This window comes from Loxodonta africana, chromosome 13 (genome assembly GCF_030014295.1).
Source record: "Loxodonta africana isolate mLoxAfr1 chromosome 13, mLoxAfr1.hap2, whole genome shotgun sequence".
NCBI classification, from domain to species: domain Eukaryota; kingdom Metazoa; phylum Chordata; class Mammalia; order Proboscidea; family Elephantidae; genus Loxodonta; species Loxodonta africana.
In genome coordinates this window covers 36013991-36135886 of record NC_087354.1, presented here as the reverse complement: position 1 = coordinate 36135886, position 121896 = coordinate 36013991, and the positions used below count along the sequence as shown (strand labels likewise).

General features: G+C 45.6%; 2 protein-coding genes across 2 annotated transcripts; one reads left to right on the top strand and one right to left on the bottom strand.

Annotated features, from left to right (window-relative positions):
- Positions 1–8942: 8942 nt before the first annotated feature.
- FAH (fumarylacetoacetate hydrolase) lies at positions 8943–57736 on the top strand. The gene is made up of 14 exons (XM_064267203.1): positions 8943–9154; positions 15852–15962; positions 19550–19671; positions 20169–20218; positions 28055–28145; positions 33937–34034; positions 34145–34197; positions 36042–36141; positions 37131–37261; positions 39042–39117; positions 41308–41354; positions 44745–44846; positions 45561–45678; positions 57498–57736. The coding sequence occupies exons 1-14, from the start codon at positions 9074–9076 to the stop codon at positions 57575–57577; spliced, it is 1260 nt and encodes a 419-aa protein (XP_064123273.1). The 5' UTR covers positions 8943–9073; the 3' UTR covers positions 57578–57736.
- Positions 57737–71620: 13884 nt separating this feature from the next.
- CTXND1 (cortexin domain containing 1) lies at positions 71621–72782 on the bottom strand. The gene has a single exon (XM_023552851.2). It carries the CDS (start codon positions 72762–72764, stop codon positions 72507–72509), a length of 258 nt encoding a protein of 85 aa, XP_023408619.2. The 5' UTR covers positions 72765–72782; the 3' UTR covers positions 71621–72506.
- Positions 72783–121896: the final 49114 nt, after the last annotated feature.

The window sequence follows — 121896 nt, the reverse complement described above, 5'->3', positions numbered from 1 at the left end:
GTTCATTCTCCTTTGCTCCAGGTGGGTTGAGACAAATTGATGCATCTTAGGTGGCCGCTTGCTAGTGTTTTAAGACCCTAGATGCCACTCACCAAAGTGGGATGCAGAATGTTTTCTTAATATCTTTTGTTATGCCAGTTGACCTAGATGTCCCCTGAAACCATGGTCCCTGGACCCCCATCCCTGCTGCTTTGGACTCTGAAGCATTTGGTTGTATATGGGAAACTGCTTTTGGTTTAGTCCAGTTGTGCTTACCTCTCCTGTATTGTGTGTTGTCTAGCCCTTCACCCAAAATAGTTCTTGTCTAATATTTTTTTTTATTTTATCTAATTAGTAAACGCTCCTCTCCCTCCCTCCCCACCCTCGCAACCATCAAAGAATATTTTCTTCTGCATTTAGACTTCTTTGAGTTCTTGTAATAGTGGTCTCATACAATATTTTTTCTTTTGCACCTAATTTCACTCAGCATAATGCCTTCCAGATTCCTCCATGTTATATATATATATATATATATATATATATATATAATGTTTCATGGATTCATCATTGTTCTTAATCATTGTGTAGCATCCCGTTATGTGAACGTACCATAATTTATTTATCCATTCATCTGTTGGTGGGCACCTTAGTTGCTTCCACCTTTTTGCTATTGTAAACAGTGCTGCAGTGAACATGGGTGCGCATATATCTGTTCATGTAAAGGCTCTTATTTCTCTAGGATATATTTCAAGAAGTGGGATTGCTGGATCGTATTTCTAGCTTTTTAAGGAAGCGCCAAATCGATTTCCAAAGTGGTTGTACAATTTTACATTCCCACCAGCACTGTATAAGTGTTCCAGTCTCAAGGTGGAGCAATTTTTATCTGTATGGGAAAAGGTGAAAGTTGATCCCTGTGTCATCCCGTTAAAAAAAAATTAGGACTTAAATGTAAAACACAAAAATTTAAGACTCTAAGAAAAAAAAAAAAACTGTAAAGGTTATTACTTAGACCCTGGCATAGAAAAGGACTTCTTAAAAAATAAAACATTAATTTAGGACAAAAAAAAAAGTATAGATAAATTTGTCTATTAAAACTGGGAATATTTATTCACCAAAAGACATTTAAGGTATCAAAAGAAAGTGAAAAGTGACAAACTGGGTGAAGTAACAATGTGAATCAAGACTACATTGAGAATATTTTATACCACTCAACTGGCCAAAAATTTTACAAGTCTTGCAATATCTAATGTTGAAGGGGTTCTACATGATCTTTTATGGATTGCTGGTGTTAACATAACGTGATTGAATCCAACCAAAAGTTTGGTACTGCCTTTTAATGTTGAATTTTTATACATCCTGTGGTCCAAAAATTTCATTCCTAAGTGTATACCCCAGAAAAAACTGCACATGGACAACAGGGGACAGGTGTAAGAATTTCATAGTATGTTCACAAAAGCAAAAACTCAGCAACTCAAGTTGACACACAAGATGAGTAAAATGGTATATTCTTACAATGTTAAATGGCAATCAAAACTAATGAACTGTAGTGACACAACAAGATAGATGAAACTTCTTGTTAAGTGCTATGTAGTCGGTCCTGACTCATAGTGACCCCATGTACAACAGAAGGAAACACTGCCAGGTCCTGCACCATCCTCACAATCTTTATGCATAAGCCCATTGTTGCAGTTACTGTGTCAATCCATCTCATTGAGAGTCATCCTCTTTTCTGCTCACCCTGTACTTTACCAAGCATGATGTCCTTTTCCAGGGACTGATTCCTCCTGACAAGTCCAAAGTATGTGGGACAAAGTCTCGCCATCCTTGCTTCTAAGGAGCATTCTCATTGCACTTCTTCCAAGACAGATTTGTTCATTCTTTTGGCAGTCCGTGGTACATTTAATATTCTCCAACACCAAAATTCAAAGGCATCAGTTCTTCGGTCTTCCTTATTCATTGTCCAGCTTTCACATGCATAGGAAGTGATTGAAAACAACATGTCTTGGGTCAGGCCCACCTTAGTCTTCACGGTGACATCTTCGGTTTTCAACACTTTAAAGAGGTCCTTTGCAGCAGATTTGCCCAGTGCAACATGTCTTTTGATTTCTTGACTGCTGCTTCCATGGGTGTTGATTGTGGATCCAAGTAAAATGAAATCCTTGACAACTTCAGTCTTTTCCCTGTTTATCATGATGTCGCTTATTGGTCCAGTTGTGAGGATTTTGGTTTTCTTTATGTTGAGGTGTAATCCGTACCGAAGGCAAGATCTTTGATCTTTATCAGTGAGTGCTTCAAGTCCTCTTCACTTTCAGCAAGCAAGGTTGTGTCATCTGCATATTGCAGGTTGTTAACAGGTTTTCCTCCAGTCCTGATGCCCTGTTCTTCATACAGCCCAGCTACTCAGATTATTTGCTCAGTATACAGATTGAATAGGTATGGCAAAAGGATACAACCCTGACACACACCTTTCCTGACTTTAAACCACACAGTATCCCCTTGTTCTGTTCCAACAGCTTCCTCTTGATCTATGTACAGGCTCCTCATGAATACAATTAAGGGTTCTGGAATTCCCATTCTTTGAAATGTTATCCATAATTTGTTATGATCCACACAAATACCTTTGCATAGTCAATAAAACACAGATGAATATCTTTCCTGTATTCTCTGCTTTCACCTAGGATCCATCTGACGTCAGCAGTGATATCCCTGGTCCCACGTTCTCACCTGAATCTGGCCCAAATTTCTGGCAGCTCCCTGACAATATACTGCTTCAGCTGCTTTTGAATGATCTTCAGCAAAATTTTACTTGCATGTGATTTTAATGATACTGTTCGATAATTTCTGCATTTGATGGGATTACCTTTCTTGGGAATAGGCATAAATATAGATCTCTACCAGTCGGTTGCCCAGGTAGCTGTCTTCCAAATTTCTTGGCATAGATGAATAAGTACTTCCAGTGCGGCATCCGTTTGTTGAAACATCTCAATTGGTATTCCTCAGTTCCTGGAGCCTTGATTTTCGCCAGTGCCTTCAGAGCGGCTTGGACTTCTTCTCTCAGTACCACTGGTTCCTACTCACATGGCACCTCCTGAAATGGCTGAACGTCGGCCAATTCTTTTTAGTATAGTGACTCTGTGTATTCTTTCCATCTTCTTTAGATGCTTCTGGAGTTGTTTAATATTTTCCCGTAGAATCCTTCAATACTGCAACTCGAGGCTTGAATTTTTTCTTCAGTTCTTCCAGCTTGAGAAATGCAGAGCGTGTTCTTTCCTTTTGGTTTTCCATCTCCAGCTCTTTGCACATGTCGTTATAATACTTTACTTTGTCTTCTCAAGCTACCCTTTGAAATCTTCTGTTCAGCTCTTTTATTTCATCATTTCTTCCTTTCGCTTTAGCAACTCGACGTTCAAGGGCAAGTTTCAGAGTCTCCTTCTGACATTTTGGTCTTTTCTTTCTTTCCTGTCTTTTTAATGACCTCTTGCTTTCTTCAAGTATGATGTCCTTGATGTCATTGCAGCTCATCTGGTCTTCCGTCATCAGTTCAATGTGTCAAATGTGTCTTCCGAAACACCTCTGGGTAGATCTGAACCACCAACCTTTCGATTAGTAGTCAAGAGCTTAACTATTTGTGCCACCCAGTGACAAATACGGTGCTCTCATTGTTGGGTGCTGTTGAGTCGATTCTGACTCAGAGTGACCCCATGTGACAAAATAGAAGTGCCCCATAGGGTTTTCTAGGCTGTATACAGGAGCAGATCACCAGGTCTTTCTTCTGCAGGGCTGTTGGTTGGATTTGAACCACCAACTCGGTTAGCAGCCCAGCGTTTACCCACTGCAACTCCAAGGGTCCTTGAGTATGGTGCTCTTGAGGCTCAAACTAGCCCTCAGTGGTGGAGGTGCTGAAGCTCACCTCCAGTCCTGAAAGCATTCGCACCCTTTGACCCAAGAATTTACCCTTAGACAATAATCCAGGGAAAGGAAAATGTTCTGTCCATGAAGGTCTTCACTACATCATCATGCTTACAATCTAAAACACTGCAACTGCTTCAGCCAATGAAAATGGTAACAATGAAGATTGTTTGGCCACAAGGGAAATGTTCAGGAGAATAATGTAGGGAAGGACTGAAAAAGTGCATGTATGTGAAGTTTACAAAGATGGGAAAATGCGTGCATACAAAGAGAATGAAAGAATAACATGAAAATGTGAAGACTATAGGTTAGTGGGATCATGGGCAACATTTTCCCCTTAAAAGTCGTTCTTCTTATTGTTGTCTTTATGTCCATGCCCCGCCCCCCCCCCAAAAAATGGGAGGAGAAAAAATATAATGTGCTTGCAAGAGACTTCAAATGTTGTTTTCCAAATAGAGAACAGCTTTGAGTTTTCAGACACTATATATAATTAGTGGGTTGGCTAGTCTATTTTAAAACTACAGAATCTTACTCCCCCTTCAACCGTCTCATTCCCACACCCCTTCCCACACGCCCATCTGCCCCACCCCTTTTCCCCAAGAAGGGTTGTCGGTTTTCTCTTTATATGGCTTTCATCTTCTGGGCTTTCCTTTTAACTTGCGTGTATTCAGTGGACGCTCCGAGCCCATCATAGGCTCGATAAGAAAGGCATTGAAGATGCTGTGTTGCTGGCAGAGAGTAGGAGCTTGTTGGTGATTGATTCATTTCCTTTTAGTCTAAGGTTTTATATTTATTACTTACTTAAATATTTATGGCACACCTATTCTGTGTCAGGCGTTTTGCTGGGTGTTGCCAAAGCTGCACACAGAATAAGAAAGACAGTACCTGCCTTTCAGGGAGGGGAGGCTGGGCCGGTACAGACCATATGCATAATTCATTGTCTTGCAGTTGAAGAGGAGCTAGAATTAAAAAAAAACAGTTGCCTTCAAGCGGATTCCTACTCTTGGTGACGCAATGTGTGTCGGAGTAGAACCGTGCTGCATACGATTTTCAATGGCTGATTTTTCGCAAGTATATTGCCAGGCCTTTCTTCTGAGGTGCCTCTGGTTAGCAGCCCAGTGTGTTAGGTACTAAGTGCTCCCTGAAATGCCTCTTTATAATGCCACAGGAGGGAGTTGGGACATTCCCCTCTTCCTTTCCCCTTTTCTGGAAACTACCAGAACAAGTCAGACTACCTACCACTGCCAGGGACTGCGCTTTATCCTTCCTAGGGAAGATTTACCAAAGCTGAGGTCAGAGCTTGGCAGAGAGATGAGGGCTAAAAGGCTATGCCCAGATCAAGCCCCTAGTGACCACTGGTCAGGCTTTGGTGGATGATGCCAGAGTCTCCTCAAGACCTAGGAAAGGGTGTTCAGCTGCCAGCCCTACTACTTGCAACAGTCCTTCCTCTCAGGCCTTCTGGTTTTAGGCCCTGTCGTCTCACGTTATCTCACCAGCTTCTAGCCTCTGCTCTTTCAATGCCAAACTCCAGGCATTCACTGTGTCATTCTTCAAGGACCTCAGGGAACCCTTGCCCAGACTACCATCTCACCTTCCACCTTTGCTAGGATCTGACAGCATCCTGGCTCCTGAAAGTGTGCCTGAAGCGTTCACGAAAACACACCGCCAGGTGTGTCCCCGGCGTTCTGGCTGTGACATCAGCTCAAAAACTTCTAGCTGACTGCTCACAAGTCATTACAGATAGCACCTTGAATCTGCCCGAACTTCTTTCTTTTTTAAACATAAATCATTCACAATATTAACACTTTATTACTAATTACAAGTTATTTGATATACACATTACCATTGATCTTGGTGAAAAAGCAGATTTGTTTGAGAGGCGATAAGGAAAAAGAGAGGAAGAAAGAGAGGGAGAAACTGCCTGGGAACTTGGGTCTGGATGTTGACAAAATATCTCCTGTGAAGAATGGGGATAATTTAACTGATTCAGAGAGAAAGATAGTGAATGAGAGGAGAGGAAAAAAACCTGTTGCCGCCAAGTCGATTCCAACTCATAGCCATCCTATAGGACAGAGTAGAACTGCTCCATAAGGTTTCCAAGGAGGGACTGGTGGATTTGAACTGCCAACCTTTTGGTTAGCAGCTGTATCACTTAACCACTGTGCCACCAGGGCTCTGAGAAGAGAGAAGGGACAGGATATTCCAGGCAAAGGAGTTGCAACTTCTTGTTTACTTTTAAGTTTTTTTTGCCTGTTTATCATTATTCATTTTTAAAATGTTTTTGAAGGGGAGGGTTAGTTTTACAAATCTTTAAAATAATTTCTGGGACTTTGACTTAAATTTCTTTTAATATTTCATTTAAGTCAGCTTTCCTTGCGTGTCCACTAACTCGTTAACCTTTGACTCTAACGTCGTGAAAAATGTCCAAAGCAAATTAATTGAAAATAAGTGTTTCAAATACTGGCTCTTTTATTTATAACTAGTGTGTACCTTATACCTTTTATAATTTTAAACTCTTTTTTAAAGAATACTTTTGTTAATGTACTAAAAAAATGTTCAGCATCCCGCTTTGATGAGTGGTGTCTGGGGTCTTAAAAGCTACCAAGTGGCCATCTAAGATGTATCAATTGGTCTCAACCCACCTGGAGCAAAGGAGAATGAAGAAGACCAAATACACAAGGAAACTATGAGCCCAGGAGACAGAAAGGACCACATAAACCATCAGCCTGAGACGGGGAGAACTAGATGGTGCCCGGCTACCACTAATAACTTCCCTGAGGGGGAACACGACAGAGAATCCCTGGTGGAGCAGGAGAAAAGTGGGGTGCAGATCTCAAATTCTAGTAAAAAGGCCAGACTTAATGGCCTGATTGAGACTGGAGGGACCCCAGAGGACATGGCCCCAGGACTCTCTGTTAGCCCAAAACTAGAACCATTCCTGAAGCCAACTTGTCAGACAAAGATTAGAGTGGACTATCAGACATAAAATGATACTGATAAGGAGTATGCTTCTTAGCTCAAGTAGACACGTGAGACTATGTGGGCAGCTCCTGTCTGGAGGAGAGAAGAGAAGGCAGAGGGGGCAGGAGCTATCCAAATGGACATAGGAAATACAGGGTGGAGATGAGTGTGCTGTCACATTGAATGGAGAGCAGCTAGGGTCACATAACAATGTGTGTATAAGTTTTTGTATGAGAAACTCACTTGAATTATAAACCTTCACTTAAGGCATAATAAAAAAAGAAAAAGAATACTTTTGTTAGATTTCTAAAAAGTTTGTGTTTAAATTTTAAATGTACTTTCAGTCAGTGATGACCACTTAACCTTTATAGTGTGTCCTTTATTTTTTATTATATCTTCTTCATAAAGAAAAGCAAGGCCCAGAACCAAAGGAATGGCTGGCCTTTTGGTTGGATGTTACTGGGTAGGGGGAGAATTAATCATTAATTCTGTATTAGGCATTATTTGACCACCAAAGAAATTCTAGTGAGTAGGTATTATTATTGATTATTATTACTATTGATGCCTTGAATTATGTTGTTGGTGAAGAATATTGAATATAACATGGACTGCCAGAAGAACGAACAAATTTGTTTTGGAAGAAGTACAGCCAGAATGCTCCTTAGAAGCAAAGATGACAAGACTATGTCTCTCATGCTTTGGACGTGTTATCAGGAGGGATCAGTCCCTAGGGAAGGACATCATGTTTGGTAGAGGGTCAGTGAAAAAGAGCAAGACCCTCAACGAGATGGATTGACACAGGGGCCTGAACAATGGGTTCAAGCATAACGATTGCAAGGATGGCACAGGACTGGGCACTGTTTCCTTCTGTTGTATATGGGGTCACTATGAGTCGAAGATGACTAGAGGGCACCTAACAACAACAGGTATTATTATTACTCCCATTTTACAGACTTGCCAAAACTGATGTTTGGAGACTTGACTTGCCCAAAGTTAAACAGCTAAAATGTCAGAGAATCTGACAAATTCAGACAATCTGAGTCCATTCAGCTACAACACCCCCAAGGGAAAAAGTTAAAATATAAATTTCCTTTCTTCTCCCCTTCCTCTTTTTTATTTTTACCTGTACGTATAGTTTCCATGCGCCAGCACTATTCTAAGCCCTTTACAAACATTAATTCATTGAATTTTCATATCAACTCTGTGAAGTAGGAACTATTATTATCAGCTCTATACAGAAAAGTAAGCTGAGGCACAGCGAGGTTAAGTACTTTGTCCAAGGTCCAACAGCTGTCGACGTCATTTTAACACTGGAATATGTAAAATAAGCATATGAATTAGGATTTTTAGAATATTGTTTCCCTTAGTTTAAGCCTCCCAAACCGGCATTACTGTCCCCTTCACCAATACAGAAGTGGACGTGTCATAGCTGGACGGATTAGCACGTTTTATAAAGGCATAGAGGTCGCTAGTCGAGGTATCCTTCCAAATCCCAGAGGCAGCGTCTGGGGATAAAATGTATGCTATACTCATGTAAGGATGGCGCAGGACCGGGCAGTGTTTCATTCTGTTGTGCTTAGGGTCGCTATGAGTCGGAACCGACTCGACAGCACCTAACAACAACAACGTGTTCAGGAAACGGAGAAGCGTTCTATTGAGCGAGGCGTGCAGCCGGGGAAATAAGCCTGACGAAAAAAAACGGGCAGTCTTAAATGCGAAGATGGGGTCGGCTCTAGGTAGGACCAAAGGCTCTGTGCCCACCGCTAGACCGAAGGCTCTTGCGAGGGAGAAGACGGGCTCGCCAAGGGGATGGGCTTGCTCGGGGCGGGGCCCTCGGAGGGGCGGGCCGCCTGGGGCGGGGCTTGTCCGGGGGCGGGGCCCTCGGAGGGGGGTCGCCTGGGGCGGGGCTTGTCCGGGGCGGGGCCCCGGAGGGGCGGGGCTTGTCCGGGGCGGGGCCATCGGAGGGGCGGACCGCCTGGGGCGGGGCTTGTCCGGGGCGGGGCTCCCGGAGGGGCGGTGCTGGCTGAGGGGGCGGGGAGCTGTCAGTGGAGCCAATAGGCGAGCGGGAGCCGGGTCTCTCCTAGGTCACGGGCAGCCCTGTGGGGCGGGCCTGGGGGCGGAGGGACGGCCGGGTCCCGCAGGGGCCGCGGTTCAGCCTGACCGCCCCGGCAGATCCCAGTCCTGTTCACCGTCCACCCCCGGCGCCCTGCTACTGCTCGCCATCATGTCCTTCATCCCGGTGGCCGAGGAGTCTGACTTCCCCATCCACAACCTGCCTTACGGCGTCTTCTCCACCGAAAGCAACGTGAGCTGCTGCGCTTCGGCTGCCCGGCCCGCGAAGGGAGGGCGCCCCCTCAGGCTGGGACCCCCGCCCCACCTTGCCCTCTCCGCCTCGGGCCTTCGCCCATCCCTTTTTACCCCTTGCCAGCGTCCAACCCAGGCCCTCCGGCTCCTAGGAGGACGTGGGGCCCATCCTTCCCCTTGCTAGAACCCCTGAAGACCCTTGGTGTCATTGAGGAGCTGTTCAGCCCTCATTCCCGTTCCTGCCTTTGGGAGTGGGAGAGGGTGGGTGCGTGGAGGCATGGGGACGTGTCTCTCTAGTGCGCGTGAGTTCGAATACTGCCAGGTAACTTTCTAGCTGTGCAAGTTATTAAACTGCTCAGCCTCAGCTTCTGCAGGGCTGTGTGAGAATTAAATGCAAAATGAAATGAAACACGTAAACCTCTCTCCCTCTTAAGCAGAGCAAGTAGGGTTCTTGTTACCGAGAAGTTGCGTGCAATCATGCTGCCATCTCCAAAGTTGTGGGAGTGTGTTTCTTTTCCCCAGAGACTCCAGGTTATGGCTGATTCTTCATCTGGAAGGTTAGCCCCTCACCCTGGAACCGCGGGGACATTAATTAACCCCGGTATTTTAGCCGCTTAAAGGGACACACGCATTTCCTGACGCAGGAGCTGCGGAATCTAAGATGTCAAGTTTCTTTGCCTCCGGCTGGAATTTCTTCATCTGGGTGGTGTGGGCTCACCGTCATCTTCTGCTGCTCAGATGCCCTTTTGGGCAGGGAAACGAATTGTCACTTAGTAAGTGCAGTCTGTAGATACAATGAAATCTTAGAAAACTGAGGTTTTACTAGGAAATATATAATACGCAGGTTTCTGGGTGGGGAAAGAGGATCCCCTTGGAATCATTTATGGTATTTTTTCCTTGGATTTCCTTGGATTTCTGCTGCTGACTTTAAAGGCAAGCTCCTGAATCAGCTCTGTAATGAAACAGTTGCCGTCTAGTGGGCTCTCACTCACAGCGACCCCATGTGTCTCAGAGTAGAACTGTGCTCCACAGGGTTTTCAGTGGCTGATTGTTTGGAAGTCGGTCACGAGGGCTTTCTTCCGGGGTGCATCTGGGTGGACTCAACTTCCACCCTTTCAGTTAGCAGCTGAGCATGTTAACTGCACCACCCAGGAACTCCTCTGTAAACTGTAGAACTGCAGAATCTGCTCGGACTCAACAGTGTTCAGGAAATATTTGTGAAATGGAGCTTCTGGAAGCCAGCCCCTTCCTAGAAGGTGAGGTCCCTTCCCCCACGGCTGGTGGTTTGTCCGAAGTGGTTGGCTTTTTGTGGTTTTGCCTGTGGCCAGTGAGTCAAGTTGTGGTTTCACAATTGCCAGACCTGGCCAGATGTTGCAAGGACACAAGAATTTGACACTCCGCCTCCCCACCCCCCACTGAGGGACAAAATACAAAATATGTTAAACCTTAACCCGAGTTGGGCAACCAGCCTCTAACACTTTGCCCTCAGCAGTGTGCCCTTACCTTTCCTGGGAGCACGAATTAATTAGAAGGAAATATTGACGAGAGGCAAGCACACCCCAGTAGAGTGCTTTGGCTTGTTTTCCCAGAAGAACCTGGAATTAACCCTCCTTAGAGTACGGAAGCCCTGGTGGCACAGTAGTTAAGTACTCGACTGCTAACCAAAAGGTTGGCAGCTCGAATCCACCAACTGCTACTTGGAAACTCTATGGGGCAGTTCTTCCCTGTCCTATAGGGTTGCTATGAGTCGGAATTGACTCAGTGGCAACAGGTTTGGTTTGGTTTTGGTTAGAGTGCAACTGAGTCCTTCAGACACCATGTCCAGCTGTTTCCACATTAGAATGTGCATTAGACAGCAAATAGGGCGGCCTGGGAGAGAGAGCCCCTTCTCACTGCCCTCTGATAAGAGTGTTGAGGTTGGGGAGGCAGCCCCTTGGCATTCCAGAAGGCTTAGGGCCTTCAAGCTAACAGACCTTGTCTAAAGCTCCCACTGTGGAACTCCAATATTCCAATAGCTATGGCTGCCTCTTTAGGCTGGTCTAGTTGCCATGTCAAGGCCTCCCCTTCCTCCATGCCAGCGCCAAAACCAAAAAACCAAACCCATTGCCTTTGAGTTGATTCTGACTCATAGCAGTCTTTCATAATTTGGGTGGAACAAGAGTGAATTAATCAGCCATCATTTCATTCATCCTTTATTCAGCAAATCTTTTCAAACCCCAACTTTGGGCTAGACCCAGTCTAGTCATCTTAGATCCTGATTAGCATAAAAACATCTTAGAAAGCTGGGGGTTATCAGCAAAGAAATAATAAACAGGTTCCTCGGTGGGGAAAGTGGAGTCCCTTGGAATTGTTTATGGAATTTTTTGTTTGGATTTCTGCTCTCAGCTTTAAAGGTAAACTCCCAATTCAGCTCTAAACTATAGAATCCCAGATAGATGTTGGGGATCAAAGACACATGAGATCCCCTCCCTAGTTGCGCATTGCTCATGGACTGTTGTTGTGTGCCATCGAGTAGATTGATTCATAGTGACCCTCTATGACAAAGTTCAACTGTCCTATAGGGTTCCTAGGCTGTAATCTTTTATGGGAGCAGGTTGCCAGGTCTTTTCTGCAGTGGAGCTGCTGCTGGGTTCAAACTGCCAACCTTCAATAGCTGAGCACTTAACCATTGTGCCTTCAGGGCTCCTTGCTCATGGACCAACAGAACGTATACTAAAAAAAAACCCGAAACCCTTGCTGTTGAGTTAATTCCAACTCATAGCGACCATACAGGACAAGGTAGAACTGCCCCATCAGGCTTCCAAGGAGTACCTGGTGGATTTGACTGCCAACCTTTTGGTTAGCTGCTGTAGCCCTTAACCACTATGCTACCAGCGTTTCCAGAATATATATGTATGTAATATATATGTACATACTGTATGTATGTATATGCATAGATATATACATAGATAGAGATATGTATATACATCCAAAACCAAAAACCAAACCCATTGCTGTCAGGTCAATTTGGATTCATATCCACCCTGTAGGACAGAGTAGAAGTGCCCCATAGGGTTTCTAAGCAGCGGCTGGTAGATTCGAACTGCCTACCTTTTGGTCAGCACTCGAGCTCTTAACTACTGTGCCACCAGGGCTCCATGTATATGTACATACATACTCTGTGTCATACATACATACTGTATGTAAAGGTAGGCACAGTGACTGCTGAGAAACGGGGGATGGCAGTCATCTGGAGATGCTTTGTTAAAGCCCCTGTGGTCCGGCCCTGCCTCTGCCTACCGGTCTTCTGCTTCTCTCCAGCCACACTGGCTGCCGTTGATTTTCTGAAACACACCAAGAGCAGTTTCCTGCCTTAGGGCCTTAGCACGTGTTGTTCCTTGTGTCTGGAATGCTCTTCCTTCTACTCTGTACATGCCTGGTTCCTTCTCACTCTTCAGGACTCAGCTTAAATGTCACCTCTTCAGAGGCCTCCCCTAAACACCCTCTCTGAATGAGTTCCCACTGCACCCCACCACGGTTCTTGCCTATCCCTACATCTTGTTTCATTTTGCTTCTTGAGGGCGGGAACCAAGTCACTCCTCTCTATTGCCAGGGCCTTAGCCGCTTTAGTGTACTGCTGGCACGTAGTAGATGCTCAATAAATGTATGTTGTATGAATGAATATCTACCCTGTGTCTCCTCTCACAATGAGAGATTTACAGATATTAGTTAATTGAATTCTCACAACAAACCTGCCATTGTTTTGTTGTGCCCATTTTACAGATGAGGAATCAGAGAGGCTAAGAATCATGCTCCAGGTTTCACAGCCAGTAAGAGGCAGATTTGGGGTTAGAATCCGTATCTGTCAGCCTCCAAACCCTGTACTTTACCCTCTTCTACATCAAGCTGGGAGTTGGGTAAAACTTTATAAAACAGAGACAATGCACATGAATTCCCTTAGATTTAGACAAATGGAATATCTCTCCCTAGGCTACCTCCCTCAAGATAGAGATGGAAACCTGAGTCCCAGAGAGGATCAGGGATTTGTCCAAGGTGACAGAATGGTGAATGGCTGTGCAGGCTGGGAGCACAGGGGTGCTGGATCCCAGTTGTGAGTTCCTTCTAGAATGGCACTGAAGAAACTAACCCTAAGGTCTAAAGTATGGGGACTCCCTCTCTCAGGCTGTGTTTCTGGCTCCTCAGGTCTCAGTTTGGAGCTGGAGGGCAGTGACTTCCCCCTGGTGCTTCCTGGCTTTGTTGAAGCCGAGAATCTGTCAACCACAGCTTCTGACTAGATTTTGGAGTTTTCTCAGGGTTAGTGGCTCCATTTTGCTTTCAGCTGGATGTGGGGCAAGGGTCAGAGAAATAGCCCAAGGGTCTACCCTGTGCATCCCCTGATTGGATGGCACTCAGATCCAGGTGGCCCAGCTCTTTGGGGATCACAGAAGGTGCCATTTTCCTGAGGAGAGGTGGAGGCCCAAGGGGTTGGCAGTGGAGCTGGGAATGACAGCCAGGCTCTCAAGCAGCCTATTCAGGGCTGCTGGGTGAGGGCACTTCCTGTCCACCCCTGGTCCCAGGGGCTGACCTGCATGGAGAGATCACTAACCTATCTTCTCTGAGCCTGCCAGAATGAGCAGCCAATGGAGATAAAGCCAGCTAGTAGGCCTGCCTATAAGGAGCCCTGGTGGTACAAGTGGCTAAGTGCTCAGCTGCCAACCAAAAGGTTGGCCACTCGAACTCACCTAGTGCAGAGAAAGACCTGGTGATCTGCTTCTGTAAAGATTATAGCCAAGAAAACTCTATGGGGCAGTTCTGTTCTATCAAATGGGGTCACTATGAGTAAAAATCAACCTGACAGCACTTAACACTAACAACAGGTCTACCTATATGCTCCCTGGAGTTGAAATGGCAGAGAAACAAGACAGTGGGTCAGGAGAGCTGGAAGTTGGGCTCAGGAGAGAACCCCAGGAGACCGATTCCACAAATGTGCTCTTGGGTTCCTGACTTTGACAAGCAAAGCTCAGGGCTGTGGGGACAAAGACCAATCTTTCCCACATATTTGAGACATAATAGCTTTGATGGTGGGATTTTATGGTGCAGAAAGGAACTTGCCCTGCACATTCTGAGCAGTTGGGCATTGTGCTCCCTCATGACCTGAGCTCTGCTCCGTTTTAGCACAGCAGAGCTCATTCACCCAAGCCAGCAGGCCCTCGCCATGGTGTGTGCCGCACTCACTGCTCTGCTGTGTAGAGCATCCCCTTAAGCCTAGATTAAATCTGAAACATATACCAACTGCCTGGTAATGGGGCCAGCTCCTCACCCAACATGTGGGAAACCATAAGCAGCTCCCCACCCCCCCCCCCCCGCTTTTTTTTAAGTTGTACTTTAGATGGAGGTTTACAGAACAAACTAGCTTCTCATTAAATAGCACCACATATTGTTTTATGACACTGGTTAACAACCCTACGACATGTCAACACTCTCCCTTCTTGACCTTGGATTCCCTATTACCAGCTTTCCTGCTCTCTCCTGCCTTCTAGTCCTTGCCCCTGGGCTGGTGTGCCCCCTTAGTCTCGTTTTGTTTCATGGGCTTGTCTAATCTTTGGCTGATGGGTGAACTTTAAGAATAACTTAATCACTGAGCTAAAAGGGTGTCTGGGGGCCATACTCTTGGGGTTTCTCCAGTCCCTGTCAGGCCAGTAAGTCTGGTCTTTTTTTGTAAGTAAGTTAGAATTTTGTTCTACATTTTTCTCCAGCTCTGTCTGGGACCCTCTATTGTGATCCCTGTCAGAGCAGTTAGTGGTGGTAGCTAGGTACCATCTAGTTTGTACTGGACTCAGTCTGGTGGTGGCCATGGTAGTTGTGGTCTGTTAGTCCTTTGGACTAATCTTTCCCTTGTGTCTTTAGTTTTCTTCATTCTCCCTTATTCCTGAATGGGTGAGACCAGTGGAGTGTCTTAGATGGCTGCTCAGACCCCAGATGCAACTCACAAAAGTAGAATGTAGAACATTTTCTTTATGAACTATGTTATGCCAGTTGAGCTAGATGTTCCCTGAGACCATGGTCCCCACAGCCCCCAGCCTAGGATTTCGGTCCCTCAGGGAGTTTGGATGTGTATATGCAGCTTCCATGACCTTTCGGCAGGCCCCTTTAAGCTGGGAATTGTCCCTGGATAGGAAGTCCTTGGGGGTGCAAACACTTAATATTCTCAACTGCTAACCAAAGTGTTGGAGGTTCAACCCCACCCAGGGGCTCCTCAGAAGAAAAGTCTGGCAATCTACTTCTGAAAAATTAGCCATCCGAAACCCTATAGGGCACAGTTCTATTCTGACACACATGACGTCGTCATGAGTTAGAACTGACTCACTGACAACTGGTATTACTGGTCCTTGGATATGAGGCTTGGACTAGGCTTCTGCTCCTTCCCTGCTCCAAAGGGTTGTGCTTTAGGTATTTGACTTCTCATTCAGCAGATGAAGATTCTTTGTCCTGGAAGCAGAGATGGCACCAGGTTTCGTCTGGGCAGAGAACATGGGCAATTTCTGCCCAGTTGAGGCCCAGGGAGCTGGGATAGGATGCCAAGGACTGAATTCTTCAGTTTGTTCTTCGAAGAGGGTATCGGGGGGCCAGGGCTTTTCACATAGACAGGCTCTCTGTGCACATGAGCCCAGCCCTCCCCAAGGCTTTTCCTGGTGCTGACCATGCCATCTGTCTCCCAGCCAAGACCGAGGATCGGTGTGGCGATTGGCGACCAGATACTGGACCTCAGCGTCATCAAGCACCTCTTCACCGGGCCTGTCCTCTCCAAACACCAGGATGTCTTTGATGAGGTAGGACACTGTCACATGGCTGGTCACTGATTTCAATGACACTTGTTGCAAATGCCTTGCAGACAATGCTCTTTGAAATGGAGGGCATTTCTGATAGAGATAGTGCATTCGGCTTCAGCAGTTTAGGTGAATAAGGCTGGGGTTGTTCTGGGAGAGACAGACTGGCAGGGGTGGCCTTGGGACACTTTGAAGTAGGTTTCTAGATGCCTTGAGACCAAATGGAATGTCCTGGAGTTGATGTCTATTTTGCAGAGCTGAGCATTCCCAGTTGCAGGGGCGAGGCTCTTCAACAAACCTGGTTGACGTCCTCATTAAGCTGTTTGAGCATCTGCCTGCCCAAGGCCTGGGCAGGACCCTCTTAGGGAGGGAGCCATGAGCCCTGCCCCCCAGGTCCACAGGGATAGGCTGGGAGGAGTGGACACCTGGCCTCCAGGGCCCTCTGTGCTGCCACCATTAGGAGTGAGCCCGAAGTGCACGCACATGTGAAATGGACATGAATCTACTTCCCTGCAAAGGGTCATTTTTTTTTTTTTTAACTTTTATTGAGCTTCAGGTGAACATTTACAAATCAAGTCAGACTGTCACATGTAAGTTTCTATACTCCTTACTCCGTACTCCCACTTGCTGTCCCCCTAATGAGTCAGCCCTTCCAGTCTCTCCTTTCTTGACAATTATGCCAGCTTCCAACTCTCTCTATCCTCCCATCCCTCCTCCAGACAGGAGATGCCAACACAGTCTCAGTTGTCCACCTGATATAATTAGCTCACTCTTCATCAGCATCTCTCTCCTACCCACTGTCCAGTCCCTTTCATGTCTGATGAGTTGTCTTCGGGGACGGTTCCTGTCCTGTGCCAACAGAAGGTTTGGGGACCATGACCGCCGGGATTCCTCTAGTCTCAGTCAGACCATTAAGTATGGTCTTTTTATGAGAATTTGGGGTCTGCATCCCACTGATCTCCTGCTCCCTCGGGGGTCCTCTGCTGTGCTCCCTGTCAGGGCAGTCATCGATTGTGTCCAGGCACCAACTAGTTCTTCTGGTCTCAGGATGATGTAGGTCTCTGGTTCATGTGGCCCTTTCTGTCTCTTGGGCTCTTAGTTATCGTGTGTCCTTGGTGTTCTTCATTCTCCTTTGCTCGAGGTGGGTTGAGACAAATTGATGCATCTTAGATGGCCGCTTGTTAGCATTTAAGACCCCAGACGCCACATTTCAAAGTGGGATGCAGAATGTTTTCATAATAGAATTATTTTGCCAATTGACTTAGAAGTCCCCTTAAACCATAGTCCCCAAACCCCCGCCCTTGCTCCGCTGACCTTTGAAGCATTCAGTTTATCCCGGAAACTTTTTTGCTTTTGGTCCAGTCCAGTTGAGCTGACCTTCCATGTATTGAGTATTGTCCTTCCCTTCACCTAAAGCAGTTCTTATCTACTAATTAATCAGTAAAAAGACCCTCTCCCACCCTCCCTCCCTCCCCCCTCGTAACCACAAAAGTATGTGTTCTTCTCAGTTTATACTACTTCTCAAGATCTTATAATAGTGGTCTTATATAATATTTGTCCTTTTGCCTCTGACTAATTTCGCTCAGCATAATGCCTTCCAGGTTCCTCCATGTTATGAAATGTTTCACAGATTAATCACTGTTCTTTATCGATGCGTAGTATTCCATTGTGTGAATATACCACAATTTATTTAACCATTCGTCCGTTGATGGACACCTTGGTTGCTTCCAGCTTTTTGCTATTGTAAACAGAGCTGCAATAAACATGGGTGTGCATATATCTGTTTGTGTGAAGGCTCTTATTTCTCTAGGGTATATTCCGAGGAGTGGGATTTCTGGATTGTATGGTAGTTCTAACTGTTTAAGATAACGCCAGATAGATTTCCAAAGTGGTTGTACCACTTTACATTCCCACCAGCAGTGTATAAGAGTTCCAATCTCTCCGCAGCCTCTCCAACATTTATTATTTTGTGTTTTTTGGATTAATGCCAGCCTTGTTGGAGTAAGATGGAATCTCATCGTAGTTTTAATTTGCATTTCTCTAATGGCTGATGATCGAGAGCATTTTCTCATGTATCTGTTAGCTACCTGAATATCTTCTTTAGTGAAGTGTGTGTTCATATCCTTTGCCCACTTCTTCATTGGGTTGTTTGTCTTTTTGTAGTTGAGTTTTGACAGAATCATATAGATTTTAGAGATCAGGCGCTGGTCGGAGATGTCATAGCTGAAAATTCTTTCCCAATCTGTAGGTGGTCTTTTTACTATTTTGGTGAAGTCTTTAGATGAGCATAGGTGTTTGATTTTTAGGAGCTCCCAGTTATCTGGTTTCTCTTCATCATTTTTGGTAATATTTTGTATTCTGGTTATGCCTTGTATTAGGGCTCCTAAGGTTGTCCCTATTTTTTCTTCCATGATCTTTATTGTTTTAGTCTTTATGTTTAGGTCTTTGATCCACTTGGAGTTAGTTTTTGTGCATGGTGTGAGGTATGGGTCCTGTTTCATTTTTTTGCAAATGGATATCCAGTTATGCCAGCACCATTTGTTAAAAAGACTATCTTTTCCCCAATTAACTGACACTGGGCCTTTGTCAAATATCAGCTGCTCATATGTGGATGGATTTATATCTGGGTTCTCAATTCTGTTCTACTGGTCTATGTGTCTGTTGTTGTACCAGTACAAAGGGTCATTTTTAAGAGTACATTTCAGTGACATTACTTACATTTGCCATGTTGTGTAACCATACCCACTATTTCTAAAACTTTTTCATCTCCCCAAGAGAAACTCAGTACCCTTTAAGTAATAATTCCTCATTTTCCCCAAGAAACCCCTTTGTAACTCAAGTGAAGGGGATCAGTTTAGGCTGGGAACCCCCATGCAGACTGGAGTGTCTACCTCCTTCAACTTCAGTTCAGGCCAAGGTTAACAGATGTCATGGATTGCATTGTGCCCCACAAAAATATGTATTGGAAAGAAAAATACGTGTTGAAATCCTGGTCATTAGTACCTGTGGATGTGACCGTATTTGGAAATAGGGTTTTCTTTTGTTATGTTAATGAGGCCATACCAGTGTAGCCTGAGTCCTAAACCTAGTCACTTCTGCGTGATGAAAGGAACAGGTTAGACACAGACACACACAGAAGGAAGACAGATGCCTGAGAATGCCAAGGAGTGCCAGCAGCCACCAGAAAGGAGAGAGGCCCACAGAAAGAATCAACGTGGCCGAGACCCTGATTTGGACATTTAGCCTCTAGAACTGTGAGAAAATAAATTCCTGTTCTTTAAAGTCACCCACTTGTGGTATTTTTTGTTATGGCAGCACAAGGTAACTAAAATAACAGGTTTAGCTATTAAAGGTGGCAGGTCCTGGGCTTTGATAACTGTCTGCAAGGCCAAGGGGTTGAAGCCCATTACAGAAAGGCAATACCTTTCTTCTGCTTGATGAACAGATGACAAAACTAAGAACTAAGGTCTCGAGAGGTGGAGTGACCTGGAGATAGGTGGTAGGGGCCTTGACACGCTGGGCTCCCATTGGCTGGTGGGGTATCCCCCAGGGCTTTCCTGTGCCTGATCTTTCTCCCTGTTTTGGTCTAGCCAACCCTCAACAGCTTCATGGGCCTGGGGCAGGCTGCCTGGAAGGAGGCGAGAGCATCGTTACAGAGCTTGCTGTCTGCCAGCCAAGCCAGGCTCAGGGATGACATGGAGCTTCGGAAGCGGTGAGGGGCAGGTGGACACTGGTGGGGAGAGGGGACGTGGCAGGGTTGATGGGAACTGTATGGTAGTCTGTGCTGTTCGGAGTCACAGCTTGGCTGCCTCCGCCTTACTGAGTCAGATTCACCTGCATCCAGCCCCTGCCTGGGCTGCAGGTTGGCGGAGTGCTGTGGGCAGCCTGGGCTTGCCTTTGCGCCTCATAGGCTAGGTTAGGCCTGCCGCCCCCCCCCCCATTCGCTCCACTTTTCCTTATCAGCATCGTCTGTGCCCTTGACTGGTTTCCCAAGTAGGAGTGAGTTTAGCCCGTTTCCTAGACTGGAACATAGAACCAGTCGGCTTTAGCGCGTGGACAAAGCTCTGGCCCCAGTCCAGCCTGAAACTGCCTGTTGGAGGATTTGTAGCAAGATTTGGGGGTGGTGTGGGCTGAGCCTATGGGTGGGCAATCAGAGCAGGGACCCCAATTCACCACGTGCTTGGCCTGAAACCCCTGGTTCTATTTCAGTGCATTCGCCTCCCAGGCTTCTGCCGCGATGCACCTTCCAGCCACCGTAGGTGAGTACGGCCTCCACACTGAGACATATGGGCGAGGCAGCTTACTGGGCCAAGAGCCAATGCCTTGGTCCCTGCTTTCTGGTGGTGGGAGGACACGGAGGAAGGGCTCTGGGGCTGTTACTCTTCTGCCATTAACTCAGGCTGTGTCTGAAGACCAGAACTCTCTCCCAGGGAGCTTGCAGACTGCCCCAAGTTGTGGCTGGCTGCACGGCTCCTTGCACATCATATCTCCTTCTTTTCCCAAGAGGCAGGGGTGGTTTACCCAGTAAGCAAGGTAAGCACATGCTTAGGAGATCAACAAAGCAGAGATAACAGTTGTGCAAAGCAAAGATCCATACATGCCAAGTAGACAGGACACAAGGAAAAGCAAGCGTCGCAGTGGAAGGGAACTGCAGTTGCTAAATGAAATTGATACCAGGTCTAGTTCATAAGAATGTGCCGGCTGGAAATAAAGTTCACCAAGTGTCATGAGGATACCACAAGGTTATTTAAGCTATGAGGCTCCTACCACTTCAACACCTTCATTGACATATGTCTCCTGTGGTCCCCTCTCGTGTAATTGAAACTCCTTATTTCAACCTCTTCGGAGTATACTATTTCTCTCTAATAAACAAGAGGTGGGGGTGGGCTGTCACGTCTAACTCTTGCTACATTCACCCAATATGCAGCTGGATCCAACATGAGTGATTACTGGGCAAGGACAAATTATGTTAATAGTTAAACAGGTCTCTGATCCATTTTGAGAGAACAGCCTTGTACATCCATATCTGCTGATCCAGCAACTTCAGCCAGGAGGGCCAGCAATGCTCTTTGCCATGTTACAAACACAAGGGGATGCTCTTGTGCACGTCTGGGTAGACAACCAATGGGAACTCCAGTCCCCTTGTGACCCTAAGTATGTGCTTACCTTATTGGGTAACCTGTCCCTACACCTTGAATTGTGCAGTCAGATTCTAGATGCCTTAGAAAATATTACTGAAGACCACACACAAAAAGAAGATACCAAAAGAGAAGCTGAAAACATTGCCAACAAAATGCAAACACTAGAGTATGTATTTATGTTGGTTACGTGGAATAATACATTGCAGCATTGTCGGTGGACAAGTCAAGCTCTCCAAGAGTCAGAAGTAATTTAAAGACACGCACAGATCTCTACCAGTCGCTAACAGGGTATTCACATAGTGTAAGAGAAGATTTTGAAAACACAACAAAATGAATACTGCCAAATACTGATTATCAAGCAGTTCACTGCCGTGGAAGTACTGGAAAGAAACAAGTAAATGACGGAAGTGCTCCAGAAGTATTGAGGGCCAGAGATCAGTTTTGTGTAACCACATACTACACCATCATTGACACACTTGAATTTTGTATGAAAAGAAGGGTGAAAGTGTATGAAATTCTTTCAAATAGCTTTTCCTCCTCACACAATGTGGACATCCCTGATGTGTGAAGGCACCCGAGAAGTTAGTGCAGGCTCATCCGGATGACTTAAAAGCCTTTACGGAGAAGAGCGACAATTTCATTCTTACATGAGGACTAAGTTTATAGATTCAGGAAAGACAGATTTTACTCGTGTAGGCATGTATGACTCTGTAACGCACATTTCCCAATGTTGAAATCGCTTTACGCATATTCCTAACTTTAATGATCACGGACTGTGTAACAGAAAGCCCATTTTTGTCCCTAAAAAGACTCGATAATCCTAGCCTTCAACAATGCTTTGAGAAAGACTCGATTCATTATTCTTACTATATATGGAAGTTGGTACTGTTTGGCAGCTCAATTGTGATGAAATCATTGAAGAGTTTGTTACAGCAAAGAATGAAATGAAGTGTTTTTAATTATAACATGTTAGAGATGAAAAATCTAAAAATAAAATATAGAAGTTTGTTGTAATATTTGTTTTGTGACCATTAAATTTTCTCTTATGACATCTTTTCATTTATAATTACAGCATTCATTATGAAACAAGTATCAAATCTGAAGTATGAGCCGTTTAAAGCAAAATTGGTAGAAGTCAATTTTTCATTGTGGAAGATGAACAGAATTTTACATTGATTGTTACAACAACTAAGTTCACCGACTGATTTTCTTTGTTGTAGAATATGTGGAATACTCCTTTTGTAGAAAATGTGGTATATAGTAAAAATCTTAGTACCTGGTATCCACTAAAATTTTATATTTCAGTTCATCTCATTCTGCTAAAATGGCATATGCCAGTTTTTTGTTCAATTGCGAATATTATAGTCGCATTTAAAAAGAAGTTACATCATGTATAGCTATGTGTGTATATATATGTATTTTGTATACACGCATGTATATATATATATAACTCACATGTACTGTTCGAATGCCTAAGTAAACAGGAGGGGGTACCACAGATTATCAGTGTTTAGGGCCCCCACGTGCCTTAATCTGGCCCTGCCAAGAGGCTATGGGGCAAGTGCTCTGGGCTCAACCCATGAGTCAGCAGTTTTGAGGAAAGAGGCCAGAGAGCAGTGAAGGGCCCCAACTTAAGCACTTGGCAGACTGTCCAAATAGAGTTTCATTCAGGAAGTTGGAGTTGTTGAGGTTGCCTTAGCCTGAAGCAAAGAGAGAAACTGGATCTGTCTGAGGCAGAAATTGCAGCCCTTCATCGTGGTCCACCAGCCTGGTGAGGAGACCTCGCCTGTTGGGTTTGTGTCCAGGCGTGTTAGAGACTGGTGGACCCTGCCAGTCCCTTTAGGACCACAGACTCTGGCTAAGATGAGCATCCCAACAGCCTGGGCCCTGGCAGCCCTTCTGGCTGTCGCTGCCCCGCTTCTGTGGTTAAGTTCCTAGATCAGCCCAAGGAAGCCTTACATACAGATAGTCCACTTCCAAAAGAGAGGCAGATATATATTCAGTATTTGCTGACCCTCCCTAAGGGTTTAAAGATTATAAATAGTTGAAATACTGTGCTGAGAAGCACATAACCAAAACCAAACCTGCTGCCATCAAATGCATTCTGACTCACGGCAACTTCATGTGTTACAGAGTAGAACTGAGCTCCGTAGTGTTTTCTTGGCTGTGATCTTACAGTAGATCACCAGGCCTTTCTTCCATGGCACCTCTGGGTGGGTTCAAACTGCCAACCTTTAGGCTAGCAGCCGAGCATGAACTGTGCCGCCCAGGGACCTCAAGTCAAAACCCGAGTTTGATAAGAATTGTTTACCTTCTACTGCTAACCATCCGCTGGTTCCCTGATGAAGAAGTTTTCCCTGTATTTCCTTTCTCTCAATTCTTCCTTTTCTCTACTGTTTTCCAACCCCTTTTAAGTGAGAATAATGTAGACCGTACATATATATTGGAAAACAAACAAACAAGGAGGCAGACACTATTACATTTTTTAATTTGGCAGGCGTGCTCTGAAATGCCTTATTGGCTCTGCCCTGGGCTCCTACCAGGGTAGCTGATATTGTTGCAGAATGTAAATGTAGTGCTGTGTTATTCTAAAGCAAGTGCTGGAGTGATATGTGTTTGTACCGCACTTTACAGTCTGTAAGACACACGCTCTTATATGTTTTCTTATTTGAAAAAGATTCAACCTTTAGCTCTGCTTTGAGCCTCTCTAATGCGAAATTGAATTGAAATAGCCATGCCAGGACAACAGTGATGCTCAATAGGGGTAAGGAAAGGCCTACGATATGCCAGGCACTATGATACATACTTTAGGTATATTATTTCCTTTACTCTCCCAACATCCCTATGATTGGCACTGTTATTCCCATTTTACAGATGGAGCAACTGAGACCCAGAGAAGTAAAGGGGTTGTCCAAGATCATACACAGCCAGGAAATGGCAGAGTCAGAATTCAAATACAGATTTGGGCAAGTTGTTTAATGTCTGCAGACCTTACTTGTACCTCTATTAAGTGGGAATAATATATTATCTACCCAAAGACGTAGTTTTAAACCAGGTCTTTTCTGCCCCTCAGACCCATGATTTTTCCTTTCTTTTTTTTATTATACTTTAGAGGATAGGCTTACAGAACAAACTAGTTTCTCATTAAACAGTTAGTACACATATTGTTTTATGACATTGATTAACAACCCCACGATACGTCAACACTCTCCCTTCTCTACCTTGGGTTCCCTATTTCCAACTTTCCTGTCCCCTCCTGCCTTCTAGACTTGCCCCAGGGCTGGTATGCCCCTTTAGTCTCATTTCGTTCTATGGGCCTGTCTAATCTATGGCTGAAGGGTGAACCTCAGGAGTGACTTCATTACTGAGCTGAAAGGGTGTCCAGGGGCCATACTCTCAGGGTTTTTCCAGTCTCTGTCAGGCCAGCAAATCTGGTCTTTCTTTTTGAGTTAGAATTTTGTTCTGCATTTTTCTCCAGCTCTGTCTGGGACCCTCTACTGTGATCTCTATCAGAGCAGTCAGTGGTGGTAGCCGGGCACCATCTAGTTGTACTGGACTCAGTCTGGTGGAGGCCATGGTAGATGTGGTCCATTTGTCCTTTGGACTAATCTTTCCCTTGTATCTTTAGTTTTCTTCATTCTTCCTTGCTCCTGAAGGGGTGAGACCAGTGAGTATCCTAGATGGCTGCTCACAGGCTTTGAAGACCCCAGATGCTACTCACCAAAGTAGAGTGTAGAATATTTTTTTTATAAACTAGGTTATGCCATTTGAGCTAGGTGTTCCCCAAGTCCATGGCTCCCACAGCCCTTAGCCCAGCAGTTTGGTCCCTCAGGGAGTTTGGATGCGTCAGACCCGTGATTTTATGAAACAAGACTTACTCACTTCCATGTTTCTGTTTTTAAGAGAAGAGCTGGAGCATCAGATTTATTTTCCTTTTCTGTAACCTGCCCCCCCCCACCAAAAAAAACCAAACCCAGTGCCGTGCAGTCAATTCTGACTCAGCGACCCTATAGGACAGAGTAGAACTGCCCCATAGGGTTTCCAAGGAGCGCCTGGTGGATTCGAACTGCCAACCTTTTGGTTCGCAGCCATAGCACTTAACCACTATGCCACCAGGGCTTTTCTGTAGGTACCTGCAAATGGTTTTCTGTGTCTTACATGCTTTCCGTCCTAAGATGGGGCTGAGGGGACCGTATATCCAGCGTCCAAAGGCAGGAACAAAGGAGGTCTTGTCCAGGTAGGGGAGGAGGGCAGACAAGAGCCCAGGATGACCTTCTCTGAGTCAGAGAGAGGCAAATTCTAATCATTTTCCATTCCAGATCTGGAGTTATTTTTTCACAAAACAATCTGTTCTTGATTTATGTGTGCAATGTCCTTTCTTACTGATCTCTTACTAAAAGCTATGAAAGTATGCTTCTTTTAAGTCTCCTTCTGGCATCTCTATTAATTTTGTTTCCTTGAATGTCATTTCTTTCATGGGTTGAATTGGCACCTCTTTCATGGTGAGGGTTTTCCTGGATGCTTGGTCGACTCTGGCTCATGTGCTCATCTTTGTTTATGTACCAAATACCCTGTTATCTGTCTGTGGATGCAGCTTTTCCTGTAGCCAGCCCCCAGCGAGAGGGGCAGGACTTGCTTCCAGGTGCAGAGTTCTAGTATTTTGCTTTCCACCAGTGGGCTTGCTCCCTATTTCTCCTGAGGACTGCCAACCTCTGGAGACATTTTGCTGCCTCTCTGGCCCAGCTCTTCAGCCTAGGTAAAGGCCTCTGCTGCCTGGTGTTTGGAAAAAGCTGGGTAAAGAGTGGGGGGTGCAGGGGTTGACTCACTTGTACCCACTCAGCCACCCTCTTCTCCCAGCACTCCTCTCTCGCACTTGTTTGGGGCTACAGCATTTTTTTGGCGAACTAGTTCTTGGCGAACTAATCATCTCTCAGGGATTCCTCATTATTTCTGATTGGTTGATGGTACCTGTCTTTGTTTCCTTGTTATGCATTTATTCTTTTGAAAAACATCTCAGCTGTTATTTCTATGCTTTGGGACTGAAGTCGAGAAGCAGAAACTAGGGCTCAGTCTACCCCTCTTCCCCAGTTGGCTCCATAGACTTTCCTTTCTCTCTTTATACTTCCTCATGTTCATTTCCAGTCTAGGCTGTTGGTATTGGCCTAACTAGCTTTTCTTTTTTTTTGATGGGAGATTTAGGAAGGATAATAGGCAAACTGTCCCAACTGGTTTTTCCTGTGTATTCTAGTAATAAGTTGGCAGCAACTGAAAGGATAGGCCAAGAGAAGTTGTTTGTAAACTCTAAAGAGAGCTCTTCCAGCAGATGAAGGATTTACTCCTGCATGGAAGACAGGTAAGAGACCCTGGGTGATGAAAACAGTGCAGTTGGCTGCTAACTGCAAGGTTGGAGGTTTGAGTCTACCCACAGATATCTTGGAAGAAAGGCCTAGAGATCTACTTCCAAAAACTCAGCCTTTGAAAACCGTATGGAACACAGTTCTACTCTGACACAAATGGAGTTGTCATGAGTTAGAGTCAACTCCATGGCAGCTTGTTTGGTTTTTTTTTTGGTTTGGGAGCCAGGTGCCCACAACTCGCAAACCACCCACATGTGTTGTAATCAACAGGCACTTATTGGGCACCGGCGAAGTGTAAGACCTTGTTCTTGGCATTAAGGGAGAATCAAACAGAATGAGGTCCAGACTAGGCCACAGAATAGCGAAGAAGTAAGTTATGCACACACATACCTTCACCACCTGTGAGCAGTGAGGCATTCCCCAAAAACGGTGTTGTCTTAGTTTCCAGGTGGGTGACTTTAAAGAACAGAAATTTATTGTCTCACAGCTCAGGAGACTAGAACTGTGAATTTAGGGCACTGGCTGTAGGGGAAGGGGCTGTCTGTCGGCTCTGGGGAAAGACCCTTGTCTCCCAGCATTCCTCCTTGGAGACCTTCATGTGGCATCTGTCTTTCACCCATTTGTGCTTGCTTGTCTCTGTACTGCTCCTTATAACTCAGAAGTGATTAGGTTCAGGACACACCCTACACTGATATGACCTCATTAACATATCAAAGAAAGCCCTGTTTCCAAAGATATACAAACCAATTGCCTTCTAGTAGATTCCTAGCAACCCTACAGGACAGAGTAGAACTGCCCCATAGGGTTTCCAAGGAGTGGCTGGTGGATTTGAACTGCTGGCCTTTTGGTTGGCAGCCGAGCTCTTAACCACTGCACCATGAGGGCTCCTCCAAAGGTATAGGGGTTAGGATATCACCACATATTTTGGGGGGGACGTAGTTCAACCCATAATAGGTTCAGCTGAAGGGTTCATAGGAGGGAGATCCAGTGAGTGAGCATGGGGATGGCTTTAAAGAACAGAAATTTATTGTCTCACAGTTCAGGAGGCTAGAAGTCCGAATCCAGGGCACTGGCCGTAGGGGAAGGGCCCTCAAAGAAGTGAAAGGCTGTGGACACACAGAGACAAGGTGGCTGGCATAGCTTAGGCAAAGGCCTGGTGAGGAAGGCCCATGGGACCTGAGGAATGAGAAGCAGGCAGGTGTGGAGAAACTGGAAGCTCATGCTGGGAGCAGGGTCCGCCGGGTCGTGTTCAGACTCCAGTGCGTGTTTCAGAAATTGCTGGCTCCTTGTTTCTCCTTGGTTTCTCACTCGGGGCTTTGGAAATGAATCTTCAGTGAAGCTATTTTGTGTTGCATATGGCTGTCACTGCAGGAAGAATTGAGGCAGGGCAGCTTAGAAAGGTGCAAGTGCAGTCGTGAGCACGCCCCCGGCTCTGCCCGCAGCACCCCGAAGCGCTTGGCGCCCTGAGCATGGGCCCCTGGGAGCTTGTGTTCCTGCTTCGGCCTCCTCACATCTCCCGCCCTGGTCCTTGGACTGTTCCACGATCCTTCCTGAGGGTCTGGGTCACTGCTGGGCTCTCTCATGCCTCTCTTTGCAGGAGACTACACGGACTTCTACTCCTCTCGGCAGCATGCTACAAATGTTGGCATCATGTTCAGGGACAAGGACAATGCCTTGATGCCAAACTGGTTTGTATCTATATGTTCAAAGTCTGTCTTTCCTTTTCCAGCAACATGTTTGTCCCCAGGGACTGTTAAGGTCCTCTTGGGCTAAAACAAACTGGGGAGGAAAAGCAGTAAGGCAGTCCCCGGGTTACGAACGAGATCTGTTCCTAAGCCTGACTTGAAGTCGATTGGTAGGTAAGTTGGGACAGGGACATATGGTTCTTATTTAGCGTCAGTTAGTCAAATGTTTGTCTTAGTATATAGTACATATATTACCTTTCTACGTATGGAAGCACTTAAGAAACACTTCCAATATTTTCATGAGCATCACGAAGTAGTATGTGTATTCATTATTATGAACCATTGTATTTAACTCAAAATTTTAATACAGTAGGCTTTATGGCATTCCGTTCTTAAGTAGGAGTTGTCTGTAAGTCAGACATTCTTCACCCAGGGACTTACTGTAATGGTCATACTGTTGGAACCTCTGGAAGTGAAGTGGGAGCCAGCCTCAGCTTCTGATCTCCGCTCAGTCCTGGGCCTGCTGTTCCTTAACCTCTCTAAACTGCAGTTACTTCATCTAGAACACAGGGGTTGGAAATAAATCCCTCTGAGTCACTAAGATCCTTCCTGGATTCTTCCATTTGTAAGCTGCATATTATTGTTTTATTGGTGAGTTTTACATTTCAGCATTCTCTGAGCTTAGAAATTGCTGGTGAATGAGAATCCTCGCATGAGTCTGGTGGTGTGTATTTCTCAAAATGTGGTTGCTACATTCTTGGATTAATTCTCATTAGTTCTGGGAGGTCCAAGGCCATGATTGTTAGCCCATTTTACAGGCGAGAAAACAGGCTCAGAGAAGGAATTGACTTGCCTGAGGACAAACGTGGCCAGAGACCGGCTCCTAACTCCCAGCTCAGGACCATTGCCTGAGCCAGGTCCCAGAGCTGTGACCTTTCTCCTTTGTTCTGTGCTGCCTTCTGGATGGGGCAGTTGCTTGGAACTGTGGAGGTCCTACCCAGTAGTGAGTACGCCCCCAGGACTGGGTGCTGCCAACCACACACAAGATGCTGGGGGGGAAGAAGTCTTTTCTAAGAGCAGTTTCAGTTGGGCTGGGCTGCAGGGTGGGTATCTGTTGGAATAAACATGAAGAAGGAAAAGGGGGGAGAAAGAGACAGAGCAGGTTACCACCCAGGGAAGTTAAGCAACAGGCCAAGGCTGCAGAACCAGACCAGGGTAGAGCCCGGCCGACAGGCTTCTGTGCAGGCTCCAGGCTGAGTTCACTTGCAGTCAGCCTGTCTGTCTGGTGGCCCTGGTGGTGTTGACTTGATGGGACTGCCTAGCCCTTTGGGACTCTGGTCCTTGGGCATCAGTATCAGGTGGCCAGCAGGAAGTGAGGAGAGAGACCAGGAAATGGGTTAATCATGTCTGAAACCAGGTGTGAGAGCCTCAGCCATCCCCACCCCGTTTTCTTCAGCAGAATGAGCACAAACAGACCCTCTCTAGAGATGTTTAACACAAGGTAGCCATGCTGTGCCTTTTTGCTTTATGGATGTATCTTGTGTAATAAAGATAATATGTACTTTTTGTAATTAATCCACACAGTACAGAAAGTACAGAAAATAGAGCATTTAAAATGTACAATGAACATACCCTTTGACCCTCAGTCTCACTTGTGTGTGTCTGTCCTACAGAAATGAAAGCACAGCGTGTCAGTGTTCAAGGGTGAGGATGGTCATTTGACAGTATTTCTAGTTGTCCAAAGCTGGAAGCTGTTTGAAGACTCATTGGTAGAGGAATAGCTGAATAAATTGTGATCTATTCACAGTAGTCAATGCTTTGTAGCTATTGAAAGAATAAGTTAGATCAAGAGGGATATGCATGATATATTGTTAAGTGAGATAAGCAAGCTGGAGGGTATGTATTATGTAAACTGTGCTCTCATTTGTATTAAAAAAACAAAAAAATTAAAATATATATATACACATACATACATGTATGTGTATATCTATATATGTATCTGTGTCTGGCAGCTGCTATTGAGTCAATCTTTGATATCTCTCCTTTTAAGTAAACTTAAATCTACCTCAGTCTTTTGCAAAATAATTTTTGTGAATCAGTAACGCAAGAAAAGGGAGCCCTGGTGGCACAAAGGTTAAGCACTCAACTGCTAATGGAAAGGTCAGTGGCTCAAACCCACCAGTGGCTCTTCAGGAGAAAAGACCTGGCGATCTGCGCCCGTAAAGATTACAGCCTTGGAAAACCTATGGGGCAGTTCTACTCTGTCCTATAGGATCACTATGAGTCAGAATCAACTTGACGGCACACAACAGCAACAACAACAGTGCAAGAAACATATGCAATAAAATACCATTTGTATAACAAGATGCAAAAAAATACTACACAATAGTGAAAGTGTATAGAAATAAGGGGAATGAAGGACACCAAATTTCAGCGGTGGTCCCCTCTTCAGGGAGAGGGCAGAAAGGGAGGGAAGGAGAGGGAACGATCAAGGAGGAATACAAAAAGGGCATTTAACTGAATTGCAACATTTTATTCCTTAGCTTCATTGGCAGTATATAATTATTTGTTATGATATCTTTTTGTATATCAAATATTTAAGAAATTAAAAGCAAAAAAAAAAAAGTTCAAACATTTAAGAAATTAAAAGCAACAAGAAAGAGTCAATACATGTACATGGTTCAAAATCCAAAAGGTTCTTAAGGGCAAACAGTGGAAAAAAGACTTTCCCACTCCTGTCTCCCACCATCCAGTTCCCTTCTCCAGAGGCAATAGTGCTATCCGTTCTTACATATTCTTTCAGAGATATTCTTGCATGCCTTCAGCCAGTTTTTCTATTCAGTTGTTCATCTCTTATTAATTTGAAGGAGTGTTTAATTTGTTTATTTATACTGTGCCTTAGGTGAAAGTTTACAGCTCATCTTAGTTATCTAGTACTGCTATAACAGAAATACCACAAGTGGATGGCTCAAAAACAGAAGTTTATTTTCTCACAGTCTAGCAGGCTAGAAGTCCAAATGCAGGGTGTCAGCTCCAAGGGAAGGCTTTCTCTTTCAGCTCTGGAGGAAGGTCCTCGTCATCAATCTTCCTCTGGTCAAGGAGCTCCTCAGTGCAGGATCCGCAGGTTCAAAGGACGCGCTCTTCTCCTGGTGCTACTCTCTTGATGGTATGAGGTTCCCCTGTCTCTCTGCTTGCTTCTATCTTTTGCATCTCAGAAGACATTGGCTTAAACTGTAGATTAACCTTGTAGATTGAGTTTATATAACTGCTGCTAATCCTATCTCATTAACATCATAAAAAAAAAAAAAAAATAGGATTTACAACACATAGGAAAATCACAGCAGATGACAAAATGGTGGACAGTCACTCAATACTGGGAATCACGGCCTAGCCAAGTTGACAGATATTTTGGGGCGGGGGGGGGACACACAATTCAGTCCATGACACAGCTCAAATTAATTTCTCATACAAAAATTTACACCTTTATTGTTTTGTCACGTTAGTTGCAATCCCCACAATGTGACAGCACACGCCACTTTCCACCCCGGGTTCCCTGTGACCATTCAACCTGTTCCTGTCCCTTCCTGCCTTCTCATTCTGCCTCTGGACAGGAGCTGCCCAGTTGGTCTTGTATATTTGATTGAACTAGGAAGCACATTCCTCACATGGGTTATTGTTTGTATTATAGTCCTGTCTAATCTTTGGCTGAAAAGTAGGCTTCAGGAATGGCTTCAGTTCTGAGTTAGCAGGGTGCCCAGGGGCCATAGTCTTAGGGATTCCTCTGGTCTCCATCCAACCAGTAAGTCTGGTCTTTTTTAAATTATTATTGTGATTTAGGTGAAAGTTTACAGAGCAAATTATTTCCTCATTAAACAGTTAATACACAGATTGTTTTTGTCACATTGGTTGCCAGCCCCACGGTGTGTCAACACCCTTCCCTTCTCCACACTGGGTTCCCTGTTCCCAGTCATCCTGCTTTCCTGTCCCTTCCTGCCTTCTCGCCTTTGTTTTTGGGCTGGTGTGCTCATTAGTCTCATATACATGATTGAACTATGAAGCACGTCCCTCAGGTATGTTATTTTTGGCCCTATAGACCTGTCTAATCTTTGGCTGGAGGGTGAGCCTCAGCAGTGACTCCAGTACTGAGTTCAAAGGGTGTCCGGGGGCTCAGTCATTTTCTTTGTGGCATTTACTTTTGTGTCATGTTTAGAAAGGCTTTCTCCACCCTAAGAATTTGAAAATAGAGTCTGTATTTTTTCATAGTACTTGTTATAGCCTTGCTTTGTACATTTAGATCTTTAATCCATCGGGAATTTTCTTTTATGTCTCATGTGAGGTATGAATCTGTATTAGTTTCCTGGGCCTTCTGTAACAAATTACCACAGATTTACGACAGTGAAAATTTATTCTATCACAGTTCTAGAGGCCACGAGTTTGAAATCAAGGTGTTGGCAAGGCCACACTCCCTCTGAAGGCTCTAGGGGACAGTTTGTTCCTTGCTTCTTCCAGCTACTGATGGCTGCAGACATTCCTTGGCTTATGGCCACATAACTTCCATCTCTGCCTCTGTCCTCACATGGCCTTCCCTTCTCTATGTCTTTTCATCTTCTGTCTCTTGTAAGGACACTTGTCATTGGATTTTGGACCCACCTGGATAACTCAGGATGCCCTGATCTCGAGATCCTTAACTTGCTTACGTCTACAAAGACACTTTTCTCAAATAAAGTCATGTTTACATTTTCCGGGGGTTAGAATGTAGACATGTCTTTTTTGGGGTCACTATAGAACCCACTCCTGGGTGGTGCAAGTGGTTGATGCACTCAGCTGCTAACTGAAAGGTTGGAAGTTTGAGTCCACCCAGATGCCACTTGGAAGAAAGACCTGGCAATTTATTTCTAAAAAATCAGCCATTGAAAATATTATGGAGCACAGTTCTATTCTGACACACGTGGGGTCACCATGAGTCCAAATCAACTCAACAGAAGCTGGTTTTTACTGAATGCACTACAGGGTCTCATTGTCTAAACAACATTCACTACTTTTTATTTATTGTGTGCTAAGTGTTCTCATGTGGCTTCCCAGCCAGCCTTCTGGATATGTCAGATTGTTCAGGGGATCTCTTTTGTCAGCACCACGCTATTTTAAATACCTTTATAATGAGTTTTGACATTTGAAAGTGCGAACTGTATTGGCTTTCATCTTTCATTTCCTCTCCCACATTTCTGTCTAATAAACAGAGCTCTTGACAGTGTTCGCATTGCCTTGGATGACTCTTCTGCTTTGAGCTTTACCATCTGTTTGCAGGGTCTCATTGTATTAGGTAGGGAGCAGGCTACAGTGGAAGCTGCAGAACTTTGTGGTCAGACCACCTGGATTTCAATCCCAACTCCACCACTTCACAGCTATGTGACCCAGTCAAGCCACTTAAGTTCTCAGAGCCGGGTCTGTTTAATGATGGCTAATGACACGTGCAGGGCAGGGCTTTTGTAAAGGTGACATTAAAAGAGAAACAATATGAAAAGCACTTCGCGTGATGCCCGGCACATACTAAGTGCCGAGCAGATGGTAACCATGATCATTACCAGCTCTTCCTGGGTCTGCGTCAGCACCATACTGGTGCTAGAGACGAGGGTGGGAGAAAGTCGTAATTTTATTCCCACCGTTTACCCTTACGTACCTTTTGATTTTTGAACCATGTCTATGGGTTGACTCTTCTTGTTTGTAGTTTTTTAAAATTTACTTTGCAGCCCATGACGGAGTTGACACCCTGCCCTCTTTCGTCTTCCTTTATCAGGTTGCACTTACCGGTAGGCTACCATGGGCGCGCCTCCTCCGTTGTGGTGTCCGGCACCCCGATCCGAAGGCCCATGGGACAGATGAGCCCCGATGACTGTGAGTGCCCCCAAGACCTAGGCACTGCCGGGTGCCCAGGTGTCTGGGTCCATGCAGTGAGCTCCCTGGCCTGGCACTCCTAACAGCCTCTTTTTCTGGTGTTATTACAGCTAAGCCTCCCATCTACGGTGCCTGCAAGCTCCTGGACTTTGAGTTGGAAATGGTAAGCTGTGCTTCGGTGTTTTATTGACATGTACTTGCTATAAAAGTGATGGCAATACAGCTCTCTGGCATGGCCGCCCTGAGCAACGAGCCGTTCCCCCATCCTCAGCAAATTAATAGCGGCTCTGGGTATCCCCACCTGGCCGTACGGAGTATCAGGCCCTACTGCACTTCTGTCTGGGCGCACAGCCTCAACACTGCTGTCATTCCAGCGCTGCACTTTTTAAAATTTTGAGATAATTGTAGACTCACATGCAGTCGTAAGAAATAATACAGAAAGATCCCAAATGCCCTTCATACAGCCTCCCCCAGTGGTAACATCCTGCATAACCATAGTTTAGTATCACCACCAGGATATCAGCATGGATCCGGTCAGCTCATCAGAATAGTTCCATGACCCCAAGGACCCCCATGCTGCAGGGCTGCACATTTTTAAGAAGGGCACTGAAATTCAGGCAGTCCCCAAGGTGAGAGGACCAGGAGGGTGATGGGAAGGAGGAGCTGGAGGAGAGAGGACTCGGGGAACAAGGGCAGTATCTCAGGGTGCTGCCAGGCTGTCAGATGACTGATGGAGACCCAGGCCCCGGGGGAAGTGCAGATGGGGGTGGGGTGGGGGGGGGCTTTCCCATCCCATAGTCAACACCCATAGTTTCAGGCTCTCCCTCGGGAAGCTGTGAGTGTCTCCTCACTGCAGGTGTAGGAAAGTGGCTGTGGGGCCACCCAGTAAGTAGGACTGTGGCAGTGGGAACCCAGGGTTAGGTGGGAGAATGGCCGGAGACCCGGACTGCTTTGCTGGAGTTCCGTTTCTCTAGACCTGCCCTGGGTATCTTTGGGTTCTTTCCAGAGTTGAGAGAGGAGAGAAGTGGGTGGACACTGCCAGGTAGGCCCCAGTAGGGTAGCAGGGCCTTCCCAGCCAGCCCTCTGGCCCCTACCACCTTAGCATGGGTACCACGTGAGAACCGGAGAGAAGTCTCAGGTGGAAGTGCCCAGAGCGGGGCCTGGGAGAAAGCAAGGACTCTGCAGGCAGATACTTCTCCTGTGTTGGTCCCTATTGGGGTCTAGGGGTGGGAGGGGGTGTGGATGGAGAAAAGGCAGGAAGTCAGAGTGTGAACAGTTGGGGGCAGGGAGCACAGAGTATCTGGACTTGATGGGGTAGGATTTGTCCTATGATGGTGCCCTTGGGTATTTTTATCTTGATGAAAAATGTGCAGTGTTTAAACACTGTCACAGAGCAAATAAAACTGACTTGGGTTTTGCAAATATTATCGCTGGGTGTGTGTGCTCTTGACAGCTATGTCCTTTCCCCAGTTTCCGCCCCCATTGATGGCTGTGATTCACGGGCATTGTGCTGACCTGATGCTGCTTTTCTTTCGAGGAGTTGGGGCAAAGTGCTGAGGTGTGGGGTCGGAGGTCAGGAGGTGCAGGGTGTGCCCCTGGCAGGCTGTCTGCTGCATTCAGGAGGCTGCCTTTGATGGTCCATGACATGAAGACAAACTCTGGCGTTTTTATGTTTCAGAGCCTCATGCAGCTGTCAAATCTTAAAATGCAAAGTGCATATGGGGTGAAGGGGGAAAGAACAGAACGATCAGGGAAGCTGCCTGTGGAATCAGAGGTGTGGGTGGAGGGGTCTTGGGGGGCACTGCAGACCGTTTCCCAGGGTGGCCCTGTGACCGCTGTTGTGCAGGTCATGACTTAGGAATGCAGTGGGTTCATAGTCTTGCCTGGCCCTGTGTGGCAGGCCTGGCCCCTGGCTGTGGTTTGTAAGTGCCAGCCTTTTGCCCTCCAGGTGATGAGTGGCCTGGGGTGGCAGGCCAGCCAGATTCTAACCAATTTCCCTCGTGGCAGGCTTTCTTTGTAGGTCCTGGGAACAAATTCGGAGAGCCAATCCCCATTTCCAAGGCCCACGAGCACATATTTGGAATGGTCCTCATGAACGACTGGAGTGGTAATGACAAGGGCTGGGCTACCTGCGGTCGAGTTTCCTGTGCGCGTTCTGCTCTCTGACTGGGACCAGGTCGATGCTGGGTATTTGGGCCACTACTTCCCAGAAGCCGTGAATGGTTTCCTGTGTCTGGTGCTGGTCAAAGGTGGCAGGCAGTACAGTGGCTGACAGTGTGGTTTTGGATATGGAACAGAAATCCCGGCTCTGATATTGTAGGCCAGTTACTTCACCTCTCTGAGCTCCAGTTTTCTCATAAGTACAATAGGGATACAGCTTGACACCACAGCTAATATTATTGAGCATTTATGATATACCAAGGAGCTCTGGTGGTGCAGTGATTAAGCATTTGGCTGCTAACTGAAAAGTCAGCCGTTTGAGCTCACATCCACACCGTGGGAGAAGGGTGTGGCATTCTGCTTCTTACGGCCTTGGAAATCCTATGGAGGAGTTCTGCTCTGTGCTGTAGGGTGACTATGAGTTGGAATTGACTAGACAGCAATGGTGTTTTGGGGCTATTATATACCAGGCCCTGTGCTGAGCACCTCATGTGGACTATCCCTATGGGATATTGGTAATATTTTTATTCCCATTTTACAGATGGGGAACTGAGGCACAGAAAGATTTTAGTTGCTGAGCTAAGATTTGAAGTGAAGCAGCCCAGCTTCTGAGCCTGTGCTCTCAGCCGCTATGCGGTACCATAGCAGGAGATGGCTCTGAGAGTCCCAGGAAGTGTCTGTCTCCTGGTTTCAGGATGAGGTACCAGCCCTTTCGTGGGGGATATCCTGACAGCCCTGGGTCATCCTTGTCTTTGCTGTGACCTGGCACAGTGACCTCAATCAAAGACTGCGGTCCTTGGCATTAATGTTGCATGTAGTTTAGGGGCAATCTCTGTATAGAGGACGCTGCTGGGTCTGATCCTGGGTTGAGGGGAAGAGAGAACCATGGGGCAAGGCCCGTCAGCCTTTGTGAGCCTTGAATCTGCCCTTCTGCAGCTCGAGACATTCAGAAGTGGGAGTACGTCCCTCTTGGGCCATTCCTTGGGAAGAGTTTTGGAACTACCATCTCTCCGTGGGTGGTGCCCATGGACGCTCTTATGCCCTTTGCCGTGCCCAACCCAGTGCAGGTAAGCACGCCTTCTGCAGGACACCCCCAAACCCAGGCCTCACCACCCTGGGGCTGTTTGCCTGCTGCACAGACAGATCAGGAACACAGATCTTATGGAGGGTAGCTCTGTGTCCATGACCTGGCCATGGTTGCTGTGTGCCCTGGGAGCCTGGTTGCTGTGACTTCCAGGTACCCATGTGCTCTCCTTGCCCCCTGCACAGTCATCAGAGAAAGCACAGAATTTTGTAACCTTTGGAGTCCTCCCAGGCCTGGGAAATCTGGTGAGTTGGCAGGAGAAGGCCTCCCTGCTGGTACCACCACACTGCAAGACTTCCTGGTCACCGTCGAATTGTGTTCTGTGTGAATGGCGCCCTCCGGAGCCCAACTCATAGAATGCAGTTTGGAACCCAGCAACAAGGGGAGGGGTCCAGGTCCCTGCAGCCTCCTGTTCCCAGCCTCACTGTCCAAGCCATGTCTCACCGTCTTACTCTTCACTCCCAGCCCGTTACCATCTGGCTGCAGCCCCCACCCCCTCACTAGCAGTCACAGTCACCTGGGATCTCCTTATTGCCAATGCTATGGCCTGTATCACTCTTTAGCGCTGACTTCTTGCAGCTCCTCTCCCTCTAGGCACTCTCGCTCCTTGGCCTCTGGTGCGACTTGTTCCGGTTCTCCCATGTCTCCCAGAGCCCTTGGAAGCCCCCCTCCAACTCCATCTCTAAGTTGGAGGCCTCCCAGGCTGTGCTCTCAGCGTCTGCCCTGCTCCCTCCATAGCCCCCACTGACTATCACCACCAACTCACCCTGTGCCAGCCTGCCTGCCTGCGCACCTCTGCATCTCTGGGCCTGGGGGCTCTCATGTTTGCTGTGCTGAAAACAAGCCAGCTCCTCATGAGGTTCCTGTGGGGCTGCCCTTCTGGTCCCCTTGGTCCCTCCTTGATGGCTCCTCCAAGACTTTCTTTTTCTCCCTCTTGGTAAGTCCTATGCTCACTGTTACTACATGGCCCTCACCATGTATCCCCTGGGCCCTGCAGCCGCCTTCTGCCTGCCTCGGCCCCTCCCATCCTCACCCCTTCCTTCAGGTCTGTCTTCATAGGGCATCACGTTACTTTTGCCAGAGATTTCAAGGCCCATCTGCCTTTACACCAGCCCTTCCAAATGCCGGTCACTGTATCCCACCTTCACCATTCTTGCCATTTCTGAACTATTATTTAATATTTCTTTTTATGAAAAGCTCTCATTATAAAACTTATTTATTTTATTTTAAAAAGGAACTTTATATCCCTCTGGGCGTCATTAGCCATAATGTTAAAGTGATAATAAAAAGAAATATAAAAGTATTAAAATACGGTCACCAGGAGTGATCCCATGTACCGCTGGTGGTTCGTGGGCCACACCGTGGGAAAACAGTGGTTTTGGCAGAAGTGTGGCCTTTCCAGCCCAGCTTGGCTCCAGCGCCAGAGGTGGGTCTGCCTGTGCCTAGCCCCCTGCCCTCTGCCTTCCAGGAGGCCCTGCCCCCACAGGCCTTGCCTCATTTCCCTACCACCACTCACCTCCCCTGGCTCTCCCATTCCCTGGCTTTCTGGGGCATCTCTGTTTGGTCCCTGTGATCTTTGACCTGCTGATGCCCCTCCCTCAGCTTCTTTTCTGGGAGTCTGACACATACACTACCCCCTGCACCCCACCATTCAAGGACACAGTGCTGGTACACAGGGTCCATGTGCCTGGCAAGCCCCACTGCTGAAGGTGCCACTGGCCCTGCCCACCCACGACCCTCTGTACTGTGCTCTGCCCTTCCAGGACCCCAGGCCTCTGCCGTATCTCTGCCATGACCAGCCCTACACCTTCAACATCAACCTCTCTGTCACCCTGAAAGGTACTATTGTGGGGCTGGAGGGTGTGCGCCAGGGGCTCAGGGGATGTGCGTGCCAAGAGCCATCAACCAGACATTCCTTGAGCTCCTGCAAAGGGGGGATATGCCTGCTGCACCCTGGAGATATGTGTGGCTCCTGTAAAGGAAAGTGAGGGGAAGAAACACCCTTGTGTTCCAGGGGAGCCACACTGGGGCCATAGGTCACTTACCCCATATCACTGAGCTCTCAAATCTCTGGGCCAGGCAATGTCGAGTCCAGCCCAGGTCCTCAGCTTGCATCTGCTCTCCAGTATCTCTTACCCGGGCTCTGCTCACAGTGACCCCTCACTCCCAGGGGGAACATTGTATCAAGTGCCTATTTGGAAGCCTGTCCTTGAGGCCTGGCTCTGCCCTCTGGGGCCGCATGGAGCCGGCAACCTGGCCCCTTGCAGATGGGACTTCGTCCCCTGAGCCGCTCAGCCCCCTCCATGAACAGACCAGTGGAACATTAGTAATAAAGGCCCTGACTTCACAGTCCAGGTTTGAATCCCACCTCTGCCCCTTCCTTCTTGGATGTGGTACTTTGGGCAGGTTACCAAACCTGCCTGTGCCCCACTGGTCAGCTGTTAAAAATGAGATAATAATGACATTGGCCTCATGCATTAGTTGTGAGGGCTGAGCAAGTTCATTCATGTAATGGCCTGACAGTGCCTGCACCTAGAAGAAGCTAGGCATAACTTCCCAGTCTCAGAGACCCGTGGAGAGGGGCCTGAGGGTGGGTTTGCCTGGCAGCGACACATAGGGCCCCTGGACTGCACTCTGGCCAAGTCCGTCTTCTTTCTCCTCCACCAGGCTCGCCCCCACATGCCCCCCGCCTGTGCCCACTTTTTCCAAGTAAACACCTAGACCTCTGTCCTCATCTTGTCCTGTCTGCACACACCAGGCTCTGCTGTGTCTTTTCTCACTTCCTGTTTCAGAGGCGTGGTCCTTCACAGCCACAAGCCATCTCCCGTGCAGCAGATGGTCCTGGGAGAAAAGAAAGGACTGTTAGACAGCAGCCTCTTAGCTGCCACAGTGCCCTCTGGGAAATGATGCTGGTCCCACTCTTTCACGTTACAGATTGGGAAACTGAGGCCCAGAGAGGGAAAGGGGTTCATTCAGAGTCACTTAGCTGGCTATTGGCCAGGCTGGGACTAAAACCAAGCGTAATTTGTTCTAGGCTTGACTCCCTTTCCCTCCGCTTGTCTCCTTGGAATCCACTCCTGTCTTGTTTTCATGCTGGGTATTTCTTTCTGTCTGCTGGAAACCAACTCATCCAGGGCGTACACACTGGGAAGGACAAGGTTATTAGGAGGTGCAATGTTCAGAGGTGCAGGAGAAAGACCTGGAAGAAAGAGGACTGAGTACAGGGTTTCCAAGACCCTCTCCTCGCTCCAGTCCCGAGTCTGCAGTTCTGACGCTCTGAGTTGGGGTCTGGGTGAAGGAGTCTGGAGAAGAGCAGGCCCGGGTTACCCTGACCATACATGGGGCCCAGGGAGCACACCCCAGGACCAGTCCTGGGTGGCGTGGTGAAGCCAGGGCCAGGGAGGAAGGCAGATTCTGGCAGTGGAAGACCTTTCTAACTATTATACTATTCAGGAATGGTGCCTGCTACAGCCCTGACAGCTGGCATGAGGTGTTTAATTAATATCGTTAACTACATTATGAAATAGCACACTGCCCACCATTGAAGGGAGGAGTTTGGCAGGTGACAGATGGCCCAAGCTGTCTAAAGAGCTCCTGTGGGGATGGCAGATTATCCTCCATCAAAGATTACAAATAGGTTTCAATTTGCACACCACCTCAGCTGATGAGTGGCAGCCAGGAGCATTGTGTTAAGAAGGGTTCTGAGGTTCCATCTGGATGGAACACGTGCCCTTATCAGTTAACGTTGTCTTCTATGAGTGTGGGAGGGAGACATGGTAGCTTGTGTGTAAGCCATCCCTGGACTAGATCATCTCTGTGGAAGCCTTTCTGTTCTCCTCTGTTATGAGCTTAGTTGAAGTAGCCAACTTTCCCCCATACTGTGTTTCCTGGACTCTAAGGGGAGTTACGTTGGACAACAGGAAGCTCAGGCCACAGAGCAATTCACATTACAAGGCTTTTTTTTTTTTTTTTTTTGGCCTCCTTGGTTGTTGGAATTAAGGCTCTTCATCAGTGTTCTTTTTTCAATAGGAGAAGGAATGAGTCGGGCAGTTACCATATGCAGGTCCAATTTTAAGGTAAGCCTTGAAGCTGGAAACAGCTGGAAAGTGCTGGAAAGAGGAGGAGCTTTCTTCCTGGCAGGAGCAGGAGAATGGTGCCCATTTGAGGATATAGTACCCGGTCAGTGCATGGGCCTGGAGCTACCGCGTCCCTGTTCCTTTATAGAAGTGTCCATGAATCACAGAAGGAGGCTGCATAGACGTGGCCAGTGATTTTCTTGGGGGACAATAGATGTTTCTGTAGGCTGGATAGTTTGCACCTTTTGGTTAGCAGCTGCAGCACTTAACCATGATGCCACCAGAGTTTTCTCAGATGTTACTGGTCATTTGAATATCCCCTGAATCAATGCATTTTTATTTTCTTTAGTCTTCCTTCTAATTTAGCATTATTCAGAGGCTGGATTGATTGGAGTAACTTATTATTTTTTTTAAATAAATTTATTTCTTTATTGTGGTAAAATATATTTAGCAAAAAAAAAAGTCATTTTAACCATTTTTTAAGTGTATGATTCAGTGGCATTAATTGCATTTGCCACTTTGTTCTACCATCACCACTATCCGTTTCTAAATGTTTTCATCTCCCCAAACAGAAACACCATGCCTCTTAGGCACCGATTCCCCATTTCGCCCTCCCTCCAGCCCCTGGTACCAAAAAAATACAAACCTGTTGCCATCGAGTCAATTCCAACTCATAGTGACCCTATAGGACAGAGTAGAACTGTCCCACGGTAGGTTCGAACCGACAACCTTTCAGTTGACAGCTGAGTGCTTTAACCACTGTACCACCAGGCCTTCTCCTCCAGCCGCTGGTAACCATTAATAAACTTTTGTCTCTATGCATTTGCCTAAAAAAAAAACCTTACTCTGGGTATTTCATGTAAATGGGGTCATATAATATTTGTCCTTTTGAGTCTGACTTATCTCACTTGGAAACCCTGGTGGCGTAGTGGTTAAGTGCTACAACTGCTAACCAAAGGGTTGGCAGTTCGAATCCGCCAGGCGCTCCTTGGAAGCTCTGTGGGGCAGTTCTACTCTGTCCTACAGGGTCGCTATGAGTCGGAATCGACTCGATGGCACTGGGCTTTTATCTCACTTAGCAAAATGTTTTCAAGGCTCATCCATGAGGTAGCATGGATCAGGATTTTATTTCTCTTTGTGGCTGAATAACATTCCATTGTCTGGATAGACTACATTTTGTTTATCCATCCATCTGTTCAAGGATACTCGGTTGTTGCTACCTTTTGACTTTTGTGAGTAGGGCTGCAATGAACACTGGTGTATTAAGTGAACTTTTAAGTGAAGTGTAACACACATAGATGAAAATGCACAAATTATAAGTGAACAGTAACTGAAAGGTCAACAGTTCAAACCCACCAGTGGCTTACTGGGGGAAAGATGTGGCAGTCTGCCCCTGTAAAGATTACAGCCTTGGAAACCCTATGAGCAGTTTTGTTGTGTCCTATAGGGTCGCTATGAGTCGGAATCCACTTGACGACAACAGGTTTGGTTTTTTTATAGTATGTGCATGTTCAGCTTAGGAGTACTCCAAAGTGGTCTTTGGGATTTATACTCCCGCTATCTGTGTATAAGTGGTCTTTGGGATTTATACTCCCACTATCTGTGTATAAGCAGCTCAGCAGCTTCACATCTTCACCAACAAGTGGTGGTGGTTGCCTTTTTCATTTTAACCTTTCTTGGGGATTGTGATTTTAGTTTGCATTTCCCTGATGTCTTTTGCAGCTGAGCACCTTTTCATGTGCTTATTGGCCATTTGAATATCCCCTACAGTGATGCATTTTTATTTTCTTTAGTTTCTCTTCTAATTTAGCATTATTCTGGGTGCCTTAGGCCAACAGGAGGAAATAAGGGGACCTCCATGAAAGTGCTCCTGGGCAAGGATCCATTTCCAAGATTTCCTTTACCTGGATGTGTAGCTTTCAGAATGGCAGTTCTGAGAAGCTGTGGATCTGAGAATCTCCACGGGCAAATGGCGCTTCGGCCTCCTTTCCCCACTGCCTAACCTCCCTTAGTGCTCCTTGTTCCTGGGCTTCATTGCCCAATGTGTGTTCCAAAGTGGGACAATGTAAGTGTGGCCTTTGCTCACGAGAAACCTCTATTGAGATGAAGACATAGACCATGTCAACTTAGGACTCAAGGGTAGTCACAAGGCCTTGTGTAATGACGTACGAATGAACATGTTGCAGACTGAGGGATTGAGCAGGGATATTGGCTATCAGGGAAGGCTTCTTTGAGGAGGTGGGTTAGGGCAGGGCTTTGAAGGAACAGAGGAGATGGGGCTGGCTGGTGAAGGAGGTTGGAAAAAGGGAGGAGGAAGTCCCTGGGTAGCTCTACGGGAGGACAGTTTATCAGTGGCGTCACTAGGGGTTGTCACCTAGTGCGGTAACTTGTGTTATCACCCCCCTCACAGACCTTCTCCCATACCAGACCATACAGAAACCTTAGTAATGTTTATTATCAGTTTTAATCATAGAATGGAAACCCTGGTGGCATAGTGGTTAAGTGCTACGGCTGTTAACCAAGAGGTTGGCAGTTTGAATCCTCCAGGTGCTCCTTGGAAACTCTACGGGGCAGTTCTACTGTGTCCTATAGGGTCGCTATGAGTCAGAATCGACTCGACAGCAGTGGGTTTTTAATCATAGAATGGTATATGATATAGTTGTAAAATGCTTACATGCAATATTTCTTAGGCTATATGAACACTAACAGTAACACTGTGTTGTAAAATCTTCCTGCATTGAATTACAGCATTATTAGTTACCGAGCAGAAGCAGTTTTTGATTTTTCTCCTTTTTCCTTTAATTACCACTTCATTCAGAGAAAAGTTGTTGATCTAGGCTCACAAATACTAATCACCACAATATTGTAGCTAAAACGCCAGGATATTTGACAAAATCAGTGACTACGAAGTCAGGGCAGCAGCGAAACCAAGGGTGCGTGCAGAGGAAGCCACGTGATTCTAGGCGCCATTGTCCCCGCCTGGTGATGACAGCTCTGACGGAGCGCTGTAGAAGGTTCAAAAGGAAATTGGCCAAGAGTTTGAGCCTCGTGGACATACTGATACCTGTAAGCTGGGCTTACCAAAAATGTTTCTGTTGTTATAACTAGCTACAGGGATATTTTTATTAAAAAAAAAATTTCTGCTGGAACACTGCTCAAGAATTTTATAGTTATTTTGGTGTCAGCCCCTCTAACAGTGTCACCTGATGTGGCCTGTAGCCCTGCACTCCCCTGGTGACGCTACTGCTCTCATTGCTGTAGGGAACCTGAGACAGCTGTCTGGGGGGCAGCCAGGGTGTCGTGAGTGGGCAGCTCTGGGCTTGGCTGCATCAGGGTGGCCTGGGATAAGCCCTCCTGCTCGTCCCCACCCTTCGTGTCCCTCCCCCACAGCACATGTACTGGACGATGCTGCAGCAGCTCACCCACCACTCTGTCAATGGCTGCAACCTCCGGCCGGGGGACCTCCTGGCTTCTGGAACCGTCAGTGGGCCGGTGAGTACTAGGCTGCCTAGATACAGCATCCTTACTCCCACACAGAACGGATGGCCTTCAGCTCACCCTGAGGAGAAGTCCAAGCTTTGCGCTTCACAGCTCTGCCTTCCTCACTGCTTCTTCACCCATCTGTGTGTGTGGAATGGGCTGCCTTGCCAAGTTCAAACCTGCAGAGACTGGTAAACAAATGAGAGGCTTGTGTCCCTATCTAAATAGGGCAGAGATGGAACGTCACAAGGGGTAGAATCTGGAAGCCATGATTCTGTTTGTGTGCCACCTTCTCATGCTGCACCCTACCAGGACACAGTGTCCCCCTGCCCCCCACTATGGCCATTTCCCTCTTCCCTGTGCCATTGTAAGCCCATGGTGGAGTCATGGAATCTTAAGAGAGGGTGACCTTGGGTGGTGCATGTGTCAGTCACTACATGCAGGGTTCCGATGGCACCCTCTTGCTAGGTGGGACATCTCTTCCCAATTGGAGGGTGTTACACGTAGTGATCTCATGGTAAGATGCAGCCTCAGAGTGGGGAGGGGAGCTGAAGGAGCTGGCCTGCTCGTCAGGGGTTTGCTGAGTCTGGAACAAAGCCATGTCTTCGGTGGGAGGAGGCCCCCCGCCTAGGGCTCCCCAGCCTTGTTAAGCATTGTCCACCTGGAGCTGAGGTGCTCACCAAGACGTGAATCTTACTGTCCTCTCTTCCCATCCCTGTTATGAAGGAGCCAGAAAGCTTTGGCTGCATGCTGGAGCTGTCTTGGAAGGGGACGAAGGCCATCGAGCTGGGGAACGGGCAGACCAGGAAGTTTCTGCTGGATGGGGATGAAGTCGTCATCACAGGTGAGGGCCGCCAGGCCCAGCAGGTCCTCTCTCTCCTTGCTGGCGTGTGCTGGCCTAACCACGGGCAGTCCCATCTGGCCAGAAAGCGGTCTGTCCTTCTAACTCACCGTGACGCCGGGATTCCATGTTCTACGTCTGCTTGTTGTGTCCTTCCCCAGCCTGGGCTCCTGGGGACTTCACATCTGAATCTCCTGTCAAAAAACTAAAGGCTTAGAGAGACACCAAAAATGAGTGTCACAGAATGTATTTATTGTGAGTAGAGAATTGGGCAGTGTCAGCCCAAATAGATCCAAGAGGGTTACAGTGCAAGCAGGTTAGAGAGGTCACCGTCATGTTAATTTCTTAGGAGATAACATCAGAACATGTGCAGGGTTACAGGCGTTGGAGAAGCAGAGTCATTAAGGACAGGCCAGACATTTTCCATCAGATCTTGGGGTTCGGCTCCTGGAAACCACCTGCATATAGATAATTCTGAAAAAGAGCCCGATGCCTAAGGCCAGACGGTCTCCGCTGAGCTGCTTACCAGGCTATTGTTGGACTTGAAGGTAACTTTAGGAAAACAGTTCCTTAAAGGCTCAAGGTTCAAAGGGACACCAGATGGCCTGGGTGGGTCACCCCAATTCCATGAACCTAGAAACCTGGATTCCAGGAGAATGAAAACGATTGTGTCACTCCCCAGACCATAGCATCCAAAGAAGTCATGCTTTCTTTCCCTTCTCCCTGAGTGAAGCCATGAAATAATGGCAGGTTCCTTGTTGTGCCCTTTACAGTGAACTCCTTATGAGGGACCTAGTGACGTATGTCTGGGTTCAGGGGAGGTGGATGAGTTAGTGACTGGGGACTCCTGAGCAGTCCATTCCGAGGAGGCCAGGATGCTCGGTCAGATACTGGAGGTACCTGGTGCCTTAGGGACTGTTTGGTTGCAAGGAACAGAAGCCAGCTTGGTTGGTAAGCATACAGGGAACGCTTAGTGTACAGAGAACCTCCCAGGCCCACCCTGGGAAAGGCCCCTGGCCTCCCAGGGGTAAGGAGATCACCAGCTATGCTCCCTCTGTTCCTTTCTGGAGCCAGAGTCTTGTCTTTACCTCCTCGTGAGGTCCCTCCATTATCCTGCCTTCAGACCCACTTGCTGTGCAGGGCAGGCTCTCAGCCCTGCACCCCCAGCTTGCCCTAGGCTCTGGCTTGTCCTGGCTCCAAGTAAAGCCATAACTCTGTGTCCCTCCAGCGTCAGCTCCAGTACTGTCCAACTGAAGCGTCTCTGTCTCTTGGTTCCGGTTCTTAAGAAAGAGAATCTGATTGGCTCTAGTTTAGTCCTCTGTGGTCCAGTCAGCTGCTTCCAGAGGCCACGTGTCATGAACACCTCTCATGTTGTTGTTGTTGTTAGGTGCCGTCGAGTCGGTTCCGACTCATAGCAACCGTATGCACAACAGAACGAAACACTGCCCGGTCCTTCGCCATCCTCACAATCGTTATGCTTGAGCTCATTGTTGCAGCCACTGTGTCAGTCCACCTCACTGAGGGTCTTCCTCTTTTCCGCTGACCCTGTACTCTGCCAAACACGATGTCCTTCTCCAGGGACTGATCCCTCCTGACAACATGTCCAAAGTATGTAAGACACAGTCTCACCATCCTTGCCTCTCAGGAGCATTCTGGCCGTACTTCTTCCAAGACAGATTTGTTCATGTTGAAGAAGGCTTATTCTTAGAAAGAAAGTTGCAGAGCATCAGCTGAACAAGCAAGGGTGCCCTGAAGCAGCCCCACCTCCTGGCTGGGCATCAGCCTTAGAAGGCGCCACTGCTTGTCTCCCACCTCAGGACCCCGCCTGCCATCCCAGCAGAAAGCATAAGAAGAGGTAGTTGATTTTAATTTGTCCCACAAAGACTCATCTGAGGACAGTGGTGGTTTAGTGGAGTTCTCACCTTTCTTGTCAGAGACCCAGGTTTGCTTCTCGGCCAATATGCCTCATGGGCAGCCACCGCCCCTCTGTAAGTGGAGGCTTACATGTGACTGCGATGCTAAATAGGTTTCAGTGGCGCTTCCACACTAAGACGATTAGAAAGAAAGACCTGGCGATCTGCTTCCAAAAAAATCAACCGAAGAACATCCTGTGGATCACAAAAGTCCAATTCGCAACCAATCGTGGGGATGGCACAGGACACCAGTGTTTTGTTCCATTGTGTGTGGAGTTACTATAAGTCGGGTGCCAACTGGATAGCAGCTAACAATAGGTGAGGCGCAGTAGTTGAGAGCACAGGCACTGGAGTCAGCCAGCCCTGTTTTGAGTCCCAGCTCTGAGTCCCAGCTCCACATGTAGGTGTGGTGTGATTGTGTGCACGGCTTCTCTGGGCCTCAGCCTCCTCATCTAGAAAGTGGGGATAATGTGCTTCTTTTTTGAGAATGGAGTTAAAGAAATTGGCAGCTTTCCTGGCACCCCTGATTTTTCACCTCATCACTATTTAGTGGCTGAAGCCAGGATCCTAGGTGGTATCCTTGCATCTCCCCCTCTCTTTCTAGTCCATCAGTCAGTTCTGATGATTCTCCCTCACACCCGACCCAGAGTTCGCCCACTGCTCTTCCTCTCCAGTGCCCTTGCCTAGTCTTGACCACTGTGCTATCTTCCATGGTCCACTGTGGTGGCCTCTTTGGCTTGCAGTCCACTCTCCACTCAGCAGCCATTCTCACACCAGTCCAGTCACACTGCTCCCTGGGTGACCCCTCCTCATCATGCCCAAATGACCCATCCCCACCACCCCTGGGGTGACCCCTCCCCATCACAGCTGTGGTAACCTATCCCCATGGCACCTGAGGTGACCACTCCCCATCACACCTGGGATGACCCATCCCCAGGCACCTGGGGTGACCCCTCTCCATCACATCTGGGTGACCCATCCCCATGGCACTTGAGGTTACCCCCTCATCACACCTGGGGTGACACCTCACTCTGCACCGCAGCCAGCCTGCCTTGCATCATGCAGACCGTGTCCCCCTTCCACACTCTTTCTCCCCACCTGCCAACTGTGCTCCTGCCAGCCTGTCTCCTTTCAGTCCCTCCAGTGTCCCAGTGTGTCCCCTCTACTACCATGCTCTTCCCTTCACTCTCCCTCAGCTAACTTCTGCTCATCTTCCACATCTTGGTCTATTTCTAAACAAGGCTCTGTGACCTCTCCCTCACCACCCCAGGCTGTCAGGATCTGGCATCCTCTTTCCTTCTAGAACTTTTCACTGTTGGTGATTGTATGTCCCTTGTTGATTGAAAATCTGTCTCCCTGTTAGATTAAAGCTTCGTGAAGGTGGGCCTGTGATCATTTTATTTACCTTTATATCGCTAGAACAGTGGTGAACGGTACAAATGAGGCCTCTGCTCTCATGGGGCTTACATTGCAGTGTCAATAGTGCACCATTTTACAGATGAGAAAATGAAGGCATAGTGGGGTTGTACCACTCGCCCAAGACTTGCAGCCAGGAAATAATGGAACCTGGTTTCTAACTGAGGCAGCTAGTCTTCAGAACTCTGTCTTAGCCACTATACATGAGTAAGTGCATAAAGAACTGAATATTGAACATGGTACATGGTGAGCACTTTAAAATGATGACTTCATCCTTGTCTTCATCGCTGTCATCATGGTTTTTTCAAAACCTATTCATTTAGAAGGCCCGGCATCTTGGCCATTTCTTAATGGGAGTTGTCTTAGGTACCTAGTGTTGCTCTAACAAAAAACAGTGCAGGTGGGAGGCTTTAAAGAACAGAAAGTTATTTTCTCACAGTTCAGGAGTCTGAATTCAGGGTATGGCTCTAGGGGAAGGTCCTTGTCAGTAGCTCTGGGAGTTCCTTGACCTTTTTTGGTGTTTGTCTCCCCCCCACCCGCCCCCCTCCCGCTGTGTGTCTCTGTTTCTATTCTGCTCCTACAATTCAGGAAGGATTAGGTTTAGGACCTGCCTACTCTGGTAGGACCTCGTTAACCTAACAAAAGAAAAACCCTACTTCCAAACAGGACACATCCACTCTGCCCGTTTTGTCTGTCCAATCTCTCTCTGCCTCTCCCTTATAAAGACCCCTGTAATGGCATCTAGGGCCCACCCAGATAATCCAGAATCATTGCATTTATTAGCCCTGTACTGTCATCTCATCTCACGATCCTTAATGTAATTGTTGTTTGTTGTCTTGTGCCATCAAGTCAGTTCCAGAGCAGAATTATTCCATAGGGTTTTCCTGGCTGTGATCCTAACAGAAGCAGATTGCCAGGCCTTTTCTTCTGTGATACGGCTGGTGGGTTCGAACTGCCAACCTTTAGGTTAGCAGTTGAGTGCAAACCGTTTGTACCACCATCAAGTCAACTTTGACTCAAGACGACTCCATGTGTGTCAGAGCAGAACTGTGCTCCATAGGGTTTTCAATGGCCAACTTTTCACAAGTAGATCACCAGGCCTTTCTTCTGAGGTGCCTCTGGGTGGACTCAAACCTCCAACCTTTTAGTTAGCAGCTGAGCACATTAACCATTTGCACCACCAGGGACTCTAACTTTACCACATAAGGTGACATCCCAAGGCCAGCACCTGATATCTCTGGGCAGCCATTCATAGCCTATTACAGAGCTCTTGAAGGACAAGGACCAGGTCTTACTCTTCTCCGCAGTCCGACTGTGTACCAGCCACGTGGTGGGTGTTTGACATGGTTGTTGGCCGGTGGACTAAGTGAAGTGGATGTGGTAGAGAAGGTGCAGGTGGCCCTCAAGACAGCAGCAAGTGGTACTTCCCAGAATCAATCAGTAAATGCCCATTTTGCCCCTACTATTCCTATTTTTTTTTTTATTCCTATAGCTGTGGTGGCCCTGGTGGCGCAGTGGTTAAACTTTTGGCTGCTAACCAAAAGGTCAGCAATTTGCATCTACCAGGCGCTCCTTGGAAACCCTATAGGGCAGTTCTACTCTCTTCTATAGGTCGCTATGAGTTGGAATCGACTTGGTGGCAATGGTTTTTTCTTTTGGTATTCCTACAGCAGAGCCCTGGTGGCTCAGTGGTTAAGTGCTCAGCTGCTAACTGAAAGGTCAGTGATTTGAACCCACCAGGAGCTCCACAGGAGAAAGATGTGGCAGTCTGCTTCTGTAAAGATCACAGACTTGGAAACCCTAAGGGGCAGTTTTACTCTGTCCTATAGGGTCACTATGTGTCGGAATCAGTTCAAAGGCACACAACAACAACAACATTCCTATAGCCCTACCATACCCTTTCTAATTCCAGTGTAACTAGTATTTATTGAACATCTGCCAGGGGCCGACCATGTTGTAGGCATGTCCACTTCGCCATTTTGTTTCATACGCACAGCAGCCTTTGGGTTAGGTGTCATTGGCTTGATTTTACAGAGTAGAAAGCATAGGCTGAGAGGAGGTAGGTTACTTGGTGAAAATCACACAGCTAGTGAGGGCAGGATGCAGTTCAGGTTCTCTGATTCTCTTGCCAGCTTTGTTTCCCAGTTTTGTTCCTGTAGTGCTTGCTAGACCTACCCGCCGGGCCTTTGGTCATGGTTCTATGGATTGAGTGAAGGCCATCTTCTGAAGTTTTGGTTTAGGAAAAGGGAGGAGGGAGATGGGATGGGAGAGGAGAAATGAAGGCTTCTGCCCTCTGTCATCGCCATGATACAGGCCCCCTACTAAGCTGTCGTAGACCAGGCAGCTGTCCAGGGCCTAGAAGGAGGTACATAGGCAGATGGGATTCACAGGTGTTCTCCGCGCTGGAGCCAGAGAAGGTGGGAGAAAGCAGCCAAGAGGCTGCGAGAATCATTTACTTGTTTGTTGATACAGTACCTTGTTCGAGAGAGGATTTATAGAGGCCAGGCATTGATGCTCAGGGAAAGGCAATTTCTTGATCTGAAGCAGCACATGTTGGCAGCAGGGAAATGGCAACAGTTTGGTGGAATCCCCTGGAAACAAGCATGAAGAATTAGGTTTTGATGATAGGAGAGGCATAAATTACATATTAATAAAAAGAAAAAAAGAGAGAGCATTTCATACAGAAGGGAAACTCTAAGGGGCGGATGTAGCTGTGATCTAGGTGCTTGTATTTACCTGTGGAAAAGAGAGGGGTAAATGGAGAAATGAGAAGGTGACATTGGGGTGTCTGCTGATTTTTTAAGGTAACCAGAGTTGGTGGACTGCTCTGCCCCACCTTCCATGACCTCTGTGGCCACCTGGCACTCGTGAGCCACCCTCTTTTATCATTATTTTTTTTAAGTAATAATTTGTTGTGTTTTTGGTGAAGGTTTACATAGCAGTTTAGGTTCCCAATCAACAGTTTGTACACAGGCTGTTCGGTGACATTGGCTGAGTTCTTCACAATGCATGAACATCCTCATTATTTCTGTTCTGTTTGTTCCTTTTCCATTAATTTAGTTTCTCTGCCCTCGTACGTTCCCATCTTTGTTTTAAAGTAATTGTTGACTGTTTGGTCTCGTATAGGTGGTTTTTTAGAGAGCACTGTAATTATGGGTGATAGTCATTATTTTTTGAGCCAATTTGTTATTTAGACACAAGGTGACCTCCGGGGTTAGTTTTGGTGCAAGGTTTGAAGAGTAGCTCAGGGTAGTAGTCTCAGAGAGTCCTCCAGTCTCAACCGGTCGAGTAGGTCTGTTTTTTTTTTTTATTATTATTTTAGGAATTTGAGGTTCTGTTACACATTTTTCTCCCATTTTATCAAGATCCAAGGAGCTCTGGTCACGCAGAGGTTGAGTGCTTGGTTGCTAACCGAAAGGTTGGTGGTTCAAACCTACCAGCCCACTCCACAGGAGAAAGATGTGACAGTCTGCTTCCATAAATATTACAGCCTTGGAAATTCTATGGGGTAGTTCTACTCTGTCCTGTAGGGTTGCTATGAGTCAGAATTGGCTCGACAGCAATGGGTTTGGTTTATCAGGGTCTATCCATTGTGGCCCTGATTAGAACAGTAGTTACTGGTAGCCAGGCACTGTCTAGTTCTTCTGTCTCAGGGTAGAAGAGGCCATGGTTCATGTAGACAGACTATTTGTAAAGTAGACTGGTTTCTTCTTTGAGTTTTTGGTTTCCTTCTTTGTCTTTTGCTCCAGATGAGTAGAGACCAATAGTTGTGTCTCAGATGGCCGCTCACAAGATTTTAAGACCCTAGATACTACACAACAAACTAGGATGTAGCACGTGACTTTATGAACTATATTATCCCAGTTGACTGAGATGTACCACAAGACTATGGTCCTCCTAATCCTTCAAACCGAGAAATCCAGTCCTGCGAGTTGTATGAGCCACCCTCTTGCTTGAAACGCACGCTTGGTTTCTGCGGCTCTTTCCTGGCTCTCCTCCCAACTTCTCTGACTGTACCTGCTCAGATGCCTTTGCTGCCACCTTGTCATCTCTCTGTTCTCTCTTCATGGGTGACTGGTCCCTAAATCAATTTCTAACCACTGGAAATGGGATAGAACATTCAGACTACTGACATCTGTTGACACGTGTTAAATTTTATATTCCCAACAAGGTAGCTACTATTATTATCCCCATTTTTCAGATGGGGAAGCTGAGGCCAAGAAAGATTTATATTTTCCCAGGATTACATAGATGGTGAAAGGTAGAGCCAGGATTTGAATCCAGGTGATTGGGCTGCAGGGTCCATGCTCTTTAGCCATTATGGCATCTTGTCCCTCTGTATGGTGCAATGAGATTCTCATTTCTATGAGAGTATAAACACCATGGGGTGTTCAGCAAGAGTGAAGGTGAAACAAACAACCGCAGAAATCTCTGAGCGCTTTGATGTAACTCTTCTACCCCCAAATCTCACTCTCTCTCTCCACCTCGTGCTCAGCTGGTGACCTGCTGGAACACGTTTATTCTCATAGGCATTTACACTGCTCTGTACTGCTTGAGGAAACCCTGGTGGTATAGTGGTTAAGCACTACAGCTGCTAACCAAGAGGTTGGCAGTTCAAAGCCACCAGGTATGGGGCAGTTCTACTCTGTCCTATAGGGTTGCTACGAGTCGGAATTGACTCGAAGGCAATGGGTTTGGTTTTTTTGGTTTTTGTATGGCTTAAGGAAACCCAGGTGCCATAGTGGTTAAGTGCTATGGCTGCTGACCAAAAGGTTGGCAGTTGAATCCACCAGGCACTCCTTGGAAACTCTATGGGGCAGATCTACTCTGTCCTATAGGGTCACTATGAATCGGATTTGACTCAATGGCAATGAATTTGGTTTTGGTTTTTTGGTACTGCTTGAAAGGACCCCAGTGGTGCAATGGTTAAGTGCTCAGCTACTAACTGAAAGATAGGCAGTTAGAGCCCACCAGCTGCTCCATGGCAGAAAGAGTTGGCAGTCTGTTTCCATTAAAGATTAAAAAAAAAAAAAAACCCAGTGCCATCGAGTTGATTCCGACTCATAGTGACCCTATAGGACAGAGTAGAACTGCCCCATAGAGTTTCCAAGGAGTGCCTGGTGGATTTGAGCTGCCGACCCTTGGGTTAGCAGCCGTAGCTCTTAACCACTGTGCCACCATGAAAGATCACTACCTTGGCACTCTATGGGGGCAGCTCTGCTCTGTCCTACAGGGTTGCCAAGAGTTGGAGTTGACTCGATGGCAACGAGTTTGGGTTGGTTTTTACTTGATACGTACATTTCTTACTGTTCTCAGATTTTTGATGTTGATAGTTGGGGTTAGTTGTGGCTTCTTTCTTGTTCTCCAAAATTACTTGGAAACAATAGCAACATAAAAATCCCCCATTGGTTTCCCTGTAGTCACCCCATGGAGCCATCCTCACCGGGTCTGCCTGTCTGTCTACTTTTTTTTTTCTCTCCCACCATTATTGCTTCCCTTTCCTGGTTCAGAATTTCTGGGCAAGGCCGGTCAGGAGTTAAAGGAGGACAGAAGCAGCAACCCTTCTCTTCCGGGACCATGGATAGTGGCTAGGAGGCTGCAGACTTTCTTGTGTTCTTACCTCTCTGGCGCTCCATGAGTGTGCCTGTCGCCTAGCTTCTCTGCCTTGCCTCCCGTGGGCTGGAGAGTGGGTGCAGAGGAAAACCCCATTCATCCTCCAGGCCAGTAGTTCTCCACCAAGGAGCACTTTTTCCCCTCACCAGACATTTGCCAAAATCTGGAGACAGTTTTGATTGTCACAACTAGGGGGATGTTGTTGGCATCTTGTGGGTGGAGACCGGGGACACTACTGAACATCCTCCAATGCACAGGATGGTCCCACAGTAATTAAATTACCTGGCCCCAAATGTCACTAGCACTGAGGTTGAGTAACCCTGCTCCAGGCCATTTTCCATGCTAACTGTGAAATAGGGAGAACACGGCTAGCTTTGCCCACCACGCTGGCTTGTCAAGAAGTGAAATGATAGAATCGTGTGTCCATATTCTGTTCTTTGTGTGAGTGGCGGTGCTGCTGTAACTCTAGGGCAGGAAGGAGTTAATGCTGACCTTTTGGAGCCCTGGTGGCGTAGTGGTTAAGAGCCCTGCTGCTAACCCAAATTTCAGCAGTTCGAATCCACCAGCTGCTCCTTGGAAACACTATGGGGCAATTCTACTCTGTGCTATAGGGTCACTATAAGCTGGAATCGACTCGACGGCAATGGCTTTATTTTATTTTGTTTTTGGTTTATTGAGAACCTGGCAGTGGGGTGGGGAGCTGAGCGTCTCCCGAGTGTTTGCAGCGTACCAGGAAGAAGGCCCTTTAAAGATGCTGCAGTTCCAAGTTAGTCGCTTTGATAGATGATTAGTGAATTTCTGCCAGGAGTTGGTTTTACTTTAACAGATTTCTTTGTTTTAGATATTTCTGAGCATTGGGATTCCAAAGTGACTGACAGAAAAGTAATGAAACTGAGCAGTAGACTAGGCAAGGATGTTGCCCCTGACAAATGGTGTCTCTGAGTGTTGAAGGTCAGTTCATAGGCCGTAGGGATGAGCCTCAGCCAGGAAGACTGGCATGAGTGCTGATGCCAGGAGGATGGGGTGGTTCAGAACCTGATGGGCACTAGAACTGAAACCTTTGGAGATGTTACTGTGGGGTCTAAGATGTTGCCTTTCTAGAAAAGGCCAGAGGTCAGAGGAGCCCCAAGCAGGGAGGACCATTTAGGTGACTGGGATGGTGGGGGGAAGGGTGGAAAGAGCACAGACTGAGCATATTGCTGCTGGGGGTGGGTGCCAGGAGTGGCCATGAGGCCCATCCCAGTGAATTTCTCCCTTGTGCTGGCTGGGAGGTCTTGTGGAGGACGTTATTTATTGAGGATATCACTTGTTGAGGATGTTACTTGTTGAAGTTGTGGTGGACTCCATCTCAGTCTGCCTTGGGTCTCCATGTCCAGATTGCCTCAAGTCTTCTCAGCAGGGTGGTTTGATTTTTTTCTCTTGGTTGCTGGAGTCAGCATTTTCCTCTTTTCACATTGGGTAGCTGAAGGCACAGCTCTAGATTATGGCTTATCTCTAGCTGGTGAGGTGGTCTCAGTGGTGTTTCCATGTAAGTGAAGATCATGGGCTATCCAGGCAGTGGCTGTCATTTCTGTCGTGGGCCTGGTCACCACATTCTTGGCTCTGCCCTGGCCATTGCCTCATCTGGGCTCAAAAATGCGTGGGTCCCTGGAGAAGTGTTCCAACCTGAGGAGTGTGAAGGCCTCTGTGTTGACATGGCACTGATAAGACCAGTTGTTTTGATCCATCGTTTCACTGGGGCCACTAGAAGGGGATCTCTGAAACGTAGCTGTCACTGTTTTGCTGAAAACCTCTCTGTGCCATCTGATTGTTCTCAGGATGCGGCTCAAACTCCTTAACATGGTTTCACAAAGCCCTTGGTAATCTGGCTCCCAGAGCACCCTCATGACAGTCTCACTGAAGCGCTCCGTATTAAAAAATGCATCCCACACTGGGTGTCCGTGCCTTTGCACATACTGTTCCCTCTGCCTGGAATGCACTTTCCATCATGTACTTTTCTGAGAACTCCTACCCACCCATCAAGGCCCAGCTCAGATGTTTCCTCCTTTCTGCCCTCTGCTTTCCTCCACACTTCTCTCTCAGCACCTGTAGGCATTTCTGCTGTAACGCTCACCTAGACCTGCCCCTCTCACTAAACCGACCCTCCTCAAGGGCAAGGGTAGGCTTTTACTCCTCTCTGCGTTTCTATGACTTTGAGATGGACTTGAAGGAATGAAGCTAGCATTTGTTGAGCATCTACACGTGAGATATCATGCAGGGAGCTTCACCCCCTTATTTTACCTAATCCTCACAGCCCTGAGAAACAAGGATTGTTATTCCCACTTGCAGATGAGGAGGCTGAGCTCAGGGGAAGCAAGTTGCCCGCAGTTACCCAGCTCCGTAATCGACACAGTAGCTGGCATTTGTTGGGCATTTTCCGCGGGTCAGGCACTGTTCCCAGACTTTTCTGGGTATTAACTCATGTCATTCTCACAACAGTTGCTAGGTGGTAGATCCTATTATTAGATCCGTTTTACAGATGAAGAAACTGAGATCCAGAGCGGTCCAATGTTACGGAGTCAGTAGGTGGAGAAGCCAGGCTTTGAACTCAGGAAGACCCAGGATTTGAACCCAAACCCATGTGGGAGAGTTGTCCACTGTTAGGAAAGCTGTCAAGGGCATCCTGGGGTCAGAGTGGGCCCAGGAGCCCATCTTAAGTGTCGCAGCAACTCCGACCAGGTTCTGGGAGGGTTATTCTTCAGTTTAAAATGCATGTTTGTAATTTCGATGGCACCTTCCTGCCTCGGGCCCAGCTATGCACTCAGAGGCCTGCAGCTGGCTGGGCCTTGGTTCTGGTGAGCCTGGCAGCTTTGCGGCTGACCCCTCTCTCCTCTGTTCCAGGGTACTGCCAGGGGAATGGCTACCGCATTGGCTTCGGCCAGTGTGCTGGGAAAGTGCTGCCCCCCTTCATGTCGGCGTGAGTCTTTCTTGCTTGGCTGCCCTGGAAATGAAGATCCCAGCCCTCTGGTAACTGGGGCTCCCTCTGTGGCTGAAGGCCTGGTTCTTTATGCAGTAATAAACAAAGCCATTGTTCTGTGTCAGCACTCTGAGCCCTGTCCTGTTGTAAGTGCACCAGCGGCCTCTCACGTTTTTTTTTTTTTTTCACTTGTGATAAGTATATGTATAAACAAACAAAAAATCGCCATTTCCTCATTTTTTTACATGTATGATTCTGTGACATTAATTACGTTCGTCATGTTGTGCAGCCGTCACCACATTTGTTTCCAGATTTTTCCATCAGCCTTAACAAAAGCTCGGTGCCTGCCCCGAGCAGAGTCTCCCCCTTTCTCCTCCCTCCCACTCCTCTCGTGTTCTCGATTTGACCCAGTGGGCCCAGGTGTGCGCAGCTTCCTTGGCAGACACACTTTAATTTCTTTTCTCATTTTTATTAGTGAGGCTGAGGGCCTGTGTTGGGCTTTCTCATCAGATATCCAAGGCCTCTCAGTATGCCCCCTAGAGTATGGAAGAAGAATGGCACCAACACGTCACATGTTCCCTGGGGTGACTGATGGATGGGCATACCAGGGGCAGACTTGGCTGCCTGGGGTGGGCAGAGCCCCCAGAGTCAGGAGAGTGAGCTCTGCCTGTCACCTCTCCCAGCACCCACTGCAGACAGGTATCTTTGGTCCTAACCTGGTTCCTAAGTGACCACAGGGAGAGAGGGTATTCAGTGACCCTTCCTGGTCCTGATGGTCCTGGCCTGGGAGGATGACTAAGAATGCAGAGCCTGCATCAGCCCTTAGGATTCATTCATTTATTCACCAAATCTTTTTTTGAGTGCCTTCTCTGTGCCAGGCACTGTCTTAGGCACAGGAGGTGCAGCAGTGAACAGAATAACTCAAAGCCTTGCCTTCGTGAGGTTTACCTTCTAGTGGAGGGAGACAGGCAATAAACAAACAAGGAAGAGATGCTAGTATGGTGTTGTCAGTTGCTGTCAAGTCGATTCTGACTCATGGTGACCCCATGTGTGCAGAGTAGAACTGCTCCATAGGGTTTTCAAGGCTGTGACCTCTTGGAACCAGATTGCCAGGCCTGTCTTCCGAGGCGCATCTGGGTGAGTTCGAATCACCAACCTTTCAGCTGGTAGTTCAGTGCTTAAATGTTTGCACCACCCAGGGACTTCTAGTATGGTGGTGGTGGTGGTTGTAGTGTGCCGTCTAGTTGATTCTGACTTATAGCAACCCTATAAGACAGAGTAGAACTACCACATAGGGCTTCCTAGGCTGTAAATCTTTACGGAAGCTGACTGCCGTATCTTTCTCTTGTGGAGCGGATGGTGGGTTTGAACTATTGACCTTTCAGTTAGCAGCAGAGCACTTAAACACTGAGCCACCAGGGCTCCTTTCTAGTATGGTAGATGGTGATAAGTTCTGTGGAACATTGGCGGATATGAGTGTTCTTATACATAGGGTGGTCATAGAAAGCCTTTGTGCCTTAGCTTATTTGTGCTTGTCTGCAGAGAGCCGAAGGAGGTGAGAGAATGTGCCAGATGGATATCTGGGGGCAGAGGGACCAGCCAGTACAATGCTCCAAGGGCGGTACATGCTTATCCTTTATGAGGAATGTCCAGGAGGTTGGCTTTTCTCTCTCACATAAAAGCAGTCTGAGGGCTGGAAGCCGGGAGTTGGTAAGGCAACCCCACAGTGTCATCAAGGATCCTGGCTCCTTCTGCTTTGCCATCCTCAGCACATGGTGTTCATCCTCTCAGTCACCTCATGGTCCAAAATGGCTGCCAGAGCTCCAGCCAGCACATTCAAGTTACAGGCCTGAAGAAAGAGAAAACCAAGAAATGTGGATTGAGGAAATAAAAAAGCAGAAGGGGTTCTCCTTGCAGCTGAGTTAGGTCCCTTCAAGCAGCCTTCCCAGGAGTCCCATACCATGCTTCTCTTAGTTTCATTACATTTCACTGGCAAAAACAAGACCACACCTGATTGTAAGTGAGGCTGGGAATATAGTATTTTAGCTGAACACATTGCTTCTTCAGTTAAAATCAGAATTTGGTTGCTACAGAAGAAGGGGAGATGGATACTGGGGGTGAGGGGTGGGGAGGTATACAACTAGTAGTCTCTGCCACACACAAGGTAGGAAACAGCAGGCTCTGAGGCTGAACTGTGCTTTCCGGAACTGCCTATTACAGAGTTGCACCCTGGGGCCATGTTTTCTAATGCTTCGCTGATTTCATTGTTAATCTTGTGTAGCCCAGGTGTCAGCAGGGTCTCCTGAGCCCCTTGTTGTTGTTAGGTGCTGTCCCGTAGCGATCTCATGTACAACAGAACGAAACACTGCCTACTCCTGCGCCATGCTCACAGTCTTTATGCTTGAGCCCATTGTAGCAGCCACTGTGTCAGTCCAGCTCATTGAGGGTCTTCCTCTTTTTCGCTGATTCTCTACCAAGCATGATGCCCTTCTCCAGCAACTGGCCCCTCCTGATAACATGTGCAAAGTACATGAGACAAATTCTCGCTATGCTTGTTTCTCAGGAGCATTCTGGCTGTACTTCTTCCAAGACGGACTTGTTGGCTCTTCTGGCAGCCCATGGTATAGTCAGTATTCTTCACCAACACCGTAATTCAAAGATGTCAGTTCTTCTTTGGTCTTCCTTATTCATTGTCCAGCTTTCGCATGCATATGAGGCGATTGAAAATACCGTGTATTGGGTCAGGCGCACCTTAGCCCTCAAAGTGACATCTTCGCTTTTTGACACTTTAAAGAGGTCTTTTGCAGCAGAGTTGCCCAGTGTAATCCTGGACCCCTACTCTCTAGATAAGATTGATTCACTTATTCTCTGAATTTGGAAAAACAAAACCTTCACCAGGGGGCTTGTGTTACCAGGGCGACCTGTGCTCCCCTTGACTCAGCTGAAATCCTGCTTCTCCATCTTATGTTTTAAGATTGTTCCTTTATCTCTGGCCTGGCTTCAACCTACATGATCACCCCAACTTCTTTTCCCTGAAGCCCTCAAATAAATCTGGCTAAAAGGCTGCTGCGTGTTTGAAATATACTGGGCCCTCTAAAGCATGGGTCCCAGGGCAGACTGCTCCCCTTCCCTAGGCCTGAGGACATTATTGCGTTTTACCTCCATCTCCAGACCCCATACTGACCCTGGTATTTTTTGTATAAATCAAGAGACTTGCTCATTTCACACAGCTAGTGAATGGCCAAGCTGGGATTGGATTCTAGAACTTTCAACCCCTGGGAGAACATTTTTCTCGGGTTGGTAAATTATGGTGTAGTTGTTTGGCTACGGCATGTGTGTCAGTATAGAGCTGTGCTCCACAGGGTTTCCAGTGACTGCTTTTTCAGAAGTAAATTGCCAGGCCTTTCTTCTGTGGTGCCTCTGGGTAGACTGAAACCTCCAGTCTTTCAGTTAACAGCCAAGTGTGTTAACTGTTTGCACCACCCAGAGATTCTTGTCTGAGAAGTGAGCTTCTCAAGGGCAGGCCACGTCATACTCATCTGTTTGTCCAAAGCGCCTGTTACACAGTAATTGCACAATTCAATAATTCCCTGTTTTGCAGCTGTAAGCTCAACACCAAACTGTTTTTTTCAAATGGTATTACAGCTGTATTTGGTAAACTAAGAAGAAAACAGCCATGTGCATAAGGATGTTCACTGCAACACTGTTTATTTTTTTAATTGTAGTTTAGATGAAGGTTTACAGAACAAATTAGCTTCTCATTAAACAATACACATATCGTTTTGTGACATTGGTTGCCACCCCCACGACTTGTCAACACTCTCCCCTTCTCGACCTTGGGTTCCATGTTACCCTCTTTCCTGTCCCTTCCTGCCTTCTCATCCTTGCTCCTGGGCTGCTGTGCCCTTTTAGTCTCATTCTGTTTTATGGGCCTGTCTAATCTGTGGCTGACGGGGGAACCTCAGGAGCAGCACTGTTTATGTCGCCCAAGTTTCTGCCTCCTGGGTGTCACCAAGTCCTTTAGCCTTCTGGGGTTTTCTTTCCTTAATATATATTCACAGAAAGCCTTGAGCTTCTATCCTGCCTACAGAATGAGACCCAACATCTCCCCAGTTGATGGGATGACTAGTGTGAAATGGAGTCACCTTAGAAGGGACGGGGGCGAGGATATTGACTAGTTGCTCTTCTATGTACTCGACCTAAAGGACGTCTCCTCCATTCTGGGTCCCTCATAGTTATGTGTGTTAGGCAAGTAGACATTTTTTTTTTTTTTCTTGGAAAAAGGATGTCATAGAACTTAGCAAGATCACCTACCTCTCTTCTTGGTGTGAGGTAGGGAGAGAGTGAACTAAGCTGCCCAAGAAGCCCAGGAGATGTCAGGGGCTGATACTCCAGGGCCCTTTCCCAAATATTCTAAGTTAGAAAATTGGTTTTGGTTCACTATTGGGGCCACAAAAGCACTGTTGGTGCAACAATTAAGCACTCGGCTACCAACCAAAAGATTGGCAGTTTGAACCCACCTAGCAGCTCTGCAGGAGAAAGACCTGCTGATCTGCTCCTGTAAAGATTACAGCCTAGAAACCCTGTGGGGCAGTTCTACTCTGTCACATGGGGCCGCTATGAGTCAGGATTCTCCCTTTGTCCCTCCGGATGTCTTCTCCATCCCCCTCTGCCCTGCTCTGTGCCCTGGGTGGCTGACTGCTATGGACAACAGCACCTCGTTCCCTGCCCTCTGGCTTCTGGTTGGGATTGGGCAACGGAGGCATAGGCAGAGAGCTGAATGCAGAAAGGGAAAGAAGCTGGGGTATTTCTTCTCCTCCCTCCTTCCCTGCAGGCCCATGGTTTTGGCAATGGCTGTGTCCTCCTGTGTCCCTCTACCTGTGGCCCACAGCTCTTGCTGGGTCCTGGTACCACCGTTCCCTTCCTGAGCAAGGGGTGGTAATCTCATTGTTCTTACTCCTGGGTTACTCACTATTCCTTGTCTTAATCCTGCCTACAACTCTGAAAATAGACCCTAAGTTAAACCTTCCTCAATTAGTCCTTTGAGTGTGCCATCTGCTTCCTGCCTAATAAAAGGAATTGGTACCAGGAGTGGCATCAGGAAACAGATGCTGAAATAAGATTCTGGAATTGGGTTACTTGCATGTTTAATAAGCACAGTTGCAACCTCCTTTCTGGGGAAAGTGGGACACTAAAAATCTGTGGCAGCAGTAATATCACAATTACTCAATATAGCGCCAATGGTGACAAAGAATGGAGTGCAGGTTGAGAGCCATGCATTAGGAGGATAAGCGTCATTGGCATTGTTGCCTAGGGAACATTGGTGATTACAAAATTGTAGGGTTGGCTGACTGCTCATAATTGCCCTGGAGAGTTTACACAATGAGAAAGATAAACTCAAAACCTTGAATTCATAACCCAAGCCACAGGTGGAAAATCAGAAAGTACTTACACAGCACTAAAGGGATCCTTTCCTTCATTTAGCTGTAGGACACACATGGCTAAGGATCTGGCAGAAATGTCTGAAGGTAAGGGTTGCAGGGCTGCAGTGCCAGTTAAATGTGTAATCCTTCACGTCTCTCATGCCATGGTAAGGACAGTAGTTAAGAAGGACCCTGAGGATTGGGGTAGGGATATCTGGGCAGACACAGATGAAGCTGAAAACTTTGATCCCTGAACCTTCCTTGCCAGTGGAAACAGCCCCTCCATCCCTACCTGAGGGGAAACCAAAACCAAGCCAGCTGCTGTCAAGTCAGTTCCTACTTATGGTGACCCCATGAATGTCAGGATAGAACTGTGCTCCACAGAGTTTCCAATGACTGATTTTTCAGAAGTAGATTGCCAGATCTTTCTTCTGCAGTGCCTCTGGGTGGACTTGAACTTCCAGCCTTTTGGTTAATAGCTGAGTATGTTAACTGCACTACCCAGGGATTCTTGTCTGAGAGAACCAGCCTCCTTTTTCATAAAACCTTTTTTAATGACTGCACCCAGGGTGGTTGTAGGACCCACCCTCCTCACACACACCTTTATTGCCTCTAGTACCATAACTAGAGTTAGATCCCAGCACTGGTCAGAAGAAGTGCAAGGTCATCAGCATAAACATGGAGGAAGTTGAAGAATCCTGTCAATTCATATCCCTAGGATTCTGGTGAGCATGTATGGAACTCGATTCCAAGAAATTTTGACCAAGGAAGACAAAATATCTGATAGAATCAGGCTGAATTTATTGATGTGGGTATACTCACACAAGTTTCTGGATTTAATGTGTTACTTGAACACCTGGGAGTGGCATTCACAGTTTTCTAAGTTGATCGGTGTCTGAACTCAATAAGAGGGCTACAGTCAATGTGGTTGAGATGCTGGAATTTCCCTGGAACAGTGGAGAGGAAGGAGTCTGAAGGCTAAGGGAGATGGGAGTATCAGAGAGGGTCTGTTAGGTGCAACTTGATTGGGAACCTCAAACCATACATCCATGCAGGGCCCAGAGGACCACCCTCTCACCAAGATATTAAGAAATGCACTGGGGAGTCCCAGCATTCTTGAAAAACAGTCCTTTTATAGGATAGAGATAATGGTGGAGATGCTGCCATGGTATTTGTTTCCAAGTTTAGCAGCCATAGTGGAAGAGATGACAGCTGTACCTGGGCTCAGTAACATAGGCTTCCCCTCATTAAGGCTAATCTGGTTTCCATCACTTTTGGGTATGTAACCTGCCAATGGATGAGGCCAATACTAAATTCCTGATGTGCACCATTTTCCAGGAGTGGGTAGTGGGAGACAAGCTGACCACTTGGCGGCGGGTTGATTACATTGGACCCCTTCCATCATGGAGGAGGGAGGGAATAGACATTTATCCGGGTTATGGATTTGCCTTCTTTGCCTTCACCACCATTTGTGGTGCTTCATTTATCTCAGCACATATCACAAACATGACCTTCAACCATGCAGCAGTTGGTTCATGCCCATGGAATTCACTGGTTTACCACACGCCTCATAAGCCAGAAGCAGTTGGCATGGCCAAAATTTAGGCATGTAGAAGGCTCAGGTATGTATCTCAAACCAGAGGCCAGTTTATGTTGCCACGTTCCCCAGAGCCAGAAGAAACTAGTCTGGGAAACAAGGAATGGAGGTGAGAGTGATTCACTTCACTCTTACACCTAAAAACTCACTTATGGAATTTTTGTTTTCCATTCTTGTAATATTGGACTTGGTAGGTCTCTAGTGACCAAGAAGAAATGCTTCTGAAATTCTGCCAGAAATTCAAGCCAGATTCAGAAGAGGACGTAGAACCCGGGATATCACTGTCAGATGGATCCCGGCAGAAAGCAGAGAATACCAGAAAGATGTTTACCGGTGTTTTATTGACTATGCTAAAGCATTCGACTGTGTGGATCATAACAAATTATGGATAACATTCTATCGGCTCGACGGCACTGGGTATTGTGAAGAATGAGAATTTCAGAACACTTAATTGTGCTCATGAACCTGTACATAGATCAAGAGAGAATCATCCAAACAGAACAAGGGGATATTGCCTGGTTTAAAGTCAGGAAAGCTGTGTGTCAGGGTTGTATCCTTTCATTATACTTATTCAATTTGTGTGCTGAACAAATAATCTGAGAGGTTGGACTATATGAAGAAGAATGGGGCATCAGGATTGGAGGAAGACTCATTAACAACCTGCGATATGCGGATGACACAACATTGCCTGCTGAAAGTGAAGAGGACTTGAAGCACTTACTGATGAAGATCAAAGACCACAGCCTTCAATATGGATTACGCCTCAATATAAAGCAAAAATCCTCACAGCTGGAACAATAAGCAACGTCATGATTAATGGAGAAAAGACTGAATTTGTCAAGGATTTCATTTTACTTGGATTCACAATCAACACCCATGGAAGCAAGAGTCAAGAAATCAAAAGATGCAGTGCACTGGGCAAATCTGCAAAAGACCTCTTTAAAGTGTTGAAAAGCAAAGATACCACTGTGAAGACTAAGGTGCGCCTGACCCAAGCCATGGTGTTTTCAATCACTTCATATGCATGCAAAGGCTGGACAATGAATAAGAAAGACCGAAGAAGAATTGATGCCTTTGAATTGTGGTGTTGACGAAGAATATTGAATATACCACGGACTGCCAAAAGAATGAACAAATCTGTTTTGGAAGAAGTACAACCAGAATGCTCCTTAGAAGCAAGGATGGCAAGACTACGTCTCACGTACTTTGGACATGTTATCAGGAGGGATCAGTTCCTGGGGAAGGGCATCATGCTTGGTAAAGTAGAGGGCCAGGGAAAAAGAGGAAGACCCTCAAAAAGATAGACACAGTGGTGGCAACCATGGGCTCAAGCATAACAAGGATTGTGAGGATGGTGCAGGACCGGGCAGTATTTCTTTCTGTTGTACATAGGGTGGCTATGAGTCAGAACCGACTTGACAGCACCTAACAAGAACAACATCTTTGTAACCTTGGGCTTGGTGGTTCCCTAGTGACCAAGAAGAAATGCTTCCACCAGGGAACATAGTTATGGGTCTGTTAAACTGGAACCTGAGATGGTCCTTGGCCATTTCGGATTCCTCGTGTTGAACAAGTAGCTAGAGAAGGGTATTACTCTATAGTCAGGGTGATTTATCCCAATTACCAAAGGGAAATAGGTTTGCTGCTACACAATGGGTACAATAAGGACTGTCTCTGGAACCCAGAGATTTACTGGGGCACCTCTTGGCACTCTCTATATCCCACATTCTCATTATGTATGCCTGGGCGTGGGGGACATGGATTTAGATTTCTAACAATCTCCCCAGTGATGCTGATGCTGTCCATGGGACCATAGTTTGAGTAGCACTGCCCTAGGGCACCTGTTCTTCTCTTCTGAGAGTTCTAAAGTGCTTCCAGGTGAGGCCTTCAAGGTCCCTTCATGTTCTTGGGGATCTGTGGCAACTGTGGGAACCAAGAACTTGGATCTGCTGTGAATGAATATTTGGGTCATTCTACCAGATAAAATACTCAGAAAGCCGAGGGACTGCCAGAAGGTGGAGGGGATGTGGAATGGGTGATGGAAGAATGAGGCTATGGTTATCTACCTAGCCTCATGACCAGTTACAGAAGGGGGACTCTAGCAGATGTTTTTTATGTTAATTGTTTCATTTACTCACCCTTCCCTTTGCTATCATATATTCAATGCACTGGTAGAGGCTACATTACAAGTTACATTGTAGGTGGGAGTGGCACTAAATTGATATCACCCCCAGACAGTATGGTGGTTGATAGGACTTTGTGCTTTCTCTGTGTTGGAGATGTGATTTTTTCCCCCATCTAAGCAAATTCATGGATGGATGCTGAGTGGCAAAAGGGGTGTATTATGCAGGTTATTTTTCATCTGCCCTGGGTCACCCAGGTTCCCTTGTCCTTTAGCTTTTGTTGTATTTGGTCAAGGGGAGACTCAGACAGGAGACTGGAGGACAGGAAGTGAGAGGTCAAGGTATTTATTCCAACTCCTTTTCTACTGGACTGTAGTTTTGGCAGGAGTTTTGATTCTCTACCTATGGCCACAGCTCCTGTTGGGTGACTCCTCTCCCATTGTTACAGCTCTCCCTGGATTCTGATAACATACTTCTCCTCCTTGTCCCTTTAGGACTAGATGGTAGTGGCTTCACATTGTGGCTTGCCTCTGGGTGTTTTACGCTTAACCCTGCCCAACCTCTGTAAATGTCCTTTCATTAAACGTCCTTCAATTAACACTTTGGGTGAGCCATCTCTTTCCTGTTAGGACCTTGACTGACACAGGTCCTAAGAAGAAAATCTTAGAGGGAAGGGAAGTCTTAGCTGATGACCATCAAGGCCATAAAGGTTCATAGGGGCTGGTGTGACTGAGGCTGTCTGCCCCTCCAGACACAGCCAACTATCTTTGTTCTGTTTAGACAGAATGGCTAGGCCTGTAGAATGTGGACCCAGGGAGCTCTGCTTGAAGACGGCTCAGCAGACTGGGCCAGAAAGGGCATTAAGGATTGTCACCCAACATACAAGGAAGGATCAGTCTTCACCAGTGGGACCATGTGGCAGGAAATTACACGAGAGGATTAACCGGGCTTTGCAATTCTTTCCAACTGGTGTTTGGAAGCAGGACCAGCCCTCTTTGGATTGATTAAGCCTCTAGGATTCTGACACAATTTTACAGAATGGGCATGTGACCCTAATACTCCCCAGCGTGTTTTCTCCTTTTCAAAGTGGGCGACTTGGAGCTTGACATAACTAATGCCATGACGAACATGTAAGTTTTTATCATTCCTCCGCCTGCCTTCTCCTTTCTACATACCTTTGTTAATGACTTTGTTTTGATCTGATGTAAATAACTTTGCTCTTCGTTTTGATCTGATGCTAATAACTTTGTTTTGTTCTGTCTGTTCACCTGTGACTTACAACCCCCCACAGGGAAATTAGAGCCCAGATGTCTGGCTTGTATCTCTTTAGCGTGATAAAGAGTCTCTTGTCACTATCTTGTAATGAATAACCTCCGGCCATGCCACCTGCGGGCTACGAAGACACTTCTAACCTTTGTAAAATTCTGTATAAGCTCTAATATAAAATTGCTTTTGGGGACTCTATAGAGACAATCTGCATTACTGTCAGATCCCCATCACTTCCTAAGTAAACTTTCTCACTCTTTCTGACTTGGAGTACATTTCATTGGCTCGACTGCTCCAGGGCACGAACCCTAATCGGGCAGCAGGCAGATACTGGTCTTTCAGTTTAATGAGAACCTGTGGACATCTGAGCAACTAATTGGTTAAAATGAAATAGATGTGATAGGAATTGATGCTCCAGGTTAGCAAAGCTAGTCTTATCATCAGCCTTTCTGAGCATTCTTGGGGTCACATTTTTTCCCTGTCACTGTCACTTTGATTTCCTGCTTCTGCATATTTCTGCCATCTCACTTATACTGTCCCTTTCTAGATTGCATTCCCTCACACTGCCCACCACCAGATGTTTGCATTGCCCCAAGTAACAGACACAAAGTGGATTGTGTATCAGGCTTTACTGAGGGCTTGGGGTGCCATGAAGGGATTGTAGCAGAGCACATTACAGGCCATGACTTAAAAGCCGCCACCAGGCACCACTGTCTGAGGAGTTTCTCTCTGGCTGTATTTTCCTTTAAATCCTGGCCTGTGGTCAGATTCACAGGCTCTCTTTCGGAACGCTTTTTCTTTCCCTTCTGACAACTTCCAGTCCTAGAAAACTTCTGTTCACTTCTTTTGCCAGACAATTTAGCTCTCTCTCCACAACCCCAAATTTTGTCTTTGCTAGCCACAAAGGACTACCTACTCCATGCTTTAGCATTATAAAGCAAAGAGAAGCTTTGAAATTCATTTTTTTCCTTAATATCATCAAATTCTTAGTCAGGTCTCCCTCCCCGCTGTGTCTCCTGCAGGGGGCGGGTGCAGTTTAAATATTCATTCTTCCCCTGTCCTGAGCAAGCCCCCGAGATTCATCACATCTGTCTTTATCTTTCTTTTTTTCTCTTGGTACACGTTATTGTTCGGTGCCCTAGAGCTGATATCCATTTGTAGTAGCCCCATGTGACAGAGTAGAACTGCTCCATAGGGTTTCCTAGGCTGTAATCTTTACTAGAGCAGATCACCAGGTCTTTCTCCCACGGAGCTGCTGGGTGAGTTTGAGCTGCCAGCATTTCGGTTAGCAGCCAAACACTTAATCTTTGCACTGCCAGGGTCCCTTTTGGTACATGTACAATAGGGGAAAATGAAAGCAATCCAAGTATTTAACTATTAGGAGTCTGGATACCTATGTACATGTACTTTTATAGACATCAAAATGATAAGTATGAAGACAGTAGCAGCAACGTGGAAACATGCTTATGATGCAGTGTTAGAAGACAGAATATGATAGAAAATTATTTAACTGATGACATCAATAAAAAAGTATACCTTATATGTGGACAAGGATTAAACCAAAAAAAACCAAACCCATTGCCGTTGAGTTGATTCCAGCTCAGTGACCCTGTAGGACAGAGTAGAACTGCTCCGTAGGATTTCTAAGGCTGTAATCTTCACAGAAGCAGACTGCCACTTCTTTCTCCCACGGAGCAGCTGGGTGGGTTTGAACAGCTGACCTTTTGGTTAGCAGCCGAGTGTTTAACCACTGCGCCACCAGGGCTCGTGGACAAGGGTTACAGGGAACATATGTACGCACAATGAAAATCACGGTTTTGTTGGAGAATTGGGTTGAAAGTGGTTTTTTTTTTTTTAATTTTCCATCCTTCCTGAAATGTTACTACTCTTACCATCAAAAAGTCAAGAAATAGGGAAACATTAGCAAATCTAGGTGTGAAAAATAATTAATTGGAAATGAAAAAGATCTAAGAGCTAAAAAATAATAATAACTAGGCTCCCTGGGGCAGTGCTTCTCAAACTTTAATGCGCATACAAGTCACTTGGGGGTCTTGCTAATCTAGATTCCTGGGTCCAACCTCCAGAAATTCTGATTCTGTAGGTCTGCAACAGGGCCCATGATCCTGGCTTTCTGGCAAGCCCCCAGGGCTGCAGATGCTGTCCACGGTTTGAGTAGCATTGGCCTAGGACTCCTGTTCTTCTCTCCCGAGCATTCAAAGTGCTTCCCCTGAGACCTTCAAGACCTGTTCATGTCCTTGGGGGTCCGCTATGAGCTGATTGGGGGTTGGTTTGATTTACAAGCCTATGCTGATGGGCTTTTCACAGAAGTCCTTGGTATCTCTGAGGTAGGCTGCAGAGTGGAGGCTGCTGCCGGGCCTGAGGCAACACAGGTTTTTGTTCCAGATCCTTCCCTTACATGGAGGCTTGAATGTATCTTGGTCCACTGCCTCTGCCAGCTGTCCCTTTGTGCATCCTACATAGTGAGGGAACAGCTGGGTGTGTTCTGGAATGCTGCCTGAATAGCTGCGCCCTTGTCCACTTTCAGGGGTCACCTAATGGTGACAGTGCTTTGGCAACCCATTTCCCAGGTGGTGTGGTGGTGATGGGGAACCCATGGCTGGGGTGCAGGTGATGGGAAGGGAGCCCTAAACTTCTTCACAGCTGTGGGTCTCCTCTAATAAGAATGGCAGGCCACACTTTGGAGGGATGGAATAAATGCACTCAGAGAAAGAGGAGCTCAGGTGGTCTAGTTTGACTTTGGATTTTGTTTGTGGGAAATCTAATGACAATAACAACTACATAAATTAATAGACACATATTCCTTGAGGTCAGGTGCTGGGGGAGGTTGCTGTGAGTATTCTTCTGACCAGTGGTCCTGGCTGGGAGATTTAGCCTGTAGGAAGCTGCCCTGGGAATTTGAGGAGAGCCCAGGCTTTTGCGCCCTGCAGAGAAGGGGAACCCAGAACTTCTGCTCTTCCCAGCTCAGACCCCTAGCTTCTCCTGGGGTGGTGGGTGTGAGAAAGAACACTAATGTTTGCTCATGTTAACGTCTTTCATATCATCCTCACAACAACCTTGTGAGGTAGATATTCTTCCTCCCATTTTACAGATGAGGAAACTGGGGCTCAGTGAGGTGCTATGAGTTATTTGGGGTTATATAGCAAGGAAGTGGGAGTTGGAACTTGGTTGGGTTTGTGGGCTGTGGCCCAATATTCTAGCTGAGAGGCCATAGATGTAGGTGATGGGGGTAGAAGGTGGGTGGAAGGGTGGAGAGAGGAGGGAGGAGGGAGACCCTGAGAAGAGTCATCAACACTTATTCCTGGCCACCTACAGGGCATTTACTTTGAGAGCATTCTCCCCTCCTGTCCTTTGATTCACATGAGGTTTACACAAAACAAAAAGGGCAAGGCTTTTCCTCCCCATTTTACAATGAGGCACTGAGGCACCAAGAGGTGAAGTGACTTGCCCAAAATCACACAGTCTTTGAGTGGCCAGAGCAGGACTAGAACCCCTGTCTCTGTGCCCAATAGTCATCTCGTGGACTGTGCACCCTCAAAAGGTTACTGGGTGAAATAATTTTGTGTGAGGATAAGTTAGTGAAAAAAAATCCAATGTACAACCAATGGATCTACGTGATTACTAAATTCTGACCCGTCCACTGATGGAACGCTCTGCAGCCACTAAAGGCAACGGCCAGGAAGAGGGTTTGATGGAGCGGGATATAGCCGTGCTGTGATGTGAAGGGACATGACGTCATGCCTACAGTATGAACTTGACTATTTAAAAAATACATATAAAAAAGACTGGAAGAAAGTATATCAAAATGGCGGCTTTGGGGAGATGTGATTATGTGTTCCTCCCCCTTCTATTCTTCTGTATTTTCCCAAATTCCTAAAATGCATATTTCAGTGATAACAGAAAAAATACATCCCTCTGTATTTTAGTTAAAACAAAATGAAACAACAAACAAAAAACCTGCTTGGGAACAGCTCCTGTGCTTTTTGTGAATTTTCAGGTGAGGTGTCTTCCACTTCCTTTCTCCTGTCACTGCCACCTCCACTGGGAAGGGACTTAGGTTCAGGTGGGGCGTCTATGCTGGGAGCCTGAGGGCTAATGCCTGTGCTACTTCACTTAAGGGCAGAGACTCTCCAAACAAGACAGCTATTATGTGATGGTGGGTTTCTGTCCTGGTTCCAAATCCAAAAGGTGCAGGGGCACCAGGGAAGGTGACTGCCCCACAGTCACACAGCTATTCCCCCAGACTGGAGCCCGGGCCTCCTGACCCTGGTCCAGGGCTCTTATCCCCAGACTGCCCCATGGTTGCAACACCCACAGCATCGTGACCACTGCACTCTTGTGATCCTGTGCGAGCAGACAAGGCTAAGGCAGACCTCCTCCACCCCCATGTGACCAATTCCATTCCTCCCCTCTATGGGCTGGCAGGCCCGTGGCCAGGGGCATATCCTGGGAACCCTTGTCCAGAGAAAGCCAAGAGTCTCGGTCCCCACCCGTTGCCCCCTCGCCTCAGTCGTCCAGGTGCTGCTCCTCCCAGGTGGAGGTGGGGATGGCGCTGTAAGGGTCCATGATGACCTTGGCACAGCGAATGATCATCACAATGAGGAAGAGGCAGAGGAAGACGAAGCAGGCCAGGGCCAGTCCTTTGTCCACATCGACGGAGACAGGCTCGGGGGCGGGCTGCTCCATCTCGCGGCAGCAACTGCAAGCTCCTCCTCTGGTGTGGGGTTGGCCGGAACCATTTTCCGCCCCTGCAGAAAGAGCCATCGTAGTGGGGACAGGAGGGTCGTGCCCACTTGCCTGTGTCCTTTAACCCTGCCCAACCTCTGTAAATATCCTTTCATTAAACTCCCTTCAATTAACCCTTTGGGTGTGCCATCTCTTTCATGCCGGGAACTTGCTGATACAGGTCCCAAGGAGAAACACCGTGGGATGGAGGGAGAGTCTTAGCTGATGACCATCAAGGCCATAAAGGTTCATAGGGGCTGGTGTGACTGAGGCTGTCTGCCCCTCTCGACGCAGCCAACTATCTTTGTGCTGTGTTTGGACACAGTGGCTAGGGCCTGTAGAATGTGGACCCAGAGAGCTTGGAGGCCGCTCAGCAGACTGGGAACATTGGTCAGAGAAAGCCCTATTATTTGTACCCCCTCCCCTATTCCTCCCAGGGAGAGCTTGCTGTTCTGGTCACCCCCCATGAGGGTAAAGAGGGGACAGGAAGACGTGTATCCCTTTCAGAGCCCCAGTTGGTCACAGCCCTAAGCCAGTGCCTCCCTAGGTATGGCAAGGAAGGTGACAGATGAGCTGTGTGGGCCGGGGGGAGGGGGCCTGGGTGGGGCTGAGGGCTTAGGGATAGAGGCCCTGCAGTTACCTCCACTCCCTGCAACGCTTTAGGAAGAAAGTTGTGATGATGCTTTTCAGCCAAGCCATTAACTCAAGGTGATAGGAAAACATTAGAAATATATTAGTTCATTAGTACATATTTTTAAAGTAGTGAGACCTGGATTTCAACGAAACCAAATGTTGAATACCAATCTGTCAGTGGATTAAAGAGGGGCTGCTCTCATGGAAGGGGTGGGAGACAGGAGGGGTCTACCAGCCTCGTGGGGACTTCTGAGGGACTTCTGTTGTGCCCCAGTGACATGCTTTGAAAGCTGCAGGTGTTGTGGCAGCCAGACAGACCTCCTGAATCCCAGCTCTGCCACCACCAGGCAGTGGCAAAAACACTCCAAAACCAAACCCACTGCCACAGAGTAGATTCTGACTCATGGTGACCTTGTATGTTATAGAGTAGAACTGCTCCATAGGGTTTTCTTGGCTGTAATCTTTACAGAAGCAGATTGCCAGGCCTTTCTTCCTCATTCCTGTTAGTTGAGAAGCACAAAGCTTCAGCCACCCAGATACCTTGTCTGGCGTTGCAGCCCTGGGAAACTCATGATTATTGTTATGACTCCATCAGTCATATGTGTGCCAACATACCACTCACTCATCTTGGGGTGATTTACTGAATTCTCTGAGTCCTGAGTTCCTCACCTGCTGAGGGCGGTAACAATATCCGCTTACAGGATGGGGGGATTCAGTGTGCATGCGAATTCTACCACAGTCCCGATACCAGTGGGTGGTTGGTGAATACTCAGATGAAGCAGGGGCTCCCTGGGAGCAAGTCCAGTGCCAGGGAAAGCCTCAGGACAAGACGGTGCCTGCGGCTCTCTCTCCCTGTACCGAACAATGATAATCATCGCCAGGCCCCGGTGCTACACGAAGTGCTTTCACATCTAGTTTGTTATTTGATCCTTACAATAGCCCTGGAAGCAAGCTAGCCAGGTATCACTATGCCCATTTTATAAATTTAGAAACTGAGGCATGGAGAGGGGAAAGGACTTAGCCAAGGTCCCACACCCTACACCCTCTGCATGCCTCTGCCTTCTCTGATGCAAGGGCAAGGTGGGGATCCATCCCCCACCCACTCTGGGGCTTCAGGAAGATGCCTGCTCAAGCTGTGGGCCGGCTGGCCATGCCGTATCTCTAACCACAGCAACCGTGCTTTCCCCCCACTCGGACCCTCTGACTTCTCTTTTCCTTACCCCTCCCAGTGGACACTGACCTGCTGGTCGGAGTGGTCACCACTTCATAAGAGCCACTGGGTGGGCTCACAGCCAGGGTCGGGCTGCTCCAGGAGGCAGAGGACGGCCAGGCATCACAGCTGGGAAGCCAGCAGGAACAGCGCCTTTTTGCTCAGAGAGCAGGCACCTGCACTGGTGGTGGTGGAGGCTGAAAGAGAACAGCAGAGAAGAGGGCTTACTTTCCAAGGACATGGTCTGTGCTGGCAGAAAGACCTGGCCCGGGCAGCTCTCCCTGGGTGGGGGGCTGGGAGCCGCCCCATTCGCTTTCCTTGTCTTTCCTTTTTTTCTTTTCAGTTTAACGTTTTGCATAAATGATTTAGCTAGGTGCCATCGAGTCAATTCTGACTCATAGCAACCCTAAATGACAGAGTAGAGCTGTAATCCCAAAGCGTTTCCTAGGCTGTAATCTTTATCGGCAGGAACCCCAGTGGCTCAGTGGTTAAGTGCTTGGCTGCTAACTGCAAGGTTGGTGGTTCAAACCCACCAGCTGCTCCTCAGGAGAAAGATGTGGCAGTCTGCTTTTATAAAGATTTACAGCCTTGGAAACCTTATGGGGCAGTTCTACTCTGTCCTATAGGGTCACTGTGAGTTGGAATCAACTCAGTGGCAACGGGCTTGGAGCAGATTGCCAGGTCTTTTCTTTGCGTAAATAATACATGTACACATTTCAAAATGTAAAAGAGACAAGAAGATATACAGTGAGAAGCTGTCCCCTAACCACCCCTGTCCACAGAGAACCAGTTCCTTCCCGAGAGGTCCCATCCACCCTCCTAGTCTAGAGGTGTTCCATGCATATAGAAGGACAGATGGGTGGTTATGTATTTTTTTTGTTTATTTCGCAAATTACATAAACTGTCCACACCCTAATTTTTCACTTAATAGGTCTTGGGGATTATTGTGTATCAATAATAGAAAGCTGTCTCTTTTTAATAGAGGTAAAGTGTCAAGGGAGTTTTTCATCATTTTATGTAGGCTGTTTGAATTGCTTATAAGCAGAATATAATTACGTACTACTTCTATATTTGATAATAAATTAAAATGAAAAAGGATGATTACAAATGATTAAACAAGGTGATATATGTAAGTGCTCAGCACAGGGCGTGGCACGTGGCAAGTGCTCAGTAGATAAACAAACGAACAAACAAAACAGTCTCGTGACTGGATCTTTTGAGATACTATTCACTGATTTGATTTGACCATGGCTTTTGATATGGTTCCCATCGATGTCTGATTTCTGTCAAGATCGAACATAAATACCAAGTTTGAAGATGTTACAGCTCTATGTAAACCAATAAAAACCAGAGGCAAAAAATGACCACCACACACGAGATGGTGGTACTGCTTGGTAGGAAACGGCTCTCAATAGGAAAGGGTAGTAGTTACAAATACAAGAATTTATTTCCTAACAAAGCAAAGATGGAGCAAATACGATTTGATAAATGTTGCCAATTCAGCATGATGGAAATGTAGGTGCTTGCTATATTATTGTTTGTACTTTTCTAGATCTTAAATTTCTCAAACAAGTAAAGCAGGAGCCTAGCAGTACACGGCACACTGATCTTCAACCCCTGACACACACCCACCCCTCCACCTCCCTGGCCTCAGCTGGGGTGGCCCTAGGCATCCATGGGAACCTCTAGGGTTCCTTGGACCACACTTGCAAAACACCGATCCAGGCCCTCTTCCTTTATCTCATAGATGAAGAGGCTGGAGTGTAGGGAAAAGGAAGGGTTTGCTCAGGGTCTCAGAGCAGTGAAATTGGAACAAACCCAGGTTTCTGACCTCAGGCCTGTGCCTTGTGTTCCGTGCCTTCTGTTCCACACGGTCATTCGTGGCTCTCACAGAAGGAGGGGCGTGCTGGAGTTTCACAATTCTGCATCCCAGTCTAGCCTCTCCAAACAGTGGACACCCCCACAGACTGCAGGTGGTCAGATTGCCTGGCGACCCTCCCCTGTCTGGTCTGGGGCCAGGATCAGGCCCTGTAATCTAGCAACATTGTCAGTGTCTCCTAGATCCTTCTGGCTGGGGTGAATGCCAAGAATGTGGACTCAAAGAACAGGCCTGCCTCTCCCCGCCAGATGGAGTGTGCTTATTAACCTTAATTACCAGCGGGCACACGCCTCCGTCCAGCTCTGTTCCAAAGTGAGGACACAACACCCAGGAGGGAACTTAACACTGAACTCGGCTGCTGTTCCCAGCGGCCAGCTCTGTGGTCCCCAGCATAACTGCATTGTCCTTCAGCACCAAGCCTGCACTAGCCAAATGCTCCATCTGCCAGCTCTTTGGGGTGGCTGCAAGTGAATTGCTTCACTGTTCAGAACTGAGATCTGGGTGGATGAGGGACCCTCAAGGAACCTGGCACCTGGGCTGACCCCACATACTTGTCCAAGTGAGCAATTTTAGGGCTGGGTGCAGCAGATCCAAATGGGGACGAGTCCTGCTAGAGTCAGCAGGGAAGGCAGAGCACAAAAAGAATAATCTGAACGCAGAATCCTGAAACAAGGATCTAAGTGAGGGTTTTAGGAGACAACTAACAACAAGTCACAATTCAAAGGGCATGGTACAGGGATTCTGATTTGTCAAACTTCTCCTATCACTGGAGGCAGCTGAGGAGAAAGGGAAGGCATGCTGGCCTGGAGTAAGGGACCTGGTTCTGAATCCTGCCCATGCCACTGATAAACTGACCTTGGACAGGCCAGTTCAATAACCAGCCAATATTGGCATCCAGAGCTGATCAAATGCCAGGCATGGAGCTTGAAACTTGGGGTGCCATGGTGAATAAAACACAGTTGGGAATTCATATTCTCAAGGGGGAGATGGGTAAGGAGGGGAAAACTACAGGACTTCTAGGACAAGAGCAAGGAACCCTGGTGATGCAGTGGTTAAGCACCTGGCTGCTGGCCAAAAGATTGATGGTTTGAACCCACCCAGTGACTCCAGGGGAGAGAAGACTGGGAGATCTGCTCCTGTAAAGATTACAGCCTAGCAAACCCTATGGGGCAGTCCTACTCTGTCACATGAGGTCGCTATGAGTCAGAATCGACTCAATGGCACACAATAACAACAGGACAAGACCATGCCCCAGGCACCACGGCCATTCAGAGGATGTACTACCCACCCAGGGCTGGGGAAGGAAGGTCAGTGGGCTCATAGATTGGGATGATTTCACCCCATTCTGTTTCCTTTACAACTCCTTCTTGGGTAAGCCTAAGTTGGACTTACCTGAAGCTTTGGTACCATTTACTAAAACACCAGTGGGGGCAATTTTGCATTTCAAAATATGACACTTACTTTTTAAAAAAACTCAAACTTAACTGAAACTCAATAGAAAAGTTATAGAAGATTAGAAACTTTTTTTTTTTTTGCTTGAAGCAAATTAAAAAAAAAATGTCCTTGGCATTTCGGCTGAATTTCTGGAATTTTACCACTGATGGTCTGGGAAGATAAACCCAAGGCTGCATGTCCGAGATTTCCCTTTCACTGGCCTCTGAATTTCCCCAGATACATTCGTTGGCTGCCTCCCTCGTCTTGTTTCTCTGTTCTCTGAAAGTAATGTGGTCATGAGACATAGCAACATATTAAGCACTTGTCTTAGTCATCTAGTGCTGCTGTAACAGAAATACCACAAGTGGATGGCTTTAACAAAGAGGAATTTATTCTCTCACAACCTAGGAGGCTAAAGTGCAAATTCAGGGTGCCAGCTCCAGGAGAAGGCTTTCTCACTCTGTTGGCTCTGGGGGAAGGTCCCGGTCATCAATCTTCCCCTGATTTAGGAGCGTCCCCTGATTCAGGGACTCGGGTCCGAAGGACGCACTCCCCCTCCTGGTTCTTCATTCTTGGTGGCAGGAGGTCTCCAAAAGGGGCTGTAGCCTGCCGCTGTCCACTTCCGAGTGGTGTCTGCATATCGTGCAGAGCCATCTGTAAGCCAGGCAGGAGTTTTCTCTTCCTCAGTCAACTGATCATAAGGAAGTCCCCATGAGGCCATAGGTGTAGACTGGGAGATGGAAGGTAATGTGGCAGAAGTGGAGACCACGGGCATTTGGGCCACTTCCTCATGGAACTTACTTGTGTCTTCAGGTCCTGCTTGGGCCCAATCTGATATATACCACTTGCATTTAATGATGGAGTGCTGCTGTGCATGTCCAACTTTATGGCTCTGTGGGTCAGACAACACCAGCTCATGATGGACAGCTCAGGCTGCATGGTGACTTGGTGGCCCATGGTTAAGCATTCAGTCTCTACAAAAGTCCAGTAATAAGCCAAAAACTTTTCTCAAAAGGAGAGTAGGTGTCTGCAGGGGATGGTGGGGCTTTTCTCTCTGGATCCTGCAGCTGGCTTCTGTTTGTCTGACCTCCAGTTCTTGGGACTTGAGCTAGCAGCTTACCTGCTGTCTTGCCTGCTCATCTTAGGATGCATTGGTCTTCACAGCCTGTGAGCAAGAGCCCTGTTGTCTGACCTGCTGATCTTGGGTTCACCAGCCCTGTGACTACATAAATCAGGAGAAGCCTCCAGCCTGACCCACGGATTTGGGATGTTCCAGTCTCTACAACCTCATGAGCCATTTCTTTTATACAAATTTCTCTGTATAGATGTTTATACATTTTACTGGTTTTGCTTCTCCAGAGATCCCAGCCTAAGGCAACATTACTACTGAGTTAAGTATTAATGCTATTAAGTATTACATGGTAGCACAGAGGTTAAATCCTTGGGTGCTAACTGAAAGGTTGGCGATTTGAACCCACGCATTGGCTCTGTAGGAGAAAGAACTGACGACCTGCTCCTGTAAAGATTGCAGCCTAGAAAACCCTATAGGGCAGCTCTACTCTGTCACATGGGGTCACTATAAGTAAGAATTGACTGCACCTAACAACAACAACAAAGTATTTCTCCTCAAAGAAGAGTAAAACTCTGTCCAGCTCCAAATCTACTTGATTCAAACCAGATGAGCCAGAAACTGTTCCCAGTTCTGTGGTTTTCATTTTCTCTTCCAGCCAGAGAACTTGGCATGTTCAGGAGGGAGGGATTTGCCTTTTCTTCTCTGCCTTGACTTGATTTCTGCTGTGTCGCCTCACTGTGTCACTTGGGCCTGAATTTAATGAAAATATAAAATAATAAACCTGTTCAGTCTGCAGCTTTGTTATCTGTTTGGAAGATCTGTCAAAGATGCTAACTCAAGGCCACCCCTTCCCTAAAGGATTCCGAATCAGCAGCCTCACTTCTTGCGTTGATGTATTTCTTTGTTTATGTGCTTGTGTGCCAGCTCCTTGAGGGTGGGGTTGGAGTCTGACCGAGGGGCACTCCCACTTTGGACCAGGCTAGGCTCACCCCGTGTGGGTTCACAGAAGATGTCAAAGAAGCCAAGAACCAGTCCTGCCCTGTGGACTCCAACAAGAGGAAGATGAGGCCGACTGAAAACGCACGCAACTTACAACAGTGGGTGGCTGCCACATTGTGAATTCACTCGGGGTAACAAGGATCAGAGCTGACCACGTGGAAGAATCAAGCTGGTTCTATAAATAGAAGTGGAGCCATTAGGAAAGATGACCTATCAAAATCACTTCCCCAGCGACAAGTGGGTTAAGTGGATGGCGTCCGTTCAGGGCAGAGGAGACATCCATTGTCGTAACCCCCCATCAATCACATTATCTTGTGGGACTGCACTTGCTGGCCTCAGTCCTCTATCAGGACAATTAACAGAAAGATGATGAGTATATTAACAGATGATTAAAACTATGACAACGACAGGGCTGGAAAGATACGTAGAGGAGATGGCAGTAATGGAATCCTGTGGTTAGGACTTGTCATCTTTTAATATTTAAACATCTATAACCTTAAGAATCGGAATCGACTCGACGGCACTGGGGTGTTTTAACCTTTTAAGAAAGCTTGCAGGGGAAGGAGGTAATATGAAATGGCACCATTTTAGATGAAAGTCACAAAAGAGATTATTTCTGCTAAGAGAAGGCATCATGATTGTATCATACTTCTATAAACCACCCTGCCGTTTCTGCTCTATCATTTTATAATATGTTGCTGCTGCTGTGGATCTCACCCAGATATTCCTAGGTTCCTTTTACCACTTGGTGTGCCTACCCTCCAGCCTCTGCATGCTTTGCTTCTGGTAGCTCACACCTGCAACCTTCTTTAGAAGACTGCCCTTGCCCTGCTGGAATTGCTTCACTCACATGTGCAGAGAACTGCGCATGCCAGGGAGTTTATGTCACCTTGGGGTGACCTATAGCTGATGACTAACTGCTGCAGGATATGAAAGTCCAGTTTACTGGTTTTGAGGAGAGGCAAGCCCTGTTGTGTAATTTATGCTCCAGAGCACCCTGGAATCACATTGAGGCTGGTCCTCCACTTGAAACTGTACCCTTGGTGGGGTTCTTTCCCTTCTCTGCTATGCTTTCTCTACTCCTTTCCCAGTTTCTCCTGGGAGCACTTCCTAAAAAAAGCCTTGCACATGAATCACTGTATTTGCATCTGCTTCAGGGAACCTGACGCAAGACAGGTGAAAATTAATGCCCTGTATATATTCCATAAAGTCAGACCAAGCAGTGTAGTATGTTCTAGACATCTGAAGTTAAATCAGATCTGGCTTTTGCCCTCAAAAATCCTCAGCCTATGCAAACTGCAAAAGATGCTAAAATTAGGACATTTACTGTCAGGAAAATGTGCTGTGTAGGCAAGTCCAAGGGTGTGAGTGGACAATCTTTTGTTAGTGCTGAAGAGATCAGTGTGTGACACATGGATCCCCTCAGCCACCTTGCAGTAGACAGGAATAAAGATGAGGTTATCCAGGAAAGATCTATGGAGGGGCCTCTTGTCTAATGGAGTGAATCCCCATGGTATACATGGGAAACTCACAGGTTTTTGATAACACTATATCAGTGGAAACACTGCCAGCTTGGACTGAAAGAGACAGAGACAGGATGAAATGAAAGAAGGTGGTTAGACTCCCAAAACTATCAGGGCTTCAAACTGGTTCATTTCGGTTCGACCCCTCACTGAGAATTTGCATTATATATGAGTTTGCAGTATATGTGGGCTGGACATGCAAATTCTCAGAAGGGTGTCAAACCAAAATGAACCAGTTTGAAGCCCTGAAAATTATACAGCCAGGAAACAGGCTGATAAAACTACTGAACTGTGAACATGTGCTGCCTTTTAACTAAAAGGAAGGATAATTCTGAGGGCAGAGCCTTGGTGGAGTCATGGGCACAGAGGATAGAGCCTGGAGCTGCAGAGGGTTATTTTCAGGCCTTGAAAACTAGTGGAGTGTGTCTGGTTGGATTTCAGCACTGTTTGGAACTGCGACTCCTTTCTATCTTCTATTTCTTTCTTTTGGAATGAGAAATGCCTGTAACTGTTAAGCATTGTCTGTCCCACCATTGTATTTTGGGAGCAGATAACTAGCTTTCCAGTTTCACAAGTTCACAAATGGACAGAAATTATGTCCCAGGATGGATCAGACCATAGTCTCACCCATGCCTAATTTAGATGATGGGATTTGGGACTCTGAGTTGATGCTGTAATGGGTTGAGACTTTTTGGGATGTTGGGATGGGATGAATGTATTCTGCCTGTGGGATGAATGTGAATCTTTGGGGGCCTGAGAGTGGACTGTGGAAGAGTGAATAATGTCCTCCTAAAATGTCCAGATTCTAATCCCTCGAAACTGTGAATGTCGCCTTATATGGCAAAAGGGCTTTGATGTGTGATTAAGTTAAGTGTCTTGAGATGCGGAGATTATCCTGGATATCTATGTGGACCCTAAATATAATCACAAGTCTCCTTATAAGAGGGAGGTAGAGGGAGATTGGACTACTGTAGAGGACGAGGCTATATGATCACAGAAGCAGAGACTGGAATGATGTGGCCAGGAGCCAAGAAAAGCCTGCAGCCTCTAGAAGTGGAAGAGGCAGAAACAGATTCTTCCCTGGAGCCTCCAGAAGGAACCAGCCCTGCTGACATCTTGATTTTAGCCTTCTAAGACTCATTTTTGATCTGGCCCCCTGACTTGTAAGAGAATAAATTTGTGTTGTTTTAAGCCACTAAATTTGTGGCGATTTGTTACAGCGGCAACAGGAAACTACCACAGCGAGTCACTGTAGACTTAAGATAATACACCTCTGTACGGAATCCTTTTAATTTTTACATCCAATCTGTAAGAGACACAGGCTATTTTTGCTCTATTCCCCCAAGTGTGAAGAAACATACAAATCAATCAAGGGCACACAAGAACTTGATGTCTGGCTACTCGATGAGCAATGTCTTGCTGGCAGGCTGTCAGAAAAGCAGGATGAGAAGGCAGGAAGGGACAGAAACTGAACGAGTGGACACAGGGAACCCAGGGTGAAATGGGGGAGTATGCTGTCACATTGTGGGAATTGCCACCAATGTCACAAAACAATATGTGTATAAAGTTTTGAATGAGAAATTAACTTGAGCTATAAACTTCCACTTAGTAAAATAAAATTAAAAAAATAAACAGAACCCAAAACTGAAATGTGGGTGGAACAAGTGTGCAACAGTTCTGTGCACTGACGTGGTAAGACAAAGCCGAGGGAAAGAGAGGTGAAAGAAATTGCGTAAAGAGAAGGAGAGCATCATGAGTGGCCTTGCTGAGGTTGTAGCACCAAGAACTGAGGCTTGGACCCTGGTACAGTGGGAACTGTGGTGCCTCCTCCTCCTGGGCTGCTGGTCTACCAGGCTGCAGCAATAGGACATTAGTAGAGGTGATGGGAAGACAATGAGAGGAGATCTGGAGTAAGGCTGCTGCTCGTCCTTATGCCAAAAGACTCATTAGTTGAGGAAGCCTTAGTGAACTTCTTATACTCTCAAATATAAAGCATCTGAAAAAAGTCTTCCCTTCTGGAAGGCAATACCCCGAACAGTGTTGGGAATGGGCATTAGCTTTCCACTGGCTAGGAAGAATAGCAAAAACAGAAAGAAAAATAACACCACACAGTAACTACATAGTGTTACGTAAGATGGAAAAATCTCCCACACTGCAGACACGTGGATGTGGGCTCAAATGCTGGGTGAACTATTTACTAGAGAAAGATCTAGAAAAAGTTGCCCCATTAAGACTCAATCTCTTCATCTGTAAAATAGGGCTAATTATCTCATGGGATTGTCAAGTGGATCAAATGAAAGCCTTGTGCTTTTCTGGCCTCCACACATTGAAAGCTCCTGGTCACTTCCAGCTTTAAATGGTTCCTGGTCTCTGCCCAGAGCCTACTCTTTCTAGGAATTTTACCATCTGTGATGACTCCAAATTTGGACCTGTCACTTGCTTGGATTCTGTTTGCTTTTGGAATCCCTTCTGCATATTGGCAATCCATGTGCTTGAGCCAACTGCTTGGTCATGGATTCAGTGGATATATGGGGACCTGGACTCTCTTCTTGGCTCAGCCACTCAACTTGTGTTGCACTGAGGGGAAGAGGTGCCCCTTATTCTGGGTTCCAGCTTGGCCTTCAGGTTCCATTGCTCTTTCCCACTGGTAAGAACATCCTTCTGGATATGCTTTAGGGAGGAGCCAAGATGGCGGAATAGACAGATGCTTCCAGCGAGCCCTCTTTACAACAAAGACCCAAAAAACCAAGTGAAATGAGTATATCTGTGACAAGCTGGGAGCCCTGAGCATCAAAGGCAAACTAAGACAATGAACTGAGGGGTAGGGGGAGGAAGAAACTGTTCAGAAGTGGAGAGGAGTTACTGGACCTGAATCGAGGGGAGCCCTCAGGCACCATTCCTGGAGCGGTGGCGGCGGCGGCGGGGGGGCTGGTACTAGCATTCGGCTGCAGTTTCCTCAGGGAGAAGCAGTCAGCCACACAGCCCACTCACACCTCCGGGACCTGAGAAGGACGGCGCTCTCGGCAAAAGCTAAGTATTTGCGTATATTTTACCACGACCGCCCCCCCCACCCCCAAGCTGGCTTCAGCGGCTGAATCCCTGGGCCTGAGATAGACCCTGGTGAGCACGTAGAGCCATCCTCTCGGCCTTGGGGAAGGAAAAAATTTGCAACTGGGAAAAGATAAGTTGCTAGCTCCATTAACCAGGGGAGCTCAGTGCAGAAGTAGCTCCTGTCCAGGCATAAACCATCCGTGGACCTTCAGCACCTTTCCCTTCTACATGGACCTGTGTGGGCCTATTTTGGGAGAATAGACCCTTGTTGGCAAACTCCAAATATTTCAGCTGTGCAGTGGAGAGGTGGGTGTTTGACATTTGACATTGCTTTGTCTATTAAACAAGGTCCTCACCTACCCACATCAGGGACCTAAGGACGGGTAGTTCCACTCAGGTCACCCAGCCACCTGCAAAAGGAGTCCAAAGATAACTGGTACCTCCTAGTCCTTACAACCAAAAACTTTGGGTGCCCATGGTCCGTCTGCAGAACCCACCCACCAGCATGCTCCAGGGCACAGGGACGCATTTTCCTCAGAGACACTCGGGTCGGTTCTCAGCCCCCCGGCTTGTTCAGAGTGTGACCCCCTGCTGCAATCAGATACCGGTATATACGCCAATCACCTCTGCCTCTCTAAGACTGTACGACAGAGTCTGTACCACACACTTGATGATCAGCTACCTGGAAACCTGAGCTGAATTCATACAAGAAAACTGAATGGACTCCTAGACTGATGTACCTCATAACAGCTCTAGCCAGCTGGGGACAGGACACCAGAGCTCCAAAGGCAAAAATAATCAAGCTAGCTCACTCAAGCAACACATAAGGGTATACCAAAACAAAACAAAGCAAGCAGCTATGACACAGTAAGCAAGCATAAACTAATACAATAACTTAGAGATGGCTCAGAGACAGCAGTCAATATCAAGTCACATAAAGAAACAGACCATGATCACCTCAACAGGCTCTCAAAACAAAGAATCCAGGGAGCTTCTAGATGAAAGTGCATTCCTGGAATTACCAGATGCAGAACACAAAAGTTTTATATACAGAACCCTTTAAGACATCAGGAAGGAAATGAGGCAATATGCAAAACAAGCCAAGGAACACACAGCTAAAGCAATTGAAGAAATTAGAAAGATTATTCAGGAACATAAAGAAAAGTTTAATAAGCTGGAAAAATCTATAGACAGACAGCAATCAGAAATTCAGAAGATTAACAATAAAATTACAGAATTAGACAACTCAGTAGAAAGTCAGAGGAGCAGACTTGAGCAAGTAGAAGCTAGAATTTCTGAACTTGAGCACTAATATATTTGAAGAAAATCAGATAAAAGTCTTTAAAAAAATGAAGAAACCTTAAGAATCATGTGGGACTCTATCAAGAGAAATAACCTACGAGTGATTGGAGTACCAGAACAGGTAGGGATAACAGAAAATACAGAGAGAATTGTTGAAGATTTGTTGGCAAAAAACTTCCCCGATATCACGAAAGATGAGAAGATATCTATCCAAGATGCTCATTGAACTCCACATAAGATAGATCTTAAAAGAAAGTCACCAAGACATATTATAATCAACCTTGCCAAAACCAAAGATAAAGAGAGAATTATAAGAGCAGCGAGAGATAAACAAAAAGTCACCTACAAAGGAGAGCCAATAAGAATAAGCTCGGACTACTCGGCAGAAACCACGCAGGCAAGAAGGCAATGGGACGATATATTTAAAAATTGAAGGAAAAAAATTGCCTGCCAAGAATCATATATCCAGCAAAACTGTCTCTTAAATATAAAGGTGAAATTAAGACATTTCCAGATAAACACAAGTTTAGGGAATTCGTAAAAACCAAACCAAAACTACAAGAAATCCTAAAGGGAGTTCTTTGGTTAGAAAATCAATAATATCAGGTATCAACCCAAGACTAGAAAACTGGGCAGAGCAAGCAGAAGTCAACCCAGACAGGGAAATCCAAAAAAACAAAGCAAGATTATATATATATAAAAGCCCTAAACAGGCTAACAGCGATGTTATTATATGAAAGAAGACAACATTAAAATAATAAAGAGGGACTAAGAAATGTAATCATACACCTTCCATATGGATAAGAAGATACGGCAATACAAAGAAATGAAAGTTAGTATTAAATTTAGAAAAATAGGGGTAAATAATAAGGTAACCACAAAGGAGACAAACTATCCTCCTCATCAAAATAAAATACAAGGGAAAAATACAGACTTAGCAGAAACAAAATCAACAGCAACAAATATGAGGAAAGGACAATATATAAAGAAAATCTACTCAGCACATAAACTTAAGTGGGAAAAAGAAACTGTCAACAACACACAGAAAAAGACATCAAAATGATAGCACTAAATTCTTACCTATCCATAATTACCCTGAATGTAAATGGCTTAAATGTACCAATAAAGAGTCAGAGAGTGGCAGAATGGATTAAAAAACAAGATCCGTCTATATGCTGCCTACAAGAGACACACCTTCGACTTAGAGACACAAACAAACTAAAACTCAAAGGATGGAAAAAAATATATGAAGCAAACAACAATCAAAAAAGAGCAGGAGTGGCAATATTAATTTCTGAGAAAATAGACTTTAAAGTTCAATCCATCAGAAAGGATAAGGAAGGACACTATATAATGATTAAAGGGACAATACACCAAGAAGATATAATCATATTAAATATTTATGCACCCAGTGACAGGGCTGCAAGATACATAAAACAAATTCTATCAGCATTGAAAAGTGAGATAGACAGCTCCACAATAATAGTGGGAGACTTCAACACACCACTTTCGGTGAAGGACAGGACATGCAGAAAGAAGCTCAATAAAGACACGGAAGATCTAAATGCCATAATCAACCAACTTAACCTCGTAGACATATACAGAACACTCCACCCAACAGCAACCAACTGTACTTTCTTTTCTAGTGCACGTGGAACATTCTCTAGAATAGACCACATATTAGGTCATAAAGCAAGCCTTAGCAGAATCCAAAACACTGAAATATTACAAAGCATCTTCTCTGACCATAAGGCCATAAAAGTGGGAATCAATAACAGGAAAAGCAGGGAAAAGAAATCAAACACTTGGAAACTGAACAATACCCTGCTCGAAAAAGACTGCATTATAGAAGACATTAAGGATGGAACAAAGAAATTCAGAGAATCCAATGAGAATGAAAACACTTCCTATCAGAACCTTTCAGACACAGCAAAAGCAGTGCTCAGAGGCCAATTTGTATCAATAAATGCACACATCCAAAAGGAAGAAAGGGCCAAAATCAAAGAATTATCCCTACAACTTGAACAAATAGAAAGAGAGCAACAAAAGAAACCCACAGGCACCAGAAGAAAGCAAATAATAAAAATTAGAGCTGAACTAAATGAAATAGAAAACAGAAAAACAATTGAAAGAATTAACAAGAACAAAAGCTGACTTTTTGAAAAAATCAACAAAATTGATAAACCACTGGCCAAATTCACAAAAGAAAAACAGGAGAAGAAGCAAATAACCCAAATAAGAAATGAGATGGGTGATATTACAACAGACCCAACTGAAATTGAAAGAATCATCTCAGATTACTATGAAAAACTACTCGAATTTGAAAACCTAGAAGAAATGGATGAATTCCTAGAAACACACTACCTACCTAAAATAACACAAACAGAGGTAGAACAACTAAATAGACCCATAACAAAAGAAGAGATTAAAAAGGTAATCAAAAAACTCCCAACAAAAAATAGCTGTGGTCAGGATGGCTTCACTGCAGAGTTCTACCAAACTTTCAGAGAAGAGTTAACACTGCTACTACTAAAGGTATTTCAGAGCATAGAAAAGGATGGAATACTACCAAGTTCATTCTATGAAGCCAGCATATCCCTGATACCAAAACCAGGTAAAGACACCATAAGAAAAGAAAATTATAGACCTATATCCCTCATGAACGTAGATGAAAAATCCTCAACAAAATTCTAGCCAATGGAATTCAACAACATCAAAAAAATAATTCACCATGACAAAGTGGGATTCATACCAGGTATGCAGGGATGGTTCAACATTAGAAAAATAATTAATGTAATCCACCACATAAATAAAACAAAAGACAAGAATCACATGATTTTATCACTGATGCAGAAAAGGCATTTGACAAAGTCCAATGCTCATTGATGATAAAAACTCTCTGCAAAACAGGAATAGAAGGAAAATGCCTCAACATAATAAAGGGCATTATACAAAGCCAACAGCCAACATCACCCTAAATGAGAGAGCCTGAAAGCATTCCCATTGAGATTGGGAACCAGACAAGGACGCCCTTTATCAGCGCTCTTATTCAACATTGTGTTGGAAGTCCTAGCCAGAGCAATTAGGCTAGATAAAGAAATAAAGAGCATCCAGACTGGCAAGGAAGAAGTACAAGCATCTCTATTTGCAGATGACGTGATCTTATACTCTGAAAACCCTAAGGAATCCTCAGAAAACTACTGAAACTAATAGAAGAGTTCAGCAGAATATCGGGATACAAGATAAACACAAAAAATCAGTTGGATTCCTCTATGCCAACAAAAAGAACATTGAAGAGGAAATCACCAAATCAGTGCCATTTACAGTAGCCCCCAAGAAGATAAAATACTTAGGGATAAATCTTACCAGAGATGTGAAAGACTTATACAAAGAAAACTACAGTACACTTCTGCAAGACACCAAAAGAGACTTACATAAGTGGAAAAACATATCTTGCTCGTGGATAGGAAGACTTAACATTATAAAAATGCCTATTCTACCAAAAGCGATCTATAGATTTAATGCAATTCCGATCCAAATCCCAATGATATTCTTTATGAGATGGAGAAACAAATCACCAACTTCATATGGAAGGGAAAGAGGCCCCGGATAAATAAGGCATTCCTGAGAAAGAAGAACAAAATAGGAGGCCTTATTTTACCTGATTTTAGAACCTATTATACCGCCACAGTAGTCAAAACAGCCTGGTACTGGTACAACAACAGATACATGGACCAATGGAACAGAATTGAGAATCCAGACATAAATCCATCCACATATGAGCAGCTGATATTTGACAAAGGCAGTTAAATGGGGAAAAGACAGTTAAATGGGGAAAAGACAGTCTTTTTAACAAATCGTGCTGGTATAACTGGATATCCTTGTGCAAAAAAATGAAACAAGACCCATACCTCACTCCATGCAGAAAAACTAACTCAAAATGGATCAAAGACCTAAATATAAAATCTACGACGATAAAGATCATGGAAGAAAAAATAGGGACAACGTTAAGAGCCCTAGTACATGGCATAAACAGTATACAAAACATTATTAAGAATGCAGAAGAAAAACTATATAACTGAGAGCTCCTAAAAATCAAACACCTATGCTCATCCAAAGACTTCACCAAAAGAGTAGAAAGACTACCTACAGACTGGGAAAACGTTTTTAGCTACGACATTTCTGATCGGCGCCTTATCTCTAAAATCTACATGATACTGCAAAAACTCAACTGCAAAAAGACAAGTAACCCAATTAAAAAATGGGCAAAAGATATGAATAGACTCTTCACTAAAGAAGACATTCAGGTGACTAACAGATATATGAGGAAATGTTCACGATCATTAGCCATTAGAGAAATGCAGATCAAAACCACAATGAGATTTCATCTCACTCCAACAAGGCTGGCATTAATCCAAAAAACTCAAAATGTTGGCGAGGCTGTGGAGAGATTGGAACACTTCCACACTGCTGGTGGGAATGTCAAATGGTACAGCCACTTTGGAAATCGATTTGGCGCTTCCTTAAAAAGCTAGAAATAGAACTACCATACGACCCAGCAATCCCACTCCTTGGAATATATCCTAGAGAAATAAGAGACTTTACACCAACAGATATATGCACACCCATGTTTATTGCAGCACTGTTTACAATAGGAAAAAGACAGAAGCAACCAAGGTGCCCATCAACGGATGAATGGATAAATAAATTATGGTATATTCACACAATGGAATACTTCGCATCGATAAAGAACAGTGAGGAATCTGTGAAACATTTCATAACATGGAGGAACCTGGAAGGCATTATGCTGAGTGAAATTAGTCAGTTGCAAAAAGACAAATATTGTATAAGACCACTATTCTAAGAACTTGAGAAATAGTTTAAACTGAGAAGAAAACATTCTTTTGTGGTTAGGAGACGGGGGAGGGAGGGAGGGTGGGAGAGAGGCATTCACTAATTAGATAAAAAAAAAAAAAGGAAATACTTTAGGTGAAGGGAAAGACAGCACACAATACAGGGGAGCTCAGCACAACTGGACTAAACCAAAAGCAAAGAAGTTTCCTGAAGATACTGGATGCTTCGAAGGGCAGCGTAGCAGGGGCAGGGGTCTGGGGACCATGGTTTCAGGGGACATCTAAGTCAATTGGCATAATAAAATCTATTAAGAAAACATTCTGCATCCCACTTTGGTGAGTGGCATCTAGGGTCTTAAAACACTAGCAAGCGGCCATCTAAGATGCATCAATTGGTCTGAACCCACCTGGATCAAAGGAGAATGAAGAACACCAAGGACACAAGGCGATTAGGAGCCCAAGAGACAGAAAGGGCCACGTGAACCAGAGACTACATCATCCTGAGACCAGAAGAACTAGATGGTGCCCGGCTACAACCGATGACTGCCCTGACAGGGAACACAACAGAGAACCCCTGAGGGAGCAGGAGAGCAGTGGGATGCAGACCCCAAATTCTCATAAGACCAGACTTAATGGTCCGACTGAAACTAGAGGGACTCCAGTGGTCATGGCCCTCAGACCTTCTGTTGGCCCAGGACAGGAACCATTCCTGAAGCCAACTCTTCAGACATGGATTGGACTAGACAATGGGTTGGAGAGGGATGCTGGTGAGGAGTGAGCTTCTTGGATCAGGTGTCCTGCCTGGAGGGGAGATGAGGGGATGAGGGGGTTAGAAGCTGGCGAAATGAACACGAAAAAAGAGAGTGGAGGGAGAGAGCAGGCTGTCTCATTAGGGGGAGTGTAATTGAGAGCGTGTAGCAAGGTGTATATGGGTTTTTGTGTGAAAGACTGACTTGATTTTTAAACTTTCACTTAAAGCACAATAAAAATTATTTAAAAAAAAAAAAAAGAATATCCTTCTGGTCTCCTCCCTTTGGTTGCTCCTGCCTATGCCTCAGGCTGAAAGGGAGGGGATGACTACACAGCCACACCCCAAACTCAGCCCGTGACACCTTTGCCTCCTGGGAGGAGGTGGTTGAGTTCTGTTCCAGCTGGGTTGCCTCAGGGTATTTTCAAGCTTCCTGGGAACATTAAAGAGAAACTTTCTTATCCCAGCAGCAAAGAGAAACTGAGGTGAATACGATTCATCAAATAATAATGGTCATGGCATATCCAGTCATTCAATTTTTGGAAAAGAAATTCCAGGAGGAGAGAAGAGAACATAAGTGATAATCAGAAAATAATAAAAGTTCCTTCAGCTGAAGTAGGCCTTAATTCTTCAGCTTAAAAGGACTATTTAATGTGTTTAAGGCATATTTAATGGGAAGAGGTCTTACACCTACATTTTTCTTTCTGAGACTCTAATTTTCAAAGTTAATGAAAAAAAAAATCCTATAAGGATGGAGAGAGAGAAATAGGCTGTCTACAGAGAAGAAGAAAAATGACGTCAACAGGCTGACGTCACATTCTTTTCCACAGCACTAATTACTTGAGATGAGGAGCAATATTTTTAGGATTTTTGCAGGGGAAGATTATAAACAAAGAATTCTATACTGAGTGGTATTATGCAGCTGTGACAGCTGAATAATTTTAGGAGTCCCTGGGTGGTGCAAACTGTTAACGTGTTTTGCTGCTAACTGAAAGGTTAGAGGTTCAAGTCTACTCAGAGGCACCACAGAAGGGAGACCGGGTGATCTATTTTGGAAAAACCAGCCACTGAAAACCCTGTGACGCACAGTTCTGCTCTGACATCAGCGAGGTTCCCAGGAGTCCAAGTTACTTGATGGCAATTGGTTTGATTTTGGTTTTAAGAAATTTTAAGTACCTGCTTGTGCATGCAGGTGCGTCCACAAACTCCTCCAGAACAAAATGCTTGAAGAGGTACCCTCTATCAGCCCCGAAACAAAGCAAAGAATTCAAGGGTGGGGAGGGCATGCAGTGAATAAGAAAACCAAGAATGCAAAATCTTCTATGTAAGTAATTATAATAAATATAAACAATGCAAATGTTAAGGATATTTTTTTGAAAAAAGATTTACACAATATAAGGATTTATAATAATAATTTGTACCTAAAATTTCATACTATTCTAATACAGTTGGTGGGGGCAAGGTGGAAGGAAATTACAGTGCAATACATTTTTTATATTATTTGGGTAATGCCAATGAACATCACTTCAGTGCCGGTCCAGACATGTTTGAACCTTTAACTGCAACACTAGTAGAATGACATACAAGATTTGAGTAATAGTATTAATAAAAAGCAAAACAAAACAAAAAACCCTTTGCTGTAGAGTCCATCCCAACTCACAGCGATCCTATAGGACAGAGTAGAACTGTCCCATAGAGTTTCCAAGGGGTGGCTGGTAGATTCAAACTGCCGACCTTTTGGTTAGCAGCCAAGTGATTAACCAATGAGCCACCAGGGCTCCGATATTATTAATAAGGTGGATAAATACTTTTATTGCCTATAGGGAGGACACATTATTTTCAAATGTTCATGGAACATTTACGAAAATTGCTTTATGAAGAAAATATTCATGAAAGTTAAGAAGTAGGAGTCACATAGGCTGCACCTTCTGATCACAAAGGATTAAGCAAACCAAAAAACCAACAAGTTGCTTGATTTAAATTACATTGAAAAGTAATTACTGCGTCACCAAGAAAATTAAGATGCAATTATGGAATATTTAGGAAACTGCAATAATGAGAATAAACCCATTGCCGTTGAGTCAATTCCGACTCATAGTGACCCCATAGGACAGAGTAGAACTGCCCCATAGAGTTTGCAAGGAGTACCTGGTGGGCTCCAACTGCTGACCTTTTTGGTTAGCAGCTGTAGCTCTTAACCACTACGCCACCAGGGTTTCTAAATAATGAGAATACTACATATTAAAACTTATGTCATAAGGTGAGCGACTACATTCGGGGGCAAAACAGAAATTTCATCACTAAACAAAAATAATTAAATATAGTGAAACAGAGTCAACTGGCGAAGTTACATAAGTGGCTTCAAGAAAATTTGGAAGTCAAGACTAATAAAGTTAAAAACAGAAATTAATAATTTACAAAACAGAAAACGAACAGAATTGAAAAATAAACCCTAGAGCAGGTTCTCTGAAATAGTTTGAACCTGGAAAAACCTCTGGCAAGCTGAATCTAGGGGAAAAATAAAACAGAGACAGAAAAGACAAATATACACCATGAATAATGGGAAAGGAGCTAGAGGCTTGGCTACTAACTTAAAAGTTGATGGTTCGAACCCACCAGTGGCTCCTTGGGAGAAAAGATCTGCTCTCGTGAAGATTACATCCTTGGGTACCCTGTGGGGCAGTTCTACTCTGTCCTACAGAGTTACTTTTTGTCAGAATTGACTCCACAGCACACATGAGCTCGGCTGCTAACCAAAAAGTTGGCAGTTCAAATCCACCAGCCCCTCCTTGGAAACTGTATGGGGCAGTTCTACTCTGTCTTATAGGGTTGCTATGAGTAGAAACGGACTCAACGGCAACAGTTTTTGTTTTTTTTTCCACTGAGGAGATTAACAACAGTGAGGCAGTGCTATGTAAAAACCCTGCTAATAGTACATTTGAACTTTCCAACGATATAGATGTTTTTCTAGAAAAACTGTAAATTGGCTCAGAATGAAGTGACACCCAAATTAAACAATGGATGCTTCTCAAGAGTGTCTACCCGGCCCAAGCTGGGTTGTGGTCCAGCAGCTGGACCAAGGCTGAGTCCATGGAGCTGCCCAATGTCCTCCAGTGCATCATGGCCTTCATGTGAAGCCGGGACTCTGCCACCTGGAGCTCCCCTGGATTGGGAGCATCCTTTCTTGTTCTGAGAGCTGAGAGTGGCTTGATGACCACCACTAGACTCTTCTCCTGTTGTACATTTAACAGTTACATTCCTCATCATTTTGAGGGTGCAAAATAACAGCAACATATTTCCTGTTAAAATTTCAGTTGAACAGCTCAAGCTCCAGTATCACCTATCTTGATTAGATTTTTTTGATTAGTTAAAGAAGTCCTCAAGGTGCTTATTTATGACGAAAGGGCTGGTTCCAGGTCACTCACGCCTTCTTGATGGAGTGCCCCCTTGAGGCCACAGGATGCCATGTCAGCCTTAGGGAGCTGGTTGACAACTAGGAAGTCTACTACAGTCCCTGCTGCAGTACCCAGGTGATTCTGCATCTGTGAGCCTTCCAGGTGAGAGAAGAGAAGTTTCCAACCTTCCTTAGCATGCTGCCAAGAATGCTCCAGGCCTGCATTCCCAAAATCATATATCCTTAAGTTCACTCACACATGTGGGTCATAATCCTGGGGTACTCACCAGCCTCCAGGTTGGTTGGATTGGGACTAGCCCCAGGATCTGGAATCGCTCTTAGCATAACCCAACTTAGATCAGGGGCTGGCCCCCAAGCCTTCTTGATGGAGTGCCCCCTTGAGGCCACAGGATGCCATGTCAGCCTTAGGGAGCTGGTTGACAACTGGGAAGTCTACTACAGTCTACAGTTCTACACTGGCACATACGGGGTCGACTCACTTGAGTCCACGGTAACTTTTTTTTTTTTAATTGGTGGTCTACTGAAGCAGATTTCCCTAACTTGAATCTTGGGGACGTAGGAGTGAAGTCTCAATCAGTTCCCATATAATGAGGCTTTAGGCTCCTCATGCAAACATGCCCACCTCTCCCCAGCATCATCAACTGTTTATCTCTCGAAAAGAAATGCTAAATTTCCACCTCTTTGGATATTCTGCTAGACAGAACCAAGATGACATTTATAAATGTCTCAATGTCTGTCTTCATCTGATCTTTCACTGGAAAACTACGAAGATGGTGTCCCTGTTCTTAGGGCTGGGGCTCCACCGATCTGCATGGAGCATATGTTTCTTGGCTCTACTTGTGATAGACATGTGGCAAAAGGGGGCACTTTCTTGAAATAGTTTGAACCGAAATTAATGCATGCCCCCCTTTAGAGCTACATAAATTGATTTTCTGTGTTTGAAAGGTAAACTCACAAAAGTGCACGTTTTGCAAACTAGGGAAGAGATGTTTCTTTTCCAAAGAGCATACTTCATTTGTTTCCAACCACGAATTGAGATGTTCACATTTCTTGCAAATTTTACAACTGTTACCTAGCAGCAGGGAGGCCAACAAGCTGACATCTACTTTGAGGCAATTGAAAAAATAATCTGAACCTTGTTTTTGGACATCAGTCAGACAATATAGAATCAGGCAACGACGACCTTGCAGATCATCCAATTCAATGCCATTCTTTTAGAGTTAGAGAGGCCAAGGTCAGATATTGCTGTTATTTGTTGCCGTCGAGTCAACTTTGACTCATGGCAACCCCGTGTGTGCAGAGTAGAATTGCTCCATAGGGTTTTCAAGGCTGTGACCTTTTGGAAGCAGATTGCCAGGACTGTCTTCCGAGGCACCTCTGGGTGGATTCGAACCACCAACCTTTTGTCTAGTAGTAGAAGGCTTACGGTTTGTGCCACCCAGGGACTCCAAGTGATTTAATCAAGAATACCCACATGGGGCCAGAACCTTGAGTTCTGATTGGTGGTGAGTCCAATGACTTGACACTATCCATGGACCGCCACTAAAATCTCTACAAAATCCTAAAAAACAAACAAACAAACAACCTAGTTGCCCGTGAGTCGGTTCCAACTCAGGGCCACTTCACGTTTGTCGGAGTAGAGCTGTCCTCCACAGGGCTTTCAGTGGCTGGTTTTTAGGAAGTAAATCACCAGGGCTTTTTTCCAAGGCACCTCTGAGTGACGGCCGAGAACATTAAACATTTGCAACACCCAGGAATTCCACTAAATCTAAAATCTCTATTAAAACAAGAATCTCCACTTGAATTGCTTCCAATGGCAGAAGGTGGAATCTAGCACCAGAACACAGTGAAGAAAGTTCATTTTATGTTTTTTCCTGTGCCAGTTAGAAGCTGGGCCTCTGTCCCAGAATGGGCTGAATAGCAGCGGATCCAGCCTTGGGGAGCTAAAGAGAAATTGAGGAAATTGAGACAGACTGACAAGGATCAGGCCCAGAGATCCTAGCAGGCAAAGGGTCAAAATCCTGTTCTAGCCAATACGGTGTTGGCTGTTGGTTTCTGGTAAATAATTTCCATCTAGTTAAGGAAGCTGCTGTTTGTAGCTTGGGCAAAGTACTTAAATTCACTAAGCCTTGGTTCCCTCACATGTAAAATAGAGGATGATAATAACACTGGCCTCATTAGGTTGTCAAGAAGATTAAGTAAAGCCTGTGAAGCTCTTAACACGGTGCCTGATACCCAGTAAACACTCAATAAATGTCAGCTATTATTATTATTAGTTCTAATGATTTTCAGGATTTTTCAATAGGTACATGCGTTTTTCTCCTCTATGAAAAGACAGCTTAATGTTGAACCAAATTTCTACTCTGGGATAAATCCTACCTGGTATACTGTTTTTTAAAACATTGCTGAATTCAAATGTTCATATTTTATCTAGGATTCTTACAACCATTTCTAAGTACAAATGGAATCTATCAATTATCTTTTGTGCTATTTTGTTAGATTTTTGTATCAAAATTGTGGTAGTTTCATAGAATTGGGAAAATTTCTCTACCTGTCTGTGCTCTGTAATAGTTTAGCGAAGAGGAATTATCTGTTCCTTAAATGTTTTTAGAACTCAATTTGTGTCTGGTGTTTTTTTGGAAATGGGTAATCCACAACTTCTCAATTTCTTCTATTCAGATTTTTTTTTTTTACTTCTTCTTAGAGCATTTTAGGAAATTTATAGTTTCTTAGGAAATTGTCCATAATATGGAAATAATCAATCACAGAAACATAAAATTGTGTATGGTATTCTCTTATCACTTTCTGTGTCTGCCTTAGCTGTGGTTACTTGCTTTTTGCTCATTTCTTATTGCATATATTATTTATTTCTGTTTCCTCCCAGACAGACATGCCAGGAGTTTCTCTATTTTAATGATGTTTTAAAATTTTTGATATTGTATATCAACTGTACATATTTTCTTGCCTTCTAATTATTTTTTTACTATCTAGTATTGTTTTACCTGTTTTCTCAATATTATCTACTATTTTTCCTGTCAATATTTTAGTATTAAATACTTCAAAATGCAGAAAATGAGAGCACAGGGGACATCTGTGTACCTACTATCCAGCTTTAACTAATATTAACATTTTTCCTTATCTGCGTCCCTTTTCAAAAAGACACAAAACATTGCAGGTGTAGCTGAAGCCCAGTATGGACTCTAAGCAGACCCTGCTCCCCGTTTTCCTTTATCCATGCATATTTTATATTTTTACTATATAAGCATGTATTCACACATAACGTTGTGTGTTATTTTCTGGGGCTTTACATTTTACATATGTGCTGTTACTGAACATGCATCATCTTTCTACTTACTTTTTTCTTTACAGAAGGAGACTGCTACATCTTTCTCCTGCAGAGTGGCTGGTGGGTTCAAACCACCACCGTTTTGGTTAGCAGCCAAATTAACCACTGCTCCACCAGGATTCCGTAAGGAGAAGGATTCACAGCGACCCTATAGGACATAACTGCCCCATAGGGTTTCCAAGGAGCAGCTGGGGGATTCGAACTGCCAACCTTTTGGCTAGCAGCCTGAGCTCTTAACCACTGGGCCACCAGGGCCCCGGAGAGAAGGTTAGGTGCACAAAAATACGAAAAAACAAAACACAGAGATAAATATTTTAAAAAACGCTTTTATAGGTATCTCAAATAAAGAGAGTTCTATCCAAACTGAAAATGCTTCTCAAGATGTTAAAATTCTCCTTTCATTATATCATAGGCTGGAAGTTCTTGTAGTGAATTTGGATAGGAGGAGTTGATTAGGGTGAAGTGGGTAAGAGTCCCATTTTGAAGGAATGGTCAAGGTGGGCGGTAGGATTCCTGGTGGCATTCAGAATTATTCGAAAGACATGGATCCAATATTCTTTAATGTTATTTGTCGTCAGTTGCTGTAAAGTTGGTTCTGACTCATAGTGACCCTACGAACAAAAGAACGAAACACACTGCCCAGTCCTGCGCCATCCTCAAAATTTTTGGTTATGTTCGAGCCCAGTGTTGCAGCCACTGTGTCAATCCATCTCATTGAGGGTGCTCCTCGTTTTCGCTGACCCTCTACTTTACCAAGCATGATGATCTTCTCCAGGGACTGGTCCCTTCTGATAACATGAGATGAGTCTCACCATTCTCACTTCTAAGGAACATTCTGGCTGTACTTCTTCCAAGACAGATTTGTTCACTCTTCTAACAGTCCATGGTATATTCAACATTCTTCACCAACACTATAGTTCAAAGGCATCAATTCTTCTTCGGTCTTCCTTATTCATTGTCTCCAAATTCAGGTGGGATATACTCAAGGTCATGCTTTGGCTCTCATGGACTGGTTTTAATTTTCTTCAGCTTCAACATGAATTTGCATATGAGCAGTTGATGGTCTGTTCCATAGTCAGCCACTGGTCTTGTAGTAGGCTGGGTTCTCTAGAGGAGCAAAAACAGTGAAGTGTATGTATGCCCAAAAAAACCCAAACCCAGTGCCATCGAGTCAATTCTGACATATATATATATATAAAACCAAAACCAAACCAAACCCAGTGCTGTTGAGTCTATTCTAACCCATAGCAACCCTGTAAGCCAGAGTAGAACTGCCCCATAGAGTTTCCAAGGAGCACCTGGTAAATTCGAACTGCCGACCCTTTGGTTAGCAGCCGTAGCACTTAACCACTACGCCACCAGCGTTTCCATATATATATATATATATATACACACATACACACACATACATACAGAGAGATTTATTTCCAGGAAATGGTTCGTGCAGTTGTGGAAGCTGGCAAGTCCCACATCTGTGTATCAGGCATCAGGCTTGAGGTTTCTCCTGACTCACGTGGTTGCAGGGGCTGACGAACCCCAATTTGGCAGGTCAGATGGCAGGCTGCAGGCTCATGGGGCTGCCGGAGCTGGTGAATCCCAAAATTTGCAGGTCAGTCAGCAGGGTGCCGGCTCATGTCCCAAGAACCGGGAGGCAGAGGATGATGAGTTAGATGCAGGATGGAGAGAGAGAGCGAGCTTTACCAGAACATTCACATATATTGGATGCAGGTCACACCCCCAAGGAAACTCTGCTTTCAACTGATTGGCTGCTCATATCAGATCACAAAAATGGAGGATGATTACATAATATCTGCCAAACCACTGAGAATCATGGCCTAGCCAAGTTGACACATAACCTTAACCATCACAATATTGATCTCCATCATCGCTTTCCACAGATGCCATCAATTTGATCCCTGTGTACTCTCTGGTGAGGTCCACATGTACAGTTGCCATTCTTTAATAAATAAGGCTTATTCACATATATATATTTTTTTGTTGTTGTTTCTTATTGTACTTTAGATGAATGTTTACAGAACAAACTAGCTTCTCATTAAACAATTAGTACACATATTGTTTTGTGACATTGGTTGCTAACCCCATCACATGTTAACACTCTCCCCTCCTCGACCTTGAGTTCCCTATTACCAGCTTTCCTGTCCCCTCCTGCTTTCTCATCCTTGCCTCTAGGCTGGTGTGTCCCTTTAGTGTCGTTTTGTTTTATGGGCCTGTCTAATCTTTGGATGAAGGGTGAACCTCAGGAGTGACTTCATTACTGAGCTAAAAGAGTGTCTGGGGCCATAGTCTCAGGATTTCTCCAGTTTCTGTCAGGCTAGTAAGTCTGGTCCTTTTTTCTGTGAGTTAAACTTTTGTTCTACAATTTTCTCCAGCTCTATCCAGGACCCTTAATTGTGGTACCTGTCAGAGCAGTTGGTGGTGGTAGCCGGGCACCATCTCGTTGTACTGGACTCCGTCTGGTAGAGGCTCTGGTAGTTGTGGTCCACTAGTCATCTGGACTAATCTTTCCCTCGTGTCTTTAGTTTTCTTCATTTTCCTTTGCTCCAGATGGTTGTCTAGGTATTTTTCATAAACATCCCCAAATCAACAAATTAATTTCTGAGCTACTTTCAGAAAGTTCTTGAATAAATTCTTGGATGGATAGAATTGCTTAGAGAAGAAAAATCAATCCTGTTTCCAGATCTGAAGCAGTGTAATAGTAATTGTATCCTGCTGGTCTGAAAAGTACGATGATGTGTCTCTAAATTCCCCTGGTTGGGAAGGGGGTGTCTCTGTTGAGAAGAATGAGGGTTTCGTTCCTATTACTTAAATATTCACAATCTGTCAAATGTCACAAACATGAGCACACACTCGCATACTTCTGTTTAGGAAAATTGTTCAAGATTTGGAAATGGCAAAAGAATTACTACAAGTCCTTTCTGTGTCTTGCTGGCCGTGTCTAGATGGTGCAGGGATTATTTGTTTCTCTGTGACCGTGTGCCTTTGTGTGACCTGCTTTTTACTACTCATTAGGGTATTTTACAACTCTTAAGGGTGCATATAGCTTGTAGAAAACTGATAGCAATGAAAATGATTCTTGCTTGATAGCAACATAAAAAATTTTGTCAGGTAGAAAAGATCACCCCAAAGGTTACAGTTTTATGGCATAAGACGTTCTGTATCTACATTAGAAATCTTATTCAAGCAGCCCTCCTTTCAGTGACTATAGAGCTGCACTATATCCAATTCTCTTTAAACCAGCCTTTCCATCTTGCTGGATCTGCATTAATGACTTAAATAAATCATTGATAATTGATCACTTTATATATTTGTGTGAGTCATGATTTTAACTTTTGGAAAATTATACTTTGATCCTCCTATTGTCCCCTTGGAAACAAGGCAATGTAACAAAATTGAAAACCGTTCATACTACCTCTGATGTGCAGAGAAAAGGCACTGTCTTTATTTTGCCTAGAGCTACAGTAATCTTTTTCCAAGCCAAGTGTCTACTCCAGTTTAAATTTAGCCTGATTTAATGATTTTATGCAGCATCTTAAGGCAGCATTCAGGCTGTCTAGGAAAAAATGTTAAGTTCCTTAGATAGTCTGTTGTTTTCATCATTCCCTACAATCATGTCTGGATGTGAGGGAAGAAGGGGTGTGTGGATTGTGTGTCCTGTGGTACTCCAGGGGGAAGAAGCCTTGGGTATGCTGGCTGGCATGTCCTTTGTCCACTTGGTCTATAGGGCAAGGTCCCTGCCCTGCCTAGTCTATGGGTACCGCTGGCCTCCATTGCTTAAGTTGCCAGCTGTAGTATCTTAGGGCTTGTTATTTTCTTTCTTTTTTAAATTTTTAAACATTTTATTGTATTTTTGGTGAAACTATACACAACAAAATGGGTTCCCATTCAACAATTTCTACACATAAGGTTCAGCGACATTGGTTACATTCTTCAGTTTGTGTCAACATTCTCATTACTTCCGAACTAGCTGTCCCACTCCCACTAATTTTGTCTCACTGTTCCTCAAACTTCTCATCTATGCTTTAGAGTAACTGCTGTCCGTTTGATATCACATGGATAATTTTTGAAAGGGTGCAGCTTTTAAGGGTGAAACTCTTTGCTTTTTGAGCTAACCTGCTATTTAGTTTTTCAGGAGATAGTTTAGATGATTCAGGGGATAGTTTCTGTTCAAGATTTAAAGAGTATCTCAGATCTTGAGAAATAGTATAAACTGAGAAGAACACGTACTTTTGTGGTTATGGGGGGGAGGGAGGGAGGGGGAGGGAGGGTGTGAGAGGGTTATTTACTGATTAGTTAGTAGATAAGAACTACTTTAGGTGAAGGGAAGGACAATACTCAATACACGGAAGGTCAGCTCAACTGGACTGGACCAAAAGCAAAGAAGTTTCCGGGATAAACTGAATGCTTCAAAGGTCAGCGGAGCAAGGGCGGGGGTTTGGGGACCATGGTTTAAGGGGACTTCTAAGTCAATTGGCAAAATAATTCTATTATGAAAACATTCTGCATCCCACTTTGAAATGTGGCATCTGGGGTCTTAAATGCTAACAAGTGGCCATCTAAGATGCATCAATTGGTCTCAACCCGCCTGGATCAAAGGAGAATGAAGAACACCAGGGTCACACAATAACTATGAGCCCAAGAGACAGAAAGGGCCACATGAACCAGAGACTTACATCATCCTGAGACCAGAAGAACTAGATGGTGCCAGGCCACAACTGATGACTGCCCTGACAGGGAGCACAACAGAGAACCCCTGAGGGAGCAGGAGATCAGTGGTATGCAGACCCCAAATTCTCATAAAAAGACCATACTTAATGGTCTGACTGAGACTAGAGGAATCCCCGCGGTCATGGTCCCCAAACCTTCTGTGGGCCCAGGACAGGAACCATTCCTGAAGACAACTCATCAGACATGCAAGGGTAGGAGAGAGATGCTGATGAAGAGTGAGCTACTTAATCAGGTGGATACTTGAGACTGTGTTGGCATCTCCTATCTGGAGGGGAGATAGGAGGGTAGAGAGGGTTAGAAACTGGCGAAACTGTCACGAAAGGAGAGACTGGAAGGGCAGACTCATTAGGGGGAGAATAAGTGGGAGTATGGAGTAAGGTGTATATAAGCTTATATCTGACAGAATGACTTCATTTGTAAACCTTCACTTAAAGCTCAATAAAAATTATTTAAAAAAAAAAAATAAAGACTATCTCAGAACAATAGTGGGTTTGTTCTTTGAGTTTCTTGGTTGACTTGGCTTCTCATCAGCTCTTCCTGGCTGCAGAATCTCTGAGCCCCTCACCCTTTCTCCAACGGGCCTGATGGCCCCTCAGCTCACCCAGCCTCTGTGATGGGATGGTAGGCCCACTACTGGCCCAACACAAACTAGAGTAGCCTGGGAAAGCTAGATCTCAGCATCACCCTCAATCTGACCACTATTTTTTTTTTAAATTGTGCTTTAAGTGAGTGTTTACAGTTCAAGTTAGTTTCTCATACAAAAATTTATACACATATTGTTATGTGACCCTAGTTGCTTTCCCTATAATGTGACAGCACATTCCTCCTTTCCACTTTGTATTTCCCGTGTTCATTCAACCAGCTCCTGTCCCTTTCTGCCTTCTCATCTCGGAACAGGAGCTTCCCATTTAGTCTCATGTATCTACTTGAGCTAAGAAGCACACTCTTCACAAGTATCACTTTATGTCTTGTAGTCCAGTCTAATTGTGTTAGTCATCTTGTGCTACTATAATAGAAATACCACAAGTGGATAGCTTTAACAAAGGGAAATTTATTTCTTCACAGTAAAGTAGGCTAAAAGTCCAAATTCAGGGTGTCAGCTCCAGAGGAAGGCTTTTTTTCTTTGTTAGCCTTCTCATCAATCTTCCCCAGGAAGCTTCTTTGGGCAGGAACCCCGGGTCTAAAAGAACGTGCTCTCCTCCTGACACTGCTTTCTTGGTAGTATGAAGTCCTCCTGTCTCTCTTCTCACTTCTCTCTTTTACATCTCAAGAGATTTCTTCAAGACACAATCCAATCTTGAAGCTTGAGTCCTGCCTCACTAACACAACTGCCACCCATCCTGCCTCATTAACATCATAGAGGCAGGATTTACAACATATAGGAAAATCACACAATACCAGGAATCATGGCCCAGCCAAACTGATACACACATTTTGGGAGGACATAATTCAATCCATGACACTAATCTTTGTCTTAAGAGTTGGCTTCGGGAATGGTTTTAGTTTTGGACTGGCAGAGTCCGGGGGTCATGTCTTCTGGGGTCCCTCCAGTCTCAGTCAGACCATTAAGTCTGGTCTTATTAGAATTTGAGTTCTGCACCCCAATTTTCTCCTGCTCTGTCAGGGACTCTGTTGTGTTCCCTGTCAGGGCAGTCATTGGTGGTGGCCAGGAACCATCTACTTCTTCTGGTCTCAGGCTGAAGGAGTCTCTGGTTTCTGTGGCCCTTTCTGTCTCTTGGGCTCATATTTTCCTTGTGTCTTTGGTGTTCTTCATTCTCCTTTGCTCCAGGTGGGTCGGGACCAACTGATGCATCTTAAATGGCCACTTGCTAGCTTTTAAAACCCCAGACACCACTTACCAAAGTCTGACCACTACTTTTGATAAGCTCTACTTTTAAAAGAAATTTGTTCATCTAAATTGTCATATATATTGTTATAAGGTTGTTAACACTACTCTTTTCCTTTTTTTTTTAAAATGTCCATGGAATCTATAGCAATGTCCCTTTTTCATTCCTGATATTGATAATTTGTGTTTTCTTTCTTTCCTTCATTAGCTTATCGATTTTACTGATTTTTTCAAAGAGCCAGACTGTTGATTTTGTTGTATGTTTGCTTTCTATTACATTGATTTCCACCCTTATTTTATTACTTCCTTCCTTTGGCTTTCTTTGAGTTTGATTTGTCATTCTTTCCCTACCATATTGAGTTGGAAGGTTAAATCACTGATTTTGGACCTTTCTCCATTTCTAATAAATGCATTTAGAGCTTTAAATTTCCCTCTCAGTAGCACTTTAGCTGTAACCCACAAGCTCAAAATATTTTCTGATTTAAATTGTAATTTATTCTGTGACCCACTGGTATTTAAAAGTAGGTGGATTAATTTCTAAATATTTAGAGATTTTCTAGTTATTTTCCTGTATGTCTATCTAGTTTAATTCTACTCTGGTGTTCAACTATTTACGTCTCTGTGTACCTCATTCCAGGCTCATATGGGGCAAGCTCCCAGGATTACTTTCTATCTGTCCCAAATGGGCAGGACTCCCAGCTCTCAATAGTCCTTCAACTTAGCTAATGTACTCCTAGCCCTTCCATGTCTAACCTAAAAACCAAACCAAAAAACCTACTGCCATCAAGTTGATTTTGACTCGTAGGGACCCCACAGGGTTTCCGAGGCTGTAAATCTCTACAGAAGCAGACTGCCACATCTTTCTCCCTCGGAGCCACTGGTGATTTCGAACCACTGAACTTTAGGTTAGCAGTCTATAGCTAAAAACCAGTTGTTGTTAATTCAAGTCTGAGTCATGGCAACCCCATGTGTCAGAGGAGAACTGTGCTCCATACAGTTTTCAATGCCTGCTTCTTTGAAAGTAGATCTCCAGGCCTTTCTTCCAAGGCACATCTGGGTGGACTTGAACCTCCAACCTTTGGGTTAGCAGCTAAGCTTATTAACTGTTTGCACATCCTATGGACTCCAAGTCTAAACCAGGAGAAGAGAAATCAGGAAACACAAACCTCGCTGCCTTCTGTCTCTTTTATCATCAGCTCTGCCATTTTTGTCCTGCTTTTCTTCTACTTCCCATTGTCAGCTTCTCCTTTCTAAATGCAGCTAATACCTAGTTAAGGACATGGGTATGGCTCTACATTATGGGAGGAATTTATGAGCCAGTTCCTCCAAATTGGCTCGTGATATGCTAAATAAAGAAAGAAATAAAGGAGCTTGGAAAATTTCTTCTCAAGAAAACAGCCTGGCTGCAAGGCTATTATTCTGCTGCTGCATAATCATATTTTTGATTGTCAGGAATTGAATATTACCATGGCCTTTCTTTCTGCATTCTTCCTGGAACGTTCTAATCTCCTCCCAGGCAGATTGTTGCCTAGGATGAACTAGGGAGAAGGTCACATACCGAAGAATAAGAAAGAGAAAAGCATAGTAACTATGGTAAGAATATTTCCCACCTTCCGATAGGAAAGGTCTGTACACATTGAGAAGAGCAGCTGCTGATATCTATGCATAGTTTATCTTTTGGAAATAGTTTTCACTTCAATTCATTGTGTTGTTTAAGCTTCACTATATCCCCTGGGGTTGTTATGATTATCAAGCTAAGCAGGTTCATAAAGGCAGCCCAGTCTCAGGCATCCAGATCATGTAGCACTTCTAGGGCCATGGTAAGACAGGGGTATGGGACCAACAATGGTTCTGGAACTACTAGTCCCTTGTGGTTGGACAGACAGATTAAAAAAAAAATTTTTCTTTTTTTTTTTTTTAGGGGCAGCAAGGATACAGGAATGGGGGGGCGGATCTGACTATGACGTGTATTGAGTGCCTGCACACTTGAAGAGTCCCCCAGAGAGATGAGCAGAGCTGTGGGCTAGGGCAGTGGCAGTGAAGATAAAGAAAAGTGGGAAATGCTCCTGAACCAAGAGGGACGTTGTTGTTGCTGTGTGCCGTGAAGTCAATTCCAACTCACAGTGACCCTACAGGACACAGTAGAACTTCCCCATAGGGTTTCCTAGGCTGTAATCTTTATGGGAGCAGACTGCCAGTTCTTTTCTCCCGTGGAGTGGCTGGTGGATTTGAACCACCAACCTTTCAGTTAGCAGTGGAGTATTTTACCCATTGCTCCACCAGGGCTCATGGCCCCTCCTTCTCTGGACCCCAGCTACATCAAATCATGGAGGAATCATTTACAAAGTCTCATTTGTTTGGAGATAATCCAAACATTTTAGATCAGACTAGTGGCCAAAAAATTTTTAGGAAACTGAGCTTTCATTTCTAATTTGATTGCAATTTCATCTGTAGGCCTTCTGTAGTTATTTACCTTTTACATTACTCATCACTGGCAGTGAGCCCTTGAACAGATTTCTTTCCTTCTTTTTTTTTTTTAGGAAGTAATCAACTTTTCTTCTCCAAATGATGAAATAGAATTGAACACGGATGAGCAGTGAGAGTCCCCAGGCAATGTGATACACAACAACTCTTGCTCAAGCTGCCCTTCGACAGAAGCCTTTTAAAGCCCCATCAACAAGGTGCTGCTCTGTGTTCTCCTGCTCCTACACCCCCCCAAAAAAAACCCTCCACCTTCCAAAAGCATCAGAAGGTATGGTTTCTCTTTCGCTATACAGTCAGGTATGTTGTTGTTGCTGTCAAGTCAACTCAAACTCAGTCAATTTCGACTCGTGGTGACCCCATGCATTTTAGAGTAGAACTGTGCTATATAAGGTTTTCAATGGCTGGTTTTACAGAAGCAGGTTGCCAGGCCTTTCTTCTGAGGCACCTCTGGGTGGACTTGAACTTCCAACTTTCAGTTAGCAGGCAAGCTCATTAACTCTTTGCACCACCAAAGGACAGAGCCATGTATAGTCAGGTATAGACAAGTATATATATATATATATATATATATATATATATATATGCCTTTGTCATTATTTCCAGTCGCCATAGTTAAAATCTCAAAGTGCTTTCCAATTGAAAACAGAATCAGACAAACGCAGAATGCTCGCTTGTTAGCAGGAGCCTGTAGCGGTTCAGAGTTTGGGTCCTGGAGACATGTCTAAACTCAGACTCCGGCTTCCTGATTTACTAACAGTGTGACGCTGGACAAGTGCTGTAACTTCCTCACATCTCAGCGTCCTTATCTTTAAAATGGGGATAATACTAGCATGAATCTCACTGGCTCTTTGGGACAAATCAATGAGCATATGTATATGTGTAAAGCGCTTAGCACGGCACTCAACAGAGTAAACACTCAGTAAAATTATTAGCTAAAGTTTTTATTTATTTTTTATTGTGTTTTAGATGAAGTTTTACAGAGCAAATCAGGTTTTCATTAAATAATTAATACACGTATTGTTTTGTAACATCAGTTGCCAACGCCACGACATGTCAACGCTCTCCCTTCTCGACCTTGGGTTTCCTATGACCAGCTTTCCTGTCCTCTCCTGCCTTCTAGTCCTTGCCCTTGGGCTGGTGTACTCATTTAGTTTTGTTTTTATAGGCCTGTCTAATTTTTTTTTTTTTTTAATCTTTGGCTGAAGGCTAAACCTCAGCAGTGACTTCAGCACTGAGTTAAAAGGATGTTTGGGGGACATAATGTCAGGGTTTCTCCAGTCTGTGTCAGACCAGTAAGTCTGGTCTTTGTGAGTTAGAATTTTGTTCTACACTTTGCTCCAGCTCTGTCTAGGACCTTCTATTATAATCCCTGTCAAAGTAGTCGGTGGTGGTAGCCAGGGACCATCTAGTTGTGCTGGACTCAGTCTGGTGGAGGCTGAGGTAGTTGCGGTCCATTGGTCCTTTGTTTTTCATTTTTATTTTCTCACTGTAAGCGTCAATCCTCTAATCTGGCTGCCATTCGACAAGATGATCTTGTCTCACTCTGCAAACCCTACCTGGCTTTCAGTGGTGGCTTTCCCAGAATACAGCCTGAGCACACAGCAAATGGCCTGGTCTCCTCTTTATAAGAGAACACCCTGCAACAACTGAGTCCCCCACGGAACACTCCTTCCTACCCACGATGAGATCGCAGGGTGGGGGCTGCACACCACTGGCAAGGATCAGCCCCCAGCCAGGCTCAGACCTCCTGGTGTCAAGGGGCTCAGGAAGCCATGCAAGCCCACCCCCCACAGTGACTCAGGCTGGCTGAGGGCCACTGACTTGGCTATCTGTGGGAGGAGTTAATTTTCCTGTAATTAATGGCCCCTCAGAGCCAGGCAGCTGCAGAGGCTGTGCACATCCAAGTGGCAGGACCATCTGCATCTGCAAAGACTAAAAGAAAATACTCCTGTGGCCCCAGCGGCCCTCTGGAATCATCGGGGCTTGTCCATTGTTCTCTAAGTGCTCACGAGTGGGGATACCATTACAGGCATCCCTGCCTATCTCGTCAATCCCCATAAACAGAGAGAAAAAAAGTATCCCTTAGCATAGAAGGCAATCTGCATGGAAAAAGTTGAGTGACCTTGAGCGAGTCACTGAGCCTGGCGTCCTCATCAGCAAAACCAGCTGGCTGTTGAGAATTCAGCCCTTCTGTGCAGGGCATCACGCAGAAACTGGAAGACAAAGAAAACCCAGCCTTCTTCCTTCAATACGCTCACAAGCTTTGGGGAGAAGGGTTGGGGACACGGATTGATTACGGGAACCTGACATTTTGGATGCTGCTCCTCTGAGATCAGAGGCATTTGGATGAAACTAAGAAAACAAATCGTTAAACTTTTTTTTTTTTTAGCCAAGCAATATGCTAAGTTAGAGTGATTAGGGCCAGGGATGGGTGAGCATCAGGGCAGATAGGGTCAGGGATCCGGTGAGACAGGGCTGCCTGTTATGTACCATTAGACAATCTTTCCGTGATTCCACATGCTTTTTGAAGGCACTGTGTTAAATTGCCTCTGTCAGTATGTCCCCTGCATCAAAAACGCTGCAGGGACTGGTCCACTCCTCTCTCCTCCCAATATCCCACAGTGGACAATTGCTCAGGCCAGTTCTGGACACGAGCCTGCCATGTTTAATTCCCTGCTCCTTAGCCATGACCTTCTTCTATGAGGCAGCCACAGAGCAGCAGGCTGACGGTCTGCCACCCAGGGTTTGAGCAAGGGCTCTGCCCCCTGGTGGCTGTCTGACCCTGGGCAGCTCACTTGACCTCTCTGTGCCTCACTGCTGGGGTTCCTCCCCTGCTTTTCACTGCTGTTCCCTGGAGGGTCGTGGGGAGATGGTGAGGCAGGGGAAGGGGCTCTTGCACTAGTCCAGCTAGGGACACGCAAGGCGGCCCACTCCCTGCCTGGAATGGGCCTCGTGTGTATGTCCATCCCAGGTGTCCTGTGGGGTCACCCCCAGGTGCTGGCAGGGCCTCACACAGAAGCTGCACAATGGGTTCCCGAGAACGGGACTCTTTTTCCCGGTGCCTGGAGTACCTCTAGTGTGAGCTGCAGAGTGGGTGCAGGACAGGTATCCCTGGGTAGAGAGCTGACCAGGACAGTGGGCCTCCTCAGCTCTGCATCTCAGAACCAACTCGCCCTAAATTGTGCTCATTTGCATGACCTAGTTGTGGGCTGGGCTGGCTGGGAGCCGCAGGCATGTGGGAGTAGCGTGAGGAGACACTGGAAGGCTGCAGGGGAAATCAAGTCTCTGTTTCTACTTCCAGCCTGACCTCTCTCCTGAGGGCCCATCCTGCCAGTTAGACACCTTCACCAGGATGTCCTGGGATAGCCCTCCCAGCTCCACGAAATCATCATGGCACAGTTCTGTATTAAGATCCCAGACCCAGAGCCCTTCCCCTGCCCCACCATCACTATGTGACCCTGAAAACCCCCTTCTCTCAGGCTTGAATTTGTCTTTGCCTCATATGAGCTGGGTATCCTGGAGCCAATTGCTGAACCTTGCTGAACCTTTCTGAACCTCAGCTTGCTCATCTGCGAAATGGGAATAGCAACAGTAACTACCTCAAGTGGTAAACCAGCTGCTGTCACGCCAACTCTGACTCATGGTGACCCCATGTGTGTCAGAGGAGAACCGTGCTCTATAGGGTTTTCAACGGCTGATCTTTGGGAAGTAGATCACTGGGCCTTTTTTCCAAAGCACCTCTTGGTGGTGGCAAAGATTCCAAAAGGATTAATATACATAACACACTTAGAAAAATGTCTGGTTAACAGTAAGTAAATACACACCTCTTAACCAGCTGTTTTCTGGTCTTACCTTTTGTCGGAAATCATCCTAAATCCTGAAGGTTCAAATTCTTAGCACATCATTTCCCAGAATGTGTCAGGTAGAACAGAGTGGGATCACCCTGAGTGTTGTTCATGCAGTGTTTCATAGCCCCCGAGATATTCCCAATGTATTCGGACATGTTAGAGCAGGGGTCAGCAAGCTGACCTGTGGGCTGAATCTGCCCCACTGCTTGTTTTTGTATGGCTCATGAGGTAAGACTGGCTTTTACGTTTTCAAACAGTTGAAAAAAAAAAATCATGACATGGGAAAACAATAGGAAATTCAGATCTCAGTGTCCATAAGTACACTTTTACTGGAATGCAGTCACAGTCATTCATTTACATGTTGTCTATGGCTGCCTCCACATTACAAAGGTGGGGTTGAGTAGCTGTGACAGAGGCTGTCTGAGCAGCAAACCTAACATATTTATTCTTTTGCCCTTTCCAGAAAAAGTGTGCTGGCCTCTATGTTAGAGGTTCTGAGAGATCCAGTTTAACTATTTTACAATCAGTGTTTCTTAAATATATATATATAAAATATTAAATATATTTCTTAAATATATATATATATTTGTTTCAAATAACACTCTGGGCAGTTAGTGACTGAGCAAGGCTGCCTTAGAGTTCTCCTTGACCTTTCACTCTCTATCCACCCACATCCCTGGTAGCCGTGCATTCTAAATCTCTTCCCACTCAGCTCTTCTTTTCAGGTCCTCCATAAGTTCCATGGTACTCTGTACTTGGGTCCCTCCTCATGGTCTCCAGCTGCCAACCTCTCCGTCCTATTCCCACTGCCAGATTAACCAACCCAAATAGCTGCACGATTTGCCAACTTGCTACGGCTCCTCATTGTCCCCAAAATCAAGTCCATCACCTTAGCTGAGTATCCAAGGCCCACCATGGCCTGGTTCCACCCAAGTGTCCCTGCTTCCTCTCCTGTATGCATCCCCGTTAGCCCATCTGTTCGTCTCCATTGCTCCAGAACACACTGAGTGCTTTGTTCCTATTAACCCTTGCACCTGAAATGTCCAGCCTCACTGACCAGCCAAAGTCTCCAAGGTCTGGCTCCACTGCTCTCTCCAACAGGACCTTCCACATCCCATTTCAGAGGTGCACTCACCATGAGGCTAATGGGGCTCACGTTTCAGGGCCCCTCACTTCGAAGACCCTGAGAGGTACACTGTAACAATATATTCAAGTGGTAGTAAAATTTTCAGAAGTAAGATATACGAGGGTGAGTCAAAAAGTATTTCTATTAGGGTACCAGTTCATACATGCAGGGGTTTATTCCAAACAAAACGTGTTCAAATGTGTCTCTGTGATCAGTGGATGACTGCAGACAAGTTCTCTCAGTCATATACTTGTCTTAGTCTTGTTAAGGTGTCTTCAGAAAAAAAAGATACTTTTTGTGCCATGGAAAAAAATGATTTTGAGGTCAGAGCTGACATCAAATTTTTAACGAAACTAAAGTGGACATCTTCCAAATTATTGAAGCTTTGCAACAAGTTTATAGGAAAGCTGCCCCACATAAAACAACAGTTTTTAGATGGATCAAACCTTTTAAGGAAGGTCGGGAAGACCTCAAAGATGAGCCAAGAGAGTGAAGATTGCTCAGAAGGTTTTGGCAACTGATTTTTGGAATTCCAAAGGGGTAATTTTCTCGAAGGACACAGGATGATCACAGGGGCTTATTATGAAGAAGTTTTAAGAAAACCGAAAACTGCATTGGTGAAAAAAAGGCCAGGAAAGCTGCACCGAGGAATTTTTTTCCATTACAACAATGCACCTTCTCATTCTTCAAGGGTAGCAAGGGCTGTCCTAGGAGAATTTCATTGAGAAACCTTACCCCATCTACCCTACAGCCCTGATATTGCCCCTTCAGATTTCTTTTTGTTCCCCAAGCTCAAAGAACATTTAAAAGGCACACAATTGGAGTCCCTTGAGGATGCCCAAACTGCCATTTTGGCGTGGTGTAAATTGAAGAGCGCAGAATTCTTTGGGCAAGGGTTAGAGAGATGGAATCACAGTCTTCGGAAGTGTATAGACCTAGGTGGAGGACATGTTGAGAAACAATAGCTTCACAGTTGGTTTATTAAAAGTTTCTATGATTTTATAGCAGTACCTATTGACTTACCCCGCATGTTAACCACAATTGAGTAAGACTACTGCCTCTTTCTACCCTAATTCCCCACTACTGGGCGCACTTTCCCTCCAATCCAGAGGCCTCCAAGAAGTTGCAGCATTTTCAAGATCTGGCCAAGGAGAAGTTGAGTTTGGGTTTAGTGGATATACGTATCTGGTCTAGTGACTTCCATATAAAGAGGCTATCTGTGGCAATGTTTCACAGGCTGTTAAGTGGCAGGGAGGATTCCAATCAAGGTTCATCTGACTCTGTTGGCTAATGATCTTTAAGAGTACTTTGTATGGGCCTTTATACGCTTAAAGATTCATCAACAGACCTTTGATGACTTAATTTAAAGGCAGGGTAGTCTATTTTCAAGGAGCTCTGGTGGCGCAGTTGTCAAGAGCTTGGCTGCTAACCAAAAGGTCAGCAGTTCAAATCCACCAGCCAATCCTTGGAAACTGGAAACCCTATGGGGCAGTTCCACCCTGTCCTATAGGATTGCTATGAGTTGGAATTGACTCAAAGGCAACGGGCATGAGTGGTGTGCTAGCATTTGACACCACTTCCTACACTCTACCTGCTCCAATGTACTTTCTTGCCTCATCGCTCACTGTGTCTGCCTGGACATCACCCTTCATCAAACTGGGCTCCTCGCCTCCATCTTGCTTATACTCTTACTGTGACCTGAAGTGGCCTGGCCCAATCATCTAGGTGGCTCTTAGTGATTTCTTGCTGGTTTAATATAAAACACTGACATCCAGGGAGATAAGATAAAATGCATACCGCATACCACTATTGTGTGGACATCAAAGACACAGTCTAACAAATGTCATCAATTCAAAGCCAGTTAAGATTAGTCACTACCTCAGAGAACTGGAAATGCCGTGACACCTTGCAGCTCATATGCAAAGGAACTTTGATTGAGTTTTCCTCACATAGGATAATTTGTGTGACCTTAATGACTTGTGAAGCTAAGAAATATTTCTACACTAAGAGAAATAAAAATCACAGTCTGATCCACTATGCAAGAGGAAAGACTGACATTACTTTTATTTTCTGTAGAATTAAAATTAAAAGGAGTTTATAAAATATGAGGAAGAGATCAAAGATCAGCCAGAAAATATAGGAATAAAAATCTCAAAGAGGTGAATCGAACAGTAAGTAACAACAAAATAGGTTAACTATTAATGGATTTGTGATCACTTTTTTTTTTGAAAAAAAAATCTTTTTATTATTTGTAATTTGCTGTGATTTATTTTCTCAATTCTAAGAGTAGCTTTTGTATTTAATTTTGTTTTCAAAATTTTGTACTGCTTTATTAAGGAGAGCTCCCCTAGCTGCATAAATTCTGTTGTTGCTGTGTGCCGTTGAATCAATTCCAACTCAGAGCAACCCCACATGACAGAGTAGAACTGCCCCATAAGGTTTCCTAAACTGTAATCTTTACAGGTTTCTCCCATGGAGCCACTGGGTGAGTTCGAACTGCCGACCCTTCAGTTAGCAATCCAGTGCTTAAACCATTGCTCCACCAGGGCTCCTAAAGTAAAAACTTTGTTGTTGTTCTTGTTAGGTGCCATTCGGTTGTTTCCAACTCATAGTGACCCTACATACACACGAAACACTGCCCAGTCCTGCACCATCCTCATAATGGTTGTTATGTTCGAACCCATTGTTGCAGCCACTGTGTTAATCCATCTCATTGAGGGTCTTCCTCTTTTTCGCTGATCCTCTACTTTACCAAGCATGACGGATGCCCTTCTTCAGGACTGGTTCCTCCTGATAGCCTGTCCAAAGTATGTGAGGTAAAGTTTTGCCATCCTTGCTTCTATGGTGCATTCTGGCTGTACTTCCAAGAGAGATTAGTTTGTTCTTTTGGCAGTCCATGGTATAGTCAATATTCTTTGCCAACTCCATAATTCGAAGGCATCAAATCTTATTCAGTCTTCATTATTCACTGTCCAGGTTTCCCATGCATATGAGGTGACTGAAAACACCATGGCTTGGGCCAGGAGCATATTAGTCCTTAAAGTGATGTTTTTGCTTTTTAACACTTTAAAGAAGTCTTTTGCAGCAGATTTGCCCAATGCAATTATTGGCATTTGATTTCTAGACTGGTGCTTCCGTGGGTGTTGATTGTGGATCCAACTAAAATGAAATCCTTGACTACTTCAATATTTTCTCTGTTTATCACAAGGTTGCTTATTGGTCCAGTTGTGGGGATTTTTGTTTTCATTATGTTGAGGTATAATCCATACTGAAGGCTGTGGTCTCTGATCTTCACCAGTAAGTGCTTCAAGTCCTCTGCACTTTCAGCAAGCAAGGTTGTTAATGAGTCTTGCTCCAATCCTGATGCCCCATTCTTCTTCATATAGTCCAGCTTCTCAGATTATTTGCTCAGCACACAGACTAAATAAGTATGGAGAAAGGATACAACCCTGATGCACACCTTTCCTAACTTTAAACCAGGCAGTATCCCTTTGTTCTGCTCAAATGACTGTCTCTTGGTCTATGCACAGGTTGCTCATAAGCACAATTAAGTGTTCTGGAATTCCGAGTCTTTGCTATGTTATCCATAACTTGTTATCATCCATACAGTCAAATGCCTTTGCATAGTCAATAAAACACAGGTAAACATCTTTCTGGTATTCTCTGTTTTCAGCCAGGATCCACCTTACATCAGCAATGATATCCCTGGTTCCACGTCCTCTTCTGAATCTGGTTGGAATTCCTGGCAGTTCCCTGTCAATGTTCTGCTGCAACCACTTTTGAATGATTTTCAGCATAATTTTACTTACGTGTGATATTAACGACATTGTTTGATAATTTCTGCATTCCGTTAGATCACCTTTCTTTGGAATGGGCACAAATATGGATCTCTCCCTGTTGGTTGGCCAAATTTCTTGGCATAGATGAGTGAGCACCTCCAGCGCTGCATCGTTTGTTGAAACATCCCAACTGGTATTCCATCAATTCCTGGGGCCTTGTTTTTCGCCAATGCCTTCCGTGCAGCTTGGACTTCTTCCTTCAGTACCATCGGTTCCTGATCATATGTTACCTCCTGAAATGGTTCAATGTCGACCAATTCTTATTGGTACAGTGACTCTTTTGATGCTTCCTGTGTTGTTTAATATTTTCCCTGTAGAATCCTTCACTATTGCAACTTGAGGCTTGAATTTTTTATTCAGTTCTTTCAGCTTGAAAAATGCAGAGCGTGTTCTTCCCTTTTGGTTTTCTACTTCCAGGTCTTTGCACATTTCATTATAACACTTTACTCTGTCTTCTCAAGCTGCCCTTTTAAATCTTCTGTTCAGTTCTTTCACATCATCATTTCTTCCTTTTGCTTTAGCTATTCTATGTTCCAGAGCAAGTTTCAGAGTCCCTTCTGACATCAATTTTGGTCTTTTCTTTCTTTTTAATGACCTCTTGCTTTCTTCATGTATGAAGTCCTTGATGTCATTCCACAACTCGTTTGGTCTTCGGTCATTAGTGTTCAACGCATCAAATCTGTTCTTGAGATGGTCTCTAAATTCAGGTGGGGTATACTTAAGGTCGTACTTTGCTCTTGTGAATTTCATTCCAATTTTCTTCAGCTTCAACATGAACTTGCATATGAACGATCCATGGTCTGTTCTGCAGTCGGCCCCTGGCCTTGTTCTGTCGGGTGATACTGAACTTCTCCATTGTCTCCTTCGCCAGATGTAGTTGATTTGATTCCTGTGTAGTCCCTCTGGCGAGGTCTACGTGTATAGTCGCAGTTTGTGTTGTTGGAAAAGGTATCTTGCAAAATTCTATCATGCCATCTCTGGCATTGTTTCTATCACCAAGGCCATTTTTTCCAACTACTGATCCTTCTTTGTTTCCAACTTTTGCATTCCAATCACCAGTAATTATCAATGCATCTTGATTGTATGTTTGATCAATTTCAGACTGCAGAAATTAGTAAAATTCTTCAGTTTCTTCATCTCTGGCCTTAGTGGTTGGTGCATAAATTTGAATAATAGTTGCATTAACTGATCACCCCTGTAGGCATGTGGATATTATCCTATCACTGACAGCATTGCACTTCACAATAGATCTTGAAATGTTCTTTTTGAAGATGAATGCAACACCATTCCTCTTCAATTTATCATTCCCAGCATAGTAGACTATATGATTATTCAATTGAAAATGGCCAATACCAGTCCATTTCAGCTCACTAATGCCTGGGATATCGACATTTATGCATTTCATTTCATTTTTGATGGTTTCCAATTTTCCTAGATGCATACTTGGTACATTCCATGTTCCTAATATTAAAAGATATTCGCAGCTGTTTCTTCCCATTTTAAGTCATGCCACATCAACACATGAAGGTCCCAAAAGCTTGACTCCAACCACGTCATTAAAGTCAATTCTATTTAAGAAGGCAGAGCTTCCCCAGTTGTATTTTGATGACTTCCAGCCTGAGGCGCTCATCTTCCCTCACTATATCAGACAGTGTTCCACTGCTGTTAATAAGGTTTTCGCTGGCTAATTTTTTTTCAGAAGTAGACCTCCAGGTCTTTCTTCCTAGTCGTTGTAGTCTGGAAGCTTAGCTGAAACCTGTTCTCCATGGGTGACCCTGCTGGTATTTAAAATACCGGTAGTATAGCTTTCAGCATCCCAGCAACACACAAGCCACCACAGTGGCTGACAGATGAGTGGGGGAAGCCATTTAGGCCCCATAAAACCTGGATTTGCCCCTGTCCCTTATACCCTTTAGGACCAAGTTCTCCCTCCCTATACCTGTCTCTTGTTTCACTTGTTCCGCCAGGCGCCCTGGGTGGGGACATGGCTCAGATCGCCTACTAGACTGAAGCATGAGCCTATAAAAGCATGAGCCTATAGTATTTGTTAAATTGAATTGCACGCTTGACTTACTGATGTGCTTGCTGCCTGCCAACACTCCCCACACCCACCAAATAAAAAGCTCTTAGCAAAGGAATCTGTTCCTAACCACTGTGCAAAGTGAGAAGCCTCTCCAGCAGACTGCCGTCTGGAAGTCCTGAGAACTTTCCTGACATCTGTTAAGGGGAACAGGATTTTAGAAGCTAATTTGTCTCCTTGATTCATGAAGAGCTCTTCAAAATGCATCTGTTTTATGGAGACATTTTGTTCAAGATCTAAAAATTAGTGGCAAATGTCACATTTCAGTGAAAATAGATCCAGTGAATAAGGACTTTAGCAGCTGCTAACAAGGAGCATTATTTTCTCAGAATTAGGCATCAGTGTGATTCTAAACCAGTGTTGCCAGCAAGGCACCTGGACATCCTGGGGCCCAGGGTGTCCCCAAGAGAAACTTGGCTTCGTTTGCCTTTTTGTGCTGCTATACACCAGGCCCGAGGGCAACCTGCTGGGGAGACAAGGTCTACAGAGAGAAGCTCTAGAGGGTGAAGAGTGCCAAGCCACAGCAAATACCAGGTGCTATTCATGCTTTTTTTTTTTTTTTTATTCATGCAGCCTTTATACCATGCTCGGCATTGTGCCAAACACTCGGTGCACACTCACTGCACTAAACAGTGGGTGCGCGCTCATTGCGCTAAACACTTGGTGCACACTCACTGTGCTAAACACTCGGTGCACACTCACTGTGCTAAATCACTGTGCACATGCACTGTGCTAAATACTCGGTGCACACTCACTGTGCTAAAAACTTGGTGCACATTCACTGCACTAAACGTGTGGTGCACACTCACTGTGCCCTTACCCCAGCCTTGTAATGGAGGTCACGTGACCCTGCTTTAGAAACAAAGAAACGGAGGCAATTAGCAAGCTGGCAGCAACTGAAAGGTGGAGCTGGGAGCCCAGCACAAGTCTGTGGGCAGCAAGGCCTTTGGGTGTGACTGCTCACCTAAAACGCTCCCTGAGTCACGGTTCAGGAGGTCAGAGCACGAGGAGCCCTGCAGGGGGCTTCCTGAGAAGGTTCCCAGAGAGGAGGTCTGGGGCCAGCCTGGGAGAATGAATGGGGTTTGGATGTGGGGAAGACAGCAAGAAGGGCATGCCAATTTTTCACATTCCAGTTTCCTAAGTGGAGTGGGCACTCCAGGCAGAGGGTCCATCTTCTGCCCCTCTCATTCCCTCCCTTCCCCTCTCCTCTCCTTTCTTTCCTGCCCCTTCCCCTCTGTTTCTCACATATTGTGCTCCAAACACAGTATGGGCTTTTTCCACTTCCATGCCTTTGTTCACACAGACCCTTCTGCCTAGGGAGCCCTCTCCCCTTAGGAAATCTTTCAAGGTCAAGTTCAATCACCTCTTTGTCTGACCTGAGTTGAGGACCCCTCTCTTGGGTTTCCTGTGACACTCAGCTTCAAGCCCATGTTGTGCTCAAACATATGAAGAAGGTTTCAGCAGCCACATGTCCGTCTCTACCTCCCTCACCACTTCCCGTCCCAGCCCTCCATTCGAGGGCAGGGACCCTCCATGCACCTCTGCTTCCCTGCCTGGGTGCTCAGTGGGGATAGCACCCTTGCCCTGCATTCCACTGTCCCCCATAGTGTTGGGGGGATTGAACAGGCCCATCAGGGCTGTGGAGACACAGGTGGTCACAGAGGCTAGCCGTGGCCCTCCTTGATTCACTTCCCCTTCAACCCACAGCTGACAAGCACAGCCAGGGCGTCCAAATGACCAGGACGTTCAGAAATCCACAACTGTGCCCACTTCCTGGAAGCCAGCCTGGTGCAGATGGGGGAAGGAGGAGCAGAAATACCAAAGACAAGTTCTTCGCATCTGGCGAAGGTAAAGAATGCAGATATGCAAAATGATAATAGACCCTTTCTTCCGCCTGGCTTCACCATCTGAAACACTCGCCCGTCTATATCCCATCTTTTCATTCCCTTAACACTTTGTGAGGTGGTCAGGGCAGGCATTAGGATTCCTGTTTTGTAGATGAGCAAACTGAGGGTCAGAGGGGCCACCTGATCTGGGCAGATGACTGCGAATCTAGTATACGTTATATAGATTGAGAAGATTTGGGGGGCCACCCAAAGAGAGGGTGGAGAGGCTGCACTTTGACCTGCAACATGGTCATGCTGGGTGACCATCCCCTCTGCTGAGTTTTGTACCCTGGATGTCTCCTCTCCACTCTGCACTTTCAGTGGCTTAGTGGCAAGTTAGACACTTTTGAAATCTGCAGAAACTCTCCTGGCCCACAAGGGGGCTCCTGTGAGCCTTGGGAGGAAGTCATCAAACAAGTTTAGAATAACTGAAAGGTTGGTGGTTTGAACTCACCCAGAGGCACCTTGGAAGAAAGGCTTGGCAATCTATTTCTGAAAGGTCACAGTCTTTGACAACCCTATGGAGCGCAGTTTTACTTTGAAACACAGTGGGCTGCCACGAGTTGGAATTGGCTCGGCGGCACCTGGTTTGGTTCGGTTGGTATTAAGGTCCCAGGGTCTGGCTACCCTGGGCAGCAAGGGGATGCCAGGACGTGGCTCCATCCAGCTCCCCTTCAACCAGAAGAGCTCTGAGTGGTCTGCTTTCTAAACTGGGGTTCCACAAAGAACTTCGCTTGAAAAAAGTTTTTTTTTTTTTAATTTAACTTTGAAAATCACTTGATGAACACATCAAATTCCACTCCACTAGACAATGACGAGGGAGTGTCTAAATCAAAGGTCACAAAAGGGTGGCTCTCTGGTAGACTGTCCCCAAAGATATGTTCTGTTTGTGGTAGAGTGGCTTTTAGCTTAGTTTTGCCCAAGGAGTTGCCCACTGGAAGATTTTGCATAACATTCAGGATTTCTGGTTTGGAAGGTGGTCAGAGGTGGCTACTCTGGGCCTGCATTTCTGCTTGGCAACACGCACTGATGTTGAGTGGCCAGGGCCCCCTTTCCTCCACTCATGTGTCTCACTTTCCACAGTCCCCACCCCTCCCTTTGTCTTAGATCCAGCCCACATCATTTATGTCACCTGCCTGGCCTTCGTAGGTGACATTTGGTTTTGCCAGTCCAGATCCTTTAGTGGCCCGGCAAGTGTTTCTTTAAATACGCAGGGTGTCACTTAGAACCTGCAAGTCTGTGTTATACAGGAGTCTGGGACTCTTAGGCTTATAAATGATTTGATCTGTGACCACTTGAGCTCCAGCTTGCATCTGCCAACCTTCTGGTTCCTTTTCAACCACTTCCTCTTCACTCAGAGGGAGGCCGTGATTCTGCTCATTTCCCTTGACCCGCCACTCAGGACAGATGCCAGTCACTGCTGCCGGCAAGGCCTTGCTTTGAGAGCTTTCTGGATCTCTACTGTGGCCTTGTTGTTGGGGGCTGCTAGGCACCATCGCAGCTCATTGAACACAAAGTTAGACTTCCTTAAGTTATACCTCCGACCCTGGAGGGGGGTCTAAGTTACACAGTGGTACTCAAATGGGTACCAAGACACTTTACCTACAGGCATTCCCTTTGCCAATCAATGAACTCTGGGCCAGGCCCCAGGAGGCCTAGAAGGGAAGGCATGGGGTGGCCACTTGGGGAGTGAGCACTGAGGGCTGGGGGTGGGAGCAACCCTGCAATGGCACAGTCTTCCCAGCTTGGTGTCCCAGTAGATACAGCAAATGCCTTGACAAGCGACAGGAGTTATTCTCTAGCTCTAGGCCGTAGTAACTCATTAAGAGAATCCAGGTTATTTACCATCAT

Bases quoted from the DNA above. Each gene is read 5' to 3' on its own strand.
- CTXND1 (XM_023552851.2), bottom strand. From the start codon at position 72,764: ATGGCTCTTTCTGCAGGGGCGGAAAATGGTTCCGGCCAACCCCACACC.
- FAH (XM_064267203.1), top strand. From the start codon at position 9,074: ATGTCCTTCATCCCGGTGGCCGAGGAGTCTGACTTCCCCATCCACAAC. The intron at 34,035-34,144 runs GTGAGTGCCCCC...GTGTTATTACAG, and splicing joins ACAGATGAGCCCCGATGACT to CTAAGCCTCCCATCTACGGT. The intron at 41,355-44,744 runs GTAAGCCTTGAA...CCTCCCCCACAG, and splicing joins TATGCAGGTCCAATTTTAAG to CACATGTACTGGACGATGCT.